At 38.4% G+C, this 144,179-nt stretch overlaps 5 protein-coding genes and 1 pseudogene across 7 annotated transcripts in view; 3 read left to right on the top strand and 3 right to left on the bottom strand.

Annotated features, from left to right (window-relative positions):
* The window catches only part of ptprea (protein tyrosine phosphatase receptor type Ea), a 13,209-nt gene extending 2,068 nt beyond the window's left edge, over positions 1-11,141 (top strand). The window contains exons 2-16 of the mRNA XM_042507751.1: positions 104-194; positions 1,984-2,060; positions 2,386-2,422; positions 2,536-2,633; positions 3,329-3,448; positions 3,910-4,073; positions 4,376-4,511; positions 5,023-5,172; positions 5,876-5,969; positions 6,215-6,291; positions 6,415-6,549; positions 7,514-7,639; positions 8,659-8,810; positions 8,940-9,075; positions 10,861-11,141. Of these exons, the coding sequence (XP_042363685.1) occupies positions 104-194; positions 1,984-2,060; positions 2,386-2,422; positions 2,536-2,633; positions 3,329-3,448; positions 3,910-4,073; positions 4,376-4,511; positions 5,023-5,172; positions 5,876-5,969; positions 6,215-6,291; positions 6,415-6,549; positions 7,514-7,639; positions 8,659-8,810; positions 8,940-9,075; positions 10,861-10,935 (1,668 nt within the window). The 3' untranslated portion in view covers positions 10,936-11,141. The remainder of the gene's footprint in view (positions 1-103; positions 195-1,983; positions 2,061-2,385; positions 2,423-2,535; positions 2,634-3,328; positions 3,449-3,909; positions 4,074-4,375; positions 4,512-5,022; positions 5,173-5,875; positions 5,970-6,214; positions 6,292-6,414; positions 6,550-7,513; positions 7,640-8,658; positions 8,811-8,939; positions 9,076-10,860) is intronic.
* A 14,015-nt stretch (positions 11,142-25,156) lies between these two features.
* Positions 25,157-48,785, top strand: entpd1 (ectonucleoside triphosphate diphosphohydrolase 1). Of its 2 annotated transcripts, none has more exons than XM_042507686.1 (10): positions 25,157-25,313; positions 38,270-38,397; positions 39,343-39,460; positions 42,092-42,242; positions 42,574-42,733; positions 42,831-43,034; positions 43,492-43,749; positions 44,342-44,455; positions 44,599-44,736; positions 48,449-48,785. In XM_042507686.1, exons 1-10 carry the CDS (start codon positions 25,298-25,300, stop codon positions 48,656-48,658), a joined length of 1,497 nt encoding a protein of 498 aa, XP_042363620.1. In that variant the 5' UTR covers positions 25,157-25,297; the 3' UTR covers positions 48,659-48,785. The 2 variants fall into 2 exon arrangements, with proteins under 2 accessions (XP_042363620.1, XP_042363619.1); XM_042507685.1 differs by lacking the exon at positions 25,157-25,313 and adding an exon at positions 36,748-37,092.
* Positions 48,786-49,641: 856 nt separating this feature from the next.
* Positions 49,642-56,956, bottom strand: LOC121959333 (potassium channel subfamily K member 1-like). Of its 2 annotated transcripts, XM_042508597.1 has the most exons (4): positions 56,895-56,956; positions 56,449-56,825; positions 54,437-54,841; positions 49,642-52,567 (listed from the first exon to the last, which is right to left on the bottom strand). In XM_042508597.1, the coding sequence occupies exons 2-4, from the start codon at positions 56,813-56,815 to the stop codon at positions 52,278-52,280; spliced, it is 1,062 nt and encodes a 353-aa protein (XP_042364531.1). In that variant the 5' UTR covers positions 56,816-56,825; positions 56,895-56,956; the 3' UTR covers positions 49,642-52,277. The 2 variants fall into 2 exon arrangements, with proteins under 2 accessions (XP_042364531.1, XP_042364530.1); XM_042508596.1 differs by having other exon boundaries at positions 56,449-56,929.
* A 1,550-nt stretch (positions 56,957-58,506) lies between these two features.
* On the bottom strand, positions 58,507-76,177 carry LOC121959041 (annotated as a pseudogene).
* Positions 76,178-79,676: 3,499 nt separating this feature from the next.
* On the top strand, positions 79,677-125,966 carry psme4b (proteasome activator subunit 4b). Its single transcript, XM_042508344.1, has 47 exons — positions 79,677-79,870; positions 82,335-82,475; positions 87,599-87,715; positions 90,286-90,330; positions 90,524-90,673; positions 91,382-91,445; positions 92,612-92,686; positions 93,665-93,787; positions 93,887-93,979; positions 94,275-94,453; positions 95,986-96,072; positions 96,554-96,740; positions 97,129-97,218; positions 97,886-97,950; positions 98,178-98,328; positions 99,685-99,783; positions 99,998-100,067; positions 101,823-101,890; positions 102,493-102,696; positions 104,564-104,721; positions 105,001-105,096; positions 105,187-105,242; positions 105,373-105,429; positions 105,533-105,588; positions 105,688-105,786; positions 105,877-105,939; positions 106,781-106,876; positions 106,996-107,127; positions 108,661-108,870; positions 108,961-109,097; positions 109,245-109,298; positions 109,492-109,621; positions 110,991-111,072; positions 112,494-112,647; positions 113,070-113,136; positions 113,228-113,353; positions 113,611-113,763; positions 113,912-114,016; positions 115,131-115,222; positions 115,412-115,543; positions 115,745-115,947; positions 116,999-117,084; positions 117,254-117,382; positions 120,611-120,766; positions 122,096-122,234; positions 122,418-122,551; positions 125,832-125,966. Exons 1-47 carry the CDS (start codon positions 79,677-79,679, stop codon positions 125,964-125,966), a joined length of 5,439 nt encoding a protein of 1,812 aa, XP_042364278.1.
* Positions 125,967-128,915: 2,949 nt separating this feature from the next.
* chac2 (ChaC, cation transport regulator homolog 2 (E. coli)) lies at positions 128,916-133,872 on the bottom strand. Its single transcript, XM_042507864.1, has 3 exons — positions 133,721-133,872; positions 132,162-132,197; positions 128,916-129,596 (listed from the first exon to the last, which is right to left on the bottom strand). Exons 1-3 carry the CDS (start codon positions 133,853-133,855, stop codon positions 129,201-129,203), a joined length of 567 nt encoding a protein of 188 aa, XP_042363798.1. The 5' UTR covers positions 133,856-133,872; the 3' UTR covers positions 128,916-129,200.
* Between the last annotated feature and the right edge of the window lie 10,307 nt (positions 133,873-144,179).

Raw genomic sequence — 144,179 nt, 5'->3', positions numbered from 1 at the left:
GAAGTGTCTACACAAAGCCGAATGTACAACAGAACACAATGCACTGGTCACGAGTAGTTAGAAATCAGTACGTTTGGAATCTAAATGTTATTTTGCTTCACAGTCCTTGCCGGGGGGTAATGCCCAGGGGACGTACGAGGAGGCAAACAAAGACGACAACAAGGAGAAGAACAGATACCCCAACATCCTCCCCTGTGAGTTTACTTTCTGTTCTAAGCAACTAGATTTTCTTTTGACTCACACCCAGAGCTCACAGTTTCCTGCCTGTGTGTGTGTGTGTGTGTGTGTGTGTGTGTGTGTGTGTGTGTGCACGTGTCTTTTTTTTTTTTAATATTTCAGATACAGTAGATCCTCCCCAGCAGCTCATGTTTGCATTCACAATGAAATACCTCACCCCTGAGTTTCCTCGCCCTTCTTCCTTTTTACAGTTGCAGTTCCTATCACGCCTGTCTCATTAATAGTTCATTGCATCCATTTTTGTTTATCTGTGAGTTCGGATCCTTAAAGGAATATATCACCCGCAACATGTTCATTTGTTTATCAATTACTCACCCCATGTAACGCTGAATTTCTGAAAAAAAAAAGTTTATTTTTCTTGCATGCCTCCACGTTGAACAAAGGATCCAAAAACAGCAAATATTCTTAATGAATTGGAGTAAATGGGGTCCACGTTTAACAACGCCAAATCTATAGATCTCACACAACTCGTAAAGTATAATACAAATGCCATTTATCCAGTCATATGCTCAGCACCTCCCAAACACACAATGTTGCTACAATACTACTATTTAAACACTTTTTGGATTACTTGCTCACTGTGGAGACATGCTCAAAAACACAGTTTTCTTCACAAATTCATTTTAACAAGGGATGAGTAATTTATATGCAAATGACCATTTGGTGAAGCATTCCTTTAAGGCTTCGATAAAAAGACTGATACCCCTCTTTCGTCCGTAGAGTAAACATACGGCTGTGACAAAAGCCAGTAAGCTGAGCATGAAAACTGGAAATGGCTTTCTTGCTCTGTCCAAAGTTAATAATATCAGCTTGCCAGCATCTCTAAAGCTCAAGGCCAAAACACACCGATGGTTGCTAGACGCGCTTGTTTCCAGCCTCACAGTTACCCCGAAAAAAACTAAATTTTTCTCCTACTCGCTCATGGCTTGTATATACCAGCTCCTGTAGCACCTCGACCTCACCATAATGAGAACTCTCACCTCTTGCTGATGCTTTCTCTTGGGTCGTGTGTCAAAGAACGAATGAGGAGAGGGTCCGAATTATTCTGAGCTATATACAACCCACAATCCCATCTTTGACGATGGCTAAAATAAAAAGGTATTGACTGGAACTGTAAAGATTGGCATCTCGTGTGAGAAATCAAGTGTGATTATTGGGTGACCACATATGATTTAAAGGGAATGCAGAGGTGGAAAAAAGTGCAGATCTTTTTGTAAGAATAGTAATATCTGTGTGCTGCCATCTGTTGACTCGCTGCAGTGCGACACTTCCTATTGGTGCTAGGAGCTGCACTTGATGTGTATCATATGACGTGCTATTGTGTTTTCAGCTCCTCTTGTTAACAAGTTATATCTTTATTGTGTATTCTGTACAAAATTTTACATTCAGCAGTTTTACAGAAGTGCCAGACTGTTTTTGCCGAAAGCAGTTGCCAGGAAATCAGTGGAGACTCCTGTTCCCAGAACATCCCAACTATTATACTACTATTAGTACTATTAGACTACTATTTAGTCTGAATGGTGGATGAAGCTTTATATTTACTGGTCAGACATGAGAGTGGTTCATCTTCTGACTAAACTCTCAGCAAGAAAGCAAATAAGTATATTTCCCCAAAAAGTCTATTCCTTTAAAGCTGTATATGCTCTCCTGCACTGGAAAGGTGTTTGATCAGAGTAAAGTTACATACTATGTGTATTTTTTCACCGCTTTAACCCTCTAAACTTTCTGCTATATTCTCACCAACAGACGATCATTCCCGAGTGGTGTTGAGTCAGCTGGATGGAAATCCCTCTTCAGACTATGTGAATGCTTCTTATATTGATGTGAGTTTTGCTTCTTTGTTTGCTCTTCATTCTGCTGAACATGTTACATTCATTTGTAAAATGGTAGCAGTGACTGTGGCAAAATAACAATTATTGTCCGGCAAGATATTTGTTGACTGATTATCTCATTCAATGATTTTTTTAGTTTATTCTGGAGCTTTCTATCACATGATATTAGACAATTAGCAGTTCTAATGGGCCTGCTATTCTTCTATGTTGGATTAAAAACTGAGAACGAGATACAATTTCATCACAAGGTCCATTTGTAATTGTTCTGGAGCTTTATATTAAAATTATTAACTAACAGAATATTTGTTTCCAAAAGGGTTACACGGAAAAGAACAAATTCATAGCAGCACAAGGTAAGAAACAGAGCACTTTGAAATAACATTGATGATCATGTCTTTATTATTAATCTCATGTCTTAATAAACCATTTATCATAAGAATAATCATTGAACGTTTTTTTCTCACAGGCCCAAAAGAAGACACCGTAGCAGATTTCTGGAGGATGATATGGGAGCAGAAAGTAGCGACTGTTGTCATGCTGACAAATCTGAAAGAAAGAAAAGAAGTGAGTGATTTGGCCCTGTTTATTTCTTAAACGTGTCTGTGTTGCCCTGCTGCTGTGTCCGTGAACACAGCAAAGCCTTCTTATAAGCTCCAGGGTTTCTTCTCCCGTCAAGTCTCTGACTCTCCTGTGAAGGGGGCAAGCGAAAAGTCAGATCACTCTGTGGGGATAAATGGAGCATCACAAAAAGAATTTGAGAAGAAATGTGCTTCAAATAGATTTCATTAGTGATGGTCAAAGGTGATGCCTTTGAGTTTGATTTCAGCTATTCATTTCACAGCTGTAATCTCCCCTCTGACATCTGTTTTTCTGCTGTGATTGCTCCGTCTTTATTGTGAACCGTGTGAACCAGAACTCCCTCGCTGAGCGAGAATCAATAAGAAGAGAATTGGTAAAGATTTAAATCAGCACGTGGACACTTTGAAATCGATGGCTACATAATGTGTAATGAAGTCCTCCACAGCGGCATCATAATCACCCAGCATAGTCTTGTATTGAGTGGTTTCTCCGCTCTCACTAATGCTAATCTGGACTGACTGGCTGTGAAATTAAAGCATTTGGTAAAGCTCACCTTTGTGAAGTCATGCATTTGAGTCATTTTGTTTCTTGGAAAGAAAGTCCTCAAAATTCGTTCCAGGAGAGCGACTCCTTTATGCTGTAGCATTTAATACTGACTCACGCCTGTCATTTCTCCACAGGACAAGTGCTACCAGTACTGGCCAGATCAGGGCTGTTGGACCTATGGGAACGTGAGGGTGGCAGTAGAAGACTTCACTGTGCTCGTGGACTACACCATACGCAAGTTCTGCATACAATATGTACGTTTCAAGCTGCGCTTAACAGGCAATTAATGTTAAATGTTAAAGGGACAGTTCACCCCAAAGTCAAACATATTTTTACTCTTACCTGTAGTGCTGTTTATGAAACTAGATTGTTTTGGTGTAGGTAACAGAGTGTTGGAGATATCAGCTGTAGAGGTTTCTCTCTGCCTTCTCTCCAGTATGATGGAACTATGTGGCACTCAGCTTGTGGTGCTCAAAGCGCCAAAACATACATTTGAAAAACCCAACAACAATGTCTCTTTCCATAAATGATGACCCAGTTACTTAAGATAATCGACAGACCTTGTTGTTAGCAGTTTCATGTAGGAACTATCTTCTTTCTACCTACACCCACCAGCCTTATCACTGCGGAGATCTGTTGTATCTTAATATTTTTTACTCCAGGTGTTGTAAACACTGTTAACTGTGTTTTTGCCTGCCTTTGTGTCTCTATGTAGCAATCCAGCGATGCCGCGAAGACTCCCAGGCTCGTCACCCAGCTCCACTTCACCAGCTGGCCCGACTTTGGAGTTCCTTTCTCCCCCATCGGCATGCTCAAGTTCCTCAAAAAGGTCAAGGTGGTCAACCCACCCTTCTCTGGGCCTATTGTGGTCCACTGCAGGTACCAGAGCGTCGAGCTGATGGCTCTTTGTTTATTATTTTGTTGTTTACTTACATCTATGTGCTTTTGACTGAACATTTTTAAGAAATGGTTTTAATTATCTAATTAGTTTCTGTGGAGATAAATATTCGCTGGAAAACAAACTGTTAGCTCTGTCTGGAAACATTGTGAGTGAGTACAGCAGTTCATGTGTTTACGAGCACAGACGTTCCTTTGTTTCCCTGCTGTTGACCATTAGACATGCGAGTGTCAGCTGAGGATTGTGGTTGACTCTGTCTGTGGTTTGTTTTGTGTCCCTGCAGCGCTGGTGTTGGGAGGACAGGAACCTTCATCGTAATAGACGCCATGATCGACATGATGCACGCAGAGCAGAAAGTTGATGTGTTTGGGTTCGTCGCTAAGATACGAGAGCAGCGTTCCCAGCTCATTCAGACAGATGTGAGTCGGAGACAGGACAAGTCACCCCTTGTTTATCTTGCCACATGACATTACTGTCAAAGAATTTAATAAACAATTAAATGCATTGAAATAATTTAATTTAAATAATTTATTTAAATTTTTATTTTGTCTTTTAAGTTAAGCCTCTAACTTATCTTTTTACTTTTTTCTTTTCCACCCGTATCCTGCTTATTATTATTATTGTTATTGTTATCACCGTTCTGTATTCACTGCCTTTTTGTTACCGTATTTATCTAATATGTCTCTGCCCCGAATTCCCTACTTCATTCTGTCTTCACTCTTGTCTGCCCTTTGTCGTCAATATTGACTAAATTGTTTTATTAACTCTTGGGTTTACAGCCTCGGCTTTGCCTTGTTTTTAAAAGCACTTTGTAAACTGTGTTTTTAAAGGTGCTAAATAAAGTTATTGTTATTATTATTATAATAATTATCATGATTATTAATAAGTGAATTATCCCTCTTCTATCATCTCAAAATGTTGATGTTGCAGATGCAGTACTCATTCATCTACCAGGCCCTGCTGGAATACTACCTCTACGGAGACACGGAGCTGGACGTGTCGTCTCTGGAAGGACATCTGCATAAACTGCATAACACCTTTGCAAACGGTGACCGGGTCGGCCTAGAGGAAGAGTTCAAGGTAAGACCTGGTATTTTACAATCCATTAACTGTCACATTAAAATTGGGGCTCGCCAGTATATTTATATTGTACCTTTATCAGAAAGCTTGATATCATCTTAGATTTTGGATATACGTATGAACTATATATATAGAAAATCATCTCAAGCAGAGGAAGAGAGGATCTGAACACGCTTTAGCCACCAGCTGATTTTCATCTGTAGTCCCTGTGCTGCCACACACACACACACATTAAAAAATACACTTAACAATATATAATGGCATGATATGATTTAAATAGCCCCTCTAGAGCTATATAGTCTTCAAATGCAGACAAAAAAAAACCAAATAAACTGCCAACAGTCCCAATTTTTAACACTTTACCCTAACCCTGTGCCCTTGATTGGTAATTTCCTGCTAATCTCCCACCTTCAAAATGATATGCCAATCAAATTGATGTTTCTTGGATGTTTTTGTAGATATCGACATACATAAATAGCTACGACATAATGTCTTACTTGTATTTAGGAATTGTCAACCCAGTTTGAAATATGCATCGATGACCCGGCCAGGCTGTGATCACTCAACCTCTGCTCTGACAAATATGCCAAAACCTACAGAATTACTTCTTAAATCTTGAATAAACAACTAATTACTTTATTTTCCTTTGTAAGCAAAAGTATATTAACATTTTCAGGTTTGTAACACTCTGATTTCTGTCCAGAAACTGACCAACATGCGAATAATGAAGGAGAACATGAGAACGGGGAACCTGCCCGCCAACATGAAGAAGAACAGAGTTCTGCAAATTATTCCATGTAAGAGAAAAGAAAACACACGAAACAAAAATAGACTGTGTGCTCTATGTATCACGTCATGGTTGATTCTGACCTCCAGATTATTTTGTTTGTCACTTTGTTTAGAATATGAATGTTTTTTTTTTCCAATGTGGGCTGCAGCATTCAATTTTCGTCACTCGGGCCACTTTGTATACCTGATGCTCGGGGAACTTGTTTATAAGCTGCTCTATTTTAAATGGTTTCCTGTTCTATTCCCATTTCAGATGACTTCAACAGAGTTATTCTCTCCATGAGAAGAGGTCAGGAGTTCACCGATTACGTCAATGCATCTTTTATAGATGTAAGCACAATTTCTTTTACTCATGCATTTGTTTCTTACGTTGATATCTGCAATGGTTCATGGGTGTTGCTGTTGACATAGCTGTTTGGGGGCTGAAGAAATGTGTGTTTTGTTGTGACTCAGGGCTACAGACAGAAGGACTACTTCATTGCCACCCAGGGCCCTCTGACACACACTGTGGAGGATTTCTGGAGAATGGTGTGGGAGTGGAAATGTCACTCCATTGTCATGCTCACTGAGCTCCAGGAGAGGGAGCAGGTAAGCTGCTGATGACTGCAAACAAGCAGAGATGAAAGGCGGCAATAACCATGAGTAGGAGCGCGACAAATGCCATGCATGCTCTGATTTCCTGCTTCTTTAACAAAACTGTTCCTAAATGTTAGCTCGCAGTATTTCAAATTTGAGGCCAAAAATACCTATAAGACCCTTTCCATTCATTTTAAGACCTCTTTGCCACTTAAAGAAATAAAATAAAGATTTACCATAAACTGAGTGACTAACCCAGTGCAAGGTTTATCAGTAAGAGTAAGATCAGTAATACACAAAAATGTCATAGAATGAAGTATGTCAGGAAAAAACTAAAAAACAACAAACAAACTTATACTGTACTGTGCAACATAAATGTCATTAACAAAGTCATAACATATTATGAATGTTTGGTATGCAAGTTCATTATACAGTATGCCATAAAAAAAACGTTAAAAATTCATAGTATACTAATTATAAAAATAGATAGGACAGATATCGAGCTTTTCTAGGAACTCAAAGATGTTTTACATGAAATGCACAAAGAAAAACAAATACAGATGCAAAAAAACCCAACATAATACTGAACAATGCTTACATGAACCAAACAGATAAAAATATAGAAACTGAATACAGAAGCAAAATTTAGAGGATATGACCGTTCAGATTTGGGGAAGCAGTGGGAGACAGGTATTGTAGGCCTTTTATAAAGGTGGGTTTTGACTATTTTTAAATGAGGGGAGTAAGTCTGAGTTTCAGGTGTTTGGAGGCAGAAAAAGTTAAATTAATAAAAAATAATAAATAATGTTTACCATTAAAAAAGAAAAAAAATTGGTATAGTGTGCCATAAAACTAATTTTAAAAAGTTATAATACACTCTGCCATAAAAAATAAAAATTAAATAAAAAATGTTTTAGGCTGCAGTATGTGTTTTTACTCATTTCTGAGTGAAAACTAACTTATCTCTGTCTTGCAGGACAAATGTTGTCAATACTGGCCAGCAGAGGACACAGTCACCTACGGAGATTACTCAGTAGAGCTGAAGGGAGACACTTTGTGTGACACCTTCAGTCTTCGAGACTTGGTACTCACCTTTGTTCCGGTAAGCAAATCAACCTCGCACTATTACACGATCATCAGTGAGGCAGTTAACGACACATTACATTTGCTTGTCAGGATAAGATAGGGTTGCAGCAGTATGGTTGGGCCAATGTAAAAAATGTTCAAAGCGGTTTAAAATTGAGCTGAACACCAAACCGCACTTGAGAGACTAACTGCCAAGTCTCACCTTGTCTCCCCAAAAAATCAACATATTGGAGCATTTTTGTGTCTCTCTGGGGGTCTTATTGCATCACTTTGTAGATTATTTTGTTCATCATTTTGCATATATTTGGGTTTGTTTCCAGTGTCCTTGAGGTTTTCCACTGACAATTATGACAAAAATGTCATTACACACAAAAAAAATCCATGACTTTTCCAGAACTTTCAGTGATTTTTATTAATTCCATGACTTTTACAGGTAGTCCATGACCATGGGAACACTGACTATATTTTGTTAATCCCATTATTTTATTGCTCATGATTATTGCAGTACAAGTTGGATTTAGCACTGGTTCCTTGTGTCGGCTCTTTTTCAATATGCAAAAAAAATGTTCAGAAAAAATAAACCGATTTTAGCTCATATACCAGATCAGCAAAACCAGAAATTAACCCAACTTAATGCAGTAGTTTTTATTGTTGTAATGTAATGAGGTAGAAAATTATTGTGAGAGAGACAAAGAGAGTTAGAGAGAGTTCTATAGAGCAAGCTTAACGGGATGTAACTTAATCGTCTTGTGACAGAGGCTGCCAAAGTTAATGCGGTGGGCAGGATGTGTTGAGGATTATCAAGTGGGAGCCTCCCATCTTGTATATTTCATTACATTCGACCCACATCACCTCTCAGAGGCTCAGTAGTACATTCCTGCCTCCAGAAGCAGCGCCCATCAGTCTACCACTAATCTACTACACACTTAACCTACACTGACGTTGCACCTGCCATTATACCTTCATAGACTGCTAATAAATCATATTTTAAAAGGTATTATGATCTCTTGTCTGACTGTTCATTTCCTGTCAAAGGAGAAGCAGACGAGGGTGATTAGGCACTTCCACTTCCACGGCTGGCCTGAGATCGGCATCCCGGCAGAGGGGAAAGGCATGATAGACATCATCGCCTCAGTGCAGAGACAGCAGCAGCAGTCTGGGAACCATCCCATTGTTGTACACTGCAGGTAGCTTTAAAACACACATTTTAGCATTTTCTTTATTTGTTTTGCATATGACTGCTTAAAACAGTGCTGCAGATTTTGTAGATGCAAGCCAGTGTTCAGTCTTAATTTTTTTGTGTTTGTGTGCTGCAGTGCTGGTGCAGGGCGAACAGGTACGTTCATTGCACTGAGCAATATCTTGGAGCGAGTCAAGGCAGAAGGCCTGCTGGACGTGTTCCAAACTGTGAAGAGTTTACGCATGCAGAGGCCTCATATGGTCCAAACTGTGGTAAGTGTCAGCAGAATCCTAAACCATCTTAAGAGCTAAACCAATGAAATGTATCAGAGTATGTGCAGGAATCTTTAATTTAAATGTCATTGAATAAAAAAAGTCATTGTATAGTAAAAATGACCAAAAAGGCAAGGCTATAGTATGGCAAAAATGTCAAAACATGACACGTCCTAAAAACAGCTTAAAACACATCAAAACAGCATAAAATAGTGTGCCAAGACACGCCATGGCATAGAATGGTGCAAAAACAGCCCAAAACACCAAAATTTGGCATGTTGAAAAAATGAGCGAAAAGGCAAGGCTATAGTATGGAAAAAATGTCAAAATATGTCATGTACTAAAAACAGCTTAAAACACCTCAAACCAGCATAAAATCCTGTGCCAAGACACGCCATACCATTGAATGTTGCAAAAATGTCCCAAATCACCATAGTCCAGCATGCTGAAAAAATGACCGAAAAGGCAAGGCTATAGTATGGCAAAAATGTCAAAATATGACATGTCCCAAAAGCAGTTTAAAACACATCAAAACAGCATAAAATAGTGTGCCAAGATACGCCATGGCATTGAATGATGGAAAAACGTACAAAAACTCCAAAATTTAGCATGTTGAAAAAATGAGCGAAAAGGCAAGGCTATAGTATGGCAAAAATGTCAAAATATGACATGAACTAAAAACAGCTTAAAACACCTCAAAACAGCATAAAATAGCGACCCGAGACACGCCATAGCATTGAATGATGGAAAAACTTGCAAAAACACTAGCGTCTAGCATGCTGAAAAAATGAGCAAAAAAGGCAAGGCTATAGTATGGCAAAAATGTCAAAATATGACATGTTGCAAAAGCTGCTTAGAATACCTCAAACCAGCATAAAATAGCGTGGCAAGACACGCCATAGCATAGAATGATGCAAAAACAGCCAAAAACACCAAAATTTAGCATGTTGAAAACATGAGCGAATAGGCAAGGCTATAGTATGGAAAAAATGTCAAAATATGACACGTCCTTAGAACAGCTTAAAACACCTCAAAACAGCATAAAATAGTGACCCAAGACACGCCATGGCATTAAATGATGCAAAACCAGCCAAAAACACCAATATTTAGCATGTTGACAAAATGATCAAAAAGGCAAGGCTATAGTATGGCAAAAATGGCAAAATATGTCATGTACTAAAAACAGCTTAAAACACCTCAAAACAGCATAAAATAGCATGCCAAAACACACCATAGCATAGAATATTGCAAAAATGTCCCAAATCACCATAGTCTAGCATGCTGAAAAAATGAGCGAAAAGGCAAGGCTATAGTATGGCAAAAATGTCAAAATATGACATGTCCCAAAAGCAGTTTAAAACACATCAAAACAGCATAAAATAGTGTGCCAAGATACACCATGGCATTGAATGATGGAAAAACGTGCAAAAACACCAGCGTCTGGCATGTTGCCAAAACGAAAAGGCAAGGCTATAGTATGGCAAAAATGTCAAAATATGTCATGTCCCAAAAGCAGTTTAAAACACATCAAAACAGCATAAAATAGTGTGCCAAAACACACCATAGCATAGAATGTTGCAAAAATGTCCCAAATCACCATAGTCTAGCATGCTGAAAAAATGACCAAAAAGGCAAGGCTATAGTATGGCAAAAATGTCAAAATATGTCATGTACTAAAAACAGCTTAAAACACCTCAAAACAGCATAAAATAGCATGCCAAAACACACCATAGCATAGAATATTGCAAAAATGTCCCATTCTTTTTCTCTCTCTTTCTTCCACAGGAACAATATGACTTCTGCTACAGGGTGGTACAAGACTTTGTCGACATTTTCTCAGACTATGCCAATTTTAAATGACAAAATTTGCCTTAAACATGGTTTTTAATGTTGTTTTCTAAAGCTGGTTTGTCAGTTTTATGGGTTTCTTTAACTGGTCAAATGATCTATTTTGCTATGCACTTGTCCTACCATTAACTCCATTCTCGCTGTAATATACTGTATGTCAATGGATGAAAATTGTAAATGAAAAAAGTCATTAATAATGTATATTTCACATCATTTATGATAATTATTTTGCCATGAAGTGTTTCAAATTGTGTCTTTTTTTCAGTTTTGTTGTATAATACTGTACTTTAAATGTTTAAGTGTTATTTTGGATTGATCACGCAATATTTTTAAAAGTTGTAGTTATTGTAAATGTATTTATGTATTGACGTTGACATTCCATTCTTGAGTTTGGAGAATACGTCAGGAATGTTAGGTTTTATTTTTGTTTGGTTTTTTTTTTTTGTAAATGTAAACATGTATCATTTCATTTAGTGATGATTTCTGAGATTAGAGGCGATATTGAAACTACATGCCCATCACGAATGTGATACTTTTTTCCAATGGAAGAATACCTCACTTCAGCCATAATGCAGAGAACGTAAAGTTATGCAACAGAGGCAGAGGTGACGATACAGGGGTTGATTTCCAATATGGATTCAGGCCGAAGTTTCAAAGTTAAATGCATTACAAAGTCATGAAATACCATTAAAGTGGTTTTGTACCTCAAAAATGTGGTATGCAACTGCAGTTAACATGGATGTAACAGTCTGCCTTTTTGGGACAGCAAAGAGTATTTTGCTAAAATGACTGCACATTAAAAAGCACATAACTAAGCCTTTTGCCAAGAAACCTGCAATATAGAGTATGTTTATTGCTTTGATATATAGATTTTTCACAAATCAGTGCCATATGTACTTTTTTAAGAAAGAAAGTAGAAAAATCCTAAAGTGAAGATGGACCACTGAAATGTGATCTTAACAAAAGGTAAGTGTGGTCACTAAGTGCAGTGCAGTCAGTATGATTTCATAACAACCTCTGTTGGATGCATCAATGACATTAGATGACACCTGTTATGGCAAAACCACGACGTATGTGGTGATTCAGTGCCTGCTAAATACCAGAGCTACAAAAACACAGTCCATGCTATCAATTTTCCTTTACTTTCAATCTTTTAGAATACTTGGGTTTGTTTACTCATAGTCTTTTCACAGAAAAGTAATGGTATTTCAACTCAAAGGAAATCATCAGAATGTGAAACTGCTTCTCTGTGCATTTCACCTGCAGCAGTAACATCCATCTTTCTGGTACTCCAACATTAAATCAAACAGTTGGAATAATTTGACTCAGCTCTGCTATAATCCTCAGTGAAGTGTGTAATTTTGTTAGTGCTGTATGTAAATACTACATGACGAAATGCTAACTTTGTGAAAGTGGCTAAGTAGCAAGGAACTGTCAAGTAATTTTTTTGTATGCTATCTGTCTGTGGGATATGTGAGGTGCAGTACAAGAAGAAACTTAACAAATCAGCCCAGGTCTGTTTTCCCATGGCTTCGTTTTGGTCTTTGCCTTCGTTTTAAGAATACATGGAGGTTTTATTTAGACTACAGCTCTTTGCCTTTGTGGATGGTTTATCCATTTTTGAATTCTCAATGTCTTTCAAATGCAAGTTGCAATATTAAATTCATCTAAAAAAGTGTTTTCAAGTCAACAACTTTTTTCTCCATATCTTTACCAAAGTGTATGAGAAAATAATAAACATGTCGAGACACGTCATAGTATAAAACCTGCCATAAAACACCATGAAATAGCATGACATATCGAAAAACGACAGGAATTGCCTATAATAATATGTATTTTCACTGTTTTTTTGCCATACTATAGCCTTGCCTTTTCGCTCATTTTTTCAGCATGCTATTTCATGGTGTTTTTGTCCGTTTTTGCAACTTTCTTTGCTATGGCAAGTCTCGGCACGCTATTTTATGCTCTTTTGGGGTGTTTTAAGCTGTTTTTGGGACAAGCCATATTTTGATATTTTTCCATACTATAGCCTTGCCTTTTCGCTCATTTTTTCAGCATGCTATTTCATGGTGTTTTTGTCCGTTTTTGCAACTTTCTTTGCTACGGCCAGTCTCGGCACGCTATTTTATGCTGTTTTGGGGTGTTTTAAGCTGTTTTTGGGACGTGCCATATTTTGACATTTTTCCATACTATAGCCTTGCCTTTTCAGTCATTTTTTCATCATGCTAAATTATGGTGTTTTTGGCCATGTCTGCAATATTTTATGCTATGGCGTGTCTTGGCATGCTATTTTATGCTGTTTCAAGCTGTTTTCGGGACATATTTTGACATTTGCTAAAGTCGTTGTAAAGTATGTTGTCCAAAATAGCACAAAAAAGTCATTCTAATGTTCGTCATCTAATCTTGTATGGAATACCATAGTATGGCATCCTCAATAAGATTAAAAAAAAAATATTGTGTAGTATATTGTCCAAAATGGGACAAAAAAGTCACAGTATAGTAAAAGTATAACATGTGATTCACTTTGAATTGATTTATTTAGCACATATTAAAAACAACATCATACATTAACAAGAAAAAGAGGCAAGGAGACAGAAAACCCAGAAATCCCTCTATGGGCTTGACAAGCAAGTTTCCCCATGAAACTATCAATCTCTGCATACAGTCTTTTCACATTCATCCAAAATAGCACAAACGTGTCATTTTATAATATACCATAAAAATGTCAAAGTATGCAAAAAAAATCATTCTAAGTCATAGTGCAGTATACCACAAATAAAGTAAAAAATATTTCAGAAAAAGCCACAGCATAGCATGTCATAAAGATGTCAAAAACAAGCAAAAAAAAAAACAGTGAATTGTACTGATTCAAAACTAGAAGAAGGTTTAGTATGTCATAAAGAATGTGACAAAAAAATGACTAAAATACATTTTGCTGCTGCCCCCCTATGGCCAGTATATTGCTTAGCCTCAATAGCAGTGCCCTTGCCTGCTCCTTAAAACCGGAGGCTTGCCAACCGCCACTTACTTCATGTTAGACATTGACGATAAGAAACCCCCCTTTCAACCCCTTTCAAAAGATCTTTATTATTCCTTAAAAACTGTAAACCTCTCTTCAGACAGTTAAAATTCCTGTATAGCTATAGTACTTTATTCCTGTTTTTAATCTCTCATTATGTGTATTCATGTATGCCAGAGTGAGTAACCGCAAGAGCTTTAAGTAATTACCAGCAGGAACAGAGAAAATACATTAAAGGGAGATACATAAGATCTACTATCTGTTTCCCTCAAAAACCACATCTGACAGTAATACAAATAAAAAGTGAAAAACCTCAAACAAATTCAAAACATGCACAGTAACAAAGCGTTTTGGTGTTTCCTGTTTCTTTAACTATTGTATATGCATATTTCCATTCTGTTCAATGAAAAGACAGACTCACAAGTCATCATTGAAGATACATTCATCAACACTGCACCCATCACCCAAAATCATTCAGATTTCTTGACCTGTGTAGGTAATACTTTACGCCAACAGGGGGCAGTGCACTTCAATCTACATGCAGATAAAAAAAATTCTATTATTGAAGGGAAAATTCAACTTAGAGTACAGGTTTCTGTATTCTCATACAACACAATCATAGTTGATTTCAGTCTATCCTGATCATATATGCTGACCATCAAGGAATAACACCATCATGATGTAACTCAGTCAGCATGCTGAAACTGTGATTCACGATATAGCACCATAAAAGCAATTAAGTTTTGATTGCTCAAATAAAGTTCCCAGAACACAGCGTCAGAAACTGTCACATGACCTCACCACATCTCATTATTATCATCATCTCTTCTGTATGAGAAACTGTTTTCCACTAAACGCGACATTTCTACAGAAACTGATAAGCAACTGATAAGCAGATATTTCATAACAGGACAAGGTGAGAAGTTCCTCTTTCAGAGTGACACATGATACATGAACAAAACACCAACAACACAATGATATCCTCCTTCAACATCTAAATATGTGGCTACACAAAGCTTTTACCCAAGTGACTGCCACCAGTCAATAACAAGGGAAAGTATAATTGAGCTATTTTTGCCAAACTATCATGTTTTTTATCGTGCACAAAAAGCCAATTGACAAAAAGCCTCTTTGTTGACAATTTCCATTTCCTCTGGGACCCGGTGCCATGGTAACACTCCACAGCTTGAGGGGCCGTAACCCAAGAAAGGTCAGCATGAGTGAAGAGGTCATATGAATTATGTATTAACCCTAACTGACTTTCTTATTTTGAGTGACCCCCAACTAATTATATTTTGTCATTAACAAGGCTTCCTATTTTTCTTCTATTAAAATATGGAACATGAGCCATTTATTGACAGGCTGGCCTGCGCTGTGACCCCTCTGCTGAAATGCTTTCATGTCTGGCTCAGGGAAACTAATTTCTGACCACACTGTGTGTGAACTGTGACTGAAAGTCTTTTCACTTGTTTTGTTACTTTTTTTACCCAAACATGCTGACATTCCTTTCGCAGTTTCCTGAATGGAAAAAAAGGTTCAAAACCACACATGTAATCAAAACAGCGTGCTGGAGTTTTTACGTTCATTTACATTTGTAAAAGGCAAATCAATCCACATACTTTCTCTATATGAAAACACTAATTCAGTAAGATGTGAGAATAGTGAATAATGACTATATGACTATAATTTTATGCAACCAAGAGTCACTTCAAAAGTGCTCTGCAAGCAGATCTTTGGCGGGTCTTGCTACACAAGATGTAAGAGATTAGAGATACAACAAAACTTTGAGTTTACAACAGCCCCCCAGGAAGTGTGTCAAACAGGTCTGTCACATGATGCCACTGGGACAAAAAAGACTTTTTTCACACCGAGAAAGAAGTGTCTCTAAATCAATGGATACATTTTTGGGGCTTCAAAAACACCGTAAAATGACTTGTTTCGGTATCAGGAATGTGATCGGTCCAATCACATCTCGAAAGTCTAGAGATGCACGATAATATCAGCACATCATTGGTATCAGCAGATATTGACTTTAAAATCAAATATCTATATTTGCCAACATGCTGATTTCTGCCAATGCTACAAACCATTCTTTTTTTTATGATATGCCAAAGAAAATAATAAAAAATATCATCATTAATAAATTATCATAACCAGTATATGTCACAATAAGTCTATTATATAGTAATAGTATGTCATCAAGTCTGCTGAGGTCACAGCTGTGGTGGGCCTGATCACAGAAAACAAGGAAAAGGCCAAGAAGACCGGATCTGTGGGTGTCTGGACAGTTCCTGAACTTCTGCAAAACAAAGGAGATAATAATAATAATAACTTCATTTATAAAGCACCTTTAAAAACAGATGTTAAAAAAGTGCTTTGACAGACAAAGCAGGGAAGGAGTAATAAAATAAACGTCAACAAACATGCCAAAGAGAGAAAATTCTAGAGAAGTCAAACAAAAGGACAAGAAAAAAGATTATAGTGGACTGGGACAAGAAGCACCGAAGGAAATATGCTCCCTTTCATATCAGTGGAAAGTTTCATGTTATCGGCATCACAGAAGGCCTGAACCAGGTGCTGCATGCTGACTCAATGGGGAGACAAGCAAAGCAGAGTATGTTTCACCTATGACCAGTGGTGCAATGTAATTAAGTAAAACTGCTTTGTTACTTTGGTACTTTACTTGATTTTTTTGTATTTGTGTCAACTTACTTTTACTCCACCACATTTCCCCTAAGTGTTTTAGTTAGATACTACAAAATAGGGAAGCAAAGGAGGAAGGGAGGGACAGACATATGAAGAACTGGGAAGGAAAAACTGGATTTTGTTCTTAAAATCCTTTAGGTCGTGACAAAGATCCTGTTTTTCTTCAAGTGTGATGTACACTCCGTTTTTAAGGTGCTGAATGTTAGAAAGAAATAAACTTCATAACCCTAACAATTCTGACCACTTTACACGAGTGAGTCATTTTCTGGTAAGATATCTTTTACTCAAGTGTGGCTGTCAAGTACTTTATCCACCACTGCCTGAGACTCTTGAAGAAATTCCTAAAATCCCCTCAAATACTGAGGAGTTTCTACGCTTGCACCAACAAGGAAAATCACTGCCTAGTACGGAAACAGCACCCAACAGAGCTGTAATGTTTTATGGGAATCCATCCAGTGCGTGTTGAGATACAGTCTGGATCAAGGAGACTGATCAACCAGCATCACCATACAGGTTAAAAACCTAAAGACTCCCTGTATCTGCAAAAAAGTACAGAAAAAAAAGAAGATACAAGTGTCTGAGTTTTTTAAATGTTGCACGCTACTAAGTGTGGTTTCTAAGAGCCTAACCCTGCCTCAGTGTGGTGGTCACAGATGAAATGAGACAGGAACAAGACAGAACATGGAGAGAACCATTAATATCCTAAGAATGAATGAGAGATCCTGCCTGTTAGTCAGTCTGTCTGTCTGTCCGTCTGTTGTCTACTTCATACCCCTGAGTCAATGATAACGCCTTATTGTTGAATGTATTTTCTCATCCTCTCTGTGTCTCTCTTTCACAGTGCAGCCTCTTGTTACACTAAAAACATTCTCAACAGATGCTTTAAGTCTCACCATAATTCGATCAGACAGCTCTTACTGGGATGTTAATGCGACACAATGCCACCAAAAACGCATTACAAGCCTTATCCCATTCCTCCCTTGTTCTATCAGGCTAATACACTTCCCAAGCTTCTTTTTAAGGAAATACAGTGGGAGCTCTGATGACTCAACTGATTGGATTGGACCCAAAATGTACAAAAATATAACAGGGATGGAAAAGCAACAGCTGAAAGTCGATAGTCATGTTATTTTTGGAAAATGTTTTGGGGATGCTCTTTTCTTTTCTTTTCTTTCCTTTTTGTTTTTTGCTGCTCAGAGGATAAGTCCGGTGATATTCTATAGTTTTGTTACAGTGGAAAAAAATACATAAAAAGGCTAAAACCAACAATGCATTAGTCCATTTAATAATGCCTCTTAACTTTCCTCAAAAGTTTGTCGCACCAAGAAACAAGCCAATTGATTCCCACAGAGGAATTTGATCTCTAAAAGAGGCCTTCAAAATTTGTAATTTTTTAAGTAAAGTAATGCAATTTCCTAAAACAGCAGGGCAATGTTAGTTTATGTTACTGAAACAGAAGTGAATTTAATGAGAATTATTTTCAGCTGTGGATTGTATAAATGTGTTTTCACAGCAGGAAACCACATTGTGTAAGAGTGCAACAGTCCACTTTGTAGATGTTGAGAAATTTATCTGAAAAGGTCAAAAACTTGGACCTATTAGTAGCCCTAGATGAAAAGTCAGGGAATAACCAAAGTCACTGGGATTGATCCTCTGAGCATCATGAAAATCTGACCAGTTTTAATGAAAATCCATCAAATTGTTTTCAAGATATTTCAGTATAGATCAAAGTGATAGATCAACTATTTAAGGCTAGCCATGTGCTTGATGGCAAATGTCAGAATACATTTTGAGTGTGTGCAATATAATAACACATTTTTGCAATGTGAGGTCACAGTGACCTTGACCCAACACCACCAAAATCCAATCAGTTTATCACTGTATACAAGTGGACGGCTGGGTCAAATTTGAGGAAATTCTCTCAAAGCATTCCTGAAATATCATATAAAAGAGGATGGTACAAACATGAGGTCACAGTGAACTTGACCTTTAACCACCAAAATCAAATCAGTATATCTTGGAGTTCAAGTGAACATTTGTGCAAAATTTAAGGAAATTCCTGCGAGGCATTCTCCTGATAACGCATTCACGAGAATGGGATGAATAGACAGAAAACCGAAAAATGTTTTTGAAAATCTGCTGTTTACCAACTTTGTGTTAGTTGGGCTATGGTCCCTCAAGGGCAATGCAAAAGTACCAGTTGTTCGTACAACTATGGTATTGGATGTTACATACTGTATTACTAAAGTGAGGATTCAGTTAAAATGAAGAGCGCACTAAACCTGACCCCTGTGGGACACCAACAATTTTTCAGATTTACAATTCTACAATTCTACAATTCTACAATTTCATTTAGCAGACGCTTTTATCCAAAGCGACGTACAACACAAGCAAGAATTTAGACTTAAGGAAAAAACCCTTAGTAAGTGCAAAAAGTGCTTCAGGTGTGATTGGTCACAGGTATTGCCGTCTAGAAGAAGTGCCGCACAGCCCCTCCCCCTTTTTCTTTTTTTTTCTTTTGTTTTTTTTAAGGAAACCAAAGTAATAACCAGTAGCGATCTCAGCATCTGAGATTCAACAATCTCAGTATCACTACTTACGATGACAATCAACATACAACATCGCACAACTTTGTTAATCATTAAGTGCTGGGTTTTGGACCATCTGACTTACTCTGCCCCAAAGGGCAAAGAGGAGAAGAGTCAGGTTAAGTGCCTAGGTGTTCTTGGAACAACTGAGTTTTCAATTGTCTCTTAAAAGTAGAAAGGGACTCAGCAGAACGCACAGAGTTTGGAAGTTTGTTCCACCACTTGGGAACAACAGAAGAGAAGAGTCTGGCTAGAGATTTAGAGCCGTGCTGGGCTGGAAGCACCAGGCGTCTTTCGCATGCAGAGCGTAGTGGGCGAGAAGGAGAGTAGACCTGGATCAGGGATTCCAGGTTTAAATAAATTTAGGGAGATATAAAAGTTTCCATCTTTCAAATTACAGATTACAGACTGTTGGTCACAGTTGAAATACTATCAGCTGTGTCACATCAGGTGAACCACAACATACCGGCATCATTGCTGATTCATTAGTTCCTGCCTGGAAAACATCCAAGATCAGTTGCTTGGGGACAAAAGGTTAATATTTAATTGCCTTGTTGATGTTTCTGCTAAGAAAATGTTTTGAGACATAAGAACACCATTGTCATAAATTAAGTAGACAGAATCAAAACTCATAAAAAGTAATTAACAACAGAGCACCATATCACAAACAACAATTTCTCCAGTGAGAGACACAGCCGCGTTACATTAGTGTAAATGATTTTTGTCTGGGTAGAACTACGATTCACAGAAGCAGTTGAGATACAAAGAAAGGTGGAACAGTTCTCTTTTTTGATGTTAACTGCACTACCAATCCAGTTTTATTTATTACGAAAACTAAATTTTGATTTATAATTCTGTCTGATTATTTAGGTTGTCCTTGGTCGTTTTAATAATCAAAATGAGCGTGTATTTTTTTAGATTCTGCCATGCCAATTGTTTTTATGTATTGTTCAGGCTGTCTATGTATCAGGAACCACAATGAAAACAGAGCTCTAAACTTTATTGTGCCATCATTAACAAACAAGCCTTTTATTGTGGGAAAAGCTTGACTAAAATGAGCTAAACCAAACTGAGTGAATTTGCCCAAAGGGCAACCTCTAGTGGTAACACATGATGAGATAGTGCTTACTGGCTATCTTAGAGAATGCCTTTTGCATCTGGGTTAAACAGCCGAACAGCATCACGATACAGACTGCAAGGCCGAGGTCTCTGGCCAGAAGGGAGAACATTTAGAAGAACATGTGTCTTTAACGCATTTACCATAAAAGGAAGGAAATTAATGCAGTCGCAGCCAAGATGCTTTGGCAACTTTGTCCGGCCGTCTCTTTGCTGGAACGGTACAACTGTCACGCCTGACTAACTTAAGATGCGGTAAAAGTGAATCAATAGTTACTCAACCACAATGACAATCTTAGAACAATTGCAGGAAATGACCTTGTGCTTTTTAAACAATTTTGGTCAGATTAACCTCTCATTTCAGACTCTGAGAGACTGTCGTGCTAAGTAACCACAACTGCCCTCTAATCAACAGTGAGTATCTATTATCTTTTAGTTTATGAAAATCTACTTCTGATTTGTTGGGGGGTTTTTTATAATTAAATACAAATTACTTGATGATCACTATTTGACCAAAGCCACTAAAGATGACGATGATGATAGTACAGTGCTGAGGGAAGCATGCATCTACCCTTGAACAAGAGGCTTGTGCTCATGATAGTGCGAGATGTAAACATTAATGTTGTCTTCTCTGGTTGAGCTAAAACTTTATCTACTCTAGTGTAGTTGCAAGAAACCATTTCTGCATGATATTGCTCACAGCAAGGTCTGCAACCAGGTCATGGTTTTTGAACAGATACATCTCTGTTGCATTTTTCAACTGTATTTTCTTTTGCACTTCTAGCAACACAAGCCAAGTGCTGTCTGGTTCCTCAGATATCACATCCAGAGGAATGTGACAGATGTGAAGTCACAGTGACCCTGACCTTAGACCTCTGCCCACCAAAATCCAAGTAGTTAATCCTTGAGTCCAAGTGGATGTTTGTGCCAAACTAAAGCAAATTCCATCAAGGTGTTCTTGAGATATCGCATTCACCAGAAAAGGATGGACACACAAGCCGAAAACATATAGCCTCTCGCTAGAGCTGTTGCCAACACGAAGGCAGGAAATCTCTGCTGTTGACCAACCTCTTGTTAGTAAGACTAAGATCCAAGTGCAATGCAAAGCTGTGAGCTGTCAGTATAACTTTAGTAGTAGAGCTATAGGAAGCATTCATGTCCAATTGTAGAGGGCCCAAAACCTGACCCCTGTGGTACACCACACTTATTTCAGATTTTCAGTTACTGGGGGAGATGAAAAAAATCTTCCAAATTACAGATACATGAAGTTGAAATATAATCAACTTTGTCAAGTCAAGTGAACCACAATACAATTATACTGACTGCATTGCTGTCACACGGATTGTGCTATTATTTGCATGAAAACCTGACAAGAAACATTCATGATCAGTTGATTGAGGGCACAAGAAAAGAGAAGTGGATTTTATGCCTGTATTTACTGATCATGTTCCATTATATTTGAGATAAGACAGACACCTCTGTGGCCAATATCTACAAAACTTTGCAAATCAAATTAAACAATCTAGACTGATAAATAGCATTACAGCTGGGGGGGGTTAACATACACACACACACACACACACACACACCGCATACACTAACATTAAATCAACATCCTTGACCATTGCAAAATTTTTGTTGACCTGACCTGTTTTCTTTTTTCATGATGTTGTTTTCATGTTGGTGTTCATTAGTTTTCTCAGTGTTCTGTTTTTTGTCTTGCAATTTAAAAAAAAAGGAAAAAAAAACATCCTCTGACTGTTGTTGACATTTGTTATTAGATTGACAATATATAAAAGTAAAAAAAGTGCACAGGGGTTCTTTTTAAGAGGTCAGTATTGATGAACAAAAGACAATAAATATGAAATATTGTTGTTATGGTTGCATTTCATTTAAAACTGCTCTCTAGTAAAAGCTCTCTGCACCATTCAGGGAGCGAAGCCATAAAATTAGAACTCAGATTTATTGATTGTCATCTTTTACTGACTGCTGATAGAATATGCGGTTCAATAAACATCAAAAGCCCTGCCTGGTGACCCTCTTAGTTCCTCTGTCCTCTTCTGTCTGTCAGTCAGTTTCCCTTCTTAATGTTCTGAGGAAGTGTTAGATGTTGCGTCAGTAAGCGATTTGTGAAATGAGGAAACGATGAGTTGTGAAAGGCCTCAAAGAATTACATAGACTTCAGACACATTCTGCTCGCAACGGCTTCAGCAAGTTGATGTTATTTCAGATAACGCCCATCTTTTCTGTTCTGTTACTTATCATGGTGTTTATATAGGAATGTCCCATAGACATTGAGATTAGTCATATTATGTCCTCTATTCAAACACAATTTGTCAAAAAAAAATGACATGTTTCTACTGTACAGCTTTATTAATTGCTCAGTAAGCCTCTGGTATTTGCATTTGAGGGGAAAAAAAGGGCGAGTCCCATAAAGCTGGTATTCAGTCCCATAAGGTAGGCATTCAGCATAAGCAGGGCTACCAATTTATATATTAGAGGCCTACAAGCACTCATGCCTAATCAAATATTAGTCAGATTATCGTTGTGCTTGTTTAAAGAAGAAAGGGTGTGGTTTTCTGTAAGGAATACGAAGAGACTGTTCCTGAATGTCATTAATAAAAACATCCTGATGAGGTGATCATTTTGCGAGAAGTGTGGAGGCGGTGGTGAATGTCAAATGATTAGAATTAGCCTGATCGATTTTTTTCCATGCATGATGAGATATTTTATCTGTGAGAGTAACATCATAAGTGCAATACAGTGTAATGATTCAAATCAAAGTGGTCAAACCATCGTAGCTGCAGTAGCTTTTACTATGGCCTATCCTGTGGAGTCCTGACAGTATCTTCATATGTGTTCGCTACGACTGAGACATTAGGTTGCCGTTTTCAGTGCCATAGGTAAGACAGGAGGCTGCCAAGGGCACCATCCTAAGGGGGGGCACCAAAACTGCCCCCAGAAAAAAAAGTTGTCATCACAGTTTGAGCATTGCACAAAGTGAATTGAGTGGACATCAGAGGATCTTTTTCTGGCCATTTACACTGTACCCACCTATCAACCTAAAAGAATTTGAAATATATAGAAAAGTATCTAGCTCCTCCCCCATAACCTACCCATCTACCTAGTACATACACCTCATCAACTACCACAACACCACTGAGGGTGGAGTATGTGGAGAGAGTATGTGATCCTAAATCCAATGCAAAAATCCCATATACTTTTTAACAAGGGAACCAGGGCGACGTTGGCTTCTGGGTTTACCCGCAGAAAAACTTCATCCACCCTCCCCCTCTGAAGTAACCTGTGATTGGCCAAAGACTCCTATAATGGGCTAGATCTTCTAAAGGAGGTGCAGAAGTCTAGTTTTCTCTCAGTCCACTTGAATACAATATGCTTAAACTTTATTATGGGATTCTGAATGAAACTACCTACACCAGCTTTAAAGGGATTTTTCACAAAACAGAACCAGAAGGACTCCTTGGCTCATCAGAGGGGCAGCAGAAGCAACCAGATCAGCACTCAGGAGACAGCTGGACCCACTACAAGGATACACAGGGTACTCAGAGCATGAGCAGCAGAGGCAGGCACCCCCTCTGCCCTCTCACTGTGCACACCACTGGATAGATAGATATTTACCATCACTAATGATGATTTTCATATTTAGTGACAGACTGATGGAGCGTTTACAGATTCAAGCTGAACGATAGGACATTACTGCCATCTTGAAGGAAGGATTCAGCATTTAATTTAGAAAATCATTAAGTGAGGATTATTGTTGTCATAATAATGTTTTTTTTTTCTATCACTGCACTAAACACTGTGAGCTCGAGCTAAATAATACCACTCTCTGCAGTCCCAACATTAACACAAAGCACTCCCTCAATACCACTTGAACTGATTGCACTATATGCATTAGCATGCATACTGATCACACCCATGTATTAACTGTTTTCTGCTTATGGTGGCAGATTTTTTTCCTCATACAAGTATCAGTGCCGTAGAGTGGGGGTTTATTGTTGTGGTTTAAGTACAGCCTGGTGTAGGAATCTGAATTAGACTCCTCCTGTGACCGTGGCTCAAAAACAGACCGAGCTTTGTTCTTCAGCCTCGGTTTAAGTGTGTGACAAGCACACACAACAAACAGGTAGCAGTGTCAATGCTATGGCCCTGGACACAAGGTTACTTTAGCAACCCGAATTGAAAGCTTTATACTAGTCCTCACGTAGAGATCTTACATAATAGCTCTTAAAGTTTACTTTATAGGCTTTGTATCTGAGGTTAAAGACTTCAGTGGAGTCATTAAGAGACAATTTCGTTCAACAGAGTGAAGATCACATCTATAAAAAGGAGGATATCAAGGATTTAAGCAAGAGGCTGAGTTCATGCGCTGCCTTTACTCTATAATATCCCTCCAGCTTGTGCTCCAGCTCCCATCCAGATCTAACACTGCTTTCATGTTTGACCCACTTTTACAAGACAGAGACAATGACAAGGAGAAAGAGAGGCAGAAGGAAAATGATGAAAAAGACACCAGTGGAAGAGAGCGGGAGAGTTAAGGCAGTGAGGCAGATAAAGAGGGAGATGCAGAAAGTGGGGAGAGGAGAAAACGCTGGAGGACTGAGTGAAAGAGTGATAGCGGCAATGAGAATGACAAAGGTGTAGAGTGAGAGAGAGAGAGAGAGAGAGGAAGAGAAAGGGGTAAACAGAAGGCAAAGGCGCCTGGGAAGGAGGGGAGTGGGCTGAGCAGGAGGGAGGAGGGAAGCTCTGCTTCTCCTAATAAAGCGAGTGTATGTGAAAGGAGGTGGTGAAAAGCGTTAGACTGAGCTGAGAGCTGTGTTACCAGAGAGAGAGAAAGAGTGAGAGAGAGGGGGAGACAGAGAGGAGAGAGAGAGAGAGGGGCAAAGAATAGAAAGAGCATTGTGTTGCTGCTGAGAAAGAACCCATGTCTGCACAAAGAGGTAGGTGTACTGCTATGACTGGCACACACATGCATGCACACACAAGAGTAGGAAATCCTTATCCCTCAGCAGGATGTACCACAAGTCGCTACAGTTAATGTTAAGTATCAGGTGAGTGTGTGTTCTCTTTCAACTGCGTGAGTCCCTTTATTGCATGTAGCAGCAGTGTGTGTTCAGTGTGGGGCAGCTGTGTGACTTTTCCATTGCATATGCCTTGTGCTTATACAACTGCAGGTGCCTGTGTGTGTGTGTGTGTGTGTGTGTGTGTGTGTGTGTGTGTGCGTGTGCGTGTGTGTGTGTGTTTAGCATGTGGGATTCAGCTGGAGGTTTAAAGTTGGTGTGATTGTGTTGCTGTGGATAAACAGCGGCACGCTTACGGAGGCACTCTCAACATCATGTGAGGTTTATGGTAGTTTATCAGGCATGTGACTGAGGGTAATTGCGAAACATTATCTGATTAATTGAATGCATTTAACAGTGGCTGGCTAAAGTTTAAATATAAATTAGTTTTATGCATGATACATTACTTGATTTTGAGTTCAATACAAACAGCAAGAGCTGAGTTTTCAACGGTGCCAAAAATTGTTTGCACCTTTATGGTTTATTTGAGGCAGTAAACTCAAGGATGTTACATTCGTTACACAAAAAGATATCTGATTCCTCATGTAGATTCAAGGGCCGGCTCACCCAAAAAAACAGTCATATGCAATGAATGCAGATAGCAGCAGAGTTTTTTTTTTGTTTGGTTTTTTTTTTGCATCTGCCTTCCCTCCATTACAATGCAAGTGAACAGAATATCTTTTGTAGTACTTGCTTTAAATTATATTTATTTGTTTAATTTATTTGTGTCAAGCCAAATCATTTGGCCTATCCCACATGTGATTACAGCACATTTTTAGCAAACATATTGCAGTCTTGCATTCACAAAGCGTGGGGGAAAAGAAAAGAGAAGTAACAACTAAACTAAAACTAAAACAAGAACAATATCCAAAATTAATTGTTCACATAAAACACTGTAACTGAGTTTGAAAAGAAGTCAGTGATTAAACTTGACTAGTTGTAATTAACTTACAGATATCTACAAAGAATATTTCCACTGGAAAGAAATTCATTGTTTATTTCAAGAATAAACACTTTGACTAGAAGATATATTTATAATCACTACAAGTCAAGTTACACCCTACATCGTGGATATGTTAGTAATGATTGTTGATATCTACATTTGCTGTTACTACTACTGATTAAATATAAAAAAGGGCTAGCCACAAAACTACTGAATATCTACAGATTACCCCCCCATAGCCACCAGATAACTGGCAAATTTATGTTTGAAATGTAAACAGCCATCTCAGTCTTTGTGTATTTTTCCTAATTACAAAATTTATATCTATTTTTATCTAACTAAACAAAGCACTGCACAGTTCAACAGACAATAGAAAATAAAATTGAACTCATTTTTTTTATATTGTTTGGACAGCACATTGGACAGATCTGGTTTCCTTCTAGACTAACATACTGTTCAGTTTCAACAGTCAAAGGTAAAAAACCAGATCTCAGCTGCGCCCATAGAGATATTTGCTTTCTAGACAAATTATTCTCCATAAGATATTCAGTGGTTGGTTTTTTTTACGTAAAAGTAAGAGGTTGTGGTTTAGCCTGTACATTCAACCCACTGTCTTTATTTATTTCTTTTTTTCTTTACGTCAAAAACAATTGTTTTCAGATAGTCCTGATATTTTAAAATCCAGTTCACCTCCATCAGTTTACATGAATATATACATTTCCCTGTAAAAAAAATGTAAAGAACTGGCAGCAGGGTTGATGAAAAAACAGTATGATTTGTTTTTTTCATAGTATTTTACAGTTAACTTGTTCAAAAATACATTATATACCTGTTGTTTCTATTTTTTTAATTTACAGTATCTTACAGTTGTTTTATTTATTTTTATTTGCTATGTAGTTAGTTTGGTTTTTTTTACCTACATTAATACTGACTTGACAAGTTTTACACATATGAATATTCACATTACATGGGATTTAAAAGACTTTAGTTAAGGAAAAGGCTGTAATAGACATTACTTGTTCTCAGTCTAACCAAAACCTCTGTCAAAAGCTGGCTCCAAGCACAGAATGCAAACTAAAACAATTTATTCTTTGGGAGTGAAGAACAAGCTATATCACTGATTTTTCAATCAAGTAATTACAATTAGAGAAAAAAAATGCTTAGCCTCTTGTTGCACTTAACTTTTTATTTTAATTTAAAGTTGGAAACTGCAGACGCAGACCAGTTGCATGTTAAAGTATAGTTACTGACTGACATATGGCCCACTCGAAGGCACCAGTTCTCTCAGTCCAGCCTGGGTAGCCCCTTCCACTGCAGGAGAGAGAAACAGAGAGATGAGTCCCAAAAACAGCTTTCATTACAACTTCTCACATACAAAATCAGTGTGTGTCCCTTGTTTCCTTTTAAATAACTGCGACCATTAACATGAAAATCCTTAGCCCTGACCTAACCAATCAGCCAGACAAATGTCCCAGCCTTCAACATTCATACAGTTATACGTAGTTTTAGAAACAGAACCCAAATAACAGAGGGAAAGATAGAAAGAAGACAAAGCATGAAAATAAGAGATGTCATGAGTAAAAGAATGACTGAGAAAATAAAAAAAATCAAAATAGAGACTTTCCCTGAAAAAGAGAGTGAGGAAGAGAGAAAGAGGGTGAGATTGAAACGGAGGAAGAATTAGAGGATTGTTTTGTTAAATATATCTGAGTAATGGCATTGAGTAAACTCACCATCTTAAGTTCTACTCAAAGTTCACAAGTCTCCTCAGCACAGTTGATGCACGGGGATTGACTGTTGCTGACGGTGACTTGGGCAGTTTTCAAATACAGCGATAAATTTTAAGTCATTTTTTTAAATGAATTGTGTTGAGTGGTGTCTTGTGCAATACTGGTTAAAAAATCGTAATCTTTTTATTCATTGTGAATGTTTTTATAGTACCACACAAAAATTGGTGTGTCATGATCATGTGACCATGAGAAGAGTCTACTTGTAAAAACGGATGTCCCCAATTGTGCTAATTTCTTCAACTCATGTTTTTTAAATAGATCAAACTTTAGGCTGTATCATAAAAGGTTTACATAGTCAAGACTAGTAATGTGCTCCATGAATTCACTGACAAAATACAGGTGTTCACACATTAAATTTGATGTAAATAACAATGAGCTTCATGTGTTAAACAGCCCATCATCTTCAATATTCTAGCTGGCTGCTTCATCGTTCTGTCATGACGTGCACATATTCAGAAATACAAACAAATTGGACACAAAACTGACTTTACACTGATTTGTGAATAAAATAAAATTGCTACTCACCAAATAATTAGTAAGCTGGAGATGGATGAAAGAAAGAACGGATCCAGCTTAACGTGCAGTTTGGGTGAAATGGCTCGTCCCCAAATTAAAAAAAATACCACATGATACTGTTTCTTTAGATAGCTTGGACAATAGCAGTAAAGTGCTCTATTTTAGGAAAACATTGCAGTTCTGTTAAAAAAAGGTCACTGGAGCGTAATTTAACAGATTTTCTTGGATATTAACCATAACCACTGTATTTAAAAATAACATATAAATACTGTTGGAATTCTGCTGTAAATTTACAGCAAAAGTTCATGTTTGTAATCTGGGTGACTTCACCCTTTAATATCAACTGAGCCGACTATCCTTGCACCAAAAAGGTTTGTTTGTGTTCAGGCAGTGCACTCAAGAATGTTTAGACAATCCAACATGTTTACAAAGATCACATCTGCTTATGTTGAAGTGACTTATACCTTAAATAAACAGTTGAGATAAGGCGCATGGCTCTCCGTGAAGAAAAAGGGTCAGTTTACCCAGTTTACGGAGAAAAAAAAGAGCGTATTTTGAAAAAAAATACCAAGATCCTTACTAAGAGCACCACTAATGAAATTCCATTTACACCCACTAAAAACTAGAAGAAGCCTCAAAGAAACCGATTTTTTAAAAATATTTTGTTCAGGTTATTTTTTATATCATACACTTTAATATCAAGTGAGCCCGATATCATTTGCACCTATATGGTCTGTTTCAGCTTTTTTAGGTATCAATGAATTAAAGAATGTTTGGACAAAATATATACAAAGGCAACATCTGGTTATGTGTGAAGACAGTACTCCCTTCATGCAGCTGCAGTGGCAGATGCAAAAATAAGGGGCAGAGTGGTAAATGCCAGGGAGGTATTTCCAATAGAAAGAAGCCAGGGAGAAAATGCATCTTTGCATTTTGTCTTGAACATCAAAATGATGAACGCTTAAAAAAAACACATCTGAAAAACTTTGCAAAGGCCTTTAGTGTCAGTTTGTCCAGAGAGAGGTCAGGCTTTACCGGTCACCAGTGAGTAAACACCACTTCCCTGTGGTGGTTCCTCTCATTTCTAATCATATGACGCTGCCAGAGGTTCCCTTTTGACAGGAAGCAGCAGACGATGCTGTTTCACAACATGAGAGTATTAATAGAGCCGAGTATTGTCTTCTCTCTAAACTTAAAGACAAAGAAAACTTTTCCTGATTACTGGTAAAAAGTTGAATCAGTAGCAACTCAAGGACACTGTGTTCGTGGGAACAATGATGTGTGTTGTGTGGAGCAGAGGTGGATGGGTGCCAGTTGTTTTTTGTGGGTATATATGCATGGTGTTAAGCTCAGGAGGGAAAATAACATGGTCCATTTAATCAGAAGTGCATGATTAAGAACAAGAATTCAATGTATCAAATAGACGCTGGGCTTCCTATCCATCAATGTTAAGTGCTTTCTATTCCAATGATTGTTTTGTCTTCTTCCGTTCAGTGTCAAAAACAGATCTTGTACATTAGAGCTCGCCTGCAGGTTTGAGCACATAAACCACTCAATAAACATTAAGTACCACATTAAAGTTCTTTACTCAAGTGTTTCTGTTTGAGAGTTTTGACCCTCCTTCACAACTTATCAAAGCAAAATAATGCAGTTTATGCTCCACAAACTGTAATGTTTAATTACTAGGCAGTCTCAAGTATTACATTTGAAGCAGTAGCTAATAAATTACCATTGATATGTCTAATATCCCGTCTACCCTTATCTCTTTCTGTATTTTCTTCCTTTCTTCTGTCCTTTCATCTTTTATTTCATTATTAAACTGTGCTAAAAGCAGGAAAATCCTTTAAGTTCTTAAAGTTAACAGCAGATGCTTGCTTAGATTAATATACTAACAATGTAATATAGGACTTTACCTTGTAATTTAATGTTTTTCCACTTTGGTATTGCTAATTTTACCTAATTAAAGGATTTAAATCACTGGTGTTAAGGGATTTGTGGTGGCGACACCTGTGTAACACATGTATTATGTCTACAACGTTCGTGTGCATGTGTCCACGCACAGACTTATGACTTGTTCGAGCCTAACCATCAGAGCAGCACAACAAATTTAAGACCTGCCTCCCAGAGCCGTTGTTGTCTCGTCTTCCCATCATTATGAAACCACAGAGTCTACCCCCGACTGTGTCACCCTTTGACTCATCGCTGAACGTAAAGAAACAACCCTTTCGAAATGTGCTGATTCAAAGCACCGTCTCTCTCAGTCTTCTTCTGTTGCTTTCGTATCTCTTTATCACTAAAGATTTATAAGCCTGTGGTTTCAAATCAACACGGGTGGAGACTGTTACGTCATACATCCTGACCTGACACAAGACAGACTGCCACTATAAACTCCATTTGTGTGAGGATGGCTCATTATGCAAACTAATGAACTGTGTACGTGTGTGTGTGTGTGTGTGTGTGTGTGTGTGTGTGTGTGTGTGTGTGTGTGTGTGTGTGTGTGTGTGCACCTGCATGGCAGACTGTGTTTGTATGTGCTGTACTTTCAAACTTGTAAAAAAAAAGAGTCTGAACTTTAGACTTCCTTTTGCAAAACAAGGGTCATCAGGTGTGGTTTTGTGTTTTCAGTGGCGCTCCAAAGTACAGGACCAAGGGGGGCCATGGCACACCTGTAAGGATAGTTGCTCACCCTTTGACCCCCCCACCCCACAGTATAGCTATACAGAAGTGTGCTAAATAATGCTCCAAATTTAGGCTTGAATGGACAATGTCAACTGAACCAGAGCCCTACTGGAATTTGGTAATTAGAAATTACTTTAAGCATCTTTTTCTGTATTGTGTTCTGTTAAAAAATACCTTTTCATATTGAGCAATAGTTCATATAAGCCAATATCCATATATCTGTGATGGGCCAATATATTGGCTGACCAATATATTGGTCTGAATCTAAACCTTACAAGTATTAGTTCACGCACATCAGATAATTATAAAATTTTTCTGTAAAATAAAAAACCAAAGTATATTAGTGATTCCTTAACTCAACTGAAATAGCAAGCCTATATCTCAAAAGCATGGTTAAATTCCTAAAATAGAGTTTTGGCTTTCAATTTTGATGTGCCACCCAAAGATTTTCAACTGCCCCAACTGGCCACCCCAATGGAAATTTCTGGGTGTGCCACTGCCTGTTTTACCTAATCAGTGAGGATTCAATTCAAATTAAGGGATTAGGAAGTTAACGTAGTCAACGGCCAACTTGAGGCAAGAAGAAAGTGTGTCTAAGACAGTAAATAAAAAAAAAAAAAAAAAAAAAAAAAAAAAACGCTTTGTATGTGATTATTTTGTGTGTCATGCTTTTTTTATTACTTAATGTAGCTTGTTAAAAATCTCTAAAAGGGGCGCCTGCTGGCTCGGTGGATAGAGTGGTGCCTCATATGCAGAGGTTGTATCCACGCTGCAGTGGCCACTTGTTTGATTCCAGCCTCGGCCCTCTCTTCCTAATCTCTCAAAATCCTGAAATATTAGCATTAAACTCATAAAACAAACAGAGAAAAAGAGGAACTGAGTGATAATAGATGTTATGTTTTCCACTGCTCTCCTATTCCCAAACTCCCGTCCCTCCTCGTGTCATAGTCTAAACCACCTTAACAACACTTTCATGTTTACAGAAGGGTCGGAAATGAAAAATCTGTGGTGTAAGACTACAAGTGTGTGTGTGCGGATGTGTCGGCTTATAGTTGTGCAAAGACAGTTTAGGAAAGGGCATTTTTGGTTGGTTCTCACCTGGTCACATGGCTGTTTGAAGGTTAAGATTGGTTTTAGGGTTGAGATTAGACAGGCCTACGGTCAGGATTAGGCATGCAGTTGTGGTCATTGGGAAATGCTTAATGACAATAAAAGTCCCAACAAGTACAAACACAGATATCTGTGTGTTCGAGTGGTGTTCCAGTCTGTGTTGATGTTCTATGATCTCATGCACTTAATTTGCTTCTCAGGTAAGCCCTGTTTTCTGTCTCAACATGTGTTTGTGACGATGTGTCTGTCTCTGTTTGGTTGCCAAGAGCATCATCATTAGTAATGCTTACACATAATGTAACAGTCTTTCTTAACTTTATTCTGGAAGGAAATTAGGTAAGGACTTCGACTGGAAACTAAATGCTTCTTGCATAACACCTCTCAAAACTGACAATAACTGGAAGTGAGGGTTTGTTTCGGATCAGTGCGGGTCACCTTTACAACCCTACTGTAAACCCACTTCCCTCACTGGCTTTGATTTGCTCTATAACAAAGCGAAGGGGGGGGGGGGGTGTAATTGGTGCCAGCTGTCATTAATGGAAGTCGCTCATTAATGCCAAGGCTGGCTGTTTATTTCGCCAGCAGACACATCGCAGCTGTTCTCATACATATTGGATGTGCTAGAAGAACAGCTATATAATGATAGAATAAATCAAGGCATGCAAAGATGCTGTAAAACAAGTAAACATATGTGCCAGTCACATGTGGTTTCATTCTTGTTTCACTGCGGCTGCACGCCTTCGAGGAAGAGTTTGATGAATGAATGCCATAATACCTCAAAGCAACATGCTGGCGCTGTGTAATGCAGCACAGACAGTCAGGCTGTCAGAGTTAGTGGTTGGATCTCTGCTTTGATGGTTGACACGAAGCGGCAGCCTCCAGGGCTGAAAAATAAAGCCAATGCGGGAAAGCCAAAAACTGCATTTCCTCCCTTTGTTACTTGAGGCTACGTGCAGGTCAATACTCATAGACCACCGTGTTGAAATGCCCAACTTTACAGCCAAAATAAACATGGTTACAGCCTGATACACTATCGTTAGTTTTCCTTTTCATGACACCTCATCCGTCTAAATGTTATCAAGGCTAAAAGTTCTGCATAATTAAGGGTGTTGCCACTTTAAGTGACAGCTGGGCACCATTTCAGTGTGTTTTCAGGTTAACTTTTAATCCCTGGATGGACATCAGTTTTCTTATGCTGCCTTTAATTTTAACGTTAACCTCATGAAATCATCTTTATTTATTTGAAAACATGGGGGAAAAAAAGAAATGTGGAACTTGGTAAGAAATGTCCCAAAAAAATGAAAAAAAAAAAAAAAAAAATATATATATATATATATATATATATATATATATATATATATATATATACATATATATGAATAAAAATGTCCAGATAACTATAATTCTTTTTAAGATGTTTTTAAAATTATTCTACAGTGTTTTACCCCTTTCTTGTTAAGTTGCTTCCATTGTTTTTAAAGAAATTCAACCAATATGCTCAGGTTTCAAGGTTTCAAAGACATTCTAAGGAGTCTTTTCCAAATAAAGACAATTTGTTTAAATGGTTTTAAGACCGTTTTTTGTTAGGGGAAATTAGTGTTAGTTATCACCCTTAACCATAGCTGTACATGCACCATGCTAAACAAGCTAGCAGCAGCTTTAGAGTTATTGCCATTCTCGCGTCCAAATATGGTCACTTTTGGCTCCAAAAATCCAAGATTTCCTTGGCCAAAATGCCAAACTCAAGGCTTCAAAACAAAAGTCCACAAACCAACATCCTTTATTTCAAATTTAAAAGCTGTCCCTGTTTTGTGTTTCTATTTTAATACCAATCATCACCATAGAATTAAAAGGTTCTGACATTTTTGCCAAAATTCAGTTATACACTTATTCTTATTCTGTGAAAACTTAATATGTGAGCTGGTTGTTTTTGTTTTTAAGTTACATGCATTTTTTAAATTTTTATTTAGAAAACAAAAAGGTTCATATCATTGTTGCTATTTTGGAATGCAAAAACTTTAAAGCTCAATATCGCAAAAACGCTCTGAATGCAGTCTTATAATTCTAAGGCGGTACAATTTCTAAATGCTTTCACAACGTACTATAAAAAGACAACTGAAAGCAACTTTCCATTCAGAATTTTAAACAGATTGGATCCAGATCTATCCAGATTTCTTATCTTAGCCCAGCTCCACCCAGACTTTCCCAACTTTGCAAGATTTGGTTTCATCATCTTGCAAAGCTGAAAACAAGCTGTTAACCAAAATCCACAGAGGAAAACTACATTTTATTTGTTTTTCTTGGCCAAGATCAAAGGGGTCCAGAGGTCAGGGGGTCAGTCATGTGGAGGCTCACATCAGTGCTTAAAGCAATCATGATGGTCATATACAACACGATGGCATGGTCATAACTCCACTGAAGCATCATGCTGGCCTTCAGTGATGCAGCACAGACAGTCATGCAGTCAGAGATATTGGTTGGATGTCCATTAAGACTGGCCCTGCATGACCCTTTAATGGTTAACACCAGTGTGCCTGCTTCAAGATAAAAGCTATGAATGACTATTATTATACTGTGAATTATAATTTTCATACCAAAGACTTCAAAGTTTTCTCCACACACTTACAAAGGTTAACTGAAAACAACTTTCATGCCAAATTTTAGAGTCCAGATTGAAGTTTTCTTGTTCTTATCTCCACCCAAATTTCCTCCACTTAGCACAAAATTGCTTCAGTTATCTAAAAACAAGCTGTAAAACTGAGAAAACGCTGTGACTCAAAATCTTTCAAAGAAAGGTGAAAGTTTGGGCATTTTTCTCACTCTGTCAATAAGATGAAAAGGGTCCAAAGGTCAAAGGGTCAGTCATGTGGAGGGTCACATTTGTGGCCAAAGCAATCAGAGACTGTCACATAAATTTGGACATGTCTCACTCTCCCTCTTTCATCCTTGTACTTTAAATTGTTTTCTCTGGCGCTGAATTTATTTTATCTTTTACTGTTGAGATGTTAAATCCTGTTTAATTTATCTGAAATATGTTAAGAAATCAGCATAGAAATCAGTCTAACTGTAATTTTCACCAGCTATTACAAAACAAGGTTTTTGTTTCAACATTAGGAGGGCACATATGAAACTGGAGAAGTTGGGGTACTCCACCAGAAAATTTCGAGCATGAAACACTTTTTTAATGCACAAAATTGTGTCTTTAGTTCACTTGGTTTACATGTCCTTAATTTTGTCAAAATTACTACTTTAATATTTTTATCCGTGAAGACAAATGCACAAGAAAAATTAGTGTTGCTAGAAATAAAGTGATAATAACTTTGCTTTCGTTCTCTCTTTGTTTATATCCACTTGCAGTTTTTGTTTGTCTGGTTTTGTTTTTTTAATGACTTATTGTCAATATTATCATTATTAGCCTATTATTATTTTTTCCTTTAGTAGGGTATGTAATGCACTGGGATTAGGTAGATGGGGGAATGGGTTGGGAATTATTTATTTGTTGTTTGAAAAATCCAAAAACATGTTATTTTCTATTGTCAACTATCAACAAAAAACAAGACTAAAAAAAGGAGAAAATATTGAGACAGCTGAGTATCGCAATACTGTAGTGTATTGATACTGCACTGATTCTGAAAACACTTTCCATTTTTAATTAAAACCTTAGTTTAACCTCTGTATCGTGATGCATGTCTCATACACAGGCCTAGAGAGTTGATAAATAGCCAGACTATCTGGTTTAGACAGCCTCTGGGTAATGTTTTAAAAAAGAAGTAAAATAGCTGTGAACTTTGGTTGTTCTGTGGAACAAAGTGGTCAAACAATTACAGGATTTGAGTCAGTCAGCTCTCTTAAGGGAAGGAAAGTTACAAATGATAAGCGATATAAATCATAACGTCAACAGTAATTCTTGTGTTAGTGTTAACTGCATGTGTGCAGCAAGGGAGAGTAATTACAGACAGATCTGTGAATGGAACAAATTTGCAGGCAAGTCGTGTTGTGGGTCTGCACACACACACACACGCGCACCAGCTCAACAGAAACCCCTATTCTTCTGACACACACACACACGGCCTTCGGAGAAAGGCAGGGGATTCCGATCCGTCACAGAGATGACATCACAGCCTGCCAGCAATAAAAACAGCTAAACAAGGGAGTCCCCACTTCCCCTCCCTCCTTACACATCCCACAGAGCAGAGAGAGAGTAGTGCCGGGGCGAGTGACGAGAGCAAGAGCGAGAGCGAGAGAGAGAGTCCCTTTTAAGGGGCTCACATGCACACAAGAGCGCACTGAGACATGCACAAACACACTTTAGCTGTGTCTCCATAGTGACCGGCTTCGCTGCCCCAGCTTGGGGAGGAAATGCCAAACTCAGTGCTTCAGAGTCGCTCCACCAGAAAGACACAAACACACACACAAACACACACACACACACACACAGAGCTCTATTCTAATCCTCTGTCCGGCCAAGGCGGAGAAAACCTCTCCTCATCTTATCACTGTGCTACCTCCCTCTGTCCATTCTCTTCCTGTCCCTCTACCTCCCTCCCCCTCTCGCTCTGCCTCACTATCTCTCTGCCTCTCTCCCCTGCCAGTGGCAAGTTCATTGAAGTAGACAACAGAGGTAAGTGCTCTCTTTCGCTGTCTCTTTTCGGCTCGCTGCTTTTACGCTTTTCAAGTTTTTGCATGTTTTCCCACATCAGACAAAGGTCAGGTTGACTATCACTGCTGATGCAACGGAAAAGAGTGTGTCTGTGTGTGTGTGTGTGTGTGTGTGTGTGTGTGTGTGTGTGTGTGTGTGTGTGTGTGTGTCTTTCTATGTCCTCATGAGGCAGTACTGCGATAACTTTCTACAGTGTGTGTACTTTGCCAGCTGTCATGTGCACCTAGATAGCATCTGCCAGTTTGCTTACCGTAAAAATTATCAAACAACTTTGTGTGTGTGTGCGTGTGTGTGCAAATGTGTGTACTTCACTATTCAGGCTGGTATCATGTTCATCACTCTTTTCCATCACAATAGCCCTGTGAATGCAGACAGCCAGGTATGCCCTTTTTTGTCCCTTTATAAACTGTGAACATTTAAGCCCATATGATCTTCAATGCCGTCTGTGTGTACTTTTGTGTGTTTTAGATCTCATTTGTTAACAGTGGAAACTCAGTGAGCACTTAGGAAGGAATGGGAGCTAAACACAGTGATCAAATATATTTAGGATTACAATAATACCTGTAACAGGATGTGGTAATTATTATTAATCACCGTTGGCTCACTGTGACTTATTGCTGTAGCTTCATCGTTTTTTGATTGTAGCCAATTGTTCTCCTGTTTTGTATACACACTTTCAGCTATTTGCACCATAATGAGCGTGAAACTTCCTTTTCATCATTTTCCAAAGGGTGATCTGTCAGCATTAGCTAAGTACTTTGGTGGAGTGTCCTTTCAAACATGCTGCAGCTGAAATAACGACGCCCCCCAAGAATCAATGAAACCTGGCAGGAGATCAGAAACCCCAAATCAGAAACCCATCTGTAGTCCTTGGTTACAAAACAACACAATTAAACTCTTTCGTAAGCCCCCCGGACAGAGTCTCTCCGTTTTTCCTACATACAAACACACACACACACACACACACACACACACGCTGTGACATCACTCACATCTGGATGCAAGATTGGCTAACACCCCATTCCTCTTTCCAATCTGTCCCCATCTTCCCTTTTCAATCCCCGGCAACCCTCTCGCTTCTCCTTCCTGTCTGTCTGTCTGTCTGTCTGACTGGCTGTCTTTCCGCCCCCGCTCTCAGAGATGAAAGAGAAGAACCACTGGCAAACGCCGGTGACCATCATCATCACTGTGATTGGCGTCATAGCGATTGTTGCCCTGGTGACCGTAGCAGTTTTGCAGAACAGGCCCCTCCCTCAAAAATACAAGGTATGATAGAGGAGAAAAATGTTGCAGCCTGCTCTCTGTTTGGGAGCTTCACAGTGAGATCTCTGTCCAAAGTCCACAAGCCAAATATGGTCTCCTGTCAATATGACCTCAATCTGTACTACTGCTTCTATCCACCACCAAATAAGGCCAGTAGATGTTGATAAGATTATTAAATCTTAGAGTCTCACACATTTTATTGATCACACTGGTGTTGCACTATAAAATATGGCAAGTTGATTTTACTTAAAAATAAGTCTAGGAAACGGATTGCCTTGAAGTAGATACAACTATAGTCTTAATTTATGTTAATGTCAAATTTCTATTTCTCTTAAAATTGAGTTGTTTTTTTTTAATTTCGTGATGCTGTTGCAACTTAAAATGACAAATGAAATTATCTTTTTCTTTCTAAGTTTTAGCAACTTTAGTAGACCAGGTTTTGATGTATACTAGGGTCAACTGATATTGGTTTTTCAGGGCCAATACCAATACCGATTGGTTGCAAATTAGACAAAAACTTGCAGATCACTCAAATTCATTACTGGCAAAATCTTTGTCATGATCAATTTAAGTCAGATTAACTTAAATTGCTAACACTTCAAAAGATCAAGGTTATTTTAATTTTGTAAATACAGCTACATTTTAAGTACACTTAACAATTAGATATAAAGTAAACAGAAATTCAGATCAATATTTATATTTACCTTCTTTTGTCAAGACAAGCTGTTTCCAAGATTTTTTTGAGATCAACTTGTCAGATTTTACAGTGTTTTACTACATAGTTTCAGCTCTCGATAAGCATGTTGCTGATGTAACTCTGGAAAGTTTGGATGTTGGACTATTCAGTCATTATACCGAATGTTTAAACTGTTTGTCTGAACGGAAACCATCCAGAGTTAACTGTCACTGAGCACTGAACTGGGATTCCTCCTCCCGTCTCCACTCCAGTATGGGATTGTTTTGGACGCCGGCTCCTCCCACACAGCTCTGTATATCTATGAGTGGCCAGCTGAGAAGGATAACAACACTGGAAGAGTTGAACAGACGCATTCCTGCAAAGTCAAAGGTATGCGCTGCACAATGCTGCCACATACACACACTTTGCCCACACACACACACTAAATGATTACTCATTTAGTTATAAGCTTAATAAAAACGGGCTTTGGCTTCCTGATATGTTATCAAGTCTGTGGTTGTAAATGTTAATAAATAGATTTCAGTTCAGACGTTTTGTAGCTTTTTACTTTGTAAAAGAGAAGTGGCCAAACGTGGCAACCCAAGAGATTTCCTAAATATAGTGCCAGCTACCGATTAGCTTTTAATAGCTTAGCTTTGGCTGACAATCTCAAAGTGACGACAAGAGTCCAGTAATCTAATTACCTGCTGACTTTAGAGTCATGCTGCCAACTTGAGACTTTCTCACTAGATTCAATGTTTTCCGACCCCCTTGGCAACTTTGCTTCTGAAAAGCCACTAGAGACTGTCTGCCACCACAACAAATTTAGTGATTTATTCAGACCATCAAAGAAAAAGGGAGAAAAATATTAAATTGTAGTTCATTCCAATACATGCTGCTCAAAGCAGCAATTTTTTGAGCATCACAACTCCCATAAAGTGACTTGATTTTTGGGATTTGATCAATTCAGTCCAATACAGTTTGCATCTAGAAAAACTGTACAATTTAATAATTTCATCCTCTTTTAAGTTAGCACACAGCTAAACCAGAAGTTAGTCACTTGGCCAATGTGCATTTGCACTATGGGTCCCACAATGCAAAGATCAGGGTAATTTTATACCAAGGAAATCATATTTTTTAGCAATATGCACCAAAAGCAGCTCTCAAAGAAATGAATATGGCTTTGCCTTCAAATCCGTGCAGACATGAGAGTGGTATCGATCATCTCATCCAACTCTGCAAAAGAGTGAATAAGTGGATGTCTAAGAAAAGCCTAACTATTCTCAGAAGAAATTATGAATCAATAATTAAAGCCAGTAGTCACAAAATAATTCATAGATGGGTATCTGCAGTGTCTGTGATGCATAAAGACATAAAGGCGAGGTATATTTTGTCCTTGAACTACCATGAAAATATGTCCGTCCAAAGTGCCTCAGCTTCAAGGCAACCTTATTACACAACCAAATGCTGCTAAATTATTAAAGCACTTTGGAACAGACATCATATGCTTTCAAAGCACTGTCAGTGAGTGCCGGCCTCCCTCTTCGCGTAATTTACATTGGTTATCAAAGTTTAAAGTCAAATGCCTGCACAGACAGCAGACAGCAGATTCCACCTAACAACAGGATCAACAACAGGAACAACACTCTGAATAAGGTTTGCTTAAAACTACAGTGCCCAGCTATTTTACTACATATTTCTGAGCAGTTTGTTAATGTTTGAGTATTTGGTGCCACACACACAGTAAGGATTAAGTCAGAGAGTATTGTGAGATGAACTAAAGCTTTGCTGTTTTTCGTCTTCTCATGGGATTAGTGAACAGTCAGATAAACGCAGAATAACACCAGGAGTATTCTTTAATTCAGCCACGTTAACTTAAAGGTTAACACAAGTAGGGAGGAGGTGCACGTTACCCTGATATCTTGTTAGGGATGCCCTCACTCCATTGGGAAATTCAGACAGAGCAATTGAAGGGTTGAAAACTTGCTTTATAGGTTCAGTGGATAACTTTTAGAGAAAAAAAAAGCTTTGTTTTTGCTGAAACTGACACTAGATAGGTTTCCATTGACCCTCGAGTTGCGTAAAATGACATTGCGAATATAAAACACATCTAATTGAAACACATCCATTTTGAAAAACCTCCCATTTATCGCAAAAAAAAAGTTTTTATGCTCGCATGAGGTGGTATTTCAGGCGATTCAGAGAAGCCATATTTGGCAAAACTGCAATGAAAACACTTTTTTGGCTTTTATAGGTCACATGATGCTATGGTTATGTGCTCGTCGGGAGGAACTGGCTCCCTCAGGCATGATGCAGCAGACGCTACAAGAGGTGTTACTGCATCGCATAACTCTTCAAAAGTTAAGCAGATCATCTATCATAATTAATCCACAATTCCTCTGTGAAATCGTGGACTATTACCTCACAGAAGTCCCTCATATGAGGCTGCTCCAACGTTTAAGGGGCTTGCCTTTCCATTATTGCTCACATAACACGCCTACATCACCTTCAATTGGAAATAATGACTAGTGCGGTAGTGCAGTGGCTGCAATAGAAATAAACCTGCTAAAGTTATTGCAAGACGAGAAGTCGCCACTGCTCAGGTGTTAACGGATAACATTCCCTTTTTCAAAACACATGCATATCGCAAATATGAAGATAATGAGCTTGACAGAGTAGAAGTTGGGCTGCACAGTGTGTGCACAAGGAGTGATTTAGCTCCTCAGCTCTGATAAGCATGATAAGGAGCCAGAGGAACCTATTTTTTTCACAGATGATCTGTATTATGAACTACAGTCAGGATATAGTTTCAGCAAAAAATGAGTTATTTTTATAGAAGTTATTGCAGCTTTAGAGATAGTGCCCTCTCTTACAGAAAGCCTTGATAATGTCTTAACCAAGCTTTTTTCAAATTTCCTGTCAGTTAATTAATCTACACAGATGACCTTCAGTTCAATTTTACAGTCCCTAATCTTAGGCCTTAAGACTTCACCCTTCTCTTGACATTTGCTCTACCTGCAGGTCCAGGTATCTCCAGCTATGCGTCTGCTCCCTGGAAAGCAGGGGAGTCTCTGCGAGCATGCATGCAGGAGGCCGAGCAGTGGGTGCCCGGAAAAAGACATCACGAGACGCCTCTTTATCTGGGGGCTACTGCTGGAATGAGATTGCTGAAGTATGACACACCTGTACGCACACATCCCAATAATTGCACATAAAAACCACAAAATGTTAGACAACATGCCTGTTCATGGTGACACACTGGCGTATCCCAACCTTCAATCTGCAACTGTGTTTGCAATGGCATTCAAAGTGCTGCTATCTGTAGCTTTTTCCATACGCCTGCTCTGTGATTTATCTCCACATGATCTCTACTGCCAGAGCAGCAATATGTTACTGTCAAATCCATTAAATACGACACAGTGTATTCATCATTTAGGGGCTGCTGTATTGATTTGCGTTATGGATGTGAATCAGTCTAATGAATTCCTGTTGTGTATGTGCAGTATGGAGAACAGCTCGGCTTCAGACAAGGTCTTTCAGGCTGTGGGGGACGCCTTGCAAAAGTCCCCCTTTTCCTATGAGGGAGCAAGAATACTCAGCGGCCAGGAGGAGGGCGCTTTCGGCTGGGTCACCGTCAACTACTTGGATGACCGCCTCAAACAGGTCTGCAACTTTGTCCACTTTTAAGTGCGCCTTGTGTGCGTCAGTTAGTGTGCGCCTGCTGTGCACTGACTTCAATGCCTTTTTGTTCCTCCTGCAGGGCCTGGAAACCACAGGCGCCCTTGACCTTGGTGGGGCCTCCACTCAGATTAGCTTTGTTTCCGATAATTATGACGGTTCAGAGTCGCCAAGAAACTCGGTGACCTTCCGACTCTATGGAAATGACTATAACCTGTACACCCATAGCTTTTTATGTTACGGGAAAGACCAAGCCCTTCGAATGATGCTGGCACACCAGACTCAGGTAAATTTCCCCGTTCACATTAACAGACTTCACATTAAAGGTAATCTTTTTAGACTTAAATGGACATTTAACTCCAACATCAAAATCCATATTTTCACTCTTACCTGTAGTGCTATTAATTAATCTAGATTGTTTTAGTTTGAGTTGCAGAGTGTTGGAGATATCGGCCTTAGAGATGTCTGCCTGCACCAAAAATCACATTTGAAAATATCGCCAGATATCGCCAGATATCACCAGATATCGCCAACACTTTGCAACTCACACCAAAACAATCTTAACTGATCAATAGCTCTACAAGCAAGAAGAAGAATATGTAATTCTGATTCAGGGTGAACTGTCCCTTTCATAATCTTTAAGAGAGACATGATCTGCTGAAATCTGCAATGATGCCAACTTTAAATCTAATTAGCGTCCTCTCTGTGACTTTTACACCTCCCCATCGTGCTCTCTCTCCTAGGCAGGTCCAGCAGCAGTACTAGATCCCTGTTTCCACCCTGGTTTCACTGAGACAAGGAACTACTTAGACCTTTATGACAGCCCCTGCGTGTCAGACAGGAAACCCCAAGGAGCTCCTGCTGACTTCAATCACACAGGGAAAGGAAACTTCTCACAATGCCAGGAAGCCGTCAAAAATGTCTTCAACTTTACTGACTGCAAATACAGCCGGTGCTCTTTCAATGGGGTCTTCCAGCCACTTCTGCAGGGACCATATGGGGTAACGCAGTTTATTCATCAGCATATATCAATGGCCCGTGACGCAGCATGTGTTTTTTGGAGGGTTACTCAACAAAAAAAACCTATCAGTTCTAACAGCTACAGTTCACTGAGCAAAGTCTGTTTGGACTTGGAGTTGCAAGGACTACTTACTCAATCAAATGTTCTCAATCTGCATCAGACAATGAATAACTTAAAAATTTACTGGGAAAGTAATTTTCTTACAAAGTAAGTTTCAGGTTCTGGACCAAGATATTTTAATGCTTTGATTGGTTCAAAATTAGGTGCAAGACAAGAACAAAACATGTTCCATTTTAAACACCAAAAAAAAAACCCTGAAAATTTCCAGAGAATTACCCCTAAGGGGTTGTGTTCCTGGGAAGAAATGTTGCTGTTGAATTTTGCATTTACGGCCATTTAAAGCCATCACAGCTACTTGCATACCAAAAACAAATAACGTCTGAGTCAGCGAGGCCAGAAAAAAACCTGATGAGAATGAAGTATTTATAAACGGATTAGCTCATCTGTTAATGAGACCAAGACAAATTAATTTCCACTTGCCCTCTCCTCTCCTCCTCTCTCGCTCTCTGCAGGCATTCTCTGCTTACTACTTTGTGATGAACTTCCTAAACCTGACCGACACATCCGTCCCTCTGGAATCTGTCAGAGAAAAGCTAACAAGCTACTGCGCTACCCCTTGGAGTCAGGTCGGGTCATATTTATACATCTGTAACACAGAAAACAAATGCTGTGCAGTATTTATCTGCTCTCCTGTCTTATCTGCTGTATGTTCTCCGTCATGCCTTCACTGTACATTGATTTTATGGCTGCATTTGACCTGCTTGAACAGATAACGCAGCAGCATAAGGGCGTTAAAGTGAAGTATCTGGCTGAGTACTGTTTCTCCGGCACGTACATCCTCACCCTGCTGACAGAAGGATACAACTTCACCTCAGAGAGTTATTCCAAAATAAAATTCATCAAAAAGGTCAGTAGATCACAGTCCACTCCTTTCCTATCTCACACACCTCTGAGCGTTAACACCCTCAGTGTGTGTGTGCCCTTGAACTTCTATCTCTGTGGGGACTTATTACATTTGTAGCCTTCCAAGCTGGCAAGTTGTGATATGGTTTTAAAGATATGTTATGTAACTTTTCCACATTAAAAGGTCTAAAATGACAAGACCAATGTTATGCTAATGTTATGTAAAAAAATCCATATGCTTAGCTAAATACCACACATAGAGAAATTATGAATGTGACTACATATCCTTTCGCATTTCCATGTAGGGAAGTCATGGAAAAAATAATGTCAGCAAGACAATATTACCCTCCGCTGGATACTTAAATTGCAGTAGGCCAGTAAGAAACCCTCCAAATACAGCAACACCATCAAGGGAAAACATCACCAAAAGCAATTCAGCAACTATAAGACTAGTCACTTTTACAACACGGTCATTAAAACAAGAGGTCACAATGCAAATTAGCTCATCTTCAGGGTTAAATTATGTATCACACAAGCAGATACATGTCATGTAGCAGCATACAGCGGATGAGCATGAAGAAGCCACACATGCAAACTATTCAAGCTAAATTCAAGCTTTCTCAAGCAAAAGTAGCAATAGATGTAGCCTAAAGCCTTAATAAAAATAAAAAAAACACCCAAAACATCACAAACAATGACTGAAAGCACAAGTAGCACAGGAGCGGGTGCTTACCTTGGACCTATAGGCATAATGGCGAGTGGAAACCAGGTGAGCGTCCCTGCATGCAGAGGTCGCAGTCAGACTGCAAACACGTGAAACCAACTGAAGAATCGGCTGAGTCTAAAAAAAAAAAACAGAAGATGTTAAACAGTAACAAGAAACTTGATACATATTCTCTCAGTTCAGAGTCACTCACAGTGTGTCAAGGAATTGACCATAACAGTAAATGGACATGGAGCTACATTTGGCAAAAAAAGACTCTGCTGTTTAAGGGAGCTCTTAAAAAAACAAGCAGACATTTACAAATTTATAAGTTATTTCACACGATTTTTTGTGATTAATGGATGACCAGTTCATTCTGCAAGGCCAACCCCTACCAATAGTATCAATGGTTATTGAAATATATGTACACACATATATATATGCTCTAATTACAAGCCAAGCCCTTTCTCTGTCTGCACATTATCCTGAGTAACTGGGTCATAATTTATGAAGACAGACATTGCTGTTGAGTTTTTCAAAAGTATATTTTTGGCACTTTGAGCTTCACAAGCCAAGTGCCATCTAGTTCTATTATACTGGAGAAAAGGCAGACATTTCTACAGCTGATATCTCCAATCACACCAAAACAAAATAGACTGATAAGAAGCACCAAGAGGAAAAAATATGCATTTTGGATTTTGGAGCTAAGTGTTCCTTTAAAGCCACCAATTACAGAGGGAGATATAAAATACTTCCCTATGCATATGAAGGAAAAATATGAATGTGACTATAAATTCTTCAACATGTCCATGAAGCAGTAATGGAAATAATGTGAGCGAGGAAATATTACCGTCTGAACTGAAGGGAGCCAGTATGAAACCCCCAAAATGGCAACAACATCAAGGGAAAAAAACAAAACTAATGCAGCCAATAGTATGGCAATATATTTGTGGCAATATTGCATTGTCACACTGACACCAAGTATCTTTATATATATAGGTATAAATTATTAATATTACAAATACAAATTTAGTTTTTTAACTCCACCAGATAGCCTACAATCTGTTGCAATAAAAATGACAGAAATTAGATGAACAGACTGAAAACGTACTCTGATAACATGAAACAGATGTTGACAACCTTTTTCTTTGGGGACATGATTTGCAATTGGGGGAAAAAAGGCAATAAATAAAAATATACAGTATTGTTTTTTATCGCAATAGTCAGCATATTGTAACATAACGCATTAAATATCGTGATAATATTGCATGATGGGGCCTCTGTTGATTCCCACCCCTACAATGTAAGCCAGCGATAGGAAATTAGTTCATATGCACCATTTAAGTTTCACACACACAACGCATGCGTACTAATTCAGCTAAAGTCAAGCTATTTTAAGCGACAAGCAGCGCAGCCTGAAACACAAAAAAAGGCCAAAACATCGCGTGCAATGCATAAAAAGCACAGGTAGCACAGGAGCAGGTGCTCACCTTAGACCCAGGCATGATGGCGAAGGAAAACATGGAGGGCTTCTGACAGCAAACACGTGAAAACTACTTTAGTTTTGACAGCTACAGCGACTTATGTAAAACCAGCAACCAGAAACGGGATGAGGCGACCCAAAAACAAACGGGACAAACCGTGGCACGTTATCTTTGCACTCGAAATACAGCGTTGACATGAGTTTATGTTATGTATGTTATGACGTGAGTCTTGTTGAAGTGGCCGCGCTGCGCACCTGCGTATTTGTAAATGGACGTAACGATTCAGATGACAGCTACGCAGCTGACGTGGTGACGCAGTGGAGGGTCGCCTGCGTAAATAATAGGAAAGCCTTAAAACAAGCAATAATAATAGTTTTGTTTTGTTTTGTTTTGTTTTTTACAAATTGATTAATTTACCACTAAATAATAGAGTCGATTACTGAGCATTTTAAATCTAAATGGGCAATAAAAATATTAATCCATCAAAGATTAGATTTAAAGAAGGGTTAACAGCCAAATGCATAATATAAAAATACATCAATGAATATTTACATTTACTATTTTTTAACTTTTTTATTTTTATTTCTTTTACCCCATATAGGTATCTGAGCTGTACGCTGTTTTCAGTTCAATTCAATTTTATTTATAAAGCCCGTTATCAGAAATCGCAATTTGCCAGAGAGAGCTTTTCAGCATACGACATTCCTCTGTCCTTTGACCCTCACATCAACTAGGAAAAACTCCCTCTCAATGGGAAAATGGGAGAAACCCCAGGAAGAGCGACTGATAAGGGATTTGTTGAGGAAATCAATAAAAGTTCTTTTGTTTTTTGTTGTTTTTTTAAAAAGTAGTAGCCTGATGGGATTTCCAAATCTATCTTAAGAGCAATAAATATCTAAATTCCCCTTTTTATCAGGCAATTAATCAGGCCTTTGGGTTTTTTTTATATGTTATTGTGTCATAATGTTAGCCTACTTGTTTTGATGTACTGTTTTTAGGGACTGTTCATTATTTATTAGAGGGTGTGGTGCAAAAAGGGGGCGGCACTTCTCCTCCTCTTTTGGCAATGAGCAACTTGGCAAGAAAAATCTTGCAAGTGCAAGATATTAGTAGATTTACAAAATTATCTTATATATATCTTATATACTGATACAACTTTATTTATAGTTAGCATAATTATATAGATTTTGATTTTTTTTAAAGAATTATTACGATTTTCAAAGCAGTTTTTTCAAGTTTGCATTTCATTTTTTTGCTCTCTTTTTTGTGCAGATTTTTAGGTAATATTCCTTTTTTTTTTCTTAGTTCTTACTCATTACGGGGATCATTTTTTCTCATAAGCTGTCCATTGCCTTCTTCCCATTTTTGAAGTCAAGCTAATTTGCTTAAGTTTTAAAGGGTTTAAATTCCAAAATATTAATATTTATGTAAGTAGAAGTGTTCACGCCACATTAGATTGAATACCTTTAAGGCGTACTGGTGTGTACTCCAACAGTGATAGTCTTTGTTCTTCCTGTGTTTGTGCACAGATTAAAGGCAGTGATGCCGGCTGGACGCTCGGCTACATGTTGAATCTGACCAATATGATTCCAGCTGAGGCTCCTGACTCTCCCCCTCTGCCCCACGCCGGCTACGTCTCCATAGTCACCGTCATCGCATTACTGCTTTTCATCCTCTCCATCCTCTTCATCCTCAGCCTGCGGTCTCTATGGCCCTGCTGCTCCAAACAGATCGTATAAACACGCACACAGATGTATATATGAGTGACGGCGAAGGAGGAAATGTCTGTGAGGGCTTGAGGGGGTTTGTTGATGCGCTCTTCGACCAGTTTGTGAATCAGATAGTCAACTTTACACTTTCCAGCTTTTGTGTCAAAGGTCGACGTCTGCTGCACATCAACAGTCCTGCAGCTCATGCAGATTCAAGGACATTTCAGAAGGACACAAACCTTCTCCGCTCTTTCTAAAGAGGGAGATTTGCTTCTCTGGTTAAAGGACAGTTTCTGTGTTTGTTTGTCTGTGTGAGTGTGTATGTTTGGATTCAAACGTGTGCGTGAGTGTGCGTACCCACAACAGTCTGCATGTACATGTCTCGAATTATGATGTGAATATCATACTGTATAAATAAAATAACCCAAGTTTATATAAAATGTTGGATTCGCTCATCATTTGTAAACATAATCAAGAGAATGTTTGTTGTTGGATGATTTATTTACACTTTATCCACAGTGCCCATTGGATTTTTTTTAATGATTATTACAGAGTTCAGCTTTTGATTAAAACCCATAAACCAGCAAAATTACAATGAAAGCAGCAGTATGATGATATTTGGATGACAATGTTTGATTCTTGTGATTTGAAAGCACTTTTAAGGGGAGACACAGCAGGTTTAAAGGGTGTAAATATGTCTCCAGTTGATTTTTTGTAAATTTCTGACATTTTATATTTAAATATGCAAATGGTACATTATCTACTTAAATATACACTGATGTGCATGCATTACGAGAACAGAAATGTGAAATTTAGATGATGCAAGACTTAAAATTCTTGGAATATTTTGTTGTTTTAGAGGGAATTTTGGATATCTCTTTGTATCGCTTCATAAATTAGAAAAAAGCCATAAAATTAAATCAATTTTTGCCATGTTTTCAGAAAAAAACATAATAATATAATACACTTATATATAACTCATATAAATGAATGATATATAAGCAAAAGCCCATGTAAAATCCTTCATAACATGAAAAAAAAGAAATAAAAATGGAAAGTTTGGTGTAAGTGCTATGGAAGTGGAGTATTTTCACTAAGTGTATGAGAATTTTTTTTTGAGAAACTGGCCTTTAGATACGTAGCCTAATGTAAAATTGCATACATTTTTAGAGCGAAAATAAGACACTTTTTTTCATCTAATAGATATCACCATGAAACTTGCCAAGTTTATTGCTTACATTAAGAAAATAATTTTTTTGTATTACAAGTTTTCTGATATTTTATGTTTAATTATGCAAATGACACATTATCTCATGAAATATCCACTGACCTACATTCACCTCCAAAACAAAAATCTGGAAAAAGTAGTTTTGTTTCATTTTGCCGACACATGATAGTAGAAGTGGCAAAACATTTTTGGCTGAGGACCAGAAAAATATCAAAAGATAGCAAATGCATAGTTTTCAACCAGTGACACAACATGAAAATCTGGGTTTCTAGGCCAGAATTTTCCATTAAAATGATGACACAACAGTACCAAACAGTTAAATATTTGACATAACAGGTGATCTTCCCTTTGTTCAGGTCCACTGCCATGCGTAATGAAGAAATAATTTTATGGACTAATAATCAGTCATTGTAGGGACAGTATTGACATCTGTTGTTCAAATTCTGAAGTGCAGCGGCAGGGCTTGATGGTGGTAGTTCATCAAATTGACAGGGAAACTATTTATATATTTATTTTTATTCAATGTGGACCATTTTAAAATGGGAAGTGGGACACAGTGGGCCTGCAGGCCATAGTTTGGCCACCACTGAATTAGAGTCAAAGGTTTTTACAAAGGTTTTTAGTTTTTTTATCACTCCATAAAGCAGCAAATACTGTCAATAGCTGTGAAAAAAACCCAAACATGTTTTCCATAATTTTAGGAATAAAATATTATATAAATCAGGCTATGAATGATATATGAATTTATCCCATAAAATGCTCTAAAATGTGAAACACTCTACCAACCAAAATAAAATTAACAAAAGATAGATTTTTAACAAAAGTGTTCAATGTTGGCTGAAGCAAAATCAGAGATGTGAGCATTTTAAACTATTTTATAATGTCTTTTAGTTGAGTGTTGTAACTGTACGTAACATTGATATTTATGTATTTTTTATCTAGTTATTTTTTATTGCAACTGTATGTTGTTGTTTTGTGTAATCTTGATGTAACTTTTTTGTCTTCTTTTTGCCGTAACGTTATTGTATGCATGCTATTGCATACAATAACACTGATATTTTTTCTTCTTTTTCTTTACTAAAAGCTTAACTAGGGACAAGAGTTGGAAACTAGCAACAGCTATAATCTCTGTATGTGAAACATTAGTTACTACAGCCTGTTTGTAACAAGTGGAAGCTGCACTATGTTAATTTGCATCATCCCTATCAAATAAACTATTTAAATAACATTTGAACAAATAGATATCACCATGAAACTTTCTCAGTTGTTTGGGCTACTTAAAGGCTTTTAAGACAGTTATTTTTTGCATTGTGTTTTCTGAAATGTTACGTTTAAATATGCAAATAACCAAATTTAAATGTGTTATCTAATTAAATATGCAACTTTTGCACACATTTCCACCAAAATCTGAACAGCAATAAACACCTGAATGTTGGGTGCTTTCTTTCCACTAGTCTGAAAAAAAATGTCAGTGCATAAAATGCTTTGCAGCCTTAAGCTGTTTTGTTGGCTAGTGAGTAACATGAACAATAAAAACATGCTCCCTTATATTCGGCTGTAACAATGACATATTCTTACAAGTAATTATATTTTTAAGAAACACTCCCCTGAGCAGCATGACAGTGACAACAAACCTCATTCAAATGAATCTTTCAGATATAAAATGAAAGTGCTCCCCTCTAGTGGTGAGAGATGCGCATTGCAGCATGAATTGGAATACATTTATTTAAATATATCTAGCTTTAGTTTAATGCAGTCGAAATCAACCTTTTATGGGGGTAATAGTGTTAAATTTTTGTTTAAACAGTTTTAGATGAGTGTGTCAACTGTTACAGAGGTTGCAGTTTGTGGTGCTGCTGAACTGTACTGCAATATATCGACAGATTTCTATTATCTTGACCACCCAATTCAAATCTTCTTCTTGGCATTGTTTCACACAGTGTAAAGTAGGTCCTCTGATGGCGCATCAATTTTTCCTGCTGCTATAACACTTCCAGGAAGGCAAATTTCCTATGCAAATACCACCGTAGATTATACCAAGTGCGAAGAGTGGGTGTGAAATCCTCTCAAGCAAACTGTGCCGCTGTGGAATTACGGCATCAAGACTTTGGCAGGAAGCGCAACCTCGTGGGGTTTCCCTGCATTCAGGGGCCCGGCCCTTCCTCTATGTCACAGATCTAGCTCTTATCTGCAGGGAATGGAGCTGCAGGGGAGAACAAGAAAACAATGCCATCCTGATAGTCTGTGGGTGGTTCCTGCTTTTACGCCACCAATGTCTGTTGGTGTTGGCAAAGGCAGAGACCTTTTTAAGCCATTAAGTAACTGTAGATATACACACAAGCGTGCTCAGGCTTTTAGACAGAGGTCAAAGGATGTCCTGAGCAGCCGAGAATGCAAATAAAATGTTTTCAGGACAATCTGTCATCTCAGTTTCTTCACAGCAGATCCTGACGCCGGGGTGTGAGGCGGTGACTTGCTGTCTTGCCGTAGAGACGCTGCTTGCTCTGACACTGACGTGATGACCGGCAGGTGATCCGAGGGGTCGCTCATCTGGTCGCTCAGGTCATCCCGGTCAATTATATTGGAGGTCTCGGAGTCCAGCTCCCGAACTTTATCTCTGTAGAACTTCTTTCTGAAGCGTTTCATCTGGGGAAGCTCGCAGCACGTCTCCAACACCACCAGGACAAACACCAAACCCAGCAGCAGGTAGACTGGGAGAGCAAACACACACACGCCATGATAAAACAAAGACCAGCGAGGTGTGACTAATACGATCAAATCAAGGTTTGGAGAATGAATGATGGGCGTGCTAGCTAACAGTCGTTGCTTTGTTTAATTTCGTCAATCAGAAAAGCTAATGAGGTAAGTGGTGGAAAACATAATGATCCTGATATTAACGTAATGAGAATAGACTTTATTTTTGTGGATTTTTGAGGTTTTTATGTGTTAATATCTATTAATCCTTTACAACTGGAGCAAATTGGCTTGATATCTTTCAAAAACACAGAAGGAAGATATGAACCAAAAATTAAAAAGAAATGAGTAAGAAAATTGGCTGAAAATTAACTTTAATCTATTTATTTATTTATAATTTTTAAGTGCAAAAGATAATAGCAAGGAAATGCATATACTGCAGTTATGATAATTACAATTATGGCTTTTCCCTGGCTTTTTTTGTCTTTTGTCCCGAGACATTTTTCCTTATCTTTTTTAAAGTCATTTTTTAAATCTACCAATTTCTTGCCATTTGTGGAACATTCCTTGCAAAGTTGCTCATTACCTTTATTCCCATGTTTTTGAAAGTAACCAAACCAATCGGTTCAGGTTTTAAAGGGTTAAATTCTTGTAAAAGGCATCTAAAGCAGCATAAGAAAAATGATTGATAAAACGCTTGAGGTTTCAGTGGGTTAAAAGATTGACTTATTGCTAACAAGCTGCACATACCAGGACCTTGACCTGGTAATTTTGGTGATCCCCTGACTTTTCTCTTAGCGCCATTGTCCACTGACTCCCATCGTGAATCCTTGAATTTGGTATTTTGGGTGCTGCCTCATTGCATTTTTGGAGTCAGAAGTGACTAAATTTGGAGAAGAGGGTCGAGCTGTGAAGGAGCGAAAGGGTGGATCTGACCTAAAGACCCCATCCACAGACAACACCCTTAATTCTGCATTTTAACTATTATAAGAAAAAAAAAGATTGTAGAAATTAGTTATACAAACCGAATTTATTTTTTGTAACACACCTAAACATGTTTATTTATGCTGCTTTCTAAAGTTGGGAATATTAACATGTGCATCTCTGGGGATTGACTCTGGTATGAAGCCGGCCTCAAGTGACCATTAAAATAACTTTGTATGGCTCTAAATGATGGTAAAGATATCTACTGTGGCAGAGCACAAGTAAAATGAATTGATTAAGGAGACTCCAGATACTTCCTCACTCCAAAATACCATATAAAAAAATTGGTATGGATCTGAATATTTGAGGGTGATTATTTTTTAATGCCCATGCTTTCAACAATCACTGAAAAACTCTTTTTTTCCAAACAGGGTTCTTTCAATTAAAAGGGGGTTTTAAGAAAATCCATAGTGCACTTCCACCAGCAGGTGGGTATGGTTCAGTTCAGTTCGTTTCCATTGTGAAAAGTTGTGGACGGTACCTTTAGTACTTTTTGGACATTTTTGGTCATCCCTCTGTTGGTCAGTAGAGATCAGCACTCTGTGCTCTGTACTGAGCTGTGGCTGTTTCTATCACTGTTCATACGGTGCAAACTTTTCCATACATTAGTAAACTATACCTATAAATGAGAGGATGTTTCGCAGCCTCGAGCAGCAGCTGGAGACTGAGAAAAAATAATTAAAACTCACTGGGCCGACTGCCGGCAATTTTTAAGTTGGAACATTTACTTGTGATGTTAGTCAATGCATGAGTAACATCACCCCCCCTAAAAAACAAGTTATTCAGAAGCAAATGGTTCTGGGTAGAAATTCTCTAAATTGATGAATTAATGGTTTTCTCTTTTTTGGAGATAAAAGTTTTCCACCTCACACTAACGGCAGTATATTCAGCCCCCCACTCACCTGTAATGGCCAGTCTGTAGAGCTGCGGGTGTGGGTTTTCCTCTTTACTGTGGGTCTTTCCGGGGACATAATCCCCGAGGCCGATGGTCGTCAGAGAGATGAAACAAAAATACAGGGACTCCAGAAAGTCCCAGTCCTTCTCAAGGCTGACGAAGATCCACGCAGGGATGATGAGGAAAAGCAGGGCCATGACGATGGTGAGGCAGGTGGCATGTATGGCGGCCAGCTTCGATTTTGACATGGCCCATCGCCGGTGGAAATAGGACACTGGACGTCGAGTCAGCACGACCATAATCCTCTGCACCAGAACAGTGAGGAAGAAGAGGGTGACGGGGATGCCGAAGAGGGAGTAGAAGATACAGAAGGCCTTTCCTTCATCTGAGAGAGGAACTGAGTGTCCGTAACCTGAAAAAACACAACCAAACATGCAGCATCGCCTTAATTACAGGTGTGTGATGATAATTAGAGGTGAGATTCCTCTTCAGGAGCATCTGTGAAGCTCAGTGCACATAAGAATTATTAAAGGGGAAGAAAACAGAAGCTCATTCACAGCAACATATCTTCTTGTGAAAGACGATTTTTATTCAAGATGCAGCAAATCTTAAATCTATAGATAAAGGTCAATGTTCTTTGGGCTTTAATTTGCTCATTTTAGCAGAACTGAAGATTAAACTGGAGCTTCATGGGCGTCGATTCTCATCAAAACATACAATATATTCCCATCGACATCTCCAAATCTGCTTCTGCTGACTGAATAATAACTGGTGCAGCTAAAACCTGATAAGATGTTAGTCAATATAAACTTTTAATTTCAAAATTCCTGAAATATTACCAGACCATCTACATTTAGTCCTTGATTCTTACCTGCTGTCAAAGACATTTTTCTCGTTGCATGCTTTTTCGTGATGATGCACAATAGTGTTGTCAAAATTATTGAATTAATGACACTTATCAACACACACTGATTCTGAATATTTAACACACTTTTAACACTAATTTTCCACTGTATCAAAACCTGCTGCACTTTCTCATTCTCTTGTATAGTTAATTTTTCCGGCTTTTCTCTGCAACTAACCAAGAAAAAAAAAGATCACTATGATGTTATACACTTGTTATATTTCTATTTTAACCCTTCAAAACCTGGATCGACATCACTTTTCTTGTGCTGCATTCAAACACCTTTCAAAAGTGTTTAAACCTTCAAACCCAAAGCATATTGTTTTAAATACTAAATATATATCATAATTCAAAGCATTGTATTTTTATACACCATACAGCCTGTCTGGAGGCCATAAAGTCACTGGCTACAACAGAGAAGTCTTTACAAAGCGTGCCTTATCAAAAAAGTGCTCCCAAATGACAGAACTGAACACCTCTTAGTGCTCACGCTCTCCTGTTTAACCCCTTAACACCTGGATCGACATCAGTTTTATTGTGCTGCGTTCAGACACCTTTAACAAGCATTTAAAGCTCTGACACCTGAGAAAACTGGTTTGATTTCTTTTTAAAACGTGGAGAAAAAGGCAATGGGCAACTTGGTAAGAAATGCCCTGCAAAATACAAAATACAAAGTAACTATGAAAAATGTACAGAAAATGATATTTATGAGTTAGGTAATTTTCCTTTAATGTTTTTACTAATTTCTTGCTTTTTTGCCATTTCTTGTTAAGTTGCTCATTTCCTTCTTCCTTTTTTCTGTTGAAATAAATCAAGTGAATTTGGTAAGAAATTACCTGCAAATTGAACAAGAGAATGGCCTCAAAATTGTCTGAAGGAGAGTTTGAGATATTCAAAAAAAAAATAGGAAAAAAAATGTACTGAAAGGAATATTTATAATCTTACAATTCTGTAGCTTATATCCTACTAAATACAATTTTCTTGGGTGTTCTTTAGTTTTCTTTTTTGTTGCCATTTGACAGGTAATTTTCATGCAATTTTTATACTAATTATATTAATACTAATCAAGTAAATTTGCTCAAGTTTCAAGGACAGGTGTCCCCTCGGGGCCTCACCTGTCGTCGTCAGCACGGTGCTGGTGAAGAACAGGGAAGACACGAAGTCCCAGTTTCGGTCGGTGTCGTTTCCCAGCACCGACACTCCGTAGTTATTGGCCTCCAGCGCGCGGATCAGCAGCTCCTCCAGGCGCGCTTCGGACACGCAGGTGTTGTTGCTCAGGAAGTCCTGCCGGGCCGCTTTCAGCTCCCTGCGGAGCTCCTGCTCGTAGGGCAGCTCGATGGCGGAGAAGATCCCGGCACCGATAATGAGGTAAAAGATGTAACCGACAATCAACAGCGTGAAATTGAGCGCTGACTGGTGTCGCTCCACGAAGCGAGCGCACCAGGCGTTTGTAAAGCTGCGCAACATCACTCTGACGCTCATCTGGTGACACCTGATTTAACAATAAAGTGAGTTAAATAAGTACAGTTCAGGTAATTAGACAGAAAGCCTGTTTCCTTACCCGGTGGATGGACTCTGTCTTCCTCATTCCTCATCTCATTGGAGCGGGTAGTGACGTCGCTCATTCACCGCACCAGGTGTGTGTGCGTGCGTGTGTGTGCGTGAGTGTGTGTCTTGCTGCACTTCCCTGTCGACCGGTTCTACAGGTTTAGTGTTTTGACTCAACACAAAGGATTTATTTTTTTCCTCCAGCCGCAAGGTCAACTTTCTTTGGAGACACAGATTTATTACCGGGTCAGCTTTAGTATTTTCACACAAAACAGACAGTGAAAATGATCTAAGAGGCTGAACAAATACAGCTGACGAGACAAGAACACCTTTTATAAAAAAGCAATAAAATGACTGGATGAATCATTTTAAGGGATTTTGGCTACATATTTACTTGAAATATATAGTTTCTATTTTAGTTTTTTTTTTACCAGAGGCGGAGCAGGGGGTGGGTTATGGGGGTCAAGTGCAAAATGTTTTGTCAAAAGCCCCCCTCTTTAAAAAAAAAAAAAAAAAAGAGTTCAACTTTGTGTCATTCAGAGAATGATGCCCATGTTGTTTACAGAGATGTTGCGATAACAGTTTTTCCTTTCAGATACAGATTCTGACATACAAACTTGCATATTGGCAGATACGTTAAAAATTAAGATAATTAATAAAATAGAATAACAGCGATATAGGCCTACTACTAACCCTGTATGGATGTAGAAATGATTGCTGTCATTGTGTATGGCAGGTTTAAGTTGCTGGAGCTTATCCCTGCTGACGTTGGTCAACCCTGGAGAGGTCGCCAGACTATCACAGGGCTGACGTATAGCGAAAGACAACCATTCACACTCACATTAAAACCTACAGCCAATTTAAAATCACCTATTAACCAGCACTAGTCCACAGGCGTAGCTACCTGGGGATACGTGCACTAAAACTACATAGTTTATAATTTTAATACTTTGAAACCTTGAAAACATGGAAAGAAGGCAATGAGCAACTTAACAAAAAATGGCCCCAAAATTGGAAAGAAATTAGTAAAAACTTGCAAGAAAATTACCTGAATATAAGCACAAAAAAAGAAAAGAAAAGTAAAAACAAAAGGAGATGAGAAAATGACCTTAAGCGAGCGCAAAAAGTATTTTATTTCTGTAACATAATTTTTAATATATAATAAGAACATTTTTAAGGACATTTTTTCCTTTTTTTTCTTTACTCACAGATAATTACAAGTAATTTTCTAGTTACCTTTAATTAATTCATTTACTTTGCAATTTTCTGGACATTTCTTGTATAGTTCCTCATCGCTTTTTTCCTATGTTTGCAGAAGAAATCAAACAAATGTACTAAGGTTTGAAAGGTTGCAACAATGCATTCAAACTTAAGAAAAGAGATATTATCAACACATTATATTAAAGTGTGACAAAACTGAGCAAAACTGATGATGATCCAGGGTCTACAGGGTTATATAAGTTTGACTTTAGAATGACTTTACTGACCTCAGCTAACCTTTGTCTGCCTTTTTCCATCACCATTTGTAGTTTTTATTTTCGCCACTAAAGGGCGCTGTAGACCACGCTTCCACGATCTAACATGTAAGAAAAGAAACAAGGAAACAATTGAAAAAAGGGGATTTATTGATAAGTTACCACCAGACATTTGCATAACGCTTCTTTATTTTTCTCAATCATCAATTTATCCTCACATTTCTCCCTTTCATATCTGGCATGTGGCAATAAATAAGTATTTACAACCATGAGCAAAGAGCAAATAAAAAGCAGCAAGAAGTTGCAGTCATTAGAGATGCTGTCTGAGTTTTTTGAACAGTTATATACAGCGCTTGTGACAGCCTGAAATCAATACCGTTTAATAAAAAGCTGATAGATAGATGATGGTCACTAACTGATCTCGCACTCTCTCTTTGCTGTATTGAGATTTTCTGAAATTAATGTGGTTTTTCGGTGGGTTGTTGAAGAGTTTCCTGAATATCCCACCGAAATTATTCAGTTATCTGAAGAAAAAAAGCAAAAAGAAAAGAACAGGTTACATATCAGAGACACATTTAATAAGAGGAACTGATTTGCAAATGCTGGAGGACACAGGCACAGTCATCAGTAGCAACTAAAGTAACTAAACCAGAAGGTCCAACCTTTATTGCCTTTGACCTCTTACAAAAAATGTAGATTTTAGGCCTCTTGTCCTAATTCAGATATAAATTATAAGTGCCATCAATGATTTTTTTTTATTTAAACATTTATTAAATTATTTAATTATTTAAATAACAGTTTGAAGCCCAAAGGAGTGAAATTATTCAATATTTTACAAAAAAAACAATAAATATTACAAAAAATAAAAACACAATCTAACCCACTGTAGAGGCCAACATTTTAACTAGGTAGGATTTTGAATGCAGGACCTTTACTTAAACAAATTCAGTTTTTCAAGACATTATTATATCATTATTGTATGTATACTTTAACTTATGTGATTCCTCACCCACTGTTTCGTTGAATTCCTGAAGAAAACTTTTTTTTCTCGCACGCCTCAACAGTAAATGAAAAATCCCAAAGCAGAAAATTCTTGAAGAATTGCAGTCATAGTGGTCCATGTTTAACAACAGCAAAACTATATCAAAATATCTGTTATCTGCAGTATAATCCAAGTCTCATTGATCCAGTCGTATGATCAGAAAAAAAACAGTAATTTTACCTCGCTGAACATGGGAGTTGCTGGTCTACTGCTGCCTCCATCAGTTAGTCTGTGTTATTGTGTGACTTTGTCTGACCCGAATTAACCATTTAAACAACAAATTCACACAATAACACAAACTATCTGATCAAGGCAGCAGTAGACCAGCAACTCCCATGTGCAGCGAGGTAAAATTACTGTTTTTGTTTCTGATCATACGACTGGATCAATGAGACTTTAAGTTTCACTTTTAGTAAGGCTGTCGTTTTGGGAAGTACTTAGCGTACGACTGAATAAATGGGACGTGGATTATGCTGCACATACACTTTGTAAACAGATGTTTAGTTTTGCTGTTGTTAAACATCTGACTTCAGTTCATCAAGAACGTTCACTATTTTGGGATTCTTCGTTAATCGTGGATGCATTCAGGAAAATGTTTTCTTCACAAATTTACACAGCATGTGGTGAGTTATGATCATTTGAGGAGTGAAGTATTCCTTTAACTACGGGTACTTTTTCTGCAGCTGAACAGTAGTCCGCACAGATATTTTGACATAATTTCTTACCTCTGCACTCGTATCTGAGGTCTGAGAAGAGGACGTGCTCCTGAGAGAAGACAAACAGTCCCAGTCTGCCTCCAGCCAGGGTGTGGTCGTACACCGCCCCCGAGTCAGATAAAATCTCCCTGCCCTCGTACACCACCACCCTGCAACACAACGAAGCTAACACCATCATACACTGCCTTTATCACGTGTTTTACCACACGTGCAGACCACCTATAACTGTGGACACCAGATCCTAACATTGTTTTTTTTTTTATCTGTTCTAATTTTACATTCATGTTAAAATCAACAGTGTAAAGCACATTTTTTAATTTCGTTATGTTTCTTTTCGCCCTGTTCCATATTTTACTGTTTATCCCTGAACAGAAAGGAGGACGTGACGTCAAATGCAGCTATATTTAAAGCAGTTACAACTGCACTTCGTAGCAAATATCCAAAATATCAATGCATGTCTGTCCTTCACAATCAAAGAGCAGGAGCCTCTTTTCAATCTCACATTCAACGAGCACTCGGTCCTACCATCGTCATTCAGTACCCAGAATGCACCACAGCCGTTGCTTGCATCTTCTAAGATAGCCTTCTTTGGGAGTATTTTTATCATTCAAAAACTGGGCTGGCACATCTTTTTCCCTTCAGCTTAAAAAACCTCACTATTGCACTGATGTTGTTCTCTCTATCTGCACATTAACACCAAAAAGCTCAGAGAACTCGTTGGATTGTATTTCTTTTTTTTTTTTTTTTTAAGTCCATTAGTGTGACGTACAACTAAGGAGAAATAGATGTGGCAGGCTGAGGGGAACCGGGTACAACAAAGAAAGTGAATTACGCTGTTATCATAAAGTAACTCTTGGAGATTGATGATATCCTCGAGTGTAAGCACATCTGTGGGTGATATTTTCTTCAAAAAAGGTGACACTGAATGTGATTCTCACAAATTTGGGAAGTTATTCAGCAGATTGCTGCTCCATGAAAACCTGCATGAATTGATCTGGTGCTGACTGAGCCCCAAATGTTTTATTTGAAGAAGCAAACCAAAGTTCTGGCGTGTTTTATCCCATTTTTATAAAAATCACATTTAGTTTACAGAGTTTCTAGGTAAGTGTTTTAAACTTTAGACACTGAATATCCCTTGTGGGCCAAAGTTGTGCATCTTGGGTATATATCAAGGTGATTTTACAGATAAGAAGAGTGACCGTGCACTAATAGACTAGCAAAATATTAAGGATTTATCAACATGTGTTGCTTTGAAAAAACAGGCATATTTTACAAAAGGAAAGGTGGCAGTTATAAAAATATCCGGGAGAGCTTCATGGACTTCTTGAAACAAAACAAAAAATCAATAAAAGTAAAGACGGGACTGGGGTCAGGGCACTCGGCAATAAGAATATAGTATATAGTATATAAATAGTGTTTTAGTCGCTGTAATCCTCAAGATTTCTGTACATTGTGACTGCTGTACCATCATCTGTTTTTCACCTCTGCTTAAATTTATTTTTTTTATCACTGTTGTTGTTTTTCTTTGTTTTGGTTTCCTTTTAATTTAATGGTATACCATATTTTCTGCCCAGATTATTTTATTTATATATAATATCCATTATAATTGAAAAAAACTGAATTTGGTGATCACCAGTTAGAATCATATATCTGTTTTTTTCGGTTGTTGAGGAACTACGGTCCGCTATTGAATTCGGCTTTCACCATCCACCGTTTTCTCTTTGACCACTTGATTTACAACAAACTGAGAGGTTATTATGGTATTTTTTTGTCCAATGATGTCAAAATAAAACTACCTATCCCAACTTATCATGAATTAAAAGGTAGGGGTCCGCTGATATTGGTTTTTTAGGGCAGATACCGATTTTTAGTAGTTTATTGAGACCGATAACCGATATTTGGAACCGATGTGCATTTACAATCAAAAATAAAAATCTGTCTGTCAATATGTAGAATTTGGAATATAACAAACTCCAACACAAAACTTTGTTTAAATGCCTTTAGCAAATATTTAATCAAAACAGCAACTATTTTTTTAATAAACTCAAGTGAAAATTTAAATAATAAATTAATAACTTAAAATACCCCTTTTAAGTTCCTCTCATGCTGACACTTTTTTTTGCCCTTTTTAATGAAACAATTTTAGCGGCAATCATTTAAATAAAATGCATACAGATAATCGGCAAAATGACCAGGCCAATAATCTTTCAACCCCTATTAAAAGGCAAAGGCTAATTTAGAGCCTTTTCACTTGTCCACACATCTTTTAGAGTTAGGTTATTTCCACGATCATACTCCAGCTGCGGTCTGACAGCTCAAAATGAAAATATAAATTCAGGCAAGATGCTGGATACTACGAGGTCATAAATAAATCTAACCACTGTTGGATCGTCCATTGATAAAAAATGACATTTTATACGATGTGAGTCTTTGTACCTGATGAACCCTGTCTTGGGTCTGTGGATAAGGTGCATCCGGTAGGCTGTGTAGTCCTTCCAGCCAATGTTATTGGGGTCGTGCCATAATGTTCTGACCTGAAAATACACACACATACACACACACTCAAGTCGAGGCGGAAAAAGAAAATTGTGCTTGGATGTCTGATCTTTACCATATCAGTGTTCAAGGTTATTCTAGTAAAGGCTTATCTCTTCAAATAAGACATTCAGTGTGATCTATGACAAACAGAATACAAAGAGACAAAGACAAATAAAGTCACTGATTTGTACCTGATGTCTGGTGTTGCCGGTGTGCCACAGGGCATTGCGTAGATATTCCCCCGGTCCTGTGTTGGAGTTGACCAGTTTGATCGAGACTCCCGCTGTGCCAAAAGCTTTGGACGGCTTTTTCTCCCAGTACGCCTGAGACACCTGCACTTACAAAAAATAAGAATGTGGAGGATTAAAGAGAGTGACGGTTTCATTTGGAAAAATATGCCAGAACCGTAACCTCACCACACACAAATAGATGAGTTTGAAAAGTCAGGTATTTCTATTGTGCGCACATTTTTTTTTTGCTCTGAGAACTGTTAGATAAATTTTGTTTGGACACAGCAGAGAAATGTAAAGTTGGTTATGGTCAAGGAGACATCTGAAGATGTATGAAGACGGATACAACTTTTGATTCAAACCCCACATTAAACATTTTTAAGGGACGGTTAAATTCCTATTCCTACCTGTGAAGCCATTTCCACCAGTGTGATGAAAAAAAAGGTCCTGTAAGTCTCTATAATGAGAAACTTTCTTGAAATACTGATACTAATACTATTTCAAAATATAATGACTTAGTAAGTAAAAAATAAACGACTTCTCAAAATGACTCAGTTATCTCAAAATGATGACTTTGTATCTCAAAAATGTTGACTTAATATATTTTAAAATAATAAAATAAAAAATTTCTCCTTATTTTGTATACTATTATTTTTGAGAGTTTCTCATCAATTTCAGATACTTACTCATTTTTATTTGTCTGAAATATCTGAAATAACCCTTTAATTTTATATACAAAGTAGTTTTTAAAGATACAAAACATTGTTTGGAGACAGTTTCTCATTACTTTGACATATTTTTTGATACTAAGTTTTTATTTCAATTAAGTTTCTCATTATTTTGACTTACAGGAATTTTCTTCTTTATCACACTGGCAGAAATGGGAGTTATCATCGATGTTAAAGTCGACATTCAGACCGCACCTGTTTCCACATGACAACATAGAAGCGTCGACTGGACTGGTAGGCGAACACAATTCCTGCGTAGTCGTCGTCTCGGTTGGTATTTACATAAAATGTTACACTGAAGTCCACGGCGCTGAATTTGTCATACCCTGTTAAATATATTTAGACATAAATATGTAAACATATTATACTTTTATGGGTTAAAAGTTCTTTTTTTAGAGTTAATCTCACCTAAAGCGATGCCAGGGTCAGAGTTGGCTGTCTGCAGCAGCTCGGTGCCTTGGCTGCGGATCACCCAAAGAGGGTCAGACTGTGTTGTGCCTTTAGGGTCCAGCAAAACAACCTGAAACTTCCTGAAGTCTGTAGACCCGATATCCTGGTTCAGCGGGCATGGATCCAGCGCATCTGGAATACTGTCATTGTCAAAGTCATCAAAGCATGCATCCCCGCTACCATCACCTGCAAGAGGGAGGAATAAGGAGAAAAAATGCAACAGTGCTATTTCCCCGAGTCATTTTTGCCAAAAAGGGAAAAAAGAACTGTAACAGATAATGTGTAGATGTAGTGAGAGAGACCTGTGTGATGGTGAACAGATTTAAGAATCTTTTATTTATGCTCAATTACACGACGGAGAGCTGTAAACTGTTTATGTTGATGTCCAACATTAACATGACCTGGATCACTGGAAATATACTCGACCGATTTTACTGCCTGGCTGCAAAATCCATTTATCATAAATCATACAAAATATCTTCCCCATGTGACAATCAGAATCTGTTCACATCTGTATCATGATATTAGAGTGTATCTGTTCTATTGAATCATTTTCGGTCGTTGTTATAGGTGCTTTTTTTTGTTTGAAGAATTACCTCCCACCTGAAATTTAGAAAAAAGTGTGGCAACACTGACCATCAGAGTCCAGCTGGTCTCTGTTGGGCACTAGTCTGCAGTTGTCCCGATCATCGGGGATACCGTCGTTGTCGTCGTCATGGTCACAGGCGTCTCCCTTCCCATCGTTGTCATGGTCAGCCTGGTTGCTATTTGCAATGTAGGGACAGTTGTCCAGTGAGTTTTGGTGGCCGTCCTCATCGATGTCCTGGTTGTTGTCGCACATGTCCCCCACCAGGTCACTGTCAGAGTCAAGCTGCAAACACACACACACACACACACACAGTATTTTTAACCCCTTGAAGCCTGAGTAAATGAAAAAATAACACTTGATTTCTATTGAAAACATGGTAAGAAGGCAATAATGAGCTTGAGAAAAAAATGAACCAAAAAAAAAAAAAATACAGGAAAATTACATGAAAATTAGCACAAAAAAGAAAAGGGAAAGTGAGACAACAAAAAAGAAAAAAAGTAATAATAATAATTCTGTAACATAATTTAAAATATATAATTTAAAATATAGTTTTATAGATATTTTTACCCCGCCCATTTTAATTTCTTTGCCAGAAATTTCTTGCCAAGTTGCCATTTTTTAAAGATTGTTGTTTAAAAAAGCCACTGCGGCAAGGACATAGCCTTTGTACAAGACGTCCCAAATCAAAGCAATTTTCTCAGAAGTTAAAGGTTTAAGCATTTGTGAAAGGTGTAAAAAAGTTCAATCCAGGTTTCAAAGGGTTAAACAGTCTTAAATCAGAAGACTCTATGCTTAGTTTTACCTCCACCAGCACTCCCACGTCCTGCATATGCTTCCAAAAATTCCTTTTCATGTATTGAAAAAAATCATCCAACCACCTGATTGATTGCCACAAATAAATTGCTAGAACGGCTTTGTTGGATCCATTTTTAAAAATGTGCACCCCCATACCAGATGTTCTGTGAGGAAACGCAGCCAGACACGTGTGCTTTTAAGCTTTTTGTGTTTTTCAAGAACCTGCATTGGGTTGTGTAGAAGGGGACAGTTGTCACACTGGTCTCCAACACCATCCAGGTCCGTGTCTCTCTGGTCCGTGTTGTAGACAGAGGGACAGTTGTCATGGTCATTCAGAATCTCTAAGAGAAAGAGACACACACACAACAGATGCATTGCATGTCTAGTGGCTTTTTCTTTTTTATTACACATCAAAACAACACATCCAATATAAATCATGTTTGGGTAAATGTAATTCGATCCATATTTAACACTAAATTCATTTGAATGATCCTGGTCCCAGGCTGTAGTGCTCATTACACCAGACTTTTTTAAATTTTTCAGCCTGTGAGAAATATTTTGCGTGAGTGAAACATATTGAAGTTTGTTCCCCTACAAACAGATATCTGCATAGGTATACAGCATCTGCAGACAGCGGTACAAGATTGTATCACAAGTGTTCTGGTTTCAGTTTGTAGCCTGAATAGTGTTGACCAATCACGTTTGAGCAAGCTTTGGTTGCCTGCACATGAACAGTCCCTGTTGAGAGCAAAAGAGGCGGAACGCACTGGCAAAAATACAATTTTCAGCTTTTCTCTTTTACTCAGTTATCTGAGTTCATATGCAGATACGTATCTGTTTATTAAGATTAGATCAGTCTCAAGTTGCTAAGCAAACTGCAAACTATGAGCAGTACACGAAGAGGAAGTCTTGGTCCAAATATCTGCTGGCTTCACCTGAACCGCTGAATTATTGGCTGTGGACGATGGGTTCCAGATTGCACCTTGAATCCCCTCAGTGGTTGGGTTTAGGGCTAGGTTAGGTTGCAGTTAGGCATAGTGTAATTTTATTTTTTTAAGTAATTCTTTATTTTCACATGTACATTGTGCAACAAACTTTTGTCCTTTGCATTTAACCCATTTAACCCTTCCTCTAAGGAAAAGCTGCTCTGGGACCGACTCCCGAACTTCTGCCAGCACCTTGGTCAGGAGCACTGACAGAAGTATTTAACTTAACATACACTGGGACCTTCTTGCTGTGAGGCAACAGTACTAACCACTGATCCACTGTGCCACCAAGGTTGGGTTCAGATTAACATGCCTGCTCCCAATACATTTTATCAATTTTTTTAAACTTAGCTAAGGCTGTAGTGACCGAAACTATGAGATCGCGGATACAAGCGGCCGAAATGTGGCTGGGCTCAGCCTTAGAGATAGAGTGAGGAGCACGGACATCCCGGAGGAGCTCGGAGTAGAGCCGCTGCTCCTTCGCGTCGAAGGGGTCAGTTGAGGTGGTACGGATATATGATAAGGATATATCCTGGGAGCCTCCCGTTGGAGGTGTTCCGGGCACGTCCTACTGGTAGGAGGCCCTGTGGCAGACCCAAAAACACGCTGGAGGGATTACATATCTCGTCTGGCCTGGGAACGCCTGGGTCCACCAGGACGAGCTGGAAAAGCATTGCTGGGGAGAGGGACGTCTGAAATGTTCTACTCTGCCTGTTGCCCCCGTGACTGGCCCCGGATAAATGGAAAAAAATTGATAATGCGATGGTGTTGCTCTTTAATTTTCTCTGTTTTATCTGTTTTATCTCTATGACAGATATATACATGAAGCAAATTTTTGCTCATGGGACCCCATGTAAACTAAAAGTGAAAATAATAGCTGAGCTAGTTTTGCATAATTATGGAGTTCTCTAATGACTGCAATAATTTGATGAGTAACTGCATGTTTCTAGGCCTGCTTTAGTGCTCCTACCGTCTCCATCAATGTCAATGCTGCAGGCGTCCCCCTCTCCGTTGTCGTCAGTGTCTGTCTGCAGCGGGTTGCTATCAAACGGACAGTTGTCACAGTGGTCCCCGACTCCATCTCTGTCAGAGTCAAACTGCCGAGGGTTGTACACCAGCGGGCAGTTGTCCTATACCAAACACACACTTCAGTCCACACATACACACACAGGTGACTGTGAATATTCAGTTTTCAGTAACGGCATCCTCCATGTCTCACCCTCTCATCTATAATGTCATCATTGTCGTCATCAGGATCACAGGCGTCTCCCCCCGTCCGTCCCTGTCAAAGTCCTCTTGTCCGGAATTTGGGAGCATGGGGCAATTATCCTGCCACCAACCACAGCTCAGTTTAGCAAAATCAGATCCAATCACACTGCCAGCCAATCACATTACATATTTTTTTAAATGATTTTACCCGTTGACAGTGATAGGTTGCATTCTGCTTGCAGGGTAATCTGTTGTTGGGCCATCCATCCAGATCAGAGTCTTCACCGCACAGGAAGCCGTCACCCGCAAAGCCGACAGCGCACACACACTTGAACAACACCTCAGACGCCAGGCCCAGGTAGATACACTCAGCATACTTGTGGCAGGTGTGTGTGTTGTCTTTGCAAGGGTTGTATGGCTCACACACCTGCAACCAAAATTACATTTCAGCTGACTCACTGTTCACACTTCACACTTAAATCGCGTTTGAAAATTTACTTTTAGAGTAAAGCTTTTCACTTACATTATTTTAGTGTTCTATTTCACTTTTGGAAAATTAACAGCGAAGTGCTGCAAAGTTTTCAATTTACAGTAATATTTTGTAAAACACTAAACTAAATACAACTGTTAAATAGTAAGAAAGTAACTGTTTAAAGTAAGAATATGAAATTTCTTTGTAGAATTTACAGATTACTGTACGTTTTGGGGTTTTTTTTTTACAGAAAGAAAGCATATTAAATTTCACAAATTCATATTTTATGCTTTACAGATAAATATGTAGTTGACAAATAGATTTTACAAGAGATTAGAAAAAATTTGAGACTGATCTAATTAATTTTATTTTACACACAGTGTGACTGGGGATGGAATTGCATTGATTTTATTTTTGTCTTCCAAATAGACAGTGTAAATTTTACAGTTTAAAAATATTTTTAATTACAATAGCTTTAAATTCTTAAAATTATGGGTTGTTCTGTAAAAGTGTTTACCTCTTCACTGTATTTTTTACAGAATTATTCTGGCAACCATAGCTGCCAGTTTTTTCCTGTTTTTTTTTTACAGTGTACTTATTTATTATCAAAAAATTAAATATTATTATTTATTATTTCTTCTAATTGAGTTATTTTGTACATGTGTATGCATCGGCAAATATATGTATATGTTAGTATGCATACATATATGTATGTCTTTATGTTGTATATTATATTATTATTATTAGAATTAGAGAATACAAAAAGTGATTCATACAAAAGAAATGGTTTATTGAAAGATGAAAATACTTGCCTGCCTGGTTTCCTGAGCTTCCTGCAGTCCGAGGCCAAACGGCTGGTTGCCTTTATAGCGAGGAGGACAGGGCAGACAGTAGAATCCAGGGTCTGTGTTTACACACTCTGTGACACAAACACTCTCCACTTCACACTGCAGAGACAGAGGGATTAACCATGTCCGGCATATCAAACACAAACGGTAAATACAAAGGTTTGACAGGTCATGTGTACAGGGTCAGGCTACTTGTTTCTTTTGACGCTGTCACTGTCCGAGTAGGTGGAACTAGATGATTCTCGGCTTGTGGCGCTCAAAAGCGCCAAAAAAATACACTTGATAAACTCAATAGCGATGTCCCTTTCCAGAAATCATGACCTGGTTACTCAAGATTATCCAAAGACCTTGTAGTGAGCAGTTTCATGGAAGAACTATTTTCTTTTCACTGAACTACATCTACCAACTGCAGCGCTGCGCAGAATAAAGCGTGCATCTACTCATGGATGAGAGGCTTGTGATAACGTGAGATGTAAACATTAATGCCGTCCTCTTGGGCTGAGCTGTAACATTAACTAGCTCTGCGGTGTTCGGTGAGCTAGCAGTGGATGCACGTTTCCTTCTGCATGGTGGCACAGTTGGCGGATGTAGTTTGGTAGAAAAAAAAAAAGTTCCTACGTGAAACTGCTCACGACAAAGTATGTGGATTATCTTGAGTAACTGGGTCATTCTTTTTGGAAATAGACATTTTTTGAGTTTTTTAAAGGTATTATTTTGGCAATTTGAGCACCACAAGCTGAGTGCCATCTAGTTCGATTATATTGGAGAGAAGTAAAATATCTCTACGGCCGAAATCTCAAACACTCTCACGAAAACAATCTAGATTGATGAATTTTTACTTACTTTTACAGGTAAGAGGAGAATATGTATTGATGATATGGGGTGAACTGTCCCTTAAAGTGTCATTGTACATGTTGTAGATGTTGTCAAGCCAGGTCAGTGTTAAAAGTATAATGACCAAGAGCACTGATGTGTGGTTATTACCTCATTCTCATCTTCACAGTGGGAGCCATTGCCTTTTAATCCCAACGGGCAACGTCCACACTCCCATGATCCATCGCGATGTGATGTGCACTTCACTCCAGGAAAACATGGATTTGAAAGCAAACATATATCTGCAAACACACACAAAATGTGCACATAAAGGCAATGAGTATTTTTTTTTCAAAGTCACAAAGCAAATAGTCCAAGATCAAATCAAAAGTTAAGGACGACTAAATTATTCTTAAAGGGTTACTTAGTCCGAAATGATCATTTTATTTCAATTGTTCACCGCCTGTTAAATTTAGTTTGTGAAGATGATGGAGTTTATAATAATCCATAATAATATAATAATAATTATACTAAATAATCCAAAAATAGTTAAAAAAAAAATCTTTATAAGTTGGAGTCAAATGGTTTAACAACAGCAAAAACATCAGTTCACAAACTCTCACAAATGCCATTTCTCTAGACGTATACTCAGCCCTCCCAGCCCCCCCAAAAAAAAGAAGTTTCACTAAAATATCATGTTTAATACACTTCTGCGTAAACAGTCTCACACAACCTGGGAAAGTGTGTGCATTTCATTGAAATCTCATCTCTCAGTTTTTTCATTGACCATTTCAAGTCAAGACTTTTTCATTATTTTTTGAAAACTTTGTTCATCGTTCATCATTCAGGCGTGCGGAAAATGTGCCTTCTTCACAAATTCAAGGTAAAACAGGGTGAGTAACTGATAGACGAATGATCACTTTGGGGTAAAGTATTCCTTTCAGGATATTTATATATGCATTTTTGTTAATTCCATCTTAAGCCTCAATAATTAAATAAATGCAGCATAAACGCTGAAGGGTATCATTTTTTAATCCTCTATTGTTTGAAAATATGTTGCACCCAATAAAAAAAGAAAAAAGGCTTGGCTACTTATGAGATAATATCTGTTTCCACAGTTAGGATGCACTGATAGCCTGAGGTTTGTGGACAGGTTTACCTATAGGACACGGCTGTTTATTACATGCTTCATAGTCCACAGCGTCTCCAGCACAAGGCTTCCCACCGTGCTGAGGGGCCGGGCTCAAACACTCCCGCTGACGACTTATAAGACCTCCACCGCAGGACTCCGAGCACAGAGACCATTCACTCCAGCTCGTCCAGCCTCCAGCAACTACACACATACACATTATTTACCTGTAAGCCAGTTTAAATACCACAGCGCAGTCTGTTTTGTGCATTCATGTACTCACTGGGGCAGAGTGTATTGTTGCAAGACTGTGTCTCCCTGGCGCTGCCTGCGCACCCTCTGCCCCCCTTCTGTGCCGGAGGGTTGTTGCACAGACGCACCCGTGTGATGTTGCCATCTCCACATGTGGTTGTGCATGCAGACCAAGGAGACCAGAGTCCCCATTCCGTCAACACGCCCTAGAAATAAGCATGAAACAAGCACATCAAGATTGTAAACGTACAAGTTTGGGTTTTTTTTTTTTACAGTAGCCTGGAAAAGTCTTCAGCATGGACCACCACCAACGCTCCACGCTGTGTATACATTCACAGAACTACAAAAAACATGTTTCCAATTATGATTACAATCTCTAAAATCCATTCATCTGGAGTTCCATGCTTTTTGCTCTTTGGGGAAATATTCAATTTGTTCCCTTGGACCCGAGCGATCAATCACAAAAAATAGATTAAATGAGGAGATGTAACAGATCAGATGTGCAGAGTGATGTCCTACCCTTGCGGTCACACTTCATCAGCATGCAGCTGCGGGTTTGAAACTGACGGACCGGCACAGGACGGCATGATGCCATTGCAGGATCGTCCCCTCTGCTGCCCTCCACGTCCACAGGTGACCGAGCAGTGGGTCCACTCAGACCACGGAGACCAGCCATTTTTCATCATCTTTATATACAAACTCACACACTATTAGTGATCTTAACACACTTTTAAAATCCTAAATCATAGATGCAGACAAACCAAACTCACTGAGACAGACAGGACAGCACTTCTCATCGATAAAGGTCGGATAGAGGCATGATACAGGAGGACAAGACTCCTGGTGACACACCACTTTTCCATCCTACACAAAGTAAGAAAGACACACACACACAGATTCAGCATTTAAAAATAATATTAATAGTCAAAGCATGTTAGTTTAAGCCAGATGTTTAGATAAATATGAGTTCTTGCTGAGGAATGGTATGCTGTCATGACTCATAATAAGTTTGGCTACTCCCTCAATCCATCCTTGACAAAACTAATAATGTCTTATAAAGAGAAACAGACTCAGAGAGGAGGAAGAAGCAAGCATGAAATATAGGAGACTAACAAAGGCAGCACTGGAAATAAATAAAACCAGATTGAATACAAGTAAAATTTGCAGTAAGTGGTTAGTAAATTTTAAAAGAATTTTGGAAAATGTGCTTATTCCCTTTCTTGCCAAGAGTTAAGAGAAGATTGATAGCACTCTCAGATCTGTCTTTCAAAGGTACAGTTCACTCCAACATAAAAAACACATATTTTTACTCTAACCTGTGGTGCCATTTATGAATCCAGATTTGTTTGAAGATTTGAATCCAGTTCGGTGTGAGCTATCAGTAAATGCACACTTCTTTTATACATGGTAAATGTGGTTGGCTGGTGTAGTTCATTAGAAAGAAAATAGTCCTACATGAAGCTGCTCACAAGGTCTGTAGATTATCCTGAGTCATAATTTCTGGAAAGAAACACTGATGTTGATTTTTTTGTATTGTATTTGTATAATACAAATACAATACATCTCAAAGAGATGTTATATGAATAAATAAAACAGAATAAAAAAGAGACTTAGACTTGTCTCAATGAGGACTTGGGACCGCTCTGGGCTACACATAAAACAGAATTACTGAAGTGAATTACCATCCAAACTACAATGATGCAGGTGATGATCGTTTATCGATGCAGAAGCCAGACTTGCACAGCACTCTTCCAGGAAACACCTCACTGCCAATATTTTAGATTATAGTTGCATAACACTTGTTTAACACTCACCTGGCAAAAACACAGGCGGTACAGCTGTCAACATCCCAGTCTTCCCCCTGCTCGTACACTCGTCCATCTTGCATACACCACGCCTTCCCATCTCTGTCTCTGTCTCTGTGTCTGTCAAGATCATTGACATCACCACCGCCGTCAGGGCTGCTGCCGCCGCCGCTGCCGCCGCCACCACCAGCCGCCACCACCGCCACCACTGCTGCTGCTCCAGTTGCCTCTCCAGTTGCTGCTGTGCCAGTTGATGCTGTGCCAGTTGCTGCTGTGCCAGTTGCTGCTGTGCCAGTTGCTGCTGCTGTTGCTGCTCCAGTTGCTGCTCCAGTTGCTGCTGCTGTTGCTGTTGCCATTGTTGCTGTTGCCATTGTTGCTGTCGTTGCTGCTCCAGTTGCTTCTCCAGTTGCTGCTGCCATTGTTGCTGTCGTTGCTGCTCCAGTTGCTTCTCCAGTTGCTGCTGCCATTGTTGCTGTCGTTGCTGCTCCAGTTGCTTCTCCAGTCGCTGCTGCCATTGTTGCTGTCGTTGCTTCTCCAGTTGCTTCTCCAGTTGCTTCTCCAGTCGCTGCTGCCATTGTTGCTGTCGTTGCTGCTCCAGTTGCTTCTCCAGTTGCTACTGCTCCAGCTGATGCTACTCCAGCTGATGCTGCTGTTGCTCAGCTCAGCCAAAGATATCCGCATCTCTTCATTTTCTTTTGACTAAGAATACAAAAACATGCATTAAGCACTTTCAAAATATTAAAAACCATTATTGAAAAATTATATTTTTCTTTTTCCTTTTAGGTTTGCCCCGTATTGGTACGCAGAGACCTGTTAAAGTAGGCTGCAGTGGTGGCTGCAATGATTACTTGCCAAAACTTAAACACTGATGGTATTCTTTTGCATGATTTTTTTCCCCCCAAAATTACCAAGACATTTACCACAAACCACAGTGTTTCCTGCCAGAAAAAGGGATGTTGCTGCTTGTTCCATTTGCACTGGAAGAAGAGCTAATCCCCGTTGGTTTTGTCACAGATTCCCCAAAATCTCAGCCCTGTCAAGTACAATGTAAAGTGCATTGCAGAGCCTTGTAGATCTAGATGGAGTTTTCCATTAATTCCTCCATTTGTTTATTCAAATTAGTAAAAATGTTGTACAGATGTTACATTTAAAGGAGACTTATGATGCTTTCCCCTTCTTGACTGACACATTTCAGACATATTCCTGCTGGAACCATGTCTTGTTGTAAAGATTTTGGTTTAGAAACTGTTATTGGTAAATTTTCATGCTAGTAAGACCCCCTATTCTCTGTTACAGACATTCTCCGGATGCAAATACAAAGCTACATGTAGCTATATGCTTACATCTGGGAAACATGTAAATTTGATTGCCGATCATGTTGTAAATTTCCCCCTTATTTTGGATTAGATTCCTGCTGCATCATGTCTGGTTGTGTTTAGAAGCTATTATTGGCGATTCTTTCCAGTGGCAACACTATTCTCTGTTACAGTCATTCCCAGGCTGCAAGTACACTGCTACATGTAGCTACATGCTAATGTCAGGGAAACAAGAGACAAAACTCAGTTGCAGATGTTGAAAATTTCTCCCAGATTTGGATCATGTCCCTGTTGGAACATGTATGACTGTGAAAATTTTGATTTAGAAGCTTGTATTGGTAATTTTTGATGGTAGTAAGTTAGCATGCAAGTACATGCTAATGTCACAGTAACAATTCACTGTTCACTGTCATTCCCACAGCTGCAATGATGGGGCAAAAACACTAAGATACGCCAGACCTGGGTATGCTGACCAATCAGAGCAGCACAAAGGGGGGCTTAAAGAGACAGGTGCTCCAACAGCGCATCTCAGACAGAGCACTGGTGTCCCAGCACAGACAGAATGAGTAAAATAGAGTGATATTTACTATTATGGCATGTAAACATGTTCTCGTAGAAGCCCACAATACAAGTATTAACTTGAAAATGAGCATAATTGGTCCCCTTTAAATATCTTTTACTATGCATTTTTATGTGTTTAAAAATCTAAAAAGGAGAAAAGACAATACTTATACAATTTAATGTTTTCGTCTATATAGTTTCATCTAAAATTCTTTTTTTCCCTTTTGCCATATCACATTAAACAAAGAATTGGGGGTCAATCCATATTGGTTTTTCAGGGCCGTTACCGCTACCAAAAGTTTAGTAGTTAATAATACTGATAATCAATATTTGGAATCAATATGCATTTACAATATAAAATAAAAATCTTTCTGTCAAAACTTAGAATTTGGACTATAACAAACTCCAACACAAACTTTATTTAAATGTCTTTGGCATTGAAAAAAAAACTGTAAACATGAAACATTCAACATCATATTCAGCAAGTTACCTGCAACTTTTTTTTTTTTTTACAAAGTCAACAGAAAATTTAAATTAAAAAAATAAATAAATAAATATAGCTCTCTGAGGCTTCACAAAGTAAGTTCCTTCCAAGCTGACACTTTCTTCGCACTTTTAAATGATTTAATTTTATCAGCAATCATTAAACAAAATGCCAATACAGATAATCGGCAAACTGCCAAACACCAGTCCCAGGCCAGGCCGATAATCTGCCGACCCCTATATAGAATCAGTGAGTTAGACATAACAACTAAATGCCAACATGCAGGTGATACATGTGCATGCATGTATTTATCTGTCGTACCACTTTGTCCAGGTCTTCGAGCAGATTGCTGGTCACAATACGCAGGCCTTCGATCTCAGTTAGCAAGCCCACCAGCTCCTCACACGGATGACGACAGACCTCTGACGAAACATTGTCGACCTTTGCACCACCCACACCTGCACAGGAGTCACAAGTGACCAGTCTGTGCTACATGTTATACTTGTGAATTAAAAAAGTGGCAAAGAAACTAAATTTGTGCATATATTTGAATATTTGTGTTTTTGAGCAGATGCACGTGTGTGTGGTACCTGCACACACGGCTGATGCACAGAGGAATATCAAAAGCCAGGGGAAATCTCTCGGCGGACTCATTCCTGTTCACACATAAATCACATATGCAAGCACCATGAAATAAAGCACCTATACTGCTACATCGCTGCACCATACAAGCAGGACTGCTGCTGAGGAGATAGAAGAAGATAAAGAGGGAATTAACCTTACATACCTGCAAACTCGTTGCTGTTCAGCCTTTATCCACGATTAGAAATCACGGCTGGTAGGCTCGTCCCTGCTGCAGCTCCACAGGGGCTGCAATGGAATGTGTGTCTCCTCGTCTTCTTCCTTACTCCCTTGTCTCCTTGTTTCCTTCACACCAGACCGATGATTATCAGTGCAGTTTACTTAGTAAATTGTTGTCCAAAAGAAACAGGGAGGAGGTCAGAGGGAGTGAAATCTAAGTGGAGAACATGAAGACAGCTCTGTTACTTCTGTAGAAATTTCTAATGTGGTTTTGTATTTGTTTGAGTTTGTGTGTGTGTGCATGTGTGTGTGTGTGTGTGTGTGTGTGTGTGTGTGTGTGTGAGGCAGAAGCGGGAGCCATATATTACCCTTCTGTCTGGCGATGAACTGGGCTGCATATCTCCCAGTGAGAAACCCAGCTGGATGGAAGGAACTTGTGTGTGTGCGTGTGTGTTGACATCTCGATGCAGGTTTCCCAGACACATCATTTACACTCCTCACTCTCCAAACTGAGACACACACAAAAACATGCACTCACACTTTGATACTCACACATACACACACAAATATTGGCTACCCGAGTTTTTCCAATATTTTAGGAGCGAGAAAACTGGCATCACCATTAATCCCTAGTAAAAATGAGAACTGATGTGGGTACGTGTGTTTGTGCGTGTGTGCGTGTGTGTGTGTGTGTGTGTGTGTGTGTGTGTGTGTTCTGAAGACTGAATTTTCTTGATGTCTGCAGAGAATCGTGAGGTAAAGATGAGCAAGCTGATGGAATACAAAAACATCTTCTCCCGTTGGGACCATCTTCTCTCTTTTCTTTCTCTCTCTCTTTTTCCTCCATCACTTTCCTCTCTCTCTCTGTTTGGTCTTCTCCCTGCTGTGTCAAAGAGGCATCATCATCATCCTGAATCATATTTTCCATCTGTAGACTCCTCTTGTGGAATAATGAATCTTGCAGATGTGTGCACACACGCACGTGCGCACACGCAAATGCCTGTGCCCATACAAACACACAACTTCTCTATATTCAGATACCTAGAAACATCAAGAACAAATAGGGACAGGCACCATGTTTCCATGCTGGACGTGGTTCAGCGGTGGAGACAGAGAAAGCAGGTGCTGTCAGTGCTCGTAGGAGCAGAAAAAGCCCCAAAGTCATATGATCTGAGGGATATAAAAGGTAAAAGACTTGGGCGAGATTGCTTGGCAAAGGCCAGAGTGACATTCTTGGACTGATATGCCCTCTGGAGGGGACATTTTGTTCTGGGATCTTTCTCAAAGACTGTGACTCTGTCAGTCTTTTCTGTGTTTATAGAGAAAATAGTTTGAGAGAGGGCACCTTACTCGCTGTCTCCTGAAACTGAGATTCATTTTCCACCAAATCTGCACCCTGGTTGTTGAACCGGTGCCGTTCAGGATTCTTTAAATTTTGCTATCTAGCAAACCAGTCCGCGTTTCCACCAGTTTTGGGTGGAATCATTCTAATCAAGGATGTGCTGTCAACGAAGGGCGTTGCACAATGCACAATGGGAATAAACAGTAGTAGTAACACAGCAGATCACACTAAATCCCTTTGCGCTTTTGTTTCAGTAACAATATTGTTTTTATTAAAAAAAAAAAAAAAAAAAAAAAGCAGGCATTATCCAGCTATTAATGAAATGCTCTAAAGGTTCAAATTTTGGCTTGGTAACCAGAACAGAACTGGTTGCATGTTGGTGGAAAAAGGGTATGATAGAAGTAGTGGTGAGCGACAATAAACAAAGTAATCTTTTTGAACAACTCTAGTTGTCCTGGTGCTCATAAATCCCAGACTTTTCACAATCTCTTATCACAGGGTACTACTTATGCTGCCTGCTGGTGAGTAAACAAGAAGAGATTAAACTGGACTCCACTGTAGACCATCAAGGCCAATGGTGCATTCACATGCTCCTGGGAAGGTTGTTATTCCAACTTCTATGTTTATGAGCTTGAAGTGATAATGTGGAAATATGAATGCTACAAAGATAGTATTTTGTGTCTTACTTCTCAGAGCATTTGTCCAAACATTGCTAATGAAGAGCAAAGAAAAAAGATCAGGGGAGCCATGAAATATGATAAGGAATTCATTTTTCAGATTATTTGGACACCACATGAATGCAGCACAGGAATTAGGAGGTAACTGGCCCCTCAAAGAACAACAGATTATTGCAGTGACATTTATGTAACATCATATTGAGGTTGCACAGCCTACCTGCATACAAGTGGGATGCTGAATCAATGCATTAAAATGAACATTTCAAATGTATTAATGCAAATTTATACATGGTGACTGGATATGCATTGAGTGTCAAGCATGTTTGATACATTTACATGTATCCACTTGAAGGAACCGATACTGTGAAAAGAATCAGTCCACCCATCACCAGATAGAAAGTTGCAGGGCCATTATGAGCTGTATGACCTCCAGAAGTTCAGAGAAGACCGCCAGGCTAGGAACACTTTATGCAATCAGGAAGCTTAACAAAGGCCGAGGCGGAGTTGCAGCAATAGACCCATTTCTCTGAAAGTAACCAGACCAGACATCTCAAGGGGCTTTGGCATTATGCTCTCTAAGCCCTCTGCTGTGAGCAGCAACCTTACTTGCTAGGCAGGCCAGACAATATCCTACAATTGCTGCACCACTCTTAAGCATGCGGTGGTCAGAGAATTACATGGGCTTTAAGTAAAAGGATTTACATGGAAGGGTGCACAGTAACGCAAGAATGGAGAAGGTCAGGGACAAAAGGTGTCAAAAGACAGCAAGGTAGGATATCATGGGCAGGACCTGTTGTTAGGGATTTATTTACTGGCACATTTCAGTTTACAAATAAATAAATAAATGCTTCTCTGGCATGCAGCCAAATCATACAGATATGAATTTGTTTGCTTAGCTACATAATGAAGATCAATAGACAGATAAATAGATGTTGATTCACTTAAGCTCCTTATTTGTCCCAATAACAGCCACAGTGGGTCAGTAGAACAGGAGAGGGGCATTAATCCAGTTATCAGGTCATCCTATTCTGCAGATTAGCTTGCAGCACACACATAGCATTTCTGGGATTTGCAGTCCAGAATTATGTCTTCCATGTTGCCTACTGCCCACACTTGAAAGCCTTCATAAATCAAAGACTTCTCTCTGATTTGTGCTAAAATCAAAGCCTGACCACAGAGTAATGCATCCTATCAGATCTTTTTTTTTTTTTTTTTTTTACCTCCTATCGTGCACCACGGTGTGTGCACGAGCCACCTGCCGCCCCCCCTCCTCTTGTACCTGTGAGGTGTGAAGTGAGAGGTGACGCAGCTCCTGACACTGCAGCTCAGAGCTGCACCGGCCCCGCGCGCTGGCTCGGGGCTTTGCGCAGCTCAATTAGCGTGACACACTTTCCCCCGTGATCGCCCGCCTTCCGCCCGGTCACTAAACACTGTGGATTAAACTCTTTAGACGGCACAGCATTCATCACATACGGAGGAACAGGTGCTTCTTTACTTTTTTTTACGCACACAGCAGAAAAGTGACTATCAGTGGAATATGACTGTGGATGGGGATGTGGCGGGGTTTACCCCCCAGAAGGAGATCGTGTATAACGGCCTGTTGCCTTACTCTGACCGGTTGGACCGGGAGGCCACGGAGCTGCTGGCGGAGATAAAAGCGAACCTGTCCAGAGCTGTCCTCCTCAGAGAGCTGTGGCCCGGGGTTGCCTTCTGGTCCAGGAAACTGTTCTCGTAAGTTTTGAAGCCCTGGATGTGCTCTAGATGCAAGAAAACCCATAATTCCTTATTTAGTGGGCTATTCATACCTGGGGTCTATAGCAGGGGCCAACCGATATTGTTTTCTTTTAGGGCCGATACCGATTATTCGTCGAAACTGAGACCATAACAAATATATGAAACCGATAAGCATTTACAATAAAAATTGAAATCTTTTTGTCAACTTGTAGAATTTGGAAAATAACAAACTCCAATACAAAACTTTGTTTGGATGCTTTTAGCTAATGTTTAATCAAAACCTTAAACATATGCAGCAAGTTCCCAGCAACCTTTTGTTCACAGAGTTAAGTGAAAATTTAAATAAAAATTAATAAATAAAAATAGCTCCCTAAGGTTTTACTTATTATAATTATTTATGCATCAGTATGCTCATAATTTTAATTTTGCAGTTGGTTAAGGTGCAGCTAATTGTATTTATTTTATATAGGATACTGCTGAGTACCTTAACATATGATAATGATATATTGGTATATTTTGCAATAAAAACATAAATCTGCAAAGTAACTTGAGAATAAAAGCTATCAGATATTTCTAGTGGGGTAAGAAGTACAATTTTGGCCCCAAAATGTAGTGGAGTAGAAGAATAAAGTTGCATAAAATGGAAATGCTAAAGTAAAGTACAAGTACTTCAAAATTGTACTTATGTACAGTACTTAAGTAAATGTACTTAGCTCCTTTCCACCACTGAAAATGTCAAAAATATAATATTATTCAGTTTGCTCCTTTTATCCAAGGAACAGTCATAAACCCCAAACACTCTACATTTATGATCAATAACAAAGAAGCAAATTCTCACTTTCAAGAGAAAGGTTTGACATCTTTGCTTGAAAAATAACTGAAACAATAAACTGAATACCAATGTGGTTGGCGATTTTTTTTTTACTCCACTGATCAATTAATTGTCATTCATAATTAGTAATTAATCATTCATCAGTCTGAAAGGCCACAAACATTTCATCTAATTTAAATTAATTTATCCATCTTGTAATTTCTTTTTTCTTAAAATGAGTCAAGCTCTCCTGCATAAAAGTCCACATTTCTGATGTTACAAATCTTAAAACCTAACACTGAACCGAAGACTTTTTTTTCCCTGTTAGCAAAATGTAGTTCACCCAACTCAATCAAATAACTACATATTTCTACATAAAACCCACCTCTGCATGAAACCACATACATATACACCACTAACCTTTACTTAACTCCAGTGCTCATAAGACAAAGATTATTTGTCTGAATTAGTCTTGCATTAGTGTTAAATTAATACTTCTCTGGCACAGTAACAACAAAGCCAAAATTAATAAGCTTCATAAATGTGTAATAATATTTGTTAGATGTCAACTATCTGATATACATTGCACAGTGAGTCAGTATTTCTTTATATGTGGCCCAAGGTATTATAAATGTTAACCCAAATATTGATTATTAGGTCTTTAGAGCTATTACACTTTAAGAAACGGGAAATGCCAAAGAAAAATCTGAGAATATTATCAGCTTAATATGAGAATTTAAAGAGGTGACTTAGAGGAACACTTCACCTAAACAAAACGACCATTTCCATATCAACTATGCAATTAATTCATGAAGAAAACATTCAACAAAAAAAACACAAATTGAGAAAATTCTTGATGATTGGAGTAATCAAAGTCTGGGCTTAATATTAGCAAAACTATATCTAAACATCAGTTAACAAACTCTCACACAATTTGTGCAGTGTAAGCCAAGTCTCATTTATCTAGCCGTATGCTCAGTACTTCCCAAACACATTTTTGCTAAAACTTCACCATTTAAAACAAGTCATTAACAGTCTTACACATGGACAAGTGGCGTGCTTGGCCATGTGCGTGTGTTAATATTTTATCAGATTTTCATTTCTTCGTTTGCCCTGGTGGCAGGCAAGGAAAAGAAAAAGTAAAAAAAAAAAAACACTTGGTGAGTAATTAATATATATATGGTAATTTTTTTGGGTGAAGTGTTCCTTTAAGACAGCATCAGGCCATCATGTGACGTTAAGTAATAACTGAAATGTGTCTACTTTGGCTTCAACTTCATTTATTCTTTATTTAACCATAAAGGTCCCCTTGAGATACAACATCTATTCTGATAGGTAGTATGGTCAAGATAGGCAGCAAAACAAAAAAATTCATATACAAGTACTATGATAGTATCACTAAAAACATACCAAAACACAACAGATACAAAATAAACAGGATTCAGGGGCTAAAAAGAACAATGACAAATTATGGCACTTGTCAAAAAAAATCACATTGTTTTTAGATTCAATTAGGTTAAGATTTCATGTTGAGACACTGGGCCGCCGAGGCTGTGTACTTACCATGTATTGAGGATATGGGTCAGCTGCAGGAAGCACCAAGTGATCATCTGTTAAGTGATGGCCATTTGTCCTTACCTCTTCCCTCAGGTTTCTGAAGCTGTACGGCCGCAGGTTCAGCAAAGAGGACCACATTCTCTTCATCAAGCTGCTCTACGAGTTGGTCACACTGCCGAATCTGGAGCCTTACATGATGCAGAGCTACGCCAGGCTGCTCATCCAGCTCCTCAAGTGGGTCTGACACAAACACACAAACATAATTACAACTAAAGTCCAGAGGGCATCATATTGAAACAAACTTGTTATATTTAGTTAGATTATTCTTTATCCATTGAGCTCTTTAAAAGAAATAGTTTGTACTTTATAATGATGAATACAGACTACCACTGCCTGCTGACATTGGTGAATAATTTCCTGCCATGCAGGCGCAGAACACACATGCTAGTTGGCCAATTGCTGTAGTCTTTGCAGTGTGTTCAAGTGCAACTTCTTGGCAGAGACACAAGCAGGCAATGCAACAGTCAGCCTTAGTTGACGGTATTTCTTTGATGTCGGTTTGATGTGTCAGAGCTTTAAAATTTGATCAGCAGCATCCTGCACTAGTTGAAGCTGAGCCATTGAGGATTTACGGCATGTAAGGCATGTAAACAATGCAGTGTAACAGTTCAGGTGTAAAAAGTGGAAAGTCCATTAAGTCAGGAAAATAGAAAGCTGAATTGCTTTTGTTAATTATGTTTTAGGTGTTAGTCGCAAGATTTAATTAGACTTTTGACATTTAGTTTAAAATTTAGCTGAAAAATCAAATGTGATACCTAGATTTCTGGCTGTATTTTATTTTAGATGCAATTGGACCAACAAATGCCAGATGATCACTGAGATTATTACTTCTGTCATGTCTGAGTTTAGCTGCAAAAAATTACAAGTCATCCATTTCTCAAAAACTGTTGTTGTTGTTGTATCATCAGCATATCAGGGATAGGACACTAATTAAAATGACTTGTTTCTATTCTTTCTTGCTTTCTATGGAAGCATAAAAAGGGAAAACAAAATGGGACCAGGAATAGATCCCTGTGGCACCCCACATATCAGTGAAGATGAAGATGAAACTAACAGAGGGAATCAGAAAATTATCTTTTTGAGAGAAATGACCCATTTAAAGGTCCAGTGTGTAGGATTTTGGTGCATTTATTGGAAAGAATGGCATATAGTATTCGTAGCAATGTTTTCATCAGTTTATAATGTCCTGAAAATAAGAGCTGTCATGTTTTTGTAACTTAGAATGAGCCGTTTATATCTACATAAATATGGAGCGGGTTTTCTGCTAAGTCGTGATCGTGATCTTCTTCACTTGCTGAAAACAGACAAACCTAACACTGGCTCCAGAGAGGGCATTTCATATTTTGCATCAGCCACCGTAGTTGTCCTACACACCTTGAACATGAGGAGAAGTTTCAGTTCTGCAGCCTCACAATTAGATGCCACTGAATCCTTCACACTGGACCTTTTAGACTACTGATGAAAATGTTTTGATCAGCAGTCTTAACAGCAGCACTGAGGTTGAAAAGAAGTAATATCAAACATTCCCCCAGCATTAGCACCCAAATGCAGTCACAAATGTATGAAATGTCTGAGCTCCTCGCCCTCAGGGACAGGGTGAGGTGCTCAGACATCTGGATGGAGCTTGGAGAACGGCAGCTTCTTCATTTTAATATAAAAAAAAAAAAAGGTGGTTCAAGCATCTGATCTGGACGCCTCCCTGTGGATCTCAGGGCAGACCCTGATCATGAGGGACTGCAAATCCCATCTGGTCTGGGAATGCCTCAGGATCTCCCAGGAGGAGCTGGAGGATGTAACTGGGGAGAAGCATGTTTGGGTAATCTGGATTATAGTACGCAGCACAGCAGAGTAAAATAACTATATGACTAATATAAAATGACATGAACTAAAAGTTAGTTTAACAAGAAATGACAGTCAGATTTTTTTATATATTTTTTAAAGCAATAAGAGCTTTTGACCACAGAAGGCTGCAGCCTCTCTTGCCCTTTAGTATCCTTTAACATAATGAGATCAGCTTGGCAGGTACACATCACTGTGCTACAAGTGGTAGGCTGTACTAATGTCAAGTCCCATGACGTGTTAAAGTGGATTTTTCACTTACCTCTCTGCTGTTTGGATTGCTGCCATTTGGAGCTTAAGACAACCTGCAGATTTGAGAAACAAAAGCAAAAGTAACTCAGAAAGCATTCAGAGAGCAGATACCTCAGTAAAGGCTGCACAGTCCCCTGAATGTGTTATTTTAATTACAGAGAGGCATCTGCTGCATCAAAATAAACCGTAATGGATATTCATTCAAGGAAGTGCATGAGGGGAATTCATACTAAAAATAGCAACATTTTAAAAAGAGCTCAATCTTAAAATCTGAGTACAAAATGCATCTGGCAATACTGAAATTTCAATAGATCTTTAGTTTGAAATGGACAACAATCTTAGCCTGAATCACTGCCCAATATTGAGATGCTGTCTGTGTTGATGGAGTGAATATTAAATGGCAGTTTAGTTGGATTTTTAGGCTATAACCATATGACTCACATGTGTGATTTAGTAGTGGTTACAAAAACACATGACGTACATATGAAACACTCTACAAAGTCATAGTTTGTGAGGACACAAACCAGTGGCACTAGAAGTATTTTCACACAACAGCATTGAACAGCATTTTAATGTGGTATTTGATATATGTGATGATAATTTTAACTTTTTTTGTAGTTCAGTAGTTTATTCCTAACCAAGGGTTCATGCTCCCTCAAAGGGTCATAGAATACATTTGGGTGGTGATTAGATGATTGATGTGGTAAAGGAAAGAAGAATAAAGACAGTGTGTCTCTATTTGTTCTGTTTCCTTTTCTCAAATCTTAGGTTGTTGTTTTTTTGAGAATAATTGAATAAATTTAACTTCTTAAAGGGCTAGTGTTAAGGATTATATTGCATGTAGTGGTGAGGTTGCAGAATTGAAATTCAGAACTGCAAGCATGTACTGTGCCAAGCATGTAGGAGAACAACGCTGGCTGATGTGAAATGGCCCTAACTAGAGCCAGTATTTGGTTTATCTGTCACATATCCCAAAAGAAGAACATGAGACAGATAACCGGAAAAAAAGTAATGTCCCACCACCCCTTCTTGCTGCTTTTAATGGCATTAGTATAGGACAATGGCATGGCAAAAAAAACAGCCAATAAGAGTCTCTAAAACAGCTGTCAATCATGTCAAACACTACGTGAACTGAGATCAAACTGTCAATCAAATATACTGAACAAATATAAATCAAGATTCTGTCACTGTTTTGCCTATTTCTAACCCCAGATGTGTCCAGAAACATATTTTAGTGTCCTGTAAAAGAAAGTTTATGACCTGCCCACCATGTTGGATACAGTGGACTAATGTACCAAGACGCCGCTCATGAGCTGGAGAAAACTCTCATTTTACAGCTAAACAGCACTCTAAAATATGTGTCTGAAAACATTTTAGGTGATAAATAAGCAATGCACTAATAGAATCTTGATTCATATTTGATCATCATCTAGTATGACAGCTCTTTGGAGACTCCTCAGCTCTGAGGCAGAGAACTATGACTAACAGATTATCTGTCTCATGTATTTATTTGTCTGTGTGAATACAGTGAAAGTCAAATGTGACAAAAGTTAATTTTATAAACGACTACATGGGGCACCCAGTAGCTAATCTGGCCCACTAGCGAGCCCCCTGCAGCTCTTTACTGCATGTCGTCCCCTCTCTCTTCTCCCTTTTACACTTAAACTGTCCTGTCAATTGAAGGCAAAAAGCACAAAAAATAACCTTTTAAAAAAGTTACCAACTGCAGCTTAAAGGCCTCAAAATAAATGAATCTATCTAAGACGTTTAGAAGGGGAATCGCTCTTTTTGATGGAACTGTTAACAACTCATGGACATCTGAAATGTGACATTGGGCACCAACTAAACGTCTTGTTTAGGAGCAACAAGCCAGAAATATAGGGGTTTTATGACCTTAATGTATTTTTTTATGTTTTGAAATTAAACTAGTCAACATAACTGTCAGATAAATGTCTTTCAGTAAAAAGTCCATTTTTTCCCTCTGAAATGTAGTGCAGTAAAACTATAAAGTGGCAGGAGATGTAAATACCCAAGTAAAATGCAAGTTCCTCTAAATAATACAGTATGGTAAGTAGAGTTTTTGGGTAAATGTATTTACTTACACACCATGACATAGTAAGTAAAAAGGACAGTGAAGTATGTTCGTCCCAATAGTACATTTATCACTCTTTCAGCCCTGACCTACATCGTAACTGCTGCTTTTGTCCCTCAGATTGGATCAGTTACCATAACAGCGACTGCAGGATATTCTCCAGGATGGTCACATTCATCACGTCCCATTTATCTCCACTTGATTTTCACATTCATCACAAAACAACATCTTAATGTAGATGTCATTTTTCGGAGTGTTTTCCATTAGAGGCACAGAGAAAGATCTGGGCTAACCGTATATGAAGTACCAGGTCTCAAAGCTGAGAGATGAATTTGATACTTAACATCACGCATCAGGTCTCAATTGGCCTTTTTTTTTTCCATCCCACGCACTTCACCGCCATTTCCCCGATTGTCTCCTTTTTCCTTCATTTTTCAAGTCTCCCCAATGAGAGTCTTTTAGATGAATGAGAGAGGAGACGACAAGAGGAATGTGAGGCTGTGGAAATTGTGCATATTCTTCAGTGCGGGGACTCTCAACCTTTCTACGGGGTTTTATTCCTATAGAAAGAAGGAGAGTACAAAGAAAGCAATGTGAAAATTTCTCAGGAGGATTAAAGAACCTGCTCTGCTTTAAAGCTTATGAAGTGCTCATCAGTTAGTGTGCAATTTAAAAGCTTAACGGGGTGTTTGAAAAATCAAGAATCACTGTAAAAACTTCATGGCGTGCTCTTCATTTTTCTCCACGGACTCCCTTATAGGAGGGTGTGCATTATTTCCAACCAGCCGTGTCTACACCTGCAAATTACTAATGTCTGCAGCTGTCAGTCCAGTTATGTTTTACTGAATACAAAGACTCACAGCGCCGTGTTTGCAGACATGTCTGGAAGTTGGCAGTCATCATGTTGAGCGCAGCCCGCGAGGTAGTGACTCATTTTCCCACGATTACAGACTCCTTTCAGACACCCTGTAGTTTCTCACTTCAATAGAACATTATTACCATCATTTTATCTTGACTGGGGTTTAAATATCAAAGAATCTGACTGAAGTCCTGAAAAATACTTATAAACTGTCAGTAATTGGCTTTTTTTTTTTTTTTTCTTTTTTAAATACAGGAAGAAGGAACTGCTGTCAAGGGATGACCTGCAGTTGCCATGGCGACCACTTTATGATCTGTACGAGAGGGTCGTGTACTCCAAAACTGAGCACCTTGGACTCATCTGGTTCCCCAAGTATGAAGTTTTACCTTTACACTGACCTGTTATAAAATGTTTAAACACTGTACTTTTACTGTTTATGTACCTCCTATCCAGTAATTTACCTTTTTTACACATTTTTTTTTAAATTCTAAGAGTTACTGACTTCCTAAACCTTATCCTAAGTGTCTATCTGCATTTAAGGAAAAGTTTGATTTTTGGGTTAAACATGCTTTTTACCTCTTGCAGAGAGTTAAAGGTATATATTGATACGATTGTTATGTATGTGCACTAAATATGAAGCTACCACCAGCAGCCAGCTAACTTAGCTTAACATAAAGACTGACAGCAAGAGGCAACAGTTAGCCTGGCTCTGTCAAAAGGCAAAACAACCCACTTAAAGAGACAGTTCACCCTAAAATTAAACATTTATATTTTTCCTCTACATTATGTTGCCTTACCTTAGAACAAATGTAGACATCCTTGTTTGTTTATGCGCCCCACAGCTTAATCCAAGAGAGACACTTAGCTCTGTTTATGCGAGGTTTAGGAAACGGGATAAAACACACTCCGTTCTTAAGCCTCTCAGGATACCTCGTATCAGTGTTGCATTTAGCCCGTACGCATGGTTTGACCATTTTTTAAGTTTTATTGCATAAATTTAAATAAAACCGCAAGAAAATAAAAAATTCTGATGCTTTTCTATGGAGGTCTATGAGCAGGATGTGCAAGTGCACTGTGTAGCTGCACGATTTGATATTGGCTTGTGGCATTTGAGGGCGAGGCTTATTGACAGGTCAATTGTAGATGTGGGGTGTAGAGTACATGGCCTATGGGTAGGGAACATGTGCTGGATAGGGGCTGTGGTTACGTAGTCCAAAAAATTAGGTGTCATGTCTTTTCTTAAACACTTTTTCATGACCTTGATCAAAAACCTCAAAAACCTTGGTTCTAAAAGAATCAGACTGTACTTACACTAGGTTCCAAAATTACATAACACAGGATGTTTTTGGCATGGGTCTACTGCGGTGAAAGTACAATATTACGAATATGGACAACCCAGTGAAAAAAACTGCTTGATTACCAAAGTTTAAATTGAAATAAAATAAGGAATATAGCTTACCCGTCACAAAGTCGAGTCAAAACGGTTGTGACATTGAGAATGGTCGCTCACCCTCCGCTGTCTCCTTTCCTTTCGTGAAGGATGGTCCAGTGTATCCTATGCTAAAGGAGATAAGAAAGGAGGCAGTGAAATACCTTTTCTTAGCATTTAGAGAATTCGATTAGCTCTTATCACGGCTGCCATTTAGATTCTTCCAGGTCATTTCACTCATTCAGGAACCATCTCATGCAAAAAAGACTATTGGACTGCAGCCAGAGACACAGTGCCAGGCCTGACAAAACAAAGAAACAATGAGACAGTCCGACTCACACTTTCCTAAAGAATTTAGAGAGTGATTATGTCAGATAGCACTGAAACGATAAGTCAATTGTTTCAGGCTTTCAACCAGAAGGGAGCAAGAGTCTTACCCCCTGACTGTTCAGTGGAGCTGCTCTGTGGCCAGATCCTTTCAATAAATAATGGTTAAGAATAATGAATTATCAAGCAAAGATAAAAAATATATTCTGCTTTATGAAATATAAGGGTTTCCATCTTTCTCTCTTTTGTATCGCTCTAAATTTATGACATCATGGACTATTGGGATCCAACAAAATATGTCATTTTTAGATGCTACTCTGGCCTTTTTTTAAATATTATTTTCTAACATTTTTTAACTTTAAAATATTAAAAGGATAAATAACCAACAGTTTAATTAATGGTGAAAATAACTTCAGCCTGAACTTTGAAGGGTTTTATTAAGGGTGGGCGATACATCAAACATACTCAGTGTATCGCAGCTTGTTGCGTGTCAGTGTTCTTTGGTTTTGTTTTGTTTTTTCCTCTTATTTTCAGGTAATTTTCTTGTACTATTCACAAATTTCTGGGTCATTTATTCGTAAGTTGCACATTGCCTTCTTCCCATGTTTTTAAGAGAAATCAAGCCCATTTGCGGAGGTTTCAAAGGGTTAAAGGTGCTGCGGTAACAGTTTAACTCGCTGCTAACTCTAACATCGAACTGTTGACCAGAAGCTTCAAGTCCACAGCAAAAACATCAGCACTTCTAGATGAGCAGGATCCTTCAAAATAAAAGCACCATGGGTTCTGCTTTGATTTATTTAATTGTAACAGTACTTTATTTAACTTTCCTATAACAATACTTCATTTAAAGTTGTTGTAACAGTACTTTATTCAACTTCATAGCAACAGTATTTTATTAAACTTTATTATAAGAGTTTTTTTTACTTTATTATATGGTAACTGTAGTTCATTTAACAATTTTAAATTTTTAGTAGTTTACATTAGTTTAGACGGGATTTCAAAATCTCAAGATATATATCACATATCGTAATATAGCCTAAAAATATTGTGAGATTTTTCTAAAGTCATTTTGCCCAACCATAGTTTTTATCCTTGATGATGCCGTGTGGATCTCACAAGACAGTAAAAGCAAAATTCCTTTACAAACACACCCTGACTCACACCTCCTCTCTCTGCTTGTTTGCAGCTCAGTGGACCACATTTTGAAGGCTTTGATCAAAAGCTGCAGACTGTAAGTCTCATCCTCTGTGATCATGTAATTTGTGCACTGGATAATGCGTTGCTTTGATCTCCAGTTGAGCTGTGTGCTGTAGATCAATGTGTGTATTTGTATCTCCAGTCTGTCTTTACTTGTCTGCATCTATTTGCACTCATGTCTGTCCTCGCTCTGAGTGTGTGTGTGTGTGTGTTTGTGAATTTCACAGGTATTTCCCCGCATCATCCACAAAGGAGATGCTGGATGAGTGGCGCCCCCTGCTGTGTGTGTTCGACATGGTCATGCAGAAGGCGGTCAGCAACATGGAGCTGTTCCTGCCCACCATCATGCCCCCGGAGGAGCACAGCCAGGGCTTCCTGTAAGTGGGCCAACTTGAATGACTCTGTTTAGGAACAGGATCATATGCCAAGTGCAGCTTGTCTCAGCCAGAGCTGACACAAAGGGTTTATAAAGTTTTCACAAGCATCCTTTGTTTATTTATAGAATAATATCTGCCAGCAATAAAAAGGAGAATACGTTGCATTAATTGCCATTTTTGGTCCAGAGATGGAAACTCTAATTTGGTTGGCTCTTATGACCGTGCATTGCCTTAAGCATGTCATGAATAATCCCCTTTTTTCAGGCTCTGCAAGCATTTACACCTCTGCACCTGGGAGTTTCAATAAATAATGTTCTTTTTACATTTGCAGTGCTTCCCCTCTCTTTTGTTTTGCTAATATTTTGCTGCCTTGGAAAACCCTTGCCCCCCTCTCTCTCTGCACCCTTCATGGTGTTGTTCCAGCTACCAAGCCTCTTCACAGCGTTCACCGCATTCTTCAGTGTGTTAGCCCTTTCACAAGCTATTTGTCTGGATTAACTCTTGGATTCATCAGCAGTTTCCGCACAGTTTCCACAATACATCATCTTTAATACTCTACTTTTCCGCTTCAGTTTTTCTCTCACTATCCTCCAGAATCAACGAGGGAGGGAGTGAGTTCATATTTTGGGGGAACTGGAGATGGATGGGGGGAATTCAGCTTCAGGTGTGTGTGTGAATGTAATGTTTTGTTTGTGTGTGCGTTTTCAGATTGTGGTTTGATGAATTGATGAGTCTTTGGACATCAGTGCAAAATCAGCCGAGCTGGGAAGGGGTAAGATACACACACACACGCAAGCATGGACGGATTACTGAACGATAACAGAGAAACGACACAAAATGACCTCAAAGGGGCAAAAAAATGACCACAAAGAGACAAAAAAAAACAATCAAAAATGGCACAAAATGACACACAAATGGCTCGAAAAAGGGGCAAAAGAACCACAGAAAGACACAGAACAACAAAAAACAACCACGGAAAGACACAAAACAACAAAAAAAAAACAACCACAGAAACACAAAACAACAAAAAACAACCACAGAAACACAAAACAACAAAAAACAACCACAGAGAGACACAAAACAACAAAAAAAAAACAACCACAGAAACACAAAACAACAAAAAAAAACAACCACAGAGAGACACAAAATGACTAGATAAGAAACAATAAAAAATACACAAAGGATACTTCAAAAGGACACAAAAGAACAAAGAGACACAAAGCAACCAAAAAAAGAGACAAAATTACCTCAAAGAGGCTCAAATAGCTAATAAAGAAATGCAAAACAGCAAAAAAACAAACCTTTAAAATAAATCGACAAATCCATCAGAAATGTCTGTGTGTCTTGCTTGCACGTGAGGTGGTGGGGTCTCTTACATATTTGTGCTCAGGGGCCCGTCATCTCATAATCTAATCATGCATACAAACACAACATAACTGGTGTTTTCTTTATTATTTGACACCTAGTTCACTTTTGGAAGTTAGAGTCTTTGTGCAAAGTTAAATGAAGTTGAAATGAATGAGAAATCCACCTCTCAAATTTCTGTGTAAATCTGCAACAGCAAGTGGTGGATTTTTAAAAACATTTTTGAGCGATTGAGCAATGACTCACTTAGCTCTCCAGTTTCCTAAATATGGACGGAGTAATTTGGAATGACACACATTGCCTGACGACGATGATTGAAATGTTGAAATGTTGTTGGAGTATTGGTCGGTTTCCACTCAGCATGCATACAAGATTTTCCATTTGTGCCTCCGCTCTGCGCTCATGCAGCCTCCTGGCCTGAAGCAACCTGGCTGTGCACACTTCCTCCTACCCTCATGTCTTTTTTTCCTTTTTTTTTTAAAGTAGCTATATTTAATTCTTGGAATGACGGCCTTCACTTCTGGGAATGTTCTTTGTACTCGCAGTGATTGTTTGTCTGATGTTGTTTTCCAGCATCTAGTGAACCTGTTTGCTCGCCTCGCCAACGATAACATCGGATATGTGGACTGGACCCCGTATATTCCCACAGTGAGTCATTAGGAGGATTATCAGGGTTCCCACAGTCATGGAAAAACTGGAAAAGTTATTGAATTTCACAATCACATTTTCCAGGCCTGAGAAAGTAATGGAACTAGTAAAAATCATTGAAGGGTTTGAAAAAATAATGGGAATGTGTTGTGTGTAATAAATTAAATCACACTGATGTAATATAACTGTGAATTTATTTTCTGTAGTTGATGACATAATGTAGCTTTCATTAACGTCGACATGTTACAATGTTTTGCTTATGTTTTGCTTTTGTCTATGTGGTCATCACATACGTTTCTTTATTTTCTCCCCACGTTCCATCTCTCCCTTCATTTGTGCCCACTCCGCATGTCAAATCACTTCTTAAGCACTTTTGGCTCAGGGGATGGGCATACAACTTTAAATGGCTTTATTTTGTTTATATTTTACACGCCTTCCAAACCTGCGGTATGTTTTTTTACATTTTACATTTACATTTTCATTTTTGGCAATTTGTATAAAAATTGATTTTTTTAACACTTTTTTTTCTCCTTTTTTCTTTTTTTTTTGGGCAATTTTTATAGAAAACCTAAGACTTAAGTGTCTTATAACTTAAAAGGCATTTTTTTCTTTAATTTTCAAAAGGCATGTTTTTTTTGTTTTTGTTTTTTTAAAAAGACAACATTTATCACAGCCAGAAACTGTAAAAACAGAAATTATTGTTGGATTTTTACATTTCTGACAGTTCTTCACCATATCATGTAGGATGCTGAAATTCTATTTAAAATTAATTTTACAGGTTTGAAAAATGCCAGCCCAGTGGGGCAGGGGGAAAAATATATTTTGTGTTCTTGAAAAGTTATGGAAAACTTTTGAAATTTTGTCCATGACATTGTGTGGGAACCCTGTATTATGTGAATGTAAAGTACGTCTGTTTGTATATTTTACCGGGGACCTCTCAGTCTTGTATGTGACACTACACTGTATGTGTGCATGTAGATATTCACCAGGATCCTGCGGAGTCTGAACCTTCCAGTTGGTGTCAGTCAGATGGTGGCACCTCGGTATCTCACCAACTCCTATGACATCGGACACTTGGTGTTGTGGATCACAGCCCTTCTGGTACACACTCTGCAGACTTTTTCCACCTAAAAACACATAACAAATATATACTTTAATTGCTGTTTAATTATGGTTATTAATTCATTTGAATGGCTGCAGGGAGGACCAGGCAACCCTGCACAGAAGAAGCTGACCTGCCTCTTCAGCAGCATTGCCTCCTTCTACCATCCCTCCAATCATGGTCGCTGGCAGGTGAGCCTCTCTCTCTTTCACACACACACACACACACACACACACACACTGAGTGAGTCGTGAGCACATTTTCAGCTGCTCACTGTCACACTCCTTTGATTTATAACCTGTCATTCAGGACTTGGCTGGCTCTCTCCGCTCTAACAACACAATAATGAAATGCACAACTGCCGGCAGAAAAAGAGCGATATCACAGATCTGTTGACGGCAGACTGTGTGAATGTGTCTGAGGATGATAACGCAAATGTTGAATGTGTCTGTGTGTGTGTGTGTGTTTATGTGTGTGCGCCTGCAGTCTCGACTGATGCGCCTGCTTCAGCGTCTCCCGGCGAGTGTTGTCCGCCGTGTGCACCGGGAACGTCACGCAGCTCCCAGCTGGATCACGCTGGTTCCTGAGTGTCAGAGGCTGACTGATGAAGACTTGCAGGAGTTTACCCGCAGCCTCAGTGGAGCCGCACTGCTGGCCATGTTCAGGTACTACACTTTGGTAGATGTTAGCCAGAAAAATAACCTTTCTGTATGCAATCTTGCATGATTACACCTGGTTTTGGAGAAATTTTAACACCTTGGATATCTATTACCGTAAGCATCATGACACACGTACATGCATGGATACATAATCCTACATGTACACACAGGCATGTGCATACATATATGACACAAAAATGTGCATAAACACCCATGCATAAGATCACTATTGAAGTGAACTTGACATGACATGATGAGCTTGTCTTTGCTTTAACCTCAAGACAACGCAGTAACTCAGCATTATTCAGCGAGTGATTTATTTATAGAGCATCTTCAAAGCAAGATGTACAAAGTGGTAAGAAGATAAAACGCAGTAAGCGGACATAAGAGGCTTTCAAAAGCAACAGCATAGCAGAAATTTAGCAACACATATTAATACAACATAGCAGAAAATTATTAGTGAAAAGTAATCACAATAATAGAATCAAACAAAAAGAGAGAGATTAAGAGAAACCCAAAATAAACAGAAGCCAGTCTGTAAAAATAGGTTGCAAGTTGACATTTAAGAACAAAGACAGTGCAAGGCCACCTTGTGCGAAGTGGGAAGGCCGACAGAAACTATTTCTACTCAGGCAGGAATAGACACCATAGGTGTGATTTTGGAGGTAGGCGTGAGCTTTCTGTTGCACAGTCACAGCGGGTGGTCTTGTTAATCCATGTTTAATGATCAAAGTTTCCTCAGACTTCTGTCTTTTGAGCCAGAACTTTGGTTCTCAACTTTGGTCAGCTCTTTGTTTTTTATACCTCCAACTAATTGGTTGCATCTCAGCCATGTTTTTGGATTTTTTTTGTGCTTTTTTACAGCCAATATCACAGATAGCAAAAGTATCCTTCTAATGTGGTGATCTGCAGGGCTAAATTTGTCTGAACTACTTGAGATATTATATATATATATATATATATATATATATATATATATATATATATATATATATATATACATACATATAAAACATATTTTTTGTTATTTACTTTTTATTAAGTTTTCCTGAAAAAAACACAGAAACCAAAGTGAAACTTAAGGGTCACTACTTACAGTAGTATCTCAAACAGTATAAAATACTGCTATTTTTATGTTTACTAAGTATTGCTTTAAAGTTAGAAATTCCAGTATTGTGAGGTACTTCACATTAAAATACAGACTTTGAAATGCAGTTAAAAAAAGGTTTAAATCCTAAGATATATAAAAATCCTTCCCCTATTAACCCACTTTTTGGCAGTTTGACCTACAAATCACTATATCAGTGTTAACTGGGTTAATGTTGCCATGTAGACATGCCATTTGAGTCAGTGCCAGTCAGTTATCTAACCAGTCCCTCAGTGTCTCATCAGCGAATACCGCCACAAAGCCTCAGCAGCAACACGTCTAATCTGGTCAAAGACAGGTCATCTGTGATTATCTACATGTGCATGTGCATGTTGTTGTTGTTGACGCTGTACTGTGTGTTGTTCATCTGCCCTCTTGTGGTGATGTGCAGTAAATCCGGCAGTACGGACGCAGCCTATACTCTTCAGAACCTGGCCCTCCTTACGCCAGAACTTGCCATACCACCTGTACTGGAGAAGTAAGTGTTTGTGTGAGATATCTGTCATGAACCATGTCGATGGACAGTTAATTAATATATAGTGCAACATGAAAAAAGAGTTTAAGACCACTGTTATTATTCTTGGTCTTATTTTGAGTCAGTGGATATTCATGCTCTGGGATTACGTTTCCCAAAATATTTTTTGGCAATATTAACAGGAAGTATAATGTCACCATAGAGTCAGCTGGTTATGGGATATAACTGAGCCTGTATTTGTATACAGTGTATGCACTGATATACAGACAGCTACTGCTACGTTACTTTGATACTGAGGAAAACTTAAAACCGTGATTTTCAAGGAAGTTCTGGAGTTCTGATTTTGATTTAAACAAAATGTAATGTTTTTCTGACGTAAGAGTCTAACACCTTTCTAATGTCATACTGATGTCTGGTTCCAGCTGGGGTCCCTCTGTGGCCCCTACATTTTGTTATTTACATTCTCGCATCTTGTGTATAACAGGACTTATGCAGCAATGGAGACCCTAACGGAGCCGCACACCCTCACCGCCACTCTCAGCTGCATGATCGGCATGGCACGCAGCCTGGTGTCCCCAAACAACCATTACCCAGAGGGCCGTGCGCACGTGATTCCACTGCTCATGGGCTCTCTGCCGGGGGTGGACCCCAACGACTTTAGCAAGTGCATGGTGCGTAATGGATGTGTTGATCAGTAATGAAGAAGGATTATAAGACAAGAAGACAATAGAGCTCTTGCTGATTAAATTCCCTTCTCGTGTACTCTGGTCTATCCTATTAATAATTCCTGAAAGTGGAATGAATATCTCAGTTTGAAGAACTCGCAATTACTGAGGCTCAGTCTTCAGTTTCTGCTTGGATTGTGAAATGGATTGGTTTTCTTTTTCTTGGTGTGCTCATTGTCTCCAGACTACATTAATCCATCACCACACCAGAATGAATTGATACATTTGAAAAAAGTTGTTCCACCGACATCTGGTGGGTTATTTAACTTGGGCCTTGATGGTGTCATATGATGTAAATGTAATGATCTGTTTCCCACTGTGCTGCTCTGTCCAGATAACGTTCCAGTTCATTGCTACCTTCACCACTCTGGTGCCTTTAGTGGATTGTTCATCTGCTCCTTCTCAACACAGCGAACTCACAGAGGTACACACACAACACACAATAACTGTATAGTCACGACAGACGTTAAATAAACACAATTTCAGTTTGACATTTTGAGTGAGTTTACTCATAAGATTGGTGCCACTTTCATATTAACTCTAAAATATGCACCAATGGTAGAGGAAGTACTTAGCTCCTTTACTTAAGTAAAGCACTATTGCCACCATTTAAATTTAAGTATGACAAGTATAATAATATCTCCTGTGACTGTTACACTATTTATATTTGTTGTATTTGTTGGTTGAGATGGAGCTAATTTTTAACTCTGGGGCTGCAACTGATGTTTATTTTCATTAAAAATTAATTTGCTGAATTGTTTCTCCATTAATCGATTTATTGTTTGGTTTGTAAAAATTGTGAAAATAGCATACATTGTAAAAAATAGCGGACATAACTACTGTAACGTCACCCATTGCTTTGTGGACTCACACACTGTTGTAATGCCTCAGAGACAGCCTGATTCATATTTTTCATAAAAACTTAAAGAGTGGTATCAGTCTAATTAAACTGTCAGAAAGAGTACAAACGAGTATATTTTCGAAATTGTTGAACTAACTTTTTTTTTTAATTATCGGAACTACAAACAGCTCTTATACAAAGTCATATTAAACAAATCCACTAACAAGCCATTTCCATTTCTCCCTCTCAGATTGAAAAGGATGTGTGTTTTGCTACAGCTGAGTTTGAAGACTTCGTTCTCCAGTTTCTGGACAGGTAAGACACAAATTAACAAGTCAAACTGTCACCAAGCAAAGCCTCCTTTTCGACATCTTGAGTAAGAGCGTATCTCTTTCTGTTTGAAATGCAGTCTGCATCGCAGGCTCGGTTGGCCACGTTTAACAGCTTTTTTGTTTTTTGTTTTTTTTTCACCATAACGCTGTTGACATTTTGTAGCTGACAAATGTATAAATGTGTGCTTCTGTATGTGTGTGTATCTGCAGGTGTTTTGCTCTGATAGACAGCAGCACCCTGGAACAGACTAGAGACGAGATGGAGACGGATACCCAGACTCAGCTGGAGAGCCTGGTGGAACTGGGCCTGTCCTCCACTGTTAGCACCATCCTAACACAATGCTCCATAGAAATATACAAGGTAGTACACACACAAACACACACACACACACACTCTCTTCTCTCTTTTAAATTCATTAATTCACTTATCACAAACTCTGTACTTTGACGTAATGAAAAACTTCTAATATAGATCACTAAACTTTAAAGGCCCTGGAAACTAATTTTCTCATTCAGCATATTATTAACTATATTAATATTAAAATTTCTGCCACAGTTAGAACAGTTTTGGTTATTTTATTTATTTAAGGGAATTAGCGAGGCTCAGTTGGAAGAGGAGGATGTCACTGACACTGTGCACCAATAAGGATTCAGCAACATTTAAATTAAAATGTGATGACAGTTGTGAGATTATTTGCTTATGTTGCCAACCAAATCTGGTCAAACTGCACAACACAGTCCTGATAAAGTAGTGTAGCTGAGTTTTAAAGTGTTAAAGTCCCAGTAAAATGGAAATTAAAGCGTCTTTAGCTTCTGTACTGTAACATATCCCAGTGAAATTTTTGAACTTGCACATTTACAAGAGGGTTTGAATCAAATACTCTGCATTGGATGGGACTGATCAAAGGTGGCTGGGTTTAGAGTTTAGCACAATTCGAATGGCTCCACAAACACAGAGCTCTTCCTATTGCTCTCTGTATTGCTCTTTTAGCTACTTTAGTTTTCAAAAGTGGTGTAGAGTGACTTTTATGACCTGTGTGACTAGCTAGTTTCGTTTAATTGAATGAACTTTTGTAAATATCCCTGAGTGCAGGATGAGTCATCATACATTTGAAACCTTTTCACAGAGACAGAAAAGATGGGGATTATGATGTAAAAATACTTTGATACAGATTTTTTTTTTTTTTTTTTTTTTTTTACATATTTGGCATACTACAATTTAATTTAAACTAGGAAAATGTATTTTTCATTTCACAGGGTTTTTAAAATTCAGAATAAATAATACCTTGAGTCGTTTTTCAAACCATAATTTTGACATTAATATTTTAATACTATAGAGAAGTGTTCAGGGGCTTTAGAAGTACCAATCTATTAATAATACAAATTTAAGCAAAAGGATAACCATTACATTATACTAAATTCATTTAGCTGCATGGCGCATTTGTCCAACACAGTTCACATTAAGTCCATCCAGTTTCAATAAAAAACCCACAACCAAGAATCAAACACAAGATGGAAACCTGGTATCACTCTTAACTTGAGCGCCAAATACTTTTACACACTCATTAAAACCAGAAAACAAATAAATCTAAACTATCACTGTTAAAGTGATAAGTTAAACTCTTGTGTTATGTACTCATGTGAATGATTCAAATTTAAACATATTAATTAGTGCACATGCATCATATGATCTTGCCAAATTTTGTCTCTGTGTTAGGTGGCGCTGCAGAAGGTGTATAACTTTGCCACCTCCAACATCTTTGAGACGTGTGTGTCAGGCAGGATGGTGGCTGACATGTGCAGAGCTGCAGCAAAGGTGTGTGTTCATCAGATTTGTATCTTTATCTCTGTATCTCTCCCCCATTTACATGTCTTACTGTCACTGCATCCTCATTTCCTGTGTGTTATTTTCTTAATTTTCTGTGTTTATTGTTTCATCGTGGAGAAAATTTAGAAGATTTATTTTTAGCATGCTTGTGGTTCTGCTCAGGCATCTAAATGCGTGTGTGCATGCATGTGTCTGTTTGCAGTGTCATCCTGCTGAGTCTCTCCGTCTGTTCGTCCCTCACTGCTGCAGCGTCATTTTCCACATTACTGACAGTCAGTACCACACTCTGTGTGTGTGTGTGTGTGTGTGTGTGTGTGTGTGTGTGTGTGTGTGTAGAGTAGATTCAATTGTGGTGTATAGCAGGAAGATTGTACAAAGCCTTTTTAATCTAATGAGTTCATTCACACATTCATTAACTGCTAAACAAAACCTGCAGTTTGCAATTTTGCCTTTGTCAGGTTTTTAACACTTTGTCAAATCTCAGAACAATTAACAGATCTTTTTAGACACAGTGTGAATTCATTAGAATACTCGAGATCTGATAAAAAGGGAAATTGTTTGTTAATAAATGATAATCATTTTTAAACTCATTATACAATTCTCCACCTGGATAATGAAGTCTTTGGCAGTTGGTTGATAAAGTGATGGATAAATGGAACAAATGTTACATTTTAAGAGCATTTACATGTGAGTTAACAATACAGTGCTGCAGGGATTAAGATTTTCCGTAGGTCGACATGGAAGTTAGTGTCATCCTGGTATCTTGGTCATAAAGTCAATTTGATATTTCTATTGAATTACTGCAGAAAAAAAGTTCTGTGGCAAACAAACGTATATGACTTTTTACTCTGAAAGATCATTTTCACAAATGAACACCAATTTCATGATTTTTAAAGCCTAAATGAAATTTCCAGAACTGATATCTAACATTATGCTATAAAACATGCTGCACTGCGGTTGCATGTCTTAACATCACCTCCACAACAAGGCTTTAAAGCTGTTTTTGGCAAAATGTCATTCTGTAGTCTTATTTAGCCTCCTGTTAGCAAAACACCTGGTTTAGGACACATAAAGACTTCATATTTCCAGGTGGAGGATTTACTGACGCATTTTATTTCCTAGCACAAAAAAAGTATCTTCGGCTTGTGTTAACCACAGACATTATTTGAGGCTACCAACCAAAAACCCATTCAAAAAACCAGTTGACCTCGAGACAAGGAAACTGGGAGTGCTGAATTGCTAACTCATTTCTGGGTTTTTGGCACTTTTTCCATTACAAGGTGACTCAGCCAGCACAAAATTTAATTTATGTAGCTTTATATTGTATTTCTCAAGAGTCATTTATTTTATTTTAAAAATAAATTATAAAAAAAATATTTTAATTAAAACAGCCAAACTGGTGGAATTATCCATGATTGATCACAACACTATAAGAGCAATCATGCCAGAGTTTTTTTTATATTGTGCTGACTCATGCTATCAACTCAATATCAATGACGTTACCTCGGATCAGCTGTGTTTGGAGCTGAATGCTGATTTCTGAAAGCTCATATGCTCACAGTAAGGATGCTAACATGGTGATGTTGAAGTTAGCATGCTAACATTGGCAAGTAAGTGCTAAAGACAAGTACAACTGGGGCTGACGGGAATGTTATTTCGCAGGTTTTGATCATGAATTGGTGGCTCTATATGAAAAGTCAAGAAATCACCAAAGTTATTACAATTCATTCTGAGGGGAACATGAATGTCTGTGACAAATTTCACTGAAATCCATCCAGTAGTTGTTGAGATATTTCAGTCTGGACCAAAGTGGTCACTGAACGAAAGCCGCCCACAGAGCCAAATAGCAAGCGTGACTAAAACCTGAAATGATCCCGAAATTCAGCAAAAGGAGCTCAGTCTGTCAGGGGAGCAATACAGTACATTATTCATCTTATTTATGTGTGTGTGTGTGTGTGTGTGTGTGTGTGTGTGTGTGTGTGTGTGTGTGTGTGTGTGTGTGTGTGTGTGTGTGTGTGTGTGTGTAGACGAGGAGCTGCAGAGTGAAGACGAGCTGGATAAGGAGCTGTTGTGGAATCTCCAGCTGCTCTCTGAGGTGAGACGAGGATCTATCACCTCCCAAGGGCTTCAGCACTCAAAAAAATATGTATCCTGATCATTTATTTTATCCAGTGTGCATCTAAAAATGTTATTTAATGTAAAAATGATTGAAAAGCCTTTCAGTGGGATCGACACATCTACTTGATGCCATTACAGATCAATTTGTTTTAAGAATATTTTGGAGTCAGGTGTCATTACCTCACTAGTGCTGAAGTGATTTGTCTATTCTCCTTTGATTCAAGTGTTTCTAAAGAACTTCAGTGAAATGAAACACTTAAAATGAGTGGAGCAAAGAGACGTTTTGACTTCTTTTGAAAAATAAGAATATGATTGTAACATTGCATGAGAAAAAAATGATGAATAATGACATTTCTTGCAGTGTGCGCCCTGCTCGGCCATAAATATCAAAGAGCTTTGTCGTTAACCAGAACATATTGATACCCTTTCTGTTTTGTTTTATTACCCCTGGGAGCTTAATGCGAGTGGGAGCAAGCCAGATGCTGTGATTTACAGGGGAACCTCAATATTTAAGACACAACTCCCAACTGAAATGCCTGTGTTTGTGTGTGTGTGTGCTCCTGTGTGTGTTGTTTTTAGGTAACCCGTGTGGATGGTGCACAGCTGTTAAAATACCAGGGGGACCTGGAGCGGATCCTGTGCGTGTGTGTGCGTCTGCGCTGTAAACGTGCGTACACACTCGCCTGCAGCCTCCTGGAGCACACACTCCGGTCAATGTCCCTCATCTATCCCACCGAGTACCGCAGCACCTCTGGAGGCTTTGATACTGACCTCCCTATCCGGGTAAACACACACACGTAAACGCCTGCCACATTTTACGGCACACAGGAAGATTACTTTAAGAGGCACAACAATGACCACCATTATTTAATCTTACTAAATTTTAATGTAGTCCCTCGACTCTAACCGCAGAGATTCAACTGTGGCTCATTTGCTTACATCCTCCAGTGCAAATTGGCTCTTATCGCAGCTATTACAGTATCAAGTCCAGGACAGGAAACAATGAGTTTTTTTGGAAACACAAAATGCCACAAATAGCCTGTAACCTTTAAAACTGCTCTTCTCGCGGTTTAATTAAATGGGACGTTACAGGTTCGGTAATTGCAAGGCAATTTCTATTTCCAGGATGAGAATCGGAGAGCATTTATTAAATTGAAATTAAATGGCTGCACCGCTGCAGAGTTATAATAGTTTTGTTGTTTTCATTCGTTTTTCTATTTTTGTTTAGTCTGTAATTTTCGGGTAAGTTTTGCTTGTTTCAGGTTACTTTTTATCTTTTAAAAATGTTTATTTATAGTGTAGGTTTTATTAGTTTTAGTATTTTTTAAATTTTTGTTAAATTATAATATGCTTTTTGTCAGGGGCAAGATTTAAAAAGTTCAGAATAGGTATTACAGCACAAACACAGTGTAAAGTTTTGCAGCTACTGGAAACGCACATGCTCAACCTAGAATATATTAACAACTTCAAAGCTTCTCTGACTCTATGATTCAAAAGTAAAAAAAGAACGCATATTATCAAAAAATGGATATCTTACAGATTACAACAACAATTTTCTAATGTACAGAAATACACTGAAATATAATAAACGCAAAATAAGATTATTTTAGTCTGTGCTTTCAGATGCTTTCAAAGGCATAAACAAAGGAAGAACTGCAGCAAATGGTTATAGAGACCATTCAGCAGAAATGTGGCTGCATACTGAAACTAAAAATATCTGACTTCCTGTGCTGGGTCAAAGTGCATGTCAAAGCAAAGGAAAAATAAAAGGCCCATCAGGGGGCAGCCAGGAAAATGACACCCCCCATTCTTTATCCAGCCTGCTAAACTCAGTGGAAAGGATCATGATGAATGCTAAAACATCGAGTAAAAATTGTAGAAAAAAGTCACTGCAAAGTCAGTCTGTAATGTCAGTTATACTGTTTGCTAACATTAGCTAACTCTAGCCACTGTTAGCCACTGGTCACACAGTACCAGATGAGGCCATAGCAGCAAAACCCCAGAGTTTAATTAATGGTGACAAGGTGCATTTTTCTATTCATGAGTTGAACGTTTTATTTTTTTATGGAACATAGTGCTAAATTCATCTTTTTGAAACGTGCATGATCTCGCTTTAGGGCTGCTAAATGCGAGTTCAAAGATGATTCCTCTCATGTCTGTTTTTGCTGTTTTTTGGCAGCAGGAGACAAAAACGAGCCACTTGCCCTGCAGTATTTCCGAGAAGAGCTTTTTCAATGATATTTTGTCATGTTTTTGTACATGAGTGCAGGGGAAGTGGGTTTCTGTTTTGATGCCAAGGTGGTGGTAATTACAGCTACGTTTTTCTGCTGCTTTCAAACACTGACCTCTTTTCATCTGCAGGTCACGGTCACTGATGCTGGTTTGTTTTGTTGTTGATTTTTCATTTTGGGGTATGAGTTGGGTTCATCTGCTCACATGTCATCTGATAGTAGATCACTTTGATGCAGAATTTGTTTTCTTTTGCCCATTGCTTAGTTTGCTTTACATGTGTTTCAAATACCGGTAGATGACACAAATATGTGGTTTTGAGGCGGACTGGTTGTGCTGGTTTGCTTGCCAGCTGTTTCAGTGGAAACTCTCTTTTTCTTTACAACTTTCTGAGGAAACCTTTTTCTCTCTGCATCTCCAGGACTGGGGCAGAGCTGGAGATGTGGCAGATTTGGGTGTGTGTTGGCACGTGCCTGATCAGGAGGAGGGGAACTTTGTTTTCCAGCTGTTGTCCCGCCTCCTGAGTCCCGAGCTGCAGCGAATCAAGGGCCACGTCTCTGGAGATCAGCCAATGAGCAGGTGTGCTGTCGTTCTTCCTCGGTTTTCCATTTTTAGACGTAATCAGACACAAACAAAACAAAGAAACCTTTCATCGCTTTTAATTGAGATTCGTCTGTGTCCAAGAACTGAAACCTGAAGAACATCTGTTTTTGATATCTGTCTTCACGCTCTTGATGAAGCCTAATCAAAAGCACAGAGTGATGAAAAGTTGAATTTAGCTGCTGTGTTGACATGCCAAATAAAACCACAGCTAATACACTGCTGTGAAAGCACTGTAACGTGTGGTGTGATTCACAGGGAGGAGCTGTTGCAGAGTCTTGCTATTGTGCAGCACTGCCTGCTTGGAGCTGGAAGCATGCTGCCCCCTCTGAATGGACCACACGTATCTGACCTGTGAGTCCTGCAACTAACACACAAATACAAAAACACACGATTTCCTGCAGGCTCGTCACGTTTCCCCCTTTACATTTTGTTTCTCCTCAGTGTGCCCTCTATGGTAAATCTTGGGGAGATGGAGCTGCACATCGGTGTCGACTATGGTAAGGAAACACAAGCAGCACAACACACATGCACAAGCAGTCGCTCTCTGAACAGTTTCAGCGGGTGATAAGGCCGCTCATCCTGCATTCTGTGCCCATACGGGACGCCTGTGTGTCTCCTCCCCTCCAGATGATTCACGGGAGAACTACAGAGAGTCCATCTGCCAAACCATGAGACTTCTTCTACGTGAGTGAAGACTCTAACGCCTACACTCCAGCTCTAAACTCCTCACTTTGTTCAGAGTGATGCACAATTAATCTATATCTAATCTACATCCACTTTTATCCAGATCACATCTTGGAGCACTCGGAGGATGACACAAAGTCACTCTTCGTCATCATTAAGGTGATTTTTCTGTTATTCGAGTGTGAAATGTTATTGTTCAATCCTGTGGTGGGCCCGTAAAGGTCTCACGGCGCCCTTCTTCTGTCTGTCTGCCTACAGATCATCAGTGACCTCATGTTTTTCCGAGGCACTCACAAAAAGGAGTTTGACTCACGTTGGAAAAGCTTCACTCTCGTCAAGAAGTCCATGGAAAACAGGGTGAGTCGGAAAAGGGCAACAAGGCCGCTGATTGTTGTCAGTTTCAATGAGTAAGGGTGATTTAAGTGTGTCGCCTCGCCCTCTTTGCAGCTTCACGGGAAAAAACAGCACATTAGGGCACTGCTCATCGACCGGGTTCTGCTCCAGCATGAGGTTAGTTTAACAACACGCACACTTCATGTAGAGTCAAAGATGTCACCACATCCATGTGGAATAAAATATCTTTTTCAGTCAGTTTTTTGTATGCATTAGCGCAACCGACAGCCATGGTCACAGGCATTATATTTTTTAGTTGTCCATCCCATTGTTGTGAGCACGATTTCTCAAGCATGCCATGAGAAAATGCTTTAACATTTTGGCACAAATGTCTACTTGATCTCAGAAATAAACTAATTCAATTTTTGTTGTCATAAGGCAAATTTCAAGGTCAAGTTCATTCTCGTTAATGCGATTTCTCAAGAACACCTTGAGGTTTTGGTTGTTTTTTTTTTTAATTTTTTTTTATTTGGCACAAATGTCCACCTGGATTCAGAGTAAACTTATTGGGATTTCCCTCAATTTCGTCACAAACGTCCACTTGGACTCTTGGAAGAATGAACTGATTAGAATTTTGTAATTTACACTGTGCACTCACAAAAACACGATTTTGGCCATAACTCAAGAGTTAATACGCTAATTATGACCAAATATTTTTAAAAATTTCTAATTGAATAAAATGATGTAAGGTGATGACATTTTGTATGCAAAAGGTCAAAGGTCAATTTCATTGGGACATCATAATGTTCTGCAAAAAGACTTTTTCTGGCCATTAATCAACATCACAACTCAGGAAAGGAAAACATTTTATCAGATAATGACACTCTGACCTGATGATGTGTCAATCACATTTTCTCAGACATCAATTGAAACAAAGTGCAACTTGACTGGTGCAAACATGCAACAGCAAGGCAGTACTTCTAGTTAAATAATATTTGATGTATTTCTGTGTGAGTAGATGAGGAAGCTGGTGGTGGAGGGCAGTGAATATAAAGTTGTTCACCAGGAGCTGCTATGTGATCTGCTGCTGCTGTCTACCAGCACTTACAGCCAGGTAAAATTAACAAGAAAAATTCAATTTGCTCATGATATTTACATAAATATCTCTGGTGAAATAGTAATTAATTCAGGATGTATGCATGTACATCGGTGTGTTTGTTTGTGGCTTTGCAGGTACGTAGCCGGGCCCAGCATGTGCTGACAACCGCACTGGGAACCTTCAGCTTCTCCTACAGAGATTTGATTCCCCGAATCACACAACTGCTGTCACCACAACACACCACTGGCACACAACAGCAGTTTAAGGTAACACACACACACACACACACACACACACACACACACACACACACACACACAATGACAAACTCATCATCTCTCTGAAATTACTCACAGTGGTCACTGTCCATGGTGCTGAAACTGTCTGATACCTGTGTATCAACATTGATTTTGAAGTTTTACTGCTTGTTTTTAAGGCAGGTAGGCCTTGCCCCACCCTGCACTGTTGCCTTTTTTCTCCTTGCACTCCTGATCTTAGCCTGAAATCTGCTGACTAGTTTTTGTTGACTATCCCAGGAGCTAAACTGGAGATAGAGGGTGATAGCACAGGGCAGCGGTTCTCAAACTTTCTTCAATAATGTACCCCAAGTACCCCATCAGTGTCTGATTTATCAAACAATAACCTTGTAACGTCCTGAAAAATTTGGACATTACATGCAGTTGTCCCAAATCCTACCCTGTTTGTCCCAATGATTTACTGTTATAGCAACAGATGATGTAAACAAGCTAAAACGAGAGCAGTCTGTATGCTATGAGACTCAATTTGATTCAAGATTTATAGGCAGAATGCTGAGGAGAACTGACTTGGTGACACCATATTATTGAAAAATGCTGCACTGAGTGCAATCAGTATTTTGGACCACTACCAAAATGACATGATTAATTAATAAAATAACAGAGGTATGCTGCTGTCACCTGAATATAGAAGACTCTAAATTCAAATGAAAGGGACTCTTTCATTAAATTATCAATTTGTCTGCATTAATTAGTAGATCAATCTTTTTTCTCACCCTCTGAATCCGTGAAAATATTCTGATCAAATCAGTTATGTAGGCTGTAATTACTATTAATAACAATTTACACACTGTTACAAAGTCATGTTTCTTTTTCCTATGACAGACTGCTGACTTAGTGAACAAAAATAATACATTTTCTAGCTACTAAGCTACTAAAATGCTACATTTCAAAAGCTTAAGAATCTTTCATTAAAGTAATGACAAAACAATTATTTGTACAACAACAGAACATAAGTGTCCTCTATTAATACTTTACTAATGACTTATTTCCACAAATTTGCTTTAAATTAATTTAATTATTAATTTCCATCCATTTAATTTTGCCTTTCCAAAGAATATATCTGTGCTTGTAAAATTCATATTTATCATGTGTATTTTATATGATTTTGCAAGTAAGTTCTTGTTTTATCTGTGAAGGACTTAATGAACTAATATTTTTGAAATGGGCAATATAAATGGAAGTTCTTATCAGGGCAATAGACGATGCAAAACATGAGGCACAAGGCAAAAAGTCAGCATAGGAGCATAGAGCAGCATTGTTCCTGTATTTCAGGAAGAATGAAGTTTAAGTCTGGTTTCTAAATGCCTCAATGAAAATCTGACGTGCATATTATTGGAGCTTCAGAGATACTCAAGATGTGTCCTTGAAATTCAGACAAAAGGCCATATTTCTCTGACGCAGACTGATAATTTGTGATGAAGATGTTTAAAAAGCCATACACGATATAATCTGTTGTGTGTCTTTACTTTGTGTGTGTTTCAGGGCGCTCTGTACTGTCTGCTGTCTCTGCACAGCGGTCTTTGTCAGGCCAGTGCGAGGGACTGGGACTGTGTTGGGGATGTGTGGCCCGCTCTGGTTCGCTGTGGCCTGTCGCCCTCCATGACCCTGGAGAAACCGTCTATCGGTGGACTGCTCGACGACGTCTCTGACCGGATCCTTCGCCAGCACGACACCATAGGGATCTATTTTACTGTGAGCAACACTACCATTAAAAGCCAATACAACACTATCCTCATCTGATTTCTTTAAAAATCGCTCCCTTTTGTTCACTTCCAATTCTAGGTGTCTGAATCTTGTGCAGAGATAGCCAATAATATCGCACAGTCTAAAAATCCTGCGCCATGTTTCGAGGCACCGTCAGTAGAGGAGCTGAAAGAGGGGCTTCAACGTCAGCGAATCAGAAACGTGGTTGCTGCAAGGTAGCAATATAATCAATTTTAAAAATGAAAAGTGTTAAAGCACCATTTTATCATGTATTATATTATTCTTACTATCATTGTCATTAGTACTGTCGTAGTCAAAGGAGAAATATTACTGCCCAACACTTTTTTTTTTCTTTTGCACAGGAAATATGAGAAGCTCGTCAATGATCTCTTGGATTGCCTTGAAGACAGTAACCTGTAGGTTTTCTCTCCACCTATATGGTAGATGTATATGCACTTGCTGTGTAAATGTCTATATTTTAAAGACAGTATCAGCATTATGTAACACAGACTCGTTTTGTGAAAAGATAACACATTACAATAAAGAATTACTTGTTTTTTTGTAATTACCAACAGGACTTGTTTGCATATGTGTCTGCTTTTGTTTCAGGCCCTGGAAGTTTGAGCACATGGCCACAGACTTGTTGTGTCTCCTGCTGAGAGATGATCACCCACTGCCCCCCGACGCCGTCCTCTTCTTCACACAGAGCCTCATACATGACTCCATCAGCATACGCAAGGTGTGTGTGTACTGTATAACTGTCTGAGTTTGAGTTGATAAAAGATGAACAGCTTATGGTCATGTATGGTTATAACGATTAAGATGTGGTGACTAAAAAGGCTGTTTGGGGAGGATTAACTACATGTGATATGCCAATCATCAATGCAGAAATATTTAAATTCTGTCCAGACATTAAGATTATGCAGTTATTTAGATATGAAGTTAAATGCCTTAAACACAGATGTACTGTCACAATTTCTTACTGCATACTAACTGTATATATTATCATACTGAATAAGTTATTATAAGAGTTATCATAAGAGTATGTTAGAGATACTCAGTTTACTGCCATGTTAGTTTATTCACACTGGAGAGTTTATTTGTAGTTTAATGTATAAAAAATGTGCCAGATAGCATCAGTTAAAAAAATCAAAACAAGAGCATCACATTAGAGCTAGTTTAAAAATAAAAATAAAAATTTAAAAAAGTACCAAGACAAAGATCCCTCAGACCCATCAACAGAGGTCTAGGCTAAGTCCTGAATATCCTCAATTTCTAGAAACTGGCTTCTGGACTCCTGTTAGTTTGCAAAAGTGGCCCTCAGGCAACAAAAGTTGACTATTCCTGCATAAGTACTATGTTCTTATGTTTATAATGGTCTTTTGGGGCAGACTGCACACAAGAAGTCATCATACTTTGCCATTTTCAACAACAGGAAATGACTATTGGGAGTCCAAAAACAGTGACTTTAGATTGTCATTTCCAATTAAAGTTCAAAAAAGAGAGGACAATGTCTTTCTAAAGGTTTAAGACCTATTTTTCATTTTCCAAGATCTTTCTTGAGGTGTCATCACCACCTGGATTTTATTTTTAAAAAAATTCCATCTGTGCACAGAGCCTCCATTTCCTTTGTGCACTGCATTGTGGGACAATTGTGTGTTGACAGCACACTCACTAAACAAGTGATTTTAGTATGCATTCTGGCTTTCTGAGTAACTACATTCTCAAAATCTGCTTTTAATAAGTGGATCATTATGTTTTGGGACACAGAGTTTTAGGTTGAAGTTTTATTTGTTTCGTATACAGTAATAAATAGCCCCAAAGAGGCCTGTGTAAAGAGTGTGAGTAAAAAATGTAAGTAGATAAAAAAAATAGCACAGTACAATTAAAAGTAGCTGCAATATGTTAAAAAAGCAGCAGTGCCATAGTATAACTGATACTAACCATTGCATATTCTTTCCCACTATTGTTAGTCGGACAAATGCCAGTACAGACAGCACGTTTAGTACCATCTGGTTTTGAGTGGCTCGTATCTCATTATATCCAATCGAATTGTATCGTATTGTATCGTAAATGTTTATTGCATAAACTGTCTCTCTCTCTCTCAGGTGGCAATCTCAGCAATGGCCGGCATCCTGAAACAGCTAAAACGGCCGAGAAAGAAAGTGGCTGTGAAGCCATCAGATATCAGTGAGCATAAGCACACATACACATATCAATCATATACAGTATACAACTATTACAATCAGTAAATGTGTTTGCCAGGTCATGTCTCAATCCTGTCACTGATGCAGTATCACTTGTAAACCAAAACCATGTCTTGACCAACACCAGAGTGTATCTAGAGAAGGCGGGAAGACAAAGTAAAGACCAAGACCACACCAATCTACGGTGCATGACTCGCAATAAAATCTGGAACATGCAAACCATAGACATTCCCCAAATTTATCTGAGAGATCCACATTCTCATAAAACATCCACAGAAAACAAAACAAGATTCCTTGTCATTTATTTCTTTTGTTCGAGTGTACAATAAGAAATATCTTTAGAAAATAATCAAAATACAAAGGGTGGTGCAGGAATGAGTCCTATGACCCTGAAATGAGTTTGCACACACGCACTCCCAGTTCCCTTGTTTTGCAGTTAATAGTTGTTTTGAATGTGTTTTGGTTAGATGCTGGAAATAAGTTCAGTAAGAGATTTGCACGTTTTGTTCTATGACATACAATATGTCACCAAATACTCCACTTGTGAATTTTCAATCTTCTAGGTGCCTTAAAAAAGGTGGTTTGCTAAAAAGTGGCTGAATGAGACTACAGAACATCATCACGCAGCACATGGTTTTACAGCCTTGCTATTGTGGCGATGTTAAATTGTGCCATTGTTATTAATTCTGTCAATTTAATTTATGTGCAAAGAATCACAAAAGTTGCGTTCATTTGTGAAGATTATCTTGCTTCAACAACACATGTAAGTAACATGAACTATTGTTCGCCACAGAACTTATTTTCTGCAGTAATGCAATATTAAATGGGAATTTTCCATTAGCTTTTTGACAACGTAACAAGGGTGATGCTAACTAACTAAAAGCAATGCCTGCAGCACTCTATTGCAGATGTGAATTTTGTGCAGAAATTTTCCTTTGTTTTCCATGAGTAAACAAATAGAAACAAACAATAAGTCGCTAATTTAGGCAATCTAGTGTTCTTGTATTTGTGATCTTGACCAGTCTTGAAAATATCCCTGGAGCCCGCTTTGTCTGAGGCTGTGAAAAAAAACAAGCTAAAATTGGGTTGAGTCCAAAATGAGACCAAGACCTTCAAAAAATGATCCTAAGACGAAGACCAGTTTCTCTAAAACTGCAGTATCAGTTGCAATTTGTAGCTACTGATTTAAATAAATATTACATAATGATGTTCACATTAATTGTGTTGTCATTTCCCACTGAGCAAGAAATATAACCAGAATATAAATCTACATTTGCTTTCTATTAAAGGATAAATTGCTAGAAATTATAAAAAAAAAAAAAAAATCCTACTGATTGTCATCTCATCTAGAAAATGCTTATTTGTGTGTTTTATGACTTTTCGTGTGTTTGCATGTGTGTTCAGGTGGTATAGAGGATCCAGAGGGTGTGTGTGTGGGGGATCGCGAGGGGAATCGCTGGCTGCAGTATGACAGCAACAACCTGCCTCTGAGTGAGGAACAGTGGGATTCTCAGACGTTTGTGGAGAAAACACACTGGGGTTACTACTCCTGGCCGAGGTAAAGACAGAGACTGTTCAGGTGGTGGTTTTAGAAACAGGAATTAACTGCTTTGTTGGATGGAGCTAAATGGCTGATTGACTTAACTGTCTGGTTGATTTGATGCTTAGCTTTGCGGCTAACTGTATGTCTGACTAACTAGCTGCTGGATGACTGATCTGGATGGCTGGATGACTAGTAGGGTGTCGAACTGACTTCCTGTCACAGCCTGGCCTAGATAAGGCTCACTGAACGACTTACTGCCTGCCCTAGATAGAAGAATTGATATATAGGTGGAGCGCCGGCTGGCTTGCTGACTAACTGACTTTTTAATCATTCATTTATCCTCGCTGCTCATTTGAAGACAGTATGTGTCTATCCATATTCTGTTTGTTGTTATCTATAAATCACGGCGGCGTCTCTTTGTCTCCCGCTCCTTTCAGAGAAATGATGATCCACGCAGCTTCTGAAAAGCCAAAAGATGACCTGCCGTATGAGGAGATGAGTGAGGTGCTGCTCACACTGTGCTGCACACAAAATCTCCCTTTGACGCCTCAATATCGCTGTTATTACATTTGGTGTTTGTCTCTGTGTCACTCAGGGTGAGAAGATCATCTTTGAATATTTCTCAGACCCTGAGTTTATTGACCAGCTTATAGAGTTTCTCTCACTGGAGGATCGGAAAGGAAAAGACAACTTCAATCCGCGGCGCTTCTGTCTCTTCAAGGTGCAATTTAAACTATCAGCCTCAATCGATCGAGCACACCTTTTACAAAGAAGTGACACAGCATACCGCCACTAGCCAAGGCTGAATTGAACTGGAATTTGTGTCATCAACTGCTGTGATTCATTGTTCTCCGAAAGACAGCTGACAGTTTACTTGCGTCAAACGAATGACTGTAATCTGTCTTTCTTTGGTTAGAAAAAAAAATGGCTTGGTTCCTCCACACTGAGCAAACCTTCATGCTCACGTTTGATTGACAGGGGCTGTTCAGTAACTATGGAGACGTGTTCCTGCCGTTACTATGGCCTCACCTGGAGCAGCTTGCCAGCGACCCCCATGAGAGCTCCCAGCGCTGTGTGTGTGAGATTACTGCAGGACTAATCAGAGGCAGCAAACTCTGGAGTTTCAGCAAGGTGCTGAAGACACACACACACACACACACACACACACACACACACACACAGAGCAACAAATACACACACTGCATTACTTTTTGATAAGAAAAGTCAATATTAATAAAAACTTTCATTATTGTGTGTGTGTGTGTGTGTGTGTGTTCAGGTGGACAGGTTATGGCAGCTTTTGTGCCCTTTGATCAGGACGGCGTTGACCAACATCACAGTGGAAACCTACACAGACTGGGGCACCTGCATCGCTACTGCCTGTGTGAGTCGCTCACTTGCATACAAATACACCACACACAACACAGCTTTGTGCTTGGTAAAGAAAATTGGGAGTTTCTCTTGTTTTTCAAATAAAAAATGTGGGAATAAAACATCGGATTTTAAAAAATCAATAGAACAAACATTCGGCTGGAAATTGGATTTTGAAAACACAGTGTGGTAGAGTTTACATTATGATTTTTTTTTTTGTTCTTGTCACTAACATGTCTCCGTGTCGGCCTGGCTATCACTTTGCTCCAGACTGAAATATCTCAAAAGCTACTGCACTGATACAAATAAATGTGGTACAGATATTCAAAGTTCCCAGATGATTAATCCTAAAGATTTTGATGATCCCAGACTTTTCGTCTTGCCATGAGGCTGAGATTTCTAGTTTTGAGAAAAAATTAAAAAGTGAAATTTGATTCTCACATAGATTCTGAATTTGTGAGAAACTGGATGGTGCTGTTTTTGTGCCGCAATGGGTGTCTTTTCCGAACATTTTATGGTTGTTTCAAGTTAGCTAGCTTGGTAGGTATACCTCTAGTTTCAGTAAGTGGTAGTTACCATGGTTACAATATAAACTTTGAAAGCACATGCATACTGATGAGGTGTTGAAGAAGTCGTGTGACATGCAAAACCAGAGGGGCACTCCGAGAGCGCAAACCACCACAAAGACCAAATGTCCTTTCATACAATGGTAACGAAAGTGAAAAATATGTGTATTCGCCCCACTTGGATCCACTTCAAAATTTGATTATTTTTTTGCTGTGCCCATGCCAAATCCTTCCACTGAATTTCATGATAATCATGCCAGTTGCTTGTCCATAATCCTGCAGACAAAACAAAAAACCTAACCGAAAAACATTACCTTGGTAGCGAAATAAACCAATGACATTTAATTCAGAAATATTAGCATGCTATCATGCTAAATAAGATGGTAACAGCTCTCATCCTTGATACAAAAAACACCTACAGATTTTAACCATTTTCTCTGTTTGCATTGCAGGTAAAAATGTAGAAATGTGCATGCAGTAGCTCAGTGGGTGTATACACGTTGCCAACTTGAAACAGCACTTCCAAAAATAATCCCTTTTTTTTTGGCTGCTGTCCAACAGGAGGGTCGAGACCCCAGGAAACTCCACTGGCTGTTTGAGCTGCTGATGGAGAGCCCGCTGAGCGGAGAGGGCAGCTCGTTCAGGGACGCCAGGTATGTGTGTGTGTGTACATGAATAACTATATGCACGGAGTATGTGTGTATGTCATCTACAGTATTGTATATAGGCTTCTTATTTCAGGCCGCAGTAGTAACCTGAGCTGACGTATTCTGGGCTGACGTGCCGCAATAACACGACGACCCTCCTGTCCCTCCATCCCCCTCTCTGTTTATCTCTGTCAGTTTGCTGTATGTGCTTCAGGGAGGTCTGGCCCAGCAGCAGTGGAGAGTTTCTGAACTGCTGCACAGGCTGCTGGCTTACTTGGAGCCCAAACTCACCCAGGTGTATAAGAATGTCAGAGAGCGCATTGGAAGGTACCAAATTACTGATGTTATCTCTTCTGGGTTACATAATCGCGGTTAAATAGGTTAATCTAATTAGTTTGTGCGCACTGTTTGGCCTATTCAATCCTAAGCCTCTTTATTTATCTCCATGTCCGTCTCAACTGCTGCCATCATGTGACTCTTTCCTTGTCTTCCCTCTCTCCCCCCTCTCTCCCCCGCCTCTCTCTCCAGTGTCCTGACCTATATCTTCATGATCGACGTGGCCCTGCCCCACACTCGGCCCACCTCCTCCCCCCACGTGGCAGAGTTCGTCGCTCGGGTCCTGGAGCGGCTCAAGCCCCTCACGTCGGAGCTGGAGATCCACAACCACGTCCACGAGGAGAACACCCAGGAGACGGACAAGCGCACCCAGGCTGTCAAACTTCTCAAGACGGGTCAGAATGTGACTGCAAGCATGTAAACTGAGTCGTGGATGTACAGGGTGTAGACAGTGACTGTGGGAAAAATATCTATATCTGCATCTACATCTATCTATCTATCTGCTAACTGGCGCCAAATATTAACTGGAGTTTACCATCTTGTTGGCGCTCTGATTTCACACCACTTATACGGCATTAGAAAGTCACTGCAAGCGCAGCGTTCTTGTCTCCCTACTTTAAAACATGTGTCAAGACTTCTCCCAATAATATTGAGGTGGACTTTAATTGTTGGTGCTTACAGCTTTAAAGTATTACATTTAAAAAATTAAATAGCAACATCTCCATAAGACATGGCATCAGAAATCCCTGTTATTCTAAAAACGGCAGCAGAACTGTAAAATCAAAACTGTTTGCTACGATTGAGGAAACAATTTGCTGGAAATAAAAAAGTACCATAATACATTTAAATGTAACCATTTTCATAAAAAAATAGAGTATTAAATATTCCCCACCATATATTTATTCTTATCAGTGTTTAGACTAGAATTTTCAAAAAAAATAAGTTAGTGGAAAAAATAAAATATAAAAAGGGTGTCATAGTTATAGCATCTTACTAGATTTGATTGAGTTTGGGGATGTTTAAAGTAGTTTTCTACTTGAGTTTGAGGAGTCAATGTATTTCTTAAGGACAGAAAATAAGAAATTTGAGGTTTTTTTGGGGTTTTTTCAGTAGATATTTTATTTTACATTGAGATTTTCTATTTTATGTTTATGAGCACCTGCTCCAGTTTTTCTTAGTAACCAAAGACTAAATTTAGATCTTATTACTTGCCCTAAAATTTGTGCATTGCTGCTCTCTCAGTTTCTGTTTTTACTCTATTCTCCATTATCCAGATAAATATCTGGTTATGAAATTATCCAAATCATTAGACACTAAATCATGATAGATTGTGTTTTACTACCACAGCAATGCAGTAAGGTCACAGCTCCAAGTCTGTTGTTTTTATGATTTGGCAGCAACCCAAAATCTCCTCTGTGTGTGTGTTTGTGTGTGTTCTGTTTGCAGTGTTGAAATGGTTGATGGCGAGCGCAGGGCGCACTTTCACCACTCCTGTTCAGCAGCAACTGCAGCTCCTGCCTCTACTCTTCAAGGTAAGAACATGCACACATACACACACAGGTCCCAGCGCAGCATTATTACCCACTCAATCTTACTTGCCCATTAAACTCAATTTCTCTCTTCATTTACTCAAAATGGTGCGTAGCTCTGTGTCTTCCTACCTCTCTCCATCTCTCTCTCCCTGTTTCTCTCTCCCTGCAGATTGCCCCGGTGGAGATTGATGAGAGCTATGATGAGATGAAGCAGGATGCTCGCACGTGTCTCTCTCTCATGTCCCAGGGCCTGCTGTATCCTGAGCACATCCCTCTGGTTCTGGCAGCGCTGGAAGAGGTAATATGCACACACAGTCAAACGCACACACTGCCCCACCTGCCTGCTGCCAGTGTTCAGAGCCTAATGCTGCCCAAGGTGTTGTTAGACTAAAAACAACCTGTGCTATTTTAATTTGCTTACTTTGTGAAACAGTTACAGTATTTCTGCTGTGATTTGTTTGGTGTGTGAGTGGCACCCCTGTTAAGAAATCCTAAAATGCTCTCAATAACCGTTGTGTCTGCAGTTTCATTTTTAGATGGTAGACAGGAAAGCATTGCAACATTTTTTGGTTTCACCTTGACACCCAAACCTAAATTTTTTATCTTGTGGGAATACAATCTCATGTTTGCTCACAAATTATTTAAAGGGATATTTTGGGAAATACTTGCTTTCTTGCAGAAAGTAAGATGAGACAATAAATACCACTCTCATATCTGTGTGCTAAATATAGAGCTAGTGCCAGCGGATGGTTTGCTTAGCTTTGCATATAAACAGAAGCAAAGGCAAACAGCTAACCTGGTTTTGACGGTAAAATAAGCTTTTTTTTGCTTTTTTACCTAAAAGTCATGGAAATCTGTTTCACTAATCTGTGTGATGTGTTCAAGGAAGCTTGTAAATTTGAAAATCCAGCAACCATTTCTGTTTTTAGTTTCTGACTATGATAAATGGTGTGATTTTGAGTGGTTTTGGTCTTCCAAACCAGCAGGCATGTTTTCTTCAACAATTTAAAATCAATCAAATGACACCATTTATCCAAACAAAGCAGAAAAGATGTCAAAATGTTTTCTTTAACGATCACCTTTTTATTCTAAAACAAAAACAGGACACCGAAATATGTTAAATAAATGAGGAAAAAGTAATTGCCAAAATGTTTTATGTAAAAGTCACTTAGAAAAAAATTAAAGAAAACAAGAAAACAAATGCATTCTACAAACATCACAAAAAAATCACTAAAATGTCTTCTTAAAAACCCACAAAAAAGGCCAAAGCCTTTAAAGAGAGGCCCCTTGGATATTTTAAATTTAGGACTAAGCCTTTTTCGAATTCATTTTTTTAAATAATCTATATTTAATTTCTTTAAAAAAGGTATTATATAGTAATGAAAAAGAAACGATACGCAGTATCAATGGTCATTTCTGAGAATGTATGTTCTTGAAAATTTGCCTTTAAGTCATGGAAAAGCGATTGCAATTTATTGGTAAAAACTTGGGTTGACAATATTAGTATATTAGTTTTCTGATGCAATTAGCTCAAAGTACAACCTTACAGACCTGCTAGCCTTACTGGAGACACTTAACTCATTTTTACCACTGTTTCCAGTCTGTATGCCAGCATTTTAACACCATCATTGTTATTATGTTAGCTTTTTGACATGAGCATGACCGTTACTATGGGCTCTTAACTGGCTGTTTCCCCCTTTTTCCATCTTTATATCAGCACGTTTGTATCTTCTTTGATGGCATGTTAGCTTATTAACATTTAGCTTAAGATACAACCTCACAGAGCTGCTAGTGTGACTGTAAACTCTTGGCTAGCTGTTAGCCCCTGTTTCCAATCTTTTGCTAGCATGCTTACATTGTTATTGTTAGCATATTAGCATTCGGACAGTAGCATTTACCTCAAAGTAAAACTTCACAGAGTCGCTACCATAACTGTAGACGCTTGGCTAGCAGTTTCCCTTTGTTTACAGTCTCTGTGCGGCATTTTCGTGTGTTCATTGCTAGCATTTAGCCCAAAGCAGCACTAAGCACAACCTCACAAACCCGCTAGCACAGGTAGCATAGACTCTCGGCTAGCTGCTAGCCCCCCTTGTTTTCAATGTTTTTGCTAGTATGTTAGCATCGTTATTATGAGCATGTTAGCATTCGGACATTAGCATTTACCTCAAAATACAATCTCACAGACGCTGGGCTGTAGCTGTAGATTCTCGACAAGCCGTTTCCCCCGTTTCCAGTCTTTATGCCAGACTTTTGATTGTCATTGTAAGTATGTTAGCATTATGACATTAGCATTAACATTTAGCACAACGTACTGCCGAATTTTAATGTGACAGTGTTTACCTTGTCTGTATGAATGCCCCTCCTGTAACCTGGTAAATGGTGATTTTGTGAGAGCTCATGTCCACGACTTCCCATGTTGTAAAGAGTAGCTCTCCAGCTCAAGTTGAATGCAGCATAAAACCTCACAGAGCTGCTCGCATGTCTATCGACTTTTATGTGTTGTTTTGCTAGCTAGGGGTGTCTTTATATACCAGCAGGTCTATTTATCATAATCTCCATATTCAAAAATGTAATATTGATGTTATGTTAAAAATACAAATATGATAATGTTGTCTAAATAATCTAGCATCTCATAAATGATTACAGTTTTTTTTTTTGTTTGTTTGTTTTATGGATTTCAGTTTTCATTGGTTTATATGAGCACACAAAAACAAAACCCACAACCAAATGAACATGAAAACCTTTTAGGCTAGAAAAAATAAAAATAGACATGGAATAATTAGGTGAATTAAAGAATGTATTTTTTTATATAACGTATATATAAAAAATACGTCGACAGGCAGACAAAAAAGGTCAAGAAAACGTTCTGTAAACATGAATATTTGATCAATATTACCATTTTTAAAATTTAAAATCTATTTATTGTCTTCCTCCCGCAATGCCATTTGGTTGTCTCCTATCCATAAAGTGTAATTAATCTTTTTGTAGGCTTTTGTACATTTAGTGTTACAGACTTTGTCCAAAAGAAGAGACAAAATACACAAAATTAAATATGAATTTATCTGTTGGCATTATTTTTATTTCTTTCTTTATTTTATTTCTTTCTTTATTTATTTATTTATTTTATTTATTTCACCGTTTGTTGGTTTTCTATCCGTTCATCTGTACATTTCTGTTGAATGAATGCAAACTGTTAGTGCAACTTCAGTGGTGCACAGATGCATACAGCTGTATGGTAATAATTCGAGTTTTTTAAATTTTACAGATATTACAATAATATGGTGAACTCTTTCAGCAATGATAATCAGTATTGAAAACCTGATAGTGAATGGTAATAACAGAACTTTATAAACTGGTACAGAGGTGATTTAACTGATACAAAATGATTATCTTGTTCTCTTAAGATAATAACTTGTGCACACAATGTGTGTCCACAACATAATATTTTGTTTGCACAAGATAGATATCTAAAAGGAGTTAAGGTGCTCTGTGCAAACCCAAACCATCTCTGTCTCTCCCCCTCTAGATGGCGGGCAGCAGATCGTGGCATGCACGCTTCTCAGTACTGACCTACCTCCAAATCATGGTTTTCTACAACTTGTTTACCCTGCTCAGTGTGCCTGCAGAGGTGCTCCGCATCCGAAAGCTGTTGATGCAGCTGCTGCTTGATGAACAGCTTGAGGTAACGTGCACACACAAAGGCAGCAAACACTGCTTTAACACAGCCATCGCCCCTGTGTACGCTATAATTGTCACAGGATTATAAATGGCCACTTATTGTCCCCTAGTCTCCCCTCACTAAATCTTAATCCCTCTTTTCTATTCACGGTTATTGCTTAAAAATAACCCTCTACCTCTCTGCTCGGCTCTTAATTTATTTTCCCATGTTGGTGCCTTTCTCTTCTTCTGTGGTTACAGGGATGTTGATGGAGCACTAAGGGCGTATTGCGGTCCTTTGTTGGTAGCAGCACTGTAAAATCTGACAAATTGATTTTACTTATTAATTAAGATTATTAGTTATATTTACTTACAGTTTCAAGGTAATTCATATCCTAATTTGTTTTCTTAACTGTATACATAATTAAGTTTACTTAAAATTTAGTTATATTTACATAATTCTGTGAAGTTTTGGCATTGTGAAAATGTATATTCTTAAACTTTCTTAAATGTCAACTTAACACTTGATATAAAGTAAACATAAATCAAGATTTATTATCATATTTAATTTCCTTTTTCAAAGCAATCGGTTGCCAAGATCATTTTAAGTAAGATCAACTTGTCAGATTTTACAGTGTGGTTGTAATTAAAATGATCTAAAAATAACATCCTAAATCAATTTAATGCTCAAAATATGACTTGGCAAAACGTATTTGTTTTGACTGTTAATCTTGACCAACTGTTGTCTATTTATTGAGTCTCCTCTGATTCTGAGTTACGTCATCTTTTGTGCGTCCCCTGTCTCGCTTGTGCTTTTAAAGCCTGTTTTAACCTGTCTCTTTCCATTGATCTGGATGTACTGGTAAAAAAAAAATCAATAATCTCCTCTTGGGGTTGTCTAACTTACAAAATCAAGTTGCCGTTCTCAATATTTTGTAAACAGTGTAAAGTGTACAGTTGGTGTCCTTGTATCATTGTCTATTTCAATGCATCAGCCGTCACTCAGTGCTTATTCATAATTTATGCAAAGTAATGCAGGAAGGCAGCGATGTTCTGCGAGTGGATTTTACCTCAGTTCAACTCAGCATCCACCCCTCCTCCTCCTCCTCTTTCTCCTCCTCCCTCCTCCTCCTCCTCCTCCTCCTCCTCTTCTGCTCATCTCTGTCCCGTGTACCTCGCTTTCCCCCAATCTCTTTGCACTCGCCTCTTTTAATAAATTGTGCATGCATTTCTCGCCCTAAAACTGCCTTGCACTTTCCTCCACATCCTTTATTTGTCGGTTCTGATCTTCACAGGTCTCTTTTCTCTTCTTCTCTTCTTGCCACTCCCCATCCTAAAATCCTTCTCCCTGTAGGTGAGGGACATGGCAGGCACCACCCTCAGTGGTTTACTGCAGTGCCAGTTCTTCCCTCTGGACTCCAGTCTGCAGACACAGCTCCAGACGCTGAGTCAGACTCTGCTCCCCAAGGCCAGAGGAGAGCTGGCCTCCACAGGTACACACACACACACACACACACACACACACACACACACACACACACACACACATTTACGTGCACAATCACGCAGCGAGGCAATCACAGTAATACTTGCCCTATTACCCTCTCTTATCCCAGGGGAATTGTGAACCTTGAAATTCGAAGGCTCATTTTAACTCCTTTTTTGTGTGTGCGCAGACTTGGTGCGGCGCCATGCAGGAGTGCTCGGCCTCAGCGCGTGCATCCTGTCGAGCCCCTACGACGTTCCCAACTGGATGCCTCAGATACTGATGGACCTGAGCGACCATCTCAACGACCCGCAGCCTATAGAGGTACACACACACATGCACACACTCACATACAAACATCTCGCTCGACACAGTGTGAGCTGAAAGAATACAATTTCATTGTCCAATTGAGGAGAAAATTGTGTCTTTGGCCTTATTTCAGGCATGAAGAAGACATACAATGTAATCCGTAGTGCAGAGTTTGAATAATACATTACAGCAGTGGGAAGCCAATGATGACGATAATTTACTGCTTCTTCCGTTGCAAAGTGAAAGAGATGAGAAAGAAAATACAATGGAATACAGTTAAAGAATATATTTGCGAGTAGATGAATTACCCAGGCTGTTACAAAAGCTCCTGAAAAGAATAGCTGTACAAATTCTACATAAAAATTTTGGGAGTTGCAGACTAAGGTTCTGAATTGCATAACAACTCTTTTTACTATTAGAATGGCTGCCCTTACATAGTATGTACTGCTGCATGCAGTATGCACACAATAGGGATATACTACCCCTTCACACTTCACCATGAACTTTGACTTGTGTTCATATATCTGTTACCATGGAAATCAAAGAAAACGGATGGAAAAAGAAACTGAGATCTGAGATCGGAGAGCTCTGCTGTTGTTACTTTGCAATATACTGTATGTAGTTTAACCCTTAAGTTACAACTGCAAATGTTATGGATTCAAACAATTAATCTAACTCTAAAAATTAGCCTTACATTTCTCTGTCATTGTTTTGTTATTCTTTTATTTGTTGGTTGTCTTTATAATTATTTCGCTCACTTAAACAATTAATATATAATACCGTTAAGTTACTATTCGTCATCTGTCGCTTTAATGTGCTGTCATCTGTCACTGCGGCCTCTGTCAGCTGTCAGTCATCTGTTTGCAGCTCAGTCACTGTGACCTATGATAGTAAAAATAAAAAAAACATGTAATAATAATAACAACTATAATGTATTCTATATATCATATTAGATATTTCTATTCTATATAAATTACTTTATTAATATAGCACCTTTCAACCCCCCACCCCCCTAAAAAAAAAAAAAAAAAAAAAAAAAAAACACACACAGACACAAAATAAGAACGACAACATAGAAATTAGTTTTTAGGAGTGATTTATAGATGTTAGGGAGGTTGCAAGACAGATTTTAGAAGGGAAAGTACCAAAGTTTTAAGGACCTGACAGCAGAAGCACATTCTCCTTCAGTTGTAAATTTGTAAGACTGTAGGCTTTTTGTTGAATGATCTGAGGTTGCATGAACATGCAAAGGGACATAAAAGTTCATAGATCTATGCAGGTGGTAGACTATGTAGTGCTTTAAAAGTAACAAGTTAAACCTTGAAACCATTCCTGAAGTTAACAAGAAGGCAAAGCAGAGCCGCTAAAATGGGAGTTATCTGACGGTGACGGTGCTTTACTGTTTCGGCAGGTAAACAGTGAATCACAGTTGTCAAATCTTGAGAAAATAAAAGCTTCAATAACTCTCTCCAAGTCAACAAATTATTCAAATGATCTGATTCGTGATGCTGTTCGAAGTTGTATCTGCTGCTGTGCAAAGGATTGTGGGTCAGAATAGCCAGAAAAGCATGCTGGCTTTCATACTGCAAAATCTGACCAGATGAACATCCTGGCATTTTTGGTATACTGCATCTGACTCTCTACGTATTGGGACACACTAAATCTCACTGAAATGCACACTTTGTAGCAGAATATACTCACTTATCTGTAGTCAGAATCAGTTTTTGGTTGTCAGCCCAAAGGCACCTCCTTCCTTCCCTCCCTTAAATCTGATCTAATCATTTTGTTTGAAGGCCATAATTTAAAATGAATGCACTCTATCTTTAAGTCATGAATACATCCTTGGTTATAGTGATCAACGCTTTAAATCCTTTTTATTGTGTCCTTGTTGAACCAACTTTTAACTCCGAACTCGCTTCACAATAAATAATTTCTGATGTTGCTTATTGAAAATGGTTATATGTGGCATTTTAACATCAATAAATTATCACCACCTCATTAGTTTTTAATTAATGTAAACAAATGCTGACAGTATTGTCAGCTGTTGTTGGGTTCTACACTAGATTTTGCATTATGTGTCGCCAGATCAGCGTGTGGCTCCAAACAGGAGCTATTTACTTTGCAAGTCAGCCTCGTTCTAGTTTCGCCATTAAACGTGAGGGGAGCTCTCGTTGTGAGAACTGATAGCGGCTGTTATCAAAGGCTGTTATCAGCTCTTAACTTCTTTTGCCCCACAAAACAAATGAAGCGACAGAAAGAACTATCAACAGCCTCCTTATTGTAGGAGTTTACTGCAGTGTTTCATGAAATTGTCCTCATTTGGAGAAACAAACACACCACTTTAAAATGTACATTTTTATTCCAGTGATGGAATATTATAGTTCTCCAATGGCAAAAGAGCCATACTCGATCTCCGAGGAGCCTGTGTGTTGTGTGTGTGTATATATATATATATATATATATATATATATATGTATACACACACACACACACACACACACAACACATATATGAATAAATACATAGTGTTATAATGTTAACCACTTCAAAGTAAGTTTTAAATAAATCTAAATCTAAAATCTAAAAGTTTAAGTACAAACATATTTTCTATAAGTGAGTAAAATATCTTGCTTAAATGTAAAAGTAGCCATTATACAAAAAAGCTCCCCTGTGAGTTTTGATTATCATAAAATATGTTATTGTATGATGTTTAAACGTGTAAATGACATTTTTATTCTTCTTAGCTGACTGATGTGGAACGTCTTTAAAAGTACATTTTGTAATTTACAGTCACCCAGTCCAACCGAATGGGGGGAAGTATTTCACCCATTTTCAATGTCACAAATGAGATTCCTAAAGACTGAGGTGTCGCCAACTTCTCTGCATCGTTCCACTTTATCATTTATTAGGATGTATAATCACAGAAGGGACAGCCGTCCCTGGCTGCTTAGCAGTAGATATCGCTGCAAAACAATACATAGGCGTCTTGGCAAAAGTGTCAAAGGTGTTACTTCTTCACCGTCAGTTTAAATGTCTTAAACTAAAATTGTGTCCAGATCTTACAAAATGCACCTTTAATTCTTGAATCATAACAAAGTGACACATTTTAATTAAATTGATATTATTTTCATCTTAAGTAAATAAATCTGTGGAGCAAAAATCTGAAATCTAGCAAAGTGTATCAGCAGTGTCTCAAGTGTGAGTTCTGCACAGATGTACATGTGTCATGATTCATTCACAGCACTTTCTGTTTTCCCACGGTGTTAGTAACGTTGATCATGTTTGTTGTCCCAAGATGACGGTGAAGAAGACCCTGTCGGAGTTCAGGCGTACTCACCACGATAACTGGCAGGAGCACCGGCAGAGCTTCACTGACGACCAGCTGCTCGTGCTCACAGACCTGCTGGTGTCGCCCTGTTACTACGCCTAGACAGCCTGCTGCTTTTGCCAGGTCCTCGACAGACTCACTGACCAGTTCAGTACCACAGAAGAAGAATAACTGCACCTTTTGAACAGCGCTGGGATCCTCTGTGCAGCCTGTTAAAATAAAATCTGATGTTGATGCAGTGGCTGAAAGCCTCTGGAAGCTCATGTGCCAATGTTGGCCTTCAGTAAACCTGACAGAGAGGCAGACTGGGCGAAGTGGTTTCAAATATTTAACTTACTTGGTGTTTGTTTTGTCTCACCAAGCAGCTCAACAGCCCCAAAGGTGGCCACTTTACTTTAGAGATAATCAGCATTCATTTCCACATCTACCAGAAACTCTGGTCACTCTCTCATTGCTGTATTTCACTCTTTCTACTTTCGAATTATTTTTTAAATAGTAAGTAAAAAGTTGGTACTGTTCATTAATTTACTAAATACAAGAAAATCTTTATATAAATATGTTGAATACTAAAAAATAACATTAATAGCGCCAAATATGTCAACCTCTTCCTGTATTTCTGCAGCTATGATGTAATCCAATGCTTAATGCATGCATAATGTTTGTCAGAGGTGTAGATTTCGGGGGGGGGGGCACGTCCCTCTAAATATTTAGAACATGTAAATATTGTGCCGATATTATCATGTATCTCTAAAACAGACTAAAAACTTTATCTTATTAGATAATACAGATGTGGACAAAGGTTTCATTTAGGGACATAATTTGCAGTTGAAAAAAGATAATAAATCCCAGTTTATTTTATCGCAGTGCACAGCATATCGCAACACATTTAAAATTGCAATAATATTGCATCACGACTGCAGAATCGTGATAATATCCTATTGTGGGACCTGTGGTGATTCCCACCCCTAATACATTAATGCACACAATGCACAAAACGGTGCATAAAAGTTCTAATTTTAATTTTTATGTGTCCTTCCCGATTAAGAAACGAAACCTACGCCTTTGACATTACTAATACTGTATAATATATAATACTTAATATTAATATAATTAATATTAATGTGAATACACTTAAGTATTACTGCATATACACCGATAAGTAATAAAATGTATAACATGCTGTAATCATACAAGCCGCTGTGTATTATTATACAATAGTTCAACACTGAGTTTTCCTTGTTGAATAAATTCACTACATCATTTGTAAAGAGAGATGGATTTCATTTCAGAGACGAAGAACGACTGTGGCATGCTATATGTCTGCCAGGGTTGACTGATCATGTAAAATACCTGCAGTTTATCTGCGTACGTCCGCATCACATAGATGCCCACGGCAGAGATCAAACATAGATGAGATGATTCTTTCTGCACGGATGGTTTTTAGTTATGTTGTGTCGTGCAGATGCTGCTACAAACCACAGCCATTAAACACTGGTAACTGAGTGTGAGCGTGTATGTGTGTTTAAAGAAGACAGGATCACAGATAGAGCTGTCACCATTTTTATTCTGCATGCTGATTTTTTTCTGATGCAGTGCTGTTGACTTTGATGTGTTCACTGTGCTGAGACGAATGCTGGCAGAATGAGAAGAAGCAGAGCTGTTAAATACAATCTGAAAAAAAAGAAAAGGAAAAACAGGGTGCGCTTGTGTGGCTGTACACTGTGTGATGGTATGATTACAGAAGTATGATTATGGTGATACCCCGTCCTGAAACTTGGTTATCATGTCACAGAGAGTAATCAAGGAATTTGGCTAAAGCAGGGTTATTTGGTTGGACAGCTAATTTGGGACAGAGTTTTGATAATGCAGGGCTCAACATTAAGGACTGCCCGATTGATCGCGGCAAGAAAAAATGCCACATAGGGGTCGTAAATCTAGCTACTCACCCTCCCGATCACACACTGCACCTGGCCGATCGCGCAAGTGGTAAGAAAAATAAACATATTGTTTTTTTGTGGAGTTGATGATGGAAGTAGCTAAGGTGTTAGTTTTCTTGATTCCTTCTCGTCTCTGTTGTGAGTTGCACATGCGTACAGCTAAACAGGCACTTGAGGGAAAATGGTGGAAGATAAAAACAAGCTCATGCACAAGTGAGCATTTCAATTATCCTGGCCACCAAAACAAAAAACAGAGAAGCTCATATTACAACACGCAGACAGGCGGCTTGACTTCATTTTGTGCTCAAGACACCATTATTCATTATTCCACTTTATCTTTTCATAGCAAATAGTTGTTTACTGCTATGTTGATGTTCTGAGCGTCACATACAGAACCTTTGCTATCATCTGCATCAGTGGTTCTCAACTGCTGGGTCGTGGTCCAAACTGGCTCACACTTCCACTTTGGATTGTGAGTAACTCTTCAACATGTCAAGTTTGTAAAGAACACACTTTATTCTGAAGTACTGTGAATATTCGGCACAGAGCTTTTATGTTGAAGTGCAATTTATGTTTATTTTTGCAATATGTTTAATTGCTTTCTGCTCTAAGCCATTTACTTGTGTTTACATTTTGAAAAATACTATTAAATATGCGGCAATTTATACTGCATGGATCTTGAACTAATGACTAAAGAGAAATCTGAACCCCGTGACAGGACCAGTTGGGAAGCACTGATCTAAAAAATCTAAATTAGCCTATAAAATCAGGAAGGTGGGGTAATAATGTGGTAGTTCCATCAGTTCTGGTTACATCTCTTGAGAGATTTTAGGGGCTTGTTTTTAGGGGCTTTAAGTATAAAAAGAAAAAAAATGAAAAACTTAAATAATAATGACTACTTTTTTAAGAGAATAAACATACTGAAAATGTTATAGTGCCCTATATTTCACCCAGCTGTAAACAGAACCAGCACAAGATGCTATGTTTAAAAATGTTAAAAAACAGAACCAAATGTGAATGTTGATGTATTCAGTCTGACAATATTAATTAATAATAACTTTCGTTTGTACTGTTGTATATTGTACAAGGAGTAAATTGACAAGTTCATCCAAGGTATGTTTCGAGATCATTTAAAATGTTTTATTTTGAAGCAGTTCTCAATATTAGTACATCCTTTACTATTTGCATTTCAATGCTTTTTTCTGCCTGAGACAAAGTGGTGACATTTATTCTTAGTTTTTGACACTAAAAACAGACTTTGTCAACATATCTTCTGTACCTGACAAATATCCTTATTGGCTCCAAGTATATTTTACACCCTGAGATTATTTGACTAATCCAGCTTGGTATTTTACTATTGATCAAGTTGTTGTTTTTTATTGTTGTTATTTACTCGCTATCAACCTGTTTGGGTGTGTGAGTGTTTCTGCCTATTGTGCATTCTTTCTCTCACTAAAGTTTCCAGAGAAAACAGGTGTGTGTCTGAGTCCTCTGGCAGAATTGTCCTCACAGCATCTGCCAGCTCAAACAGGTACTCTGTGTTTTTGCCGCTCGGACCGGTAGAGTTGACGATCTGGTTGGCTATCTCCTCCAGAGGGGCAGGGCCGAGGTAGTCTGGATTGTCCTGAGAACCGATGTAGAGCAGCGTCTGGCTGGGCGAGGGAGAGAGTGGTGGACGGGGGTGAAAGGTTACCGTGATGACCTGGTAACCACCTTTTTCTCTGTAGTCGAGGTAGCTCTTCACTTCCTGCTCTCTGCCCGTCGGCAGCTTGTAGGCAACACCCCAGACACACCCCTGAAGATGAGCGGAAGAAGAAAAAACGGTAGTTTGACATCGGTGGGAAACAATGCAGTGCAAGGTGTGGAATAGTGGTTGACATTTCATTGGCCTGGCTGATTATCTGAGCTAATATCTGGCATTTTGCCAATTATCTGTATCAGCATTTTATTTTAATGACTGTCGATAAAATTTATTGATGAGAAAGTGTGCGAATTACACTCAATCAGGGAAGACAGTCTGCAATACATGCACAGAAAGTGTCAGCATTGGAGGAACTTTTAATTTGTAAAACCTTAGTGAGCTGTTTTTATTTATTTATTTTTATTTGAATTTTCACTGAACTTTATTTAAAAAGTTGCAGGGAACTTGCTGGACTGAAAAGCTTTAGTTTTGATTAAACATTTGCTTAAGACATTTATACAAAGTTTTGTGTTGGAGTTTGTTATATTCCAAATTCTAAATACTGACAGAATGATTTTAATTTTTAATGTAAATACATATTGCTTCCAAATATCATTTATTGGTCTAATTAACAATAGAAAATTGATATCGGCACTGAAAAAACATTATCAGTTGACCCCTATATCAAATCAAACACGGCTGCTGAGCACTTACCAGAAATAACTATCACAAGTTTTGACAACTTTTTTTGAATATGAATATGTAGGAAACAAGCAACAACAGTATAGTTAGAGTGAAAATACACATTTAAGTTCGTATAGTGCTTCAGCGCTATCCAATTTGTATCCAATTTGAGACACAGCACTGGTCTTTTATGATTGAAAGGTGAATATGTTTGGATACTGGACTGTTGGTTGGAAAAAACAAGCAATCTGAAGACGTTGACTTGAACTTTAGGAATTATGATAAGATTTTGATACTAATTTTCGGACAAATGTATAGACAAGTAATTGACTAATCTACAAAAGAATGTGCAGAATAATCATGACTAATCTTTAGTTACAGCCCTACGACTAATTTATTGACATACAGTTTATGATCTCCTGCTGTGACTGCTGTAGATTTTGACTTTACCAGTAACATTTTTAAGATACTCATCAGTCACCTCTAAATACATGTTTTCTAGATGCTTACCATGTTCTCGCTACATCACCCACTCTGTATCTCTCTATCTCTTTTCCATCAACTGCGACAAATTATCTGTCATCCAAGGTCAGAATACAATATGCTGTCCTTTCCTTTGTTTGTACTGTTCAAGATGCCATCTCCTCCTCCGCACTCTCGTTCACCCTGTTCAGCATGTGTCTTTGTCTCACGTCATGCATATAGGCTGATTAGTAAAACATCCATAACTAGTACAGCTTCAGTAAAGCTGTATATTTTGCATACAGTTTGGAAAACAAATATCTAAGTGCAACTCGAAAACTGTGTATTATTAAATGGAATCTTATTTTCAAAATCTTACTGTTCACGTACTTGCATTGCTAATGTGTTGGCCTCCGTACTGCAAATTTTTTCCTTATTATACCCAATAATCCAGTAATAAATAACAAGGTGGCTGAATTATGACCCTCATGTAGTGATAAGCTGTTATTATTGTATGATTAACATTAAATCTTTTTTGCTTTTCCTCCTCAACATGATTTGTCTTTTAATAAAAACATAATATTCATATTAACAAAGTCAAATGTAATTAAAGAATTGTATAACTTTTAATGGGATGCCCAACCATTAAAATGGTTCACATATACACCTTCTTCCTTCAAGCACTTCTGTAGAAATGATTATGACGACAGCAGCGCATGTACATGTAGCAGCCTGTAGCTCCTCAAATCCTTGCTGCTTTTCTACATTGTATTTTTCTATTTTCTTCGACGGCATGGCCCCTTCTACTGAAGCATGGCTTTTCTATGATAGAGAAGCACTTATCAACATCGGGAAAAGTTGTATCAGGTTTGGACTAAATACAGCAGACCATGAGAGAATCCCCACCAATGGCATATGCTGAGCGGCCAGACCAGAGGGGAGGAACGAAATCGAAAGCACCAAACAAGGAGAGGGAGGAGAGCTGGCATCAGGGCAAGACTGACCCGACTTGGATCTGTCACTCTGTCACTCAATATCAGTACATGATATTCCTGTCGTTCCCTGTCTAACTGTATTCTCAGCCTGCATTACAAAAATTGCCTGTTATAAAATAAACTTAGCAGCACACCTAAAAAAAACACCCTTCAACAATTCAGCTGAATTAATAAGGTTATTTATCAAAAATTAACCAATAACAATTTTTAAAATCCATTAATCTTTTGGGCCATTTATTAAGCAGAAATGTTAAACATTTGCTGGCCTCAGCTTCTCCAATGTGAGTGCTTTCTGCTCTCTCTGCTTCATATTGCAAACTGAGGAAACTGAGTTTTGTTGTGTTGGTTGGACAAAACTAGACAACTGAAGACACCACCATAGGCTCTCGGAAAGTAGTGTGGGCATTTTATTTACTGCTTGAAACAATTAATGAGGAAAGCAACTGACAAAGTAACAGAAGGAGAAACGAATCACTCATTGCACCTCTATTACAGAGTGGTGTGTGGTACCATTTAGTTTAGGAAAGGTCTGTCTTACCTCAGGATCCTCCACCAGTGTCACCACCCGGCCAGGCTGTAAATAACACAGACAGAGGAACAAGCACTTTGAATCAGCAGCAAAACAAAAACAGCACAACAACTAAGTAAGATTATGTAGAAGCGCTATTATTAAAAAAAATGCATCCTGCAAATGTCAACAAAACGGATTATGAGGATGTTACGGGAATAATGAAAGCTAATGTAGCATACAGTGTAATGAACAACCAGTAATCATTGTTGGGTAGTAACTAGTTACAGTAATTAAATTACAAAATAAATGCAATTCTAGTTCCAGTTAATGAGAAGAAAAAAGTGACTTAATCACAGTTACTAATCAAAAGGGTTACATGTGGAAACAAAACACTTAACAGTGAAAAGTTTATATGCTGAATAGACTTCATTCTGTTGCTTTACATATTATTGCTGAGCAGGAATGCCTTCTTTTAGCATATTTTTGGACAATGCAGGTCAGCAAAGCCAATGAGACAAATTTGAGCAGAACACTTACTTTTAAGTAGTTTAGTGGTTTAATAGTTTTTAGGTCTTTTCAGCATTATGGTACTGTTTAAGACATTTGTTAGAGAATCAAAAATGGGTCAAATGTAATAAGTTACATTACTTAATGAAGTAATTCAAATAGTTACATAGTTCATCAGATTTTTAACAGGGTAACTAGTAATCTTGTATAACATTTAAAAAAGTAACCTTCCTAACACTGCCAGTAAAGTTAAGTATAAATCCCCATAATAAGAGTCTAAAGTATTCAGCTGGATAGTTGAGAAATGACAACACCATGATTTATTATGTGAGGTCTAACTCTATTAAAAAATGAACAATAACTTCTGGATCGAACCTACAAGTAACATCTTAATACTTGTATTTCCTACATTAAAACCCTTTAGAGCCTTGTTCAACATCTGTTTTCTTGAGCTGCGTTCAGTCACCTCTCACAAGCTATTTAACCCTTGGAAATATGAGCAAATTGATTTGATTTCTTTCAAAAACATAGGGGAAAAAAACTTAGCAGGAAATGTCCCACAAATTGCAAGAAATTAGTAAAAGGGACAAATAAAATGATGGTAAAACATAATAAAAATTTTAAAAAATAAAAGAAATTATTCAAAAACAAGGGGAAATTTTCAGAAAACTATATCTATAATGATGATATTTATATATTCATAATCATGTTACAGAAAAAAATATACTATTTATATTTGTTGGGCCAATCAAACCAATTTGCTCAGATTACAAAAGGTTAACTTTTTAGTTAAGGGAATGTTAGTTGCAGTGTTTAAGTGCCTTTTTGGTTGCTTATTACTGGACATGTCTGAACGTATCTCCCTCTATTTACACAATTAGCTAATAGTTAACTTGTATATTAAAAATTCAGGAATTTACCAGTAAGTTTTCAGTGACTTTCAGTGAAGTTTTCATGTTCTGCTTGTCTGTTTTTGCCCCAACGCTACTTGACAAGTCAGCCTTGAGCCCACAGACAACCGTGAATCAAGAACTAGCTAAAATATATTAACAGCCCAGAAGACGAAAACGTACACTCACCTTGCCGGGTACTCCTCGGTGGTCGGTACTGCCCTGCCAAAACCGACGGCTGAAGCCTTTTATGTAACCAATTCTCTTTTCTTCATATGGAAAATCCACTTTCCATATTAGAGACCCGTAACCGAAAACCCACATGTTAAGCTAACCGTGACCGCGACAAGGACGGTAAAAGCTGAACTGACGTTAAATGACAACGTTTTAGTCTGACAGCTCTCTCACAATGTTAGTCACAACATTTTGACGATTTAACGACACACCTGCTGCACGGTAGGTGGCTCCTAACTGGAGTAGCGGGATCTCATGTCAGCTTTGCCCCAGGGCTAGATTTTCAAGTCATCGTGACTAGGGAAGCATGCGTACTTCCGCTCAACACATTTCAGTTTAAAGCGCATTTTCCGATTATGTTGCACAAATATTGATATATTTAAGTATATAAAGAGGCAATCGGAAGATACTTAAAATATCGTGTTGCTTTTTTGTATCATTTTGTTTTTTCACCCTATATCGTATCACTAGGCATGCCTGTAAGATCTTTCCGCTTTTATTTTGAAAGAAAGTCATCATTCCGGATGTTTTCAGCTATTTAGTCTGAAGTCTGATTTGATGCAAAAGACAGCAGAAGCTATCAAGCAAACACCTCTTAATTCACAACTGATACACTTTTGTTTCCCCAGCCACTCCGGAAAATATTTTAAAATATCTTTTTTAAATCAACAAAATTCAATGAACACCCAGATTGACATTATTTTACTTGTGCCGACATCTCATTTAAAAATGAAAAAAAACAGAGATTTTCCACTTAAACAGAGAAATCCACTTAAAAAACACTCAGGTAATTCAGGTTTCTCCAAAAAAGTAGTTTGTATGATATCTATGTTTTATTCAACGTTTATGTCATTAAACATGAAAAATGTGACAGTAAATTAACAATATAATAGCGTGTGTGTGTGTGTGTGTGTGTGTGTGTGTGTGTGTGTGTGTGTGTGCGTGCGTGCGTGCGTGTGTGTGGTTAAAAACAGACAGCGGCCAGCCACTTTAAGTTGTTTTCTACCCAGTACTTCCTGTATTTCTGAAATGAATAGATATATATAAACAACACATTAATTTAAACAATGACAATGGCATTAATAAATAATCAATGTGTTTATGTGACCTTGTCCTTTAATGGGGAAAAAGGTTCATTAAAGACAAAGAAACTATTTTAGAGCTTTTTTTTATTATCCTAATGACCGTTTGATTTATGTGTCCTAAGCTCCTTGAAATGTACTCATTAATTTATTCTTAATGAATGCATACTTGTGCCTTTATATTCATCTGAACATGAAGTGGGACAAATAACACAGGAAACATGGGCTTCAGTCCTGACACCAGGGGGTGCTGAGTTTCTATTTCCCTCACTGTTTTATTGTGTGTTCTCCCAAAAATAACATGCTCCTCATGTATGCCGTGTGAGCACTGATTCAGAACCAAACAAAGTGGACAGCCACAGTCTGGCCTGTAATGTCAGCTCCATGAACAGCAGCCGTGCTCATTCTTCTGCCTCTGAGAGAGGCTAGTCAGCAAACCTTTTATGTAACTTACCAGCCTCGAATGTAGAGAGGCACATCTGCGGTTGAAATCCACAGCTCGCCTGGAAAATGCTGCTGAGGAAACATCTGCCTTAAAGACACTCTTTGTTCAACACATCAAAACCAAACCTGGTGCAGTGAAGCTGGTCACTAAAGGTCAGCTGTCAGGTGGGAGTGTGTGTAAATGTGTGCGTGATGTGCAGAAAATAACATCACAGCACCTAAAGCAAGTAAATGCCAGCAATTTCAAATGTTCATGTTGCCTGCTGTGAAATGATGAGTTATGTATATTAACTATAAACCTCTACAGAACTGAACAGAAGAGTGCTCACAGGCTAAATCCCACTCCAAATATCTTAAACCCCATGTACACATAATTGTTATCTCATTCATTTGTGGATCATGAGGTGGCCCTGAGCGCTCAATGCACTGCAAATTAAGAAAACACTTGCAGCACACACAACAATCAAGAAGCATCCTCAGCAATTTGACAACACGTGCACGGCAAAAAGGCTGCAAATAGAGAAACACACTCAAGAAGCTCATTACACAACAGAAACGGTTTCCTGGTGACACTAAAAAGCAGTACAGACGGCTGGTTTGTGACCATAAATGATTTATAAAAAACCCCAACTGGACCCTAGTATTCAGAGTGGTGTTTCTCCCACTAGCCCCACCCATGAGTTCCCACTTGGGCTTACATTATATGTTATGAGATCACAGATGTTTTTAAATTGATTTTCTCAGCTTAAGAAACGTTTTTTAAATGTAAAATCTCCATGGGTGAAAAAATAATTTCTTAAAAAACATGGAAAGGGCAACTAGCAACTTGATAAGACATGGTCCAAAAATAGTAAGACATTAAAAAAAAAAAGTTGCAAAAAATTACCTGAAAATAAGCAAAAAAAAAAAAAACATGCAACAAAATTACCAGCAAAATTACCAGAAAAAAGTAGAAAATTATATATATATATATATAAGCCTTTTGCTTATTACCATACATCACTTTGTAGAAATGTGAAATGAGCTTCTCACAACATATTTTTCTATTTGCACCTTTTTCTAAATTCTGCACACGTCTTGTCAAATTGGTGAAGGTGTTCCTTTAATTTGCTTGTGTTGTGACTTTTTGTTTCTTTCATTTGCAGTGCCTTGAGCTCTCAGGGCCACCGTAGGGATCAACACCACAAAAAGCTTACAGACTGTCCCGCGGGCTCACCTTTTGTACAGTATTTGGAATGACAAAGACACATTTGTAGAGGAAAATACTTTATTTAGTCTTTCTCTGGCATATTTCTTTATTATGATGACAAACAACACCAACATTTAGAGAAATATAAAGAGTCGCCTTTACAGCCTGTTTATTCTGTAAGAAAAGAGGCAGTTTTCATGATGAGGAATTTGTCTTATTTGCTCTGCTGGAGAAACAGCCAGTATGGGCCTTCACTAGGCGAATTTGGCAAATTTGTTATCTCTTGTCTGGAAGATGGAAAACAAAGATGTTGCAGTAAACATAAAGATGACTCAAGAGGAATGGATGTGTATACTATAATTGAAAACGTTGGGAGTAAGAAACACATTTTCTTTTTAACACTAGACTGAAGCTATAAACAATTTAAAAAAGAAAAATCAACCGTTATCCACTCTGTATTCCTGTGATCAAACGAGTCAATAAATCAACACAACAGTCAAACTAAATAAAAAACAATTGATCAGCGCTGGTATGAAGGTGTTTTTGCCTTTGTGTCTCCCTCCATCTGTGTTTTTCTCTCACTCTCTATTAACTTCATTTAATTCTCAAAGGCCGTCTTCCTTCTAACAAGCGCAGCCTCTCAGCCTCTTTCCCTTGTGCTCCACCTCTCTTTGTGTTCCTTCTCCATCTCCAGAGCTGCTGCCAAACCTTCTTGTTCTCCCCCTTTAGAGTCTTATGTTTATCCTTCAGTCTTCTGTTTATTCAGTGGGGAGCTGACCAAGAGAGAGATTCACTCCGCCATTTCCTCTATGTTATACTTTCATTTCATGTCATGTAAGAAAGTCTGCATTCTACTACATAAACATCTAATTTGATATATTTATTGGCCTTTAACGCTTTGTTCGCCAATTTTTCACATAAAAGCCAGTTTATTCAACATGATAAGCACTACACATCCTTTGACAACAGCTGTTATGTATAATGTTTCTGATGGCTAGACTCAGTAACAGGAGACGCTGTTAATTTCCAATGACAGGCACCAGCTTGTTGGTTTCTTTTTACTGGACAAAGCATCTCCACTTCCTCCCACTTCACAAAAATGAAGAAAAATTATGCTCAATGCCATTTTGCGTTGGTGATGCCATTTCAACCAGTCTGAGCAGTAGTAAAGTAGAGCAGTGATATCAAGTTTCCACTCATATATCTGTTCGACACAGTCCTGAGCAATGCCATTTTGACCCAGATGACACAATTTGACCCACACTAGCGACTAAAAAATTTGTTGTGTGTTAGTGGGAAATTAGTCTGCTCCTATCTCATCGTTCATCCAACTGGCTGTGTGTTATTCTTTTGTAAATGAGTACAAAACAGAATAATTAAATGATCCTAAACTGTATATGTAAAATTTGTACATTTAGATTTTTTTTAGATAGCTGGAAAACTGTTTAGGTGAAAAAAAGGAAAAAAGCTTGGGAAAAACAATTTATAATAATCCTAATTGTATATTTTAAATTCTGTTACATAAATGTTATAGTTCTTAACCCATTTTTCAAGGTCATTTACTTTTTTTTAAAATTATTGTTTTAAAAGTAATTTTCAGGTAATTCTGCCCCCCCCCCCCCCCTTATTTCAGGCCCCCTTTTTTTTTTTTTTTTTATTTATTTTTTTTTTTTTTTTTTTTTTTTTTTTTTTTTTTTTTTTTTCTCATTGGCTTTGTCCCATGTTTTTAAGCCAATTTGCTCGGGTTAAATACATAATGCAGGAAAATATGTGTTTTATGCCCAAAATGCTGACACAGATCCTGCACCCTTGAGATCTAACTCTTCAATGAGTATTCAAATCAGCCTCTGCTTTCAAAATCTTGACCATTTTTTTGGTTTTTGCAAGCCCCAGGAAGCCACCAACAACGTGGGGGGAAAAATGTAGGGAGAAACCCCCCCCCCCGGAAAGATCTAGCTAATGCTGCGAAAGCCCATCTGATTAATGGTTACATCACCATGGATGTATTATACTGATGTCGCTACACCGCCCCAAAAATGTAAGTAGTCTACCTGTGTAAGGTGCAGTGGTACAGGCTATTGTCACCTCCCCCCACAGCTTCAAGTGGATCGGTCCATCATGTCATGTCAAAGGGCAACCAAGAAGTAAATAAAACCTTGGCAACTAGAGCGGGAATAAGATCACAAATGAAATGGAAAAAGGAGCCCAAAAAACGAAAAGGAAGAGCAGGGAAGGTTCGAGAAAAAAGTGGAATTACTCGAGGCTGATGTTACTGACTTATTTAAATATAAAGTTTGTATCGAAAATTTGTGTTAGCAGCGCTAATGACAACAATATGCCGGCGGAACCAGAGGAGGACTCCAGCCGCGGATGTGTGAAGCAGATCGGGGGAGGACCTCCACGCAGGTGATACATAGTGTGACAGTAACGGAGCTGGCAAAGCTAACGTTAAATCCGGCGGACCGGCGGAGTAACGTTACGGGCCAGGGACAGGAGGAGGAGGACAAGCGACATGACAACTTCTCTACAGGTGAGACCACCAGTGCTAAGCTACCTTATGTAGTGACGGTTAACAGAGCTAGTTAGCAGCAGTTCTGGCATAGCCAATGCTGTACACTGAGGTGGTGTCAATTTATTTCTTTTTTTAGTTTATCTGTGCTGTAAATGCTGTTTTAAATCTACGACCTGTTACTTCCGAATAGCAGACTGTTGCTATGAACAACAGGCAGTTGCTATGGATTCAGTTCTCATAGAGCTTTAAATCAATCTTAGCCTCTGTGGCTCATTTCACATTAAATTATCCCTTAGTTACTGTGCTGTTAGCTTTGAATGTCCCTGTCATAGACTGTACATATATATGAACAACATGACAGTTCCCCCAAAGTGAAGCTTTCCGATGTCTGTCGCCCCCTGGTGTCTGACTGCAGTATAGGTAATAGAGCCCGCTCCTCCATGTTAGTGAATGGAACATAGGTCAAACTAAAAACTCAAAATACATGGCAAATAAATGTTTACCAAATATGGTTTCTGACACTGAAAGTAGTTCTTATCACCCTTATGTTTGTTCAAGTGAAAGTTTTTATGATAAATTTTGGTTTTAATGAGTTATTAAATTATACAAAACAAGGTTTTTCTGCCATGATAGCTGTGACAGCCAATCCATGTGCTCGCATTCAATGCAGCTGCTCGCGATTGGTCAGAAACTCCCCCACAGCAAATATCGCTATGCTATCGCTATCGCAATGATATCATCATCGCAAGATGGCAACGCCCCTATCTCGAATATTTTAACCTCACAGAAGCATAGCGGGGATAAGGGGGGGCACGTTATCCATCTTTATATATGATCTGTGGTTGCTGTACTGTAAATCCTGTTGAGATACAGGTCAGTATGTTTTTGTGCTGTGTTAGCGTCAATCTATTGTACCTGGGTACTGCGTTGTAAACGTGTGTTGATGAGATACGGATGATTTTTGTCTGCTTGTTGTGCTGTTGACTTGCAGGTGAATGTATTTCCATGCTGTGTTGTGATATCTGCATTGATGTGATACAGGTGAATTTAACTCTGCCTACTGTGCTGAAGGCTTTTAGTCCTGCAAATCCTGTTTAGATGCAGGTGAATGTATGGCGACATCAGGAGGAAGGGTATAGCAGTGGGCTGGTCCACAGGAGAAATGCCAGGCCCGAATTTTGTCCCTATAGCCAACTCTGCTTCCCCTTACTCCTTTTCCGACATTAAATAATTACATTGTTTACTGAATATGCCTGATTGACATTCTTAACTTAAATTTTATTTTATTCCCATTTTATTTGGCATGCTCTAAATAAAGGTCTAAGTTAAACTTATGGAAGCTCAATGCTAAATTGCAGAAGTGTCCCTTTAACACAGGTTATACACTCCCAATTGTTTGTTTTCTTGTGGCGTCTGTGCTCTGAGTGGGTTTTCTTGTTGTATTTCATGCCGTGGCCTTATCCTCTTTAACCTAGATACTTTGTGTGTCACTGAATGGAGCTGTCAACATCCAGAACATCTTTTCAGTTTGTATGTTCCGGTCCAGGCCTAAGGCTATGTGAGCAGTTCTGTTCAGTGCTGACCTTCTTAATAAATTAATTGCTTGTTTTTGGATGTAGTGAGCAAACATGTGCCACTCATGTTGCTTTCTGTCAGCCTGTCCTTGTAAAAAAAAAAAAAAAAAGTCTTTATCTCTTTAACCTGCTCTTTCCTCTGCTTTGAAAAGAGATTTATTCGGTCTTTTTTCCGCCATCCACCTGCAGATCGTCTAACTAACCTCCGATATTTAGTTGTTCTCCTGCAGTGATTGAGGTCTACAAAACTCATCCAAAGGTCTCCTCCATACTGACTCACTCCAGCAGCAGTGGCTGCACACACAAAAAAGCTCTTGAACCTCTGACTCCATCTCAGCAGCCATAGTGAGGAATTGGCCGGTCGAGCCATAAAAGTCCACTATATGTAGAGAGCAGAGTTGAGTGGGCCATTTTGGGCTCTGAGGACCTCAGACTGTTTGATCCTGAACTGCTCATATAACTCCTGAGATTTCCCTCACAAGCTCAAATACAGGCTCGCTGAATGCAACCACATCTATCAGCGCTGTTGTACTAGCCTGAGAGTGTGATTCTATTCTGGGTGTAACAACTAATGATGATGATGTGGAGGACTGTAAGATAAAAAAGTCATTAATAGCAAGTCAATTTTATCTATTTTGACTCAGTTTTTATACTGAGACGGCGGAAAACTCATTTGTAAAAATGCCGGACAGCACAAGCATCGACTAATTAGAATAATAGAATTAGAATCATGTTCACATTGGCATGACTGATATTGTCCCTCCGTCTTCAAACAAGATAAAATAATAGAAATTATGATAAAACTGTGGCTGTCACAGATAAATGCTGCGTTCTCGTGTGTCTTAGCTGCAACAAAAACCAAATATTTGGAGTCTATGTGATGAGAGAGGATTCTGTTTAACCCTTTGAAACCAGAGCAAATTGGTTTGCTTTCTTTCAAAAACAATGAGGCAGTGAGCAAATTAACAACACATTACCCAAACAATAACAAGAAATCAATATAAAGTTACAAGAAATTATCTAAAAATAAGCAAAAAGTGTAAAAAAAAAAAAAAAAAAAAAAAAGTGAGAAAATTACCTTAAAAAGGGCAGAATTATGTGTTTTTCTGGACAGTTTCTCTAATTTTTGATAATTTTCTAATAATTCTCTCCCACAAGACAACCAAAATATTGACACCCTGTCCCATTTGAAAACACACCTTTTAAAGCTGGCATATTTGGTCTGATTTTATGGTGACACACACATCTTGATTTGCACTGATAAAGATTTTATTAGAATGAATTTATACTTTTATTTAAAATGATTTTGATAGGTGTTAATGTTAAGTCATTTTTGTATATAAATTATTGTTTGCCTTTATGATCTATGGATGCATTGCAGCTTGTTTTTAAGTGTGATTTGTAAGGTGTCTGTGAGTGCTTTGAAAGGCGCCTATGAATAAAACTTATTTTATCTTATTTTATTTTATTTCACTTTAAACACAGTTTCAGGTCATTTTCTACATCACCTTTTGATTTAATTTCTTTCTATTTGTGTGACATTTCTTGCGAAGGTGATCACTGCCTTGTTCCCCATGTTTTCGAGAGAAATCAAACCAATTTGTTCAGGTTTCAAAGGATACAATTGCTTGTGTTAGCCATCTGAACGCAGCACAAGAAAAGTGACGTTAAACCAGGTTTTAAAGGGTTAATTATATATTCAGAAATTGATTTGAGCCGTCACTTGTCAAGGGAAAGGTGCTGAATAAAAAGAAGCAAAGGCGATGTGGTCTGTGCTACATTTGGTTTACCGCGCCTCTATAAAATGAGCAAAATCCATGTTATTCATTTTCTTTAAAAAGGAGCCTTTTTTTAACACCTAAATTAGATTACTGCTGATCTTAATTTGTTCTATAATAATGAACCACAGGCTACTTTTCCTCATTGACTGATATTAAATAGTAAAACCTCTGCCAGCAATGCAGTTAAACATTGCTCTCTATTCCTCATTTAATTTTTTTAAAGTTAGATAAATTAAATTGGGGTCATTGTAACCTTTGAAAATTTCTGTCCAATCATCCAACACATATTTTTATTCTTCCTGCATGTGGTGAGTAACTAAGAAATGATATATTCCCCACTTGGAACTGACATCCCTGAGGGGATTTGAGATATTTTCCCCCAAAATTGGTATAAATAAGGCTTAAGTCCAGTCGCTGCAATGGAAACTAATGCTCTAAAGCTTCCTCAAGCTTAACCAAAGTCTATAACTTTATCAGTATGTTTGAGTGAGAACCATGAAGTGTTATAGGAGACTGATCAGAAGGGGCTCCCTGTGGTTTTCTTGGCTGCAGGATTGTCTAAAATGATTTATCTTGTGAAATACAGATATGTGGCAGACCCCACAGCACACTTTGCAGAGACACATAGGATATGTGGGATGTGGAAATGTTTAATTTTAAAAGAGTAGTGTGTAGTATTTAGTGATATCTAGTGACAAGCTCGCTCAAACAAATGGACCAGGTGATTAAAACGGGTAAAAAAAACCCAGCAGTTTCATGTTGCAAATCAGTGTTTCTCCTTTGCTGTTTGGCTTCTCACTCACTCAGCACCTGCTTATGGGTGCTCACCTTTTTTTCTGATAACTTAAGATCTAGACATTCAGAAGATTTTTACTGGGAGTTGAATTATTCACAGAGGTCTCTTCCTTTCCAAAACAAACTGACATGGTGATTTGAACCTGTAGAAACACTGAATAAAGTAGTGCACATTAAAAATCTGTGTTTTTCAAACATTGTTTGGCTTGTAGCAAAGAGGCTGCTTACTATGGTTGCACAAAAAGGTGAAAAAAAAAGAAGAATACAAATGTCCCTATCTAGTGCCAGTGTTTGGTTATCCCATTCTAGGCTACTGTAGGAACATGGTGGTGCAACATGGCGGACCCACTCCCTGTGTTTATATGAATGGCTCATGTGAGGTAACAAAAACATAACACTTTTTATTTTCAGGTGACTATACATCTAAAGAAACCATACTTATTACATTATATTCCACTTCTGCCAATATATCCCCCTGAAACCTATACAATGGGCCTTTAAATGTAAGAAAGGTTGAAAGTAAACGGCAGACGATGCACATGAATCCACATTTGTCCAACTTTCACAGTCGTAAAACTATTGAGTTAACAGTTTGAAGATGTGGAAACCAATTCCTTGACAAACGTCACATGGCATAGGCCTCATGTCACATTAGTGACAACAAAATGCTTATTTAACGCTAAACTGATAATTTTCCTGAACATTATCAGGTGGGTTTGAAATGGAAATGCGACAATTTCATGACATTGAGGACATGTTTAAAACCGTGACCGTTACGCCCCTACGTACATGATTTGATGCACACAATTGGGACATACTCCTTTGTAACACTGCTTCCTGAACGTTGACCCTTTTTCTCATAGATCTGTCACTGTAAAGATATAACAAATAGCCATTCGCCAAACCAGAGAGCTCTGGTGCTGTTATTCAACAATGTTTAACTTTTAAGTTCCATCTGCATACAAAGTGGATTCTAACATTTTATATTCATTTAATTAGCCCCCCATATGCACTTCTCTTTCATTGTTATTTTAATT

This window comes from Plectropomus leopardus, chromosome 19 (assembly GCF_008729295.1).
Source record: "Plectropomus leopardus isolate mb chromosome 19, YSFRI_Pleo_2.0, whole genome shotgun sequence".
Taxonomy (NCBI): Eukaryota; Metazoa; Chordata; class Actinopteri; order Perciformes; family Serranidae; genus Plectropomus; species Plectropomus leopardus.
The sequence above is the reverse complement of the archived record's forward strand: the minus strand, read 5'-3'. Positions and strand labels throughout refer to the sequence as shown.

Excerpts from the sequence above, each read along its gene's own strand:
- psme4b (XM_042508344.1), top strand. The coding sequence starts at position 79,677 with ATGACTGTGGATGGGGATGTGGCGGGGTTTACCCCCCAGAAGGAGATC. Across the intron at positions 82,476-87,598 it reads CTGCTCATCCAGCTCCTCAA|GAAGAAGGAACTGCTGTCAA; the intron begins GTGGGTCTGACA and ends TTTTAAATACAG. Across the intron at positions 93,980-94,274 it reads CCAATCATGGTCGCTGGCAG|TCTCGACTGATGCGCCTGCT; the intron begins GTGAGCCTCTCT and ends GTGCGCCTGCAG.
- entpd1 (XM_042507685.1), top strand. The coding sequence starts at position 36,831 with ATGCCAAACTCAGTGCTTCAGAGTCGCTCCACCAGAAAGACACAAACA. Across the intron at positions 43,035-43,491 it reads TGCTGGCACACCAGACTCAG|GCAGGTCCAGCAGCAGTACT; the intron begins GTAAATTTCCCC and ends TCTCTCTCCTAG. Across the intron at positions 44,456-44,598 it reads GCGCTACCCCTTGGAGTCAG|ATAACGCAGCAGCATAAGGG; the intron begins GTCGGGTCATAT and ends CTGCTTGAACAG.
- LOC121959333 (XM_042508597.1), bottom strand. The coding sequence starts at position 56,815 with ATGAGCGTCAGAGTGATGTTGCGCAGCTTTACAAACGCCTGGTGCGCT. Across the intron at positions 54,842-56,448 it reads CACCGTGCTGACGACGACAG|GTTACGGACACTCAGTTCCT; the intron begins GTGAGGCCCCGA and ends GTGTTTTTTCAG. Across the intron at positions 52,568-54,436 it reads CTACAGACTGGCCATTACAG|TCTACCTGCTGCTGGGTTTG; the intron begins GTGAGTGGGGGG and ends TTGCTCTCCCAG.
- chac2 (XM_042507864.1), bottom strand. The coding sequence starts at position 133,855 with ATGTGGGTTTTCGGTTACGGGTCTCTAATATGGAAAGTGGATTTTCCA. Across the intron at positions 132,198-133,720 it reads ACCGAGGAGTACCCGGCAAG|CCTGGCCGGGTGGTGACACT; the intron begins GTGAGTGTACGT and ends TGTTATTTACAG. Across the intron at positions 129,597-132,161 it reads CACTGGTGGAGGATCCTGAG|GGGTGTGTCTGGGGTGTTGC; the intron begins GTAAGACAGACC and ends GCTCATCTTCAG.